Below are 126340 nucleotides of genomic sequence, written 5' to 3' on the forward strand. Positions count from 1 at the left end.
TTGGTTGTTGTTGTAGTATTAGAGATTTTTAATCAAAGAAGTGGACACTCGTAGGCAGGAGGGAGCCCCCACTGCTATACATACTAAGAGCTTAGTGCTTACCATAAGGAGCCCTGCTGGTGCAACAGTTAAGCACTCGGCTGCTAACCAAAAGGTTGGTGGTTCAAACCCACCCATCGGCACCACAGGAGAAAGACCTGGTGATCTGCTCCCATAAAGATTACAGCCTAGAAAACCCTATGGGGCAGTTCTACTCTGTTGCATGGAGTCGCGATGAGTCAAAAAATCTACTCGACAGCACCTAACAACAACAGTGCTTTCCACGTGCCGCAGGGTGTTCTAAGCACTTTGTATGCGTTGACTTGTTTAATCCTCACAACTCCTTGATGGCTTAGCTTGTTGCTGTTAGGTGCCATCGAGTCGCTTCTGACTCACAGCGACCCTATAGAACAAAGTAGAACGGCCCCATAGGGTTTCCAAGGAGCGGCTGGTGGATTTGAACTGCCAAACTTGCGGTTAGCAGCCGAGCTCTTAACCACTGTGCCACCAGGGCTCCCTGATGCATTAGCTAGGGACTAGTATTAGCTAGGGACTAGTATTATCCCCAGGGAGCCCTGGTGGTGCCATGGTTAAGCATGCACAGCTGCTAACCGCAAAAGGTCCGTAGTTTGAACCCACCAGCCACTCTGCAGGAGAAAAGACCTGGCAATCTGCTCCTGTAAAGATTACAGCCTAGGAAACCCGATAGGCAGTTCTACTCTGTCACATGGGTCACTATGAATCGGAATCAACTCAACAGCACCCAACAACAAGTACCATCCCCATTTTTCAGTTGAGCAAACTGAGGCTCACAGAGTCATGGCTCTAGCTAAGGTCACACACCCAGTAAATGGTGCAGCCGGATTCAAATCCAGACAGTCTGGCTCCCGAAGCTGGGTTCTTTACCTGCAGCATTACACATATACCCTCACATGCAAGCTGTCCCAGATGCACACGCACACACTGACAGCCACAGCCGTCACCCATACTGTCACACACTCCCCGCCCCCAGAGTCACTCACAGGCACCGACAGTTCACCACGAGCCGTGAAGATGCTCTCAGCCACACTCCAGGTCACACACCCTCAGAGCCACACACCACCAAGGCCATCTACCACGCACAGAGACACGCTCATGGGCACAGCACTCTGGCTTCTTGTACACACCAAGTCCCAGAGAAATACCAGGGCTTCGTGGGCCCTCGCCCAACATCTCTTCCTTGGAATTTTCCTATTAATACAGCCCCTGAAGGTCATGGTGGGTGGGGGGGAACCTCCAGTCTCTTCAATGGACAGGTGGACACCTGAGGCCCAGGACAGGAAGGGACTGGCCAAAGCACACAGCAGCAAGGCCATGGCTGAGCTAGCATGGACCCCCACCATTGAACCTGGCTTCACCTTGGCTATGGGGACCTCTTGCCCAGTCTGTAGGTCACTAGGAATCCTGGCCCTTCTCTTGGCCCAGTCTCAATGCCCGGGCTGGACTCCAGCTCCGAAAAAGTTTGGGGGATCTTCCCCTTCCCCTAGCTGCCCCCCACTCAGCTGGGGCCCGGGAACAGAGCAGGGAGAGGGAGGGATACTTCCCACGCCCCATCTGGGGCCAGACCTGCTTAGCTGGGAGCTGAGGCCCCTATCTCTGCTGCCTGCTTTTACTTCAGACCTTCTTACCACCAGGCAGGTGTCCGGGCTTAGCACCACGTCCCTGCTGCCCTCAGATGGGGCTGCCCTAGCCTCAGGCCACCCTCTCTCTCTCCACCCACGTGCACAGAAAAGCATGCATGCATGCACACACGCACACGCACACAGCACCCCTCTGCTCCCATCTCTTTTCCCTTATCTTCTCTGGAGCTCTTCCAAGCCTTCCAACCTCTCCCGTTTTATGGAAGAATCCCACTGGGGCTCCACATACTCAGGGAGTGAGAGAGAGAACAGTGTTCTAATCATACTCACCACCTGTGTGGCTATGGCCAAGCCTTGTAGCTGCTCTGAGCCACAGTTGCCTCACAGTGAAATGGGGATAATACCAGTCCTTCCTCCTAGGGATGTTAAAAACCAAACTCATTGCCATTGGGTCATTTCTGTTGCATGGCAATCTCATGTGTTAGAGTAGAACTGTTCTGCATAGAGTTTTCTTGGCTGTAATCTTTATGGAAGTAGATTGCCAGGCCTTTCTTCCTGGCTTCGCTGGGCAGGGTAAATTAGGTTAGTAGTTGCATACAAACTGTTTGCACCACCCGGGGTCCTTCCCTAGGGATGTTACCCCTTTGCTGTTGAGTCGATTCCAACTCGTAGCAGCCACATGTCTTACAGAGTAGAACTGCCCCATAGGATTTTTCTTGGCTATAATCTTTTACTGAAGCAGGGCCAAGGCCAAGACTTTCTTCCATGGCACTGCTGGGTAAGTTTGAACTACCAACCTTTATATTAGTAGTAAAGCACAAACCATTTGCACCCCCAGGATCCCTCCCTAAGGATGTTTAAAAAAGAAAAAACCTGTCGCCGTCAAGCTAATTCCATTCCAACTCAGAGAGACCCTATAGAACAAAGTAGAACTGCCCCATAGGATTTTAAGGCTATAAATCTTTCCAGAAGCCAACTGCCACATCTTTCTCCCACGAAGCGACTGGTGGGTTCAAACTGCCAACCTTTTGGTTAATAGCAGAGTGCTTAATCACTCTACCACCAGGACTCCTCCCTAGGGATGTTAAACCCACTAAAAACCCATGGCTGTGGAGTTGACTCCAACTCTTAGTGACCCCATAGAGTTTCCAAGGCTGTAAATCCTTATGGAAGCAGACTGCCACATCTTTCTCCCGCGGAGCTGCTGGTGGTTTCGAACCTCAGACCTTTCTGTTAGCAGTCAATCGCTTTAACCACTGTGCCACCAGGGCTCCCTCTAGGGATGTTATCACAGTTAAATTAGATAATTTAAGCAAGTGCTTAGCACCGTGTCTGGCATCTAGTAACTGCTGAATAAACGCGGGCTTTATAAAGTAAGGTAGCTGAGCGAAATGCTTTGAAAATTTGGCGGTACTGGATATGAAGTATCTCCCACCTCCTTCCCCATGAGTCAAGCAGGATAGGAAATGGTAGCCATTTCCCAGATGAAAAGACTGAGGCTCAGAGTCTGAATGGTGGAGTGGAACTGAGGACTCTGATCCCTGGATTCCAAAGCCACCCCACACTTCTGGCAAAACCATTCATGGCTGGGCGGGCGCATTATAAATGACTGCGAGGACGCCTGTAAGGGAGGGTGATGCTATTTGGCCTTTACCTCTGAGCAGACAGGAGCTGCGTTCTAGCACCTTCCCCTCGGGACTATCAGAGATGTCCAGCTGGCCCAATCAATGCCATGTCCTCCTCTCTTTCCAGGTGATGACTACCCACTAAGGAAACCCTGTAGTGTGCCTAGAGGAAGGGACTGCCCCCCCCAGCCCCGCCCGGCCACCATGAACACCTCGGCTCCACCTGCCGTCAGCCCCAACATCACCGTCCTGGCACCGGGAAAGGGTCCATGGCAAGTGGCCTTCATTGGGATCACCACTAGCCTCCTGTCATTGGCCACGGTGACAGGCAACCTTCTGGTGCTCATCTCCTTCAAGGTCAACGCAGAGCTCAAGACGGTCAACAACTATTTCCTGCTGAGCCTGGCCTGTGCCGACCTCATCATCGGCACCTTCTCCATGAACCTCTACACCACCTACCTGCTCATGGGCCACTGGGCCCTGGGCACGCTAGCCTGCGACCTCTGGCTGGCCCTGGACTACGTGGCCAGCAATGCTTCTGTCATGAACCTGCTGCTCATCAGCTTTGACCGATACTTCTCCGTGACGCGGCCCCTGAGCTACCGCGCCAAGCGCACACCCCGCCGGGCGGCCCTCATGATCGGCCTGGCCTGGCTGGTTTCCTTCGTCCTCTGGGCTCCAGCCATCCTCTTCTGGCAGTACCTGGTGGGTGAGCGGACAGTGCGGGCCGGGCAGTGCTACATCCAGTTTCTCTCCCAGCCCATCATCACCTTCGGCACAGCCATGGCCGCCTTCTACCTCCCAGTCACGGTCATGTGCACACTGTACTGGCGCATCTACCGGGAGACCGAGAACCGGGCACGGGAGTTGGCAGCCCTGCAGGGCTCCGAGACACCAGGCAAGGGAGGAGGCAGCAGCAGCAGCTCAGAGCGGTCCCAGCCAGGGGCAGAGGGCTCGCCCGAGACCCCTCCGGGGCGCTGCTGCCGCTGCTGCCGGACCCCCCGGCTGCTGCAGGCCTACAGCTGGAAGGAGGAAGAGGAGGAGGACGAAGGCTCCATGGAGTCCCTCACGTCCTCTGAGGGTGAGGAAACCGGCTCCGAGGTGGTGATCAAGATGCCCATGGTGGACCCTGAGGCACAGGCCCCAGCTAAGCAGCCCCCCCGGAGCTCCCCGAATACAGTCAAGAGGCCCACCAGGAAGGGGCGAGAGCGAGCTGGCAAGGGCCCGAAGCCCCGTGGGAAGGAGCAGCTGGCCAAGCGGAAGACCTTCTCACTGGTCAAGGAGAAGAAAGCAGCTCGGACCCTGAGCGCCATCCTGCTGGCCTTCATCCTCACCTGGGCACCGTACAACATCATGGTGCTGGTGTCCACCTTCTGCAAGGACTGTGTTCCTGAGACCCTGTGGGAGCTGGGTTACTGGCTGTGCTATGTCAACAGCACCGTCAACCCCATGTGCTATGCACTCTGCAACAAAGCCTTCCGGGACACCTTCCGCCTGCTGCTGCTCTGCCGCTGGGACAAACGACGCTGGCGCAAGATCCCCAAGCGCCCTGGCTCCGTGCACCGCACCCCTTCCCGCCAATGCTGATGGCCCCCTCGCCTGCACTCTGCCACCCCAGTCCCTGGGAGAGGCCGGTGGAGAGCGATGGGGGCGGTGTCCTCAGCCCCAGGGCCAGCTCAGGCCTCGCTCAGCTCCCCAGGCCCCTGGGTCACCTTCCTGGACCACCCAGAGAGACCCTGCCAACTTTCCAAACTTTGCTATTCCCAGACAGGAGGTGGAACCCAGGGAATAGGTATTTCTGTTCCCTGCTGGGTGGGAATGGGCTCTCCACCAGGAAGAAGGTCCGGGAGGAGGATCCGGGCTTTGGATTCCTTGTTTGCGTTTAGGCAGGAAGATCGGAGCCTGTAGGGCGGACCAGAAGAAAAAAGGTTTAATATTACAATCGTCCTTGGCACAGTGGCTGGCGCAGATTACGGTGGGAGTTGGCTCCCCCTGGAGGCCACAGTGGGGAACTGACACCAACTGCTGAGAAAGGAAAGTTCGGCTTTCCTCCCTCCCTCCCTGGGCAGGCAGAGCCTGCCCGCCAGACCCTAGGCATACTTTCCAGGGTTGTCCAGCCTCTCTACAGTTGTCCCCAGAGCATCCCTGTGTGGGTCATCCTGGATACAACATGTCCAAGCATCAGCAGGTCCCAATGACACCAGAGGAGACCAGCTTGGATAGTCACACACAGAGTTCTGGGGCAGCAACAGGACCAGGCTCCAGGCGTCCCGACCACTCTGCTATATCATTTTCCTGGGAGTGAGGGGCAGGATGCCTGCTGTCTAGCCCCACACCCATATCCCCTGCCCCAGGGAACCCCTCAGTCCTCCCTCCCTGGCTCACAGCCTCCACCTGGATGGATCTGCTCTGTACAAATCCAGCCAGGTCTCCTGCATGCTGCCTACTTCCTGGCCCGCCTCCCACAGGCCTGGCCCAGCCAGCAGGTTCTCTCCTCTGAGTGCCCCAATCCCACCCATGCATGGCCTCCCAGCCACCCTTATCTCCAGGCCCAGCCTGGCCCCAGATGTTCTTTTCTTCCATCCTCAGCAAGTGCTGAGTGTGAATAAAGCCACATAACCAGCGGACACTAAGGGGCCTTCCTTCCTGTGCTGCCTTGAGGCCCTGGTTGCAGGCCAGGGCAGGATGGGGCAGGGAGGGCTCCAGGACCCTGGATTGTGGGCCACTGCCCTGAGGGTGCTTCCAGTTTGGGGTGAGGGGTGGCACTGAATGGCTGGATCTACAGAAGCCTTTGGGATCAGCAGCCCAGGGTCCCTGGCTCAGGTGAGGAGGGCTGTAGCTGGCATCTGGAAGTGGGACGACTAGGAGAAATAGACTGCCCCTGTCCAGATCCTGGGTGGCCTAAACAGTTAAGTGCTCAGCTACTAACTGAAAAGGTTGGCAGTACAAACCCACCCAGAGGCACCTCGGAAGAAAGGCTTGGCATTCTCCTTCCAAAAGGTCACAGCCATGAAAACCCTATGGAGCAGTTCTACTCTGCACACATGGGGTTGTCATGAGTCAGAATTGACTGGAGGGCAACTAGTTGGTCCATATCCCTGCATATTCTCTATTGGTTCCCACCAAACATCGCTACTCTGGGACGTCACACCCAGGGAGAACAGAACTTCTCCAAAGCCTAGCTTACAGATGGGGAGGCTAAGGCCCAGAGTCCCAGGAGGACTTCCGGGTTACCCACAAAGCAACACTCAGGCTTTCAGGCAATTCACAGCCTCGTGATCCCCGGACTGTGGAGGGGCCGGGGGCGTGGGAAACTCCAGGCCTAAGCACTCATCAGGGGGATCCTCACAAAGCATTTCATTGCTAAGGGGGCCCCAAAGCCTAAAGCAAGGTAATCTGAGAGAGGTTAACCCACCAGCCTACAGCAGTGGGTCTCAAAGTGTGATCCTGACCAGTAGCATCAGTATCACCTGGGAGCTTGTTAGAGATATAAATTCTCAGGGTCTCCCCAGACTTACCGAGCCAGACACCCTGGGGGTGGAGACCAGCCATCTTTTTTACAACGCTTCAGGTGGTTCTTTTGTAGCTAAAGTTTGAGAACCACTGGCCTAGAGGGATGTGGTCATGGGTGGGGCCAAATCCTTACAGAGGGAGGGAGTAGGGATTCACTCCACACACAGCTGTCAGGACTCTCAGAAGCCTTAGGGAAGGAAGCTTCCAGCACTCCCCATTTGGGCACTGAGGAGGTAGACAGGCTGGCCAAGAGCTGGCGGGAAGCACAGCACCATCGTGCGAACAACTCTAGGACACAAGTCCCATACCCCTCTCCCAGTGGCATGGCTTCCTGGGTTTTCAGGTCTCTGAGAGGGACCCTCTGCCACTGCCCCATTATAGCCCTGAGCCCCCTTCAGGGGTAAATGCCCTGCCCTGTGTTGGAGGCATTGTGATGAGGTCCCAGGAGGGGAAGGAACTGAGGAAGCCCATCTGGGCCGGAAGAGCAGGAACTTGGAAGGCAGACTAAGTTGACCTCTGCTGCCAGGAGTGGGGGGTCAAAGCTGAATACTGAGATGAGGACTGGGGTTAGCAGTGCACACTTGTCCCTTGCCCCAGGCACACGTCCTACCTGTCCGTGCCCCTTGCTGAACTGTAGGCCTGCCTCTTGTTCTCAGTCTTCCTTCTTTGAAAGGGGAATGATTTCCTTGCAGAAGAGTTAAAAGGATTAAACTGTAGGGGAAGCACCTCATTGGTTCTATGATCCGTGTCATCACTGAACGAGGCTACTCACAGGTAAAGACCGGAAACCAGGTGTGGTGTCAGGCCCAGCTCCTTCCCTACACCTCCAGGCTGGGCTTTGAAGAGCAGCCCAGAATCCCAGCCCCCAACCCCGAGGAGAGGAAACTGAGAACACCCATGACCAGCCCAGAGAAAGGAGTATCGGGAGTGATGTTCTGCAGGAGAGGGTATGCGGTCAGAGAGACTTCCCAGAGATGGGGGCTGTGCCCTGGAAACCTCTGAAGCAAGATCCCACAGGCCCGGGTGCCAGAGGATGAAGAAAGTGGCATGAGCTGGGAGAGAGAGGGGTGGCTGGCCATAGCATCGTTCCACCCCAAACACCACACCCCCTTTCACCCAGAGTCCTTCTTGGCCCCAGAAACAAAGGCCTTTTCGTGCTGTGCAGGAAGCAGGGAGAGAATGAGATGGCTGTGTGAAGCCCACCTCCTTCCTCTACCACTCCCAGAACATTGGAGCAGGCCTGGAGCAGGGATCCTCTCTAATCCCATGTCTCCACTTCTATCTGTCTCTCTCTCCCTCTCTCTCACACACACGCACGCACGCACGCACGCACGCGCGCGCGTACCCCATTCCTGCCGCATCACTTTAGCACCACCTGCCGACAATGAAGGAAATAGCCTTGCCAAGAAACCAGGCGCTGGGCCTGCCGCACAGAGAACAGGACCACAGGACACATGGTGGATTAGGCGGTCTTGGCCACTTCAGCTCCTGCCCCCAAACCTCAGCAGACACGCACATCCCCAGAAGGATCAGCTCACTTGGCTATGACTGCCAACTCTTGCCTACCTGCAGAGACAGGCCCTAGCTTCCTAACCAACATGCCAACCCCATCAGAGAACTAGGGAATGGATGAGGGAAGACTTGGCAGCTGGGGGCCACTCCATGTTCTCCCAGGCCTTCAGAATTCTAGGTTTCATTCTTTGGAGGCTGGCTTGGATTTCACAGAACACATGCTGAACTAACTGGAAATTCAGACAAGTACCTGCTTGCCCATAGAGTGTGAAAGCTTTTTGAATGCCCATGTGGCACACACCAGCCTCAGGCTCTAAAAAGGTTGAGGTTATTGTTTTTGACATCTTTGTTTTTAGCATCTTTGATAATACACACACACACACACACACACACACACACACACTGCATAACTCCAGGAAGCCGAGGATCACACAAAATAGGCCTGGAAACAGTTCTCACTCTTCCCTCAAAGTCCCTGTCCCTCTCCTGCCCACCCCTCCACCCCCCCACCCCACCCCAGTTCCACTCTTCCTCTTTGTTCTCCTGGCCTGGCTGGCACTGCCTTTCACACAATTGCTGAAGCCAGAAATCTGGGAATCAACCTAGACTCGTCTTGTTCGTTGCCTGTGCTCAGTCTACCTCCTGGAGAGTTCCCAAATTTGTCCAGTTTTCTCCATCCCCACAACCACTATCCTAGTGCAGTGCAAGCCTCTGACCTGAAATGCTAAAATAATCCCTTAATTCAGAGGTTAGTAAGTTTTTTCTCTGTGAAGGGCCAGATAGTAAATATTTTAGGCACTGTGGACCAAGAGGCAAATCAAGGATATTATGTGGGCACTGATGTATCCTACAGTCTCTGTCACACGTACTCAGCCCTGTCATGATAGCACAAAAGCAGCCATAGATGATACATAAGTGAATGAGCATGACTGTGCTCCAAAGAAACTGCATTTGAATTTCACTGAGACTTGAATTTCATACGGTTTTCACTTGTCACAGAATTATTCTTCTTCTCTTGATTTTTTTTTCAGCCATTTAAAAACATAAAATTTATTCCTAGCTCACGGTCCACACAAAAACAGGCCCATGGACATCATTTGCCGACCTCTGTCTTCATTAGTCCTACTCCTATCTGTTCTCCATGCCACACAGAGAGTGATTTTGCCAAAACACAGATATGATGCTGTCAATCCCTTGTTTACAACGGGTCGATAGCTTGAGATAAAAATTTCAGCTCCCTAGCTTTCAAAAGCCTTCACATTCAGCCCTACTTACTTCTGCAGTCTCCTCTTTCCCTAAAGACCCTCGTCCCAGCCTCTGAAATTCTCCTAGTCTTCACACGGGTCCCCAGGCTCACTCCATGCTTTTACTCTGCTTGGAATATTCTTGTCCCACTTCTCCACCTGGAAGACTCCTATGCTTCCTTCAAGATGCAGAGAGCACAAACAGCCTGCACCTCAGAGAGCTGCAGAACATCCTCTGGGGACAGCAGATTTCAGGAGGTGGAAGAGCCAGTCAGGGAGAAGGCTGGGATGTCGGGCACTGGGGGATCACAGAGCAGACTGGCAGAGGGCAGAGGGAAAGTCTGGGAAGAAGTCCCCCGGGCAGTGGAGGGAGGGGATATATAGAGCTGTGCGGGGATGAGACAAGGTACCTGGGTAGCGCAAACAGCTTGCACTTGACTACTAACTGAAAGGCTGATGGTTTGAACCCTCCCGGCAGGGCCGCAGAAGAAAGGCCTAGCAATCTGCTTCCGCAATGGCAGTCCAAAAAAACCCTACAGAGCTCACTTCTACTCTGTAACACGTGGAGTCGCCGTGAGTTGGAATTGACTCAATGGCAAAGAATTTGGGTTTTTTTTTTTGGTGGGGAGGAGAGTAGGGAAATGACTGATGATCAGAAAGGCTTGGACATAGCAGGAGTGGTTTAAGCGGAGATGGACCCCATACTGAATCCACTCCTGCTCAGCAGCCTGCCCGGAAGGCCCACCTTGGACAGGTTGTGTGCACTAGGCGAGCTCCAAGGTCCTGGAGAGGATGGCCCGTGTCTTTTCATGGCTATCTACAGTGCAACGGGTTTCTCTTTATGTGTGACCTTTCTGGCCCTGGCTTTGTAGTTTTGTCAAGAGGATTTGCTAGGCCACAATCTTGCAAAGGTATTGGACAGTTTACTATGCAAATAAGGTGCTTAAAACCCTTGCAGGGATTGGACAGTTTACTATGCAAAGAAGGTGTGTAAAACCTTTGTGAGGACTGGTCAATTACTATGCAAATTAGGTGGCTGTGGCCTACCGAGGGGATTGGTCAGTTGGTGGTCTTGGTGGGAGGAGTAGGCTTATAAAAGGGCTAAACTCACAGAGGTTGAGGGGAACCTTGTTACTATCAAAAAGAAGAACCTGGAGCTGAGCGTGTCCTTTGGACGCAGGGTTCCATTACTGAGAACCTCCTAGACCGAGGAGCGAGAGAGCTGTACCGCTGAAGATGGCGAGAGACGGTATGGCAGTGGCATGAGACAGCAGAAATCAGGAGACTGACACAGGGGCCGATCTACAGAAAATAGTGCCTATGGGAATTAGTTTTAAATCGCTGAATGATCGTTCACAGCTGGCAATGGAAATTTCGATGGCAGATAGAAACTGCTCGTTAGCACCCCTCCTCAAGTGGCACCCAAGGCACACACCCTATCTGCCATACCTTAGTTACTCCTCTGGACTGGCTCTGGTGGGCTTCCCGGTCCACAGAGCGAGAGATCTGAGCACCTTCAGGCAGGAGATTTGCTTGAGCAGGACCGAGGCCAAGAGGAGGCTAGCCTGGCCAAGAAGCACAGTGTGCCTCCAGGCACAGCCAAGAAGAAGCTGAGAGCTATTCTGGTTGGAAGCTGTCCTGATTGACAAACTGTATCCTGTATCATGTTGCTTCCAACTTGATCCTGATCCTGAATTGTAGCCTCTTGCTTCCCTAATAAACCCCATAACTGTGAGTACGGTCTGTGAGTTCTGTGTGGCCCTTGCAACGAATTATCAAACCCAGCAGAGAAGTAGAGAGTGCCGTGGGAGGGATGGCTGGTGTTAAAATTGATAAAAAGGTTGGAGAGTGGAGGTGTGTCTGACTTCCACCTCATAGGAATCAGCTCTGGGCTGATCTTGATTCTCCTCTCTCCCCCTGAAGTTAGATGGCTTCTGATGCCACTAGATTACACTTCTATCTCAAGAGGACTTGAAGCACTTACTAATGAAGATAAAAGACCACAGCTTTCAGTATGGATTACATCTTAACATAAAGAAAACAAAAATCCTCACAACTGGACCAATAAGCAACATCATGACAAATGGAGAAAATATTGAAGTTGTCAAGGGTCTCATTTTACCTGGATCCACAATTAATGCCCATGGAAGCAGCAGTCAAGAAATCCAACGACATATTGCATTGGGCAAATCTGCTGTATAAGACCTCTTTAAAGTATTAAAAAGCAAAGATGTCACTTTGAGGACTAAAGTGTGCCTACCCAAGCCACAGTATTTTCAATTGCCTCATATGCATGTGAAAGCTGAACAATGAATAAGGAAGACGGAAGAAGAATTGAGGCCTTTGAATTATGGTGTTGGCAAAGAATATTGAATATACCACGGACTGCCAGAAGAATGAACAAATTTGTCTTGGAAGAAGTACAGCCAGAGTGCTCCTTAGAAGGGAGGATGGTGAGACTTCGTCTCACGTACTTTGGACATGCTATCAGGAGGGACCAGTCCCTGGAGAAGGACATCATGCTTGGTAAAGTAAAGGGTCATCGAAAAGAGGAAGACCCTCAATGAGATGAACTGACCCAGTGGCTACAGCAATGGACTGAAGCATAGGAACGATTGTGAGGATGGTGCAGGGCAGCGTAGTGTTTCATTCTGTTGTACATAGGGTCGCTATGAGTTGGAACTGACTCCACGACACCTAACAACAAAAACACCCTCCTCCCTAGTGCCATCCTACTGCACTTACTGTGGCCTTCTGTTAGCCCTGAAAGAGTTTGGTTACCAGGAGAGAGACTTCGTCTAAGGAAATGCCCAGAGGGATCCATCCTTGGGCAGTAGGGGTGCTCATTTGGAACCAGACTGATAATAGCAGGATCTGGCCAGGAAGCCAACATGATCTGATTCCAAAGCCAGATAAAGGTTTTAGCTCAACACAGACTCCTCCGCTTACGAGCTGGATGATGTTAAGCAAGTTACTCAGAGAGCTGAGCCTTCATTTCCTTACTGGCAAAATGGAGCTGCTGTACCTACCTCGAAGGGAGTTCAGCTGAATATTTACTAAGCTTCACTCTGTTCCAAGGAGACCTGGTGGTGCAGTGGTTAAGCACTCAGCTGCTAACTGAAAGGTTGGTGGTTCAAACCCACCCAGTGGCTTTGTGGAAGAAAGACCTGGTAATCTGCTTCCATGAAGATTACCGCCAAGAAAACCCTATGGGGCAGTTGTACTCTGCCATGTGGGGTCACTATGAGTTGGAATTGACAGCATCCAACAACAACAGCACTCTGTTCCAGAGGTTGAGAATGTAGAAGCGACTAGGACATGGTCTCTGCTCTGGAGACCCTCACAGTCTAAGGTAGATTTTCAAAACGTGAGTCATGATCCCACCGGTGAGTCATGAAATTGCAGTCATGATCAGTGATTTTTTTTTAAAATTGTACTTTAGATGAAGGTTTACAGAGCAAATAGTTTCTCGTTAAACAGTTAGTACACATACCGTTTGATGACAATAGTTAACCCCACGACACGTCAACACTGTCCCTTCTTGAACCTGGGTTCCCTGTTACCAGCTTTCCTGTCCCCTCCTGCCTTCTAGTCCTTGTCCCTGGACCTTTGTGCCCCATTAGTCTCGTTTTGTTTTATCAGGCTGTCTAATCTTTATCAGGCTGAAGGGTGAACCTAGGGAGTGACTTCATTACTGAACTAAAAGGGAGTCTGGGTTTTTTGGTTTTTTTTTTAAATGAAATCGTTTAGAATACAGTTGAAAACACCAGGGTGTCACACGTAGTGAGGCAAGTAGTGCTTTTTGAAAGTTTTGTTTCCGTCTGCATAAAGCATATATGTGCGTGCATGCACCAGGTCATAACGTAAACTATTTCTAATGGAAGAGTATGGTACAAGGAGCTTGAAAGCCCCTGGACCACACATGCAGTCACTGAGAGGAGTAAGGAGATTGGGTACAGGACAGTGCCCAGCACAGAGGCCCCAGGCTCTCAGGAAGCATTCTTTGGGATTGTCCCTACAGAGAGCCGCCCTGTGACCGCTGATGGAGGGCACGCAGGCGCGTGCAACTCCAGGGCTTCTCGTCTGGGTGCTTGAGTTAGAAGTACTAAGCCACCAGGACCTCCAGTTTCCTCCTCTCATCACCAGATGTGGAATTCTCACAGGGTGAAATTACTGCCCCACAATGTACCTTTCGAAAAGCACACCAGGTCCTGGGCCTCTTCTCCAATCAGCACTCTCTGAGGCCCTCCTAATTCAGAACTCTCTGAGGCCCCATTCTCCCCACTCTCCTTCCTCCTGTGTCCTCTCCCAGACCCCCACTGAAGACAGCATGGAGTACGGTAAGAGTTGGGACAAATCAATTGGACAAATCGATTATCTCAAGCCTCAGTTTCTTCATCTGTAAAAGGGGGATAATCGTGCAGGACCTGTCATATGTTGTTGTTGTCGTTAGCTGCCATCAAGTCGGCCCCTGACTCATGGTGACCTCATGCACAATAGGATCAGACTGTTGAGATCCATAGGGTTTTCATTGGCTGATTTTTTGGGAAGTAGATTGCCAGACCTTTCTTCCTAGTCTGTCTTAGTCTGGAAGCTCTGCTGAAACCTGTTCAGCACCATAGCAATACACAAGCCTCCACTGACAGATGGGAATTGAACTTGGCTGTCCTGCATGGACAGTGAGAATTCTACCACCACTGCCCTCTGCCATGTGTTAAATACTCAGAAATAATTGGTTTCCTTTCCCCATCCCCTCTTTACTTTCCCCTTCTCATGCTCTCCTGCCTCTGCCCAGCCAAGCCTGTGGGATGCACACTTCAGACCATAGCCCCCCCAGGGTCAAAGAATCTCTGATCAGGACTAGAAAAGCACCTGACACATTGTCTGTGACAGGGTAGACAACAAATAATCATTATCTTGTATTTTTGCTGATCTGAGACCCATGCTGTTTCTTCCTCTTATCCCTGGCGCCATCCTGGCTGGTGGCCCATTCAGCTCAACAGCCCCAGTGTTGTGATCTATTCAGCCTCAGGGACCTGACCCTCGACCTTACTTCAGCCACACCCAGGTCCTCAACTGCTCTCTCTTTGAGAGCTCAAACTCCAGTATCTTCCACCCTCACCTCCCTAACCCCCTCTTCTTCCTCCAGGCCCTGTCCTTATCTCCTGATCTTTCAGCCTCTCCCCTGCCATCACCCTTCCTTCCCTGAGCAGCCTGGGCCATGCAATTGTTCACCACTAATATTAATGTTGGAAACGCTGGTGGCATAGTGGTTAAGAGCTACGGCTGCTAGGCAAAAGGTCAGCAGTTCGAATCCATCAGGCACTCCTTGAAAACTCTACAGGGCAGTTTTACTCTGTCCTATAGGGTCGCTATGAGTTGGAATCGACTCGACGGCAACAGGTTTGGTTTTTTTGGTTAATATTAATGTTAATGCAATTGCTAATGTTAATACCCTCAGCTCCCTGGCCTCTACATCCCCTTGCCTCCATCCACAAATTCACTAGCCTGCATCAATCCCAACTTCCCTGATCCTATACATAGGCAGTCAAGCACTGCTGCAGAAAAATTCCAACGGCCTTGCAGATTGGTACCAGAACAAATATGGCGTTTCCAATCTCAGCCAATGGGCCTTCTTGGTGCCATTTAGCCCTCCTTGGGAGCCCTCGTGGTGCAGTGGTTAAGAGCTAAGGCTGCTAACCAAAAGGTTGGCAGTTTGAATCCACTAGCCACCCTTTGGAAACCCTCTGGGGCAGCTCTACTCTGCCCTATAGGCTTGCTATGAGTCAGACTTGACTAGACTCGAAGGCGACAGGTTTGGGTTCAGACTTGTCCTCAGTCAGCTCCTTTGCTTTATTCCCAAAGGTGTTTGTTCTCAGCATTCACCTCTCTCCTCCTGCCCCCTACCCTCCACGCTCACAACAGGTGGCCTTGCCTCTGCCTGTTGATACAGATAAGACCAGGCTCTCAAACTCTTTGTTGAATGAAGAAATCGTGCATCAGCAAGTTTATTTTATCTACTGCACGTGGGAGAAGACAGATCTGCCAGTACTCCCCTTCGGGCTGAACAAAGAAAATTCACAGGTATTTCTACCTCCCAGAAAACAGAGATGTGGATTTAAATATTATTGCCAGGGCAACACATTATTAAGAAAGACAAGCAATCAGAATCACAAGCTTTTTAAGAGTTAAAGGTTACTTTCATAGGACAAAGCAACAGTCTGTTAAATGTAATTGTTTGACAAGACCCCTTTGTTAGAAATAACATTTGCAAGGATGGCTTTATGATGCAGAAAAGTATCTGCATTTATTTCTGCAGCTGCAGAGGAAGAGGGAACATTTTCTCCTTATCATACTGAGATCTTTTTTTTCTCACCACCAGTTAGAAGGACCTGGAGTTTTCAAGGCCAAGCACTGGAATTCCATGAGCTGGCTCCAAGATAAACAAACAGCAGGTCTGAGCGGGTTGTTCGTGCTGCCCAGCAATCAATCTACATTTCTCTCAAACAGTCACTCTCCCACTCTCCTGGATCAGGGCTTGTCAGACTTGAGTGCCTGTGAATCACCTGGGATCGTGTTAAAATGGCAGATTCTGATTCACTAGGTCTAGGGTGGGGGTGGGGGGTCTGAAGTTCTGCATTTCTAACAAGTGGGTGATGTGGTTGCTACTAGTCCCCAGACAGACCCTGTAAATAGGAAGGTCCTGGGTGTCCAGTCATACTTTCTCCTCTCCTCCAACACTTGGCAGGTCTCAGTCCTCACTCTTAGCTGATGACCTTGTTTCCTCTTTTCATGAAAAAAATAAAAGCAATCAGTGGAGAAATTCAACAAGCTCCCACCGCCATGCCCACCCACGACATCTATACTCTCTGCCTGATCTGGCCATGCTCCCAACAAAGGCCAGCCCCCTTCCTCTCCCTCTCCCAGTAGATCCCATCCGCTCTCCCCGTCTCAAGGGCATCATCCATCCAGCAAGTCTTCTCTCTCCTGCATCATCAATTGCCCTCTCTCTGCTGAAGCTAAACAAACAAACCAAAAAAAACCATTGCCATTGAGTCTAATCCAACTCATAGTGACCCTAGGATTCCAGAGAGCAGCTGGTGGATTCCAACTGTCAGCTTTTTGGTTAGTAGCCAAACACTTAACCACTGCGCCCCTGAAGCTAACATGCTGTTATTTCGCCCATCCTTAAAAAAAAAAATTAAAAGTCTTTTGACCTCCTTTTTTCCTTCAGGGATCATTGCCTCATTATTCTCCCTTCCTTTATAGCAAGACTGTTTGTAGTCACTGACTCCAAAAAGAGCTGTCGGTAGTCACTAAAGGAGCCCTGGTGGTGCAGGGGTTAAGTGCTTGGTTGCTAACTGAAAGGTCAGTGGTTCAAACGCACCAGCAGCTCCATGGGAGAAAGATGTGTCAGTCTGCTTCTGTAAAGATTACAGCCTTGGAAACCCTATGGGGCAGCTCTATTCTGTCCTATAGAGTTGCTATGAGTCGGAATTGACTCGATGGCAATGGGTATGGTCACTGACTCCAAATCTTCTCCTCTGAAGAACAGACTTTTTAATTCAAGTGAAACCCAGAACTTCTGGAACCACGAGGTTGAAATGACCTACCCAAACTATCACCCTGAGATAATCTTTAAACCTTAAACCTTGAGAAAACTAGTTTCCTGAAAACCATCTTTAAGTCAAATAATAGTCTAGCTTAATTAGTAAAGAAGGTTTTGCCTTGGGCATTGTGTTCATTCATAGAATTATCTGTGTGCAGACAGTTTCAACAAACAGTAATTCCAAAGGTCTGATTAACCAAAAACCAAACCAAACCCATTGCCATCAAGTCAGTTAGAACTGCCCCATAGGGTTTCCAAGGAGCACCTGGTGGATTTGAACTGCCAACCTTTTGGTTAGCAGCCATAGCTCTTTACTACTATGCCACCAGGGTTTCCAAGGTCAGATTAGAAGCTACGTTTTAGGGTCAATCAGTAATTATCTGAATTGTTCGTCAAGAAAATTTTGCATGTCAAGGACAAACCTTGTGTGACCTCACATAAAAAGACAATAAAAGGCAAGTGTATAGAGACCAAAGTTTATTAGTGGTTACCAGGGGCAGGAGGGAGGGGGAGAAGGGAGGTTAATGGTGATGGGAAAATCACATTGATTAAGGGTAGAGTTGCACAGCTGATTACTGTAAGTGTTTTCAGTAAGTTGTACACCTGTAAAAAGTTGAATTGGCAAAAGTATGGTAGATATATTTACAACAATGACAAAAAAAAAAAAAAGAGTAGCTGCTGAGGCCGCTTATATACAATCAAAAACCTCTTGGGATTTGGTTTCTTGGTTTGAAGGTTCAGGGTCATGGTTTCACAGGACATCCCAGATGATTGGCCTAATAAAGTGTTTAGTGCTTCTGTTCTACCTCCTAGTTCCTTGCATAGTGCCTGGGGTCTTAAAAGCTTGCAAGCAACCATCCAAGGCATAACAATTAGTCTCTATGCACCTGGAGCAACAGAGGAAGAAGGAGAGTTAGGAATAGAAGGAGGAAATGGAATGTGTGGCTAATTGCCTTCATGAACAACTGCCTCATTTGCCATGAGACCAGAAGGGGATGGTGCTCAGCTACCACTACTGAACATTTTGATCAAAGATTCTATAGAAGAATTCTGATCAAAAGGGGGGAAATGCAGAACAGAATTTCAAATTCTAACAGACTCCAGAATTTCTGGAGCCATGGAGGCTGGATGAACCCCTTAAACTATTGCCCTGAGATAATCTTTAAACCTTAAACCAAAAATGTCCCCTAAAGACTTCTTAAAACCAAACAATAGTTTGGATTAACTAGTAAAAAATGTCTGCCTTGAGCATTATGTTCTTTTAAGATCTATCTATATAGGATTAAAGTGACAACAGCAACTTGAAAGATTAGACAGGAACCTTGGGGGACAGTGAGTTTATGTTAATGGGGGAGGAACAACTCAGGAGGGAAGGTGAGAATGGTTGTATAACTCAAAAATATAATCGATGTCATGAATTGTACATGTACAAACTGTCGAATTGGTGTATGTTTTGCTATGTATATCAACAACAAAATTTATAAAAAGACCACAAAAAAAATTAATAATGGTTGACTTTGAAAAAGGAATTGGAATTGACAAAGGAATAGCTAAATGAGGTTCTCATTGTTTTAATATTTGTATGTTTTGTTTATGTACTTTTATAAAAACAATAAAAATGAAATAAACAGTTTAAAAAAAAAAGCTACAAGTCCATGAGTTATTATATAAACACTATTCTGGCCCTGTTTCCATTGTTGTTGTTGTTAGGTGCCGTCAAGTCGCTTCTAACTCATAGCAACCCTATATACAACAGAACGAAACACTGCCCGGTCCTGTGCCATTCTCACAATTCTTGCTTTGCTTGAGCCCACTATTGCAGCCACTGTGTCAATCCATCTCGTTGAGGGTCTTCCTCTTTTTCGCTGACCCTCTACTTTACCAAATATGATGTCCTTCTCCAGGTACTGGTCCCTCCTGATAACATGTCCAAAGTATGTGGACATGCTTCTAAGGAGCATTCTGGCTGTACTTCTTCCAAGACAGATTTGTTCGTTCTTCTGGCAGTCAAAGGTATATTCAGTAATCTTCGCCAACACCATAATTCAAATGTGTCAATTCTTCTTCAGTCTTCCTTATCATTGTACAGCTTCCAGTGCATATGAGGTGATTGAAAACACCATGGCTTGGGTCAGGCACATCTTAGTCTTCAGGGTGACATCTTTGCTTTTTAACACTTTAAAGAGGTCTTTTGCAGCAGATTTGCTCAATGCAATGTGTCTTTTGATTTCTTGACTGCTGTCTCCATGGGTGTTGATTGTGGATCCAAGTAAAATGAAATCCTTGACAGCTTCAATCTTTTCTCTATTTATCATGATGTTGCTTAGTGGTCCAGTTGTGAGGATTTTTGTTTTCTTTATATTTCTCCATACTGAAGGGTGGAGTCTTTGATTTTCATCAGTAAGCGCTTCAAGACCTCTTCACTTCCAGCAAGCAAGGTTGTGTCATCTGCATAACACAGGTTGTTAATGAGTCTCCCTCCAATCTTGATGATGCTTTCTTCGTCATATAATCCAGCTTCTCAGATTATTTGCTCAGCATACAGATTGAATAAGCATGGTCAAAGGATACAGCCCTGACACACACCTTTCCTTACTTTAAACCACGCAGTATCCCCTTGTTCTGTTCGAACGACTGCCTCTTGATCTATGTACAGGTTCTTCATGAGCACAATTAAGTGTTCTGGAATTCCCATTCCTCACAATGTTATTCGTAATCTGTTATGATCCATACAGTCGAATGCCTTTGCATAGTCAATAAAACACAGATCAACATCTTTCTGGTATTCTCTGCTTTCAGCCATTACCTACCAGACATCGGCAATGATACCCCTTGTTCTACGTCCTCTTCTGAATTCCGCTTAAATTTCTGGCAGATCCCTGTCGATGTACTGCTGCAACAACTTTTGAATGATCTCCAGCAAAATTTTACTTGCATGTAATATTAATGATACTATTCGATAATTTCTGCATTTGGTTGGATCACCTTTCTTGGGAATAGGCATAAATATGGATCTCTTCCAGTCAGTTGGCCAGGTAGCTGTCTTCCAAATTTCTTGGAATAGACAAGGGAGCACTTCCAGCACTGCATCCATTTGTCGAAATATCTCAATCAGTATTCCGCTCATCAATTCCTGGAGCCTTGTTTTTCGCCAATGCCTTCAGTGCAGCTTGGACCTCTTCCTTCAGTACCATAGGTTCTTGATCATATGCTACCTTCCAAATGGTTGAACATCGACCAATTCTTTTTGGTATAGTGACTCCATGTATTCCTTCCATTTTCTTTTGATGCTTCCTGTGTCATTTGATATTTTCCCTGTAGAATCCTTCAGTATTGCAACTCGAGGCTTGAATTTTGTCTTCAGTTCTTTCAGCTTGAGAAATGCCGTGCATGTTATTCCCTTTCGGTTTTCTAAGTCCAGGTCTTTGCACATGTCATTATAATACTTTACTTTGTCTTCTCCAGCCTCCCTTTGAAACCTTCTGTTTAACTCTTTTACTTCATACTTTCTTCCGTTTGCTTTAGCTACTCTACATTTAAGAGCAAGTCTCAGAGTCTCTTGTGACATCCATTTTGGTCTTTTCTTTCTTTCCTGTCTTTTTAATGCCCCCTTACTTTCTTCATGTATGATGTCCTTGATGTCATTCCACAACTCATCTGGTCTTTGGTCATTAGTGTTCAATCTATTTTTGAGATGGTCTCTAAATTCAGGTGGGATATGCTGAAGGTTGTACTTTGGTTCTCGTGGACTTATTTTAATTTTCTTCAGCTTCAGCTTGAACTTGCATATAAGCAATTGATGGTCTGTTACACAGTCGACCCCTGGCCTTGTTCTGACTGAAGATACTGAGCTTTTCCACGGTCTGTTTCCACAGATGTAGTCAGTTCGATTCCTGTATATTCATTCAGCGAGGTCCACGTGTATAGTCACCATTTATGCTGCAACGAAGAAGTCATTGGTCTTGTAAAATTCTATCATGCGATCTCCGGCATCATTCCTATCACCAAGGCCGTATTTATCAACTACCAATCCTTCTTCTTTGTTTCCAACTTTCACATTCCAATCACCAGTAATTATCGATGCATACCGATTGCATGTTCGATCCATTTCAGACTGCAGAAGTTGGTAAAAATCTTCAGTTTCTTCATCTTTTGCCTTAGTGGTTTGTGTATAAGTTTGAATAATAGTTGCATTAACTGGTCTTCCTTATCGGCATATGGATATCATCCTATCACTGACAGTGATGTACTTCAGGATAGATCTTGAAATGTTCTTTTTGACGATGACTGCAACGCCATTCCTCTTCAAGTTGTCATTCCCGGCATAGTAGACCATATGATTGTCCTATTCAAAATGGTCAATACCAGTCACTTCAGCTGACTAATGCCTAGGATATCGATGTTATACATTCCATTTCATTTTTTACGATTTCCAATTTTCCTAGATTCATTACTTGTGCATTCCACGTTCCGATTATTAATGGATGTTCACAGCTGTTTCTTCTCATTTTGAGTCGTGCCACATCAGCAAATGAAGGTCCTGAAAGCTTGACTCCATCCAGGTCATTAAGGTCGAGTCTACTTTGAGGAGGCAGCTCTTCCCCAGTAGACTTTTGAGTGCCTTCCAGCCTGAGGGGATCTTCTTCCTGCACTATATCAGGCAATGTTCCAAAGCTATTCGTAAGATTTTCACTGGCTAATTTTTTTCAGAAGTAGACTGCCAGGTCCTTCCTATTCTGTCTTAGTCTGAAAGCTCAGCTGAAACCTGTCCACCATGCGTGACCCTACTGGTATTTGAATACTGGTGGCATAGCTTCCAGCACCACAGCAACACACAAGCCCCGACACTACGACAAACTGACATGGAAGCATCTGTTTCCATGGCAATGTATAATTACTAGCAATAAGCTGGGGTATAAGAATCTGTGAAAGATTTTTCTTCTATGGAAAATTTTTGACTCTTTAGTCAGAAATGGTGCCTTGATTTGCAAAATCGTATATCAAATAAACTTCAATCCATTTCTATTATTGGCTTAATATTATTTTTGTTTTAACCCCTTTGATCCTCTTTTAAGAACCCCCACCAGTCAGGCTTTTGCCCCTACTACTCAACCAGGAAACCCTGGTGGTATAGTGGTTAAGAGCTATGGCTGCTCTTTGATTCCACCAGGTACTCCTTAGAAACTCTACGGGGCAGTTCTACTCTGTCCTATAGGTTCGCTATGTGTTGGAATCAACTCGACAGCAATGGGTTTTTTTGGTTACTCAACCAAACCTGATATTGTCAGGGTCACCAAAGACCTCCATGCTGCTAAACCCCATGGCCAATCCTGTCTTCTTACTTGACTCCCTCACCAGCATTTCACAGAGTCAACCCCTTCCTCCTCACTTGGTCTCCAAGACCACATCCTCCTACCTCGCTGTCTCCTCCTTCCATCTTCAATCTCTAAAGAATGCGGTCGTAGTCTTCTTCTCTTCCCTCTACACTCACTCTCCTGGTCATCTTTTATAGTCTTATAGCTTTCAGTACCATCTGTTTGCATGATGCTCAAATTCATATCTCCAGCCCAGGTGTCTCAATGAACACCAGAGCAGCACATCCAGCTAATGTCTTGACATTTCCACTTAGATGTTGTATTAGTTTCCTAGGGCTGTCATAACAAAGTACAAGTAGTCCCTGACTTACACAACATATTCGAGTCATGATGATTGTCTTTTTTTAACTCTTATCGTTAGTAATATGTACTACCTACAGTGTTGTAGCACATAATTTGCTGATGTTATAATTCTCATGTCAACCCCAAAGACAAGTAAAGATCAGATTTATAAAGATACTGATAATAAAAGGCACTAATAATGAAAACTTAAGAAAAAAATCAGGTATTCTACTCACGTCAGAACCAGCTTATGATGGAGTGGTCGGAATGGTGCCCCGTCCTAAGGCAGGGACTAACTGTACCACAAACTGGGTGGTTTAAAACAATAAAAAATTATTCTCTCACAGTTCTGGAGGCCAGAAGTCTGAAATCTAGGAAAGGATCTGTTCCATGCTTTTCCCCTAGCTTCCAGTGATTGTTGGCAATCCTTGGCATTCCTTGGCTTGTAGATGCATCCTTCCAATCTCTGCCTCCATCTTTACATGGCATTCTCCTCTCTGTCTCCTCTGTGTCTGAATTTCCCTCCTGTTATAAGGACACCAGCCACTGGATTAGGGCCCACCCTAACTTCGTCTTAACTTTATTACATCTGCAAAGACCCTATTTCCACATAAGGTCACATTCACAGGTACACTGGTTAGGACCTAAACATTACCTTTTTAGGGGACACAATTCAACCAACAGATGACTAACAGACCTGAAATACATCATGGCTCAAACTAAGCTGCTTATTTCTCCTTTCAAAGGCTCTCCTCCTGTAGTCTTCCCCATCTCAGTAAATGGCAATCTGATCTTCTAGTTGCTCAGGCCAAAAACCTTAAAATCACTCTTGACTCTTCTATTTGTAGGGTCACACTAAAACTGCACCTTTGTGTGAATTAGAAAAGAGCACTCCCCACCCAAAGCAGACTCCTGACTTGGCAAGTGGACAATGCCTTTGTGAGAAGAACAAGGTAATTCCCTTTGTCCTCCAATTCAAGGTCAACGCAAGTGGAGCCCACTCTGAATTTCGGCACCCATCCACCTCATCCCCCTCTGTGCAGCATGCCTTTGTGCCCAACCCCACAGGTCTTGGCAGTCCAGCCGCCAGTGGCAGCATCTCAGGCTGTTCCAGTTCAATGACAATTGTACTTCCTGCTTCTTGGTGCTTGCTTCCTGCCCATTTTCCAAGTCTGACCCCGCCTCCTCCTGGCAGTTCCTGATGGCCTTCCAATAAATTATTTTGCTGCTTAAGAAAGCCAGGAGCTCTGATACTATCTAGAAAATACTCCTCCCATACAAATTCCTCCCACCTTTAGAATTAGAAAAATCCCTTTCTCCACCCTTCCCTGGAAGTGCTGTAGAGAAGACCACCAGTGATCCCTGCATCACATCTGAAGGCCACCTGAGACAGCTGTGCTCTATTTGACACTGACCTGGACTCTTCTTCCTGCCTTCTCAGCTCCACCCCACAGGGCCCTGTTCTCTTTTACTTCCTTCTTGGTGGGTCTCTCCTTCACTGCCTGCCCTGTAAAGGTCACCAGTCCTCAGGGCTCAAACCTCACCCTTCTATCCTACTCATGCCACGGGCTCCCCAGGCCATCACTCACATACATGGCATGTACCCCCACCTCCATCCTGAGAGCTCCCAGATGGTCACCTCTGCTGAGTTATAGACCCTCTTCTGCTAGAAACCTCTACCTGCAAGTCCAAGGGCACCTAAACACAGCACATCCACATGGAGTCAATCTCACCTGGACAATCACAAAATCCTGGACTTTCTTCTCTCGAAACATCTCTCTAAGCCATGGTTTCCTCTCCAACCCCACAGCCCCTGCCTCAGCTTCCAAATCTTACAGGGCTGTTCCAACAGCCTGACTGGCTCCTTGGCGCCAATCTCACCCGCCCTCAACGTCTTCCTCCACAACAGCAGAGCCAGCACAAGCTTCCTGGAACCCAAACTTGGCCGTGCCACTCCAGTGGTTTCCCCATTAGCAAGAGCAATATTTCTTCCTCAGTCTTACCTGAGCTTGTTACATAAACTCTGGTGTCCCATCCCAGAACTTCTGAATCAGAACTTCCAGGAGTAAAATTCAGGCCTTTTCTAATCAGTGTCTTTGGGCATAACTAAGGAAGTTGGGGAAACACTGACCTAGTAATTCTCAAAGTGCAGTGAGAATCACTTGGGGAAGCTGGTTAAAAATAGACTCCCAGGCTCTCCCTCTTGGATTCTGATCCAGTGATGTTGAATAGGAGAAATTTTTCCAGGGGATTCTGCATAACTAGGTTAACCAGTTGCCATCGATGCAGACTCGTGGAGACACTATGTGCATCAGAGTAGAACTGTGCTCCATAGTGTTTTCAATGACTGATTCTTCAGAAGTAGATTGCCAGGCCTTTCTTTCAAGGAACCTCTCGGTAGACTTGAACATCCAACCTTTAGGTTCGCAGCCGAATGCTTAACTGTTTGCACTACTCAGGGACTCCCATAATCAGGTTGGGAACCACTAATCTACCTACAGGGCAAAGTACAAATTCCTTGAGCATGGCTTTCAAAGCCCTTTGTGCTTCAGCCTCTCCTTAGCTCTGACCACTCCCTTAACTGTCCAAAACCATGCTGTCTGTACTACTTACAGTTCTTCATGCTCATTGTGCTTTCTCAACTGAACTGCTGTACATAGTGTTCTCTACCCGAGCCACCCTTTGTTCATAATGTTCTCTACCCAAGTGTAAGTGTGCCACGTGTCTTGTGGGGCCGTGATCTCAGCTCAAATGAAGGCCTCAAGAAGCCTTTCCTGTGCTCTCCTGGGTTAAACACTTCCTCTGTCTCCATTGGGCCTGTTTCCCTGCTGCACCCCAGCTTTTATCTCAGGGCTGCAATTATTTACACACCTGCTTCCACACCCAGTCAGTGAAGCCCAGAACAGTAGGGCAGGATGTGAGTCCTCTTTATGTCCCCAATATGTAACACACTGGCTGGCACTGGAAGAATGACTCAGGTGGATGGAGATATCAGCCTCCTCCCCAACCCAAGGGTAGGTTCTTGGCCAGGAGCCAAGGTGGAAGACCACCCATGGGATACAGGGCTTGACCATGGTGCTAAGGCCTGAGTCCAAATGGCAACCCCATTGCTGTGTCCAGGCAGGTCTTTTGCTTCTCTGAGCCCTCAGCTTCATCTATAAAGCTAGGTCCCCACAGTCCTCATAGGTGTGTCACAGTGACTCAAAAAAAAGTGAAAGTTTTGTGAGTAGCATCTGGGGTCCTAAAAGCTTGTGAGCAGCCATCTAAGATACTCATGAAGAAAACCAAAGACACAAGGGAAAGATTAGTCCGAAGGACTAATGGACCACAACTCCCACAGCCTCCACCAGACTGAGTTCAGCACAACTAGACAGTGCCCAGCTACCACCACCGACTGCTCTGACAGGGATCACAATAGAGGGTCCTGGACAGAGCTGGAGAAAAATGTTGAACAAAATTCTAACTCACAAAAAAAGACCAGACTTACTGGTCAGACAGAGATTGGAAAAACTCCAAGAGTATGGCCCCCAGACACCCTTTTAACTCAGTACTGAAGTCACTCCTGAGGTTTACCTTTCAGCCAAAGATTAGACAGGCCCATAAAATGAAACGAGACTAGATGGGCACACCAGCCCAGGGGCAGGGACGAGAAGGCAGGAGGCAACAGGAAAGCTGGTAATGGGGAACCCAAGGTCGAGAGAGGCGAGTGTTGACACATCGTGGGGTTGGCAATCAATATCACAAAACAATATGTGTATTAATTGTTTAATGAGAAATGAATTCGCTCTGTAAACCTTCATCTAAAGCACAATAAAAATTCTAAAAAATGTGAAAGTCCACAGTAAATCGCAAAGCACAAAATCATGATGAGGCTCCATCTGTAGCGATACTATGATAAAAATTGTGGGTCAGAAGGGGAGGCCAAGAGGCAGACGAAGGGGAGAAAAGAGACGGCGGAGCTGGGGCCCTGGGAAGGGACATGAGGGAGAGGCAGAGGGAACCTCAGGAAGGGAGACCAGAATAGACAAGTCAGATAGGGGAGGGGCTGCCAGGAGGAGAAGGGAAAGCCTAGGCAGAGAGGAGCCAAGGCCCAGCTGGCTGGGTATCTTCTCGGAAACTGAACTTAGAGTACCTCAAGGTATGTGGCATGGAGTCCTCTCTCCTGTCCTCAGGCCCAGTTGCAGAGCAAGGTAAACAAAGTTGAACAAAGGACGGAGCTTTAATTTGGGCCTCCTAATCTCTTTGGGGGGCCCTGGTGGTGTAGTGGTTAAGACTTCAGCTGCTAACCAAAAAGGTCGGCAGTTAGAATCCACCAGCTGCCCCTTGGAAACCCAATGGGACAGTTCTACTCTGTCCTATAGGGTCGCTATGAGTCGGAATCAACTCGACAGCAGCAGGTTTGGTTTTTTGGTTAATCTCTTGATAACCAGAAAAGGTGTGTGTCAGGGTTGTATCCTTTCACCATACTTACTCAATCTGTATGCTGAGCAAACAATCCGAGAAGCTGGACTATATGAAGAAGAACAAGGCATCAGGATTGGAGGAAAACTCATTAACAACTTGCGATATGCAGATGACACAACCTTGCTTGCTGAAAGTGAAGAGGACTTGAAGCACTTTCTGATGAAGATCAGAGACTGCAGCCTTCAGTATGGATTACACCTCAACATAAAGAAAACAAAAATCCTCACAACTGGACCAATAAGCAACATCATGATAAACAGAGAAAAAATTGAAGTTGTCAAGGATTTCATTTTACTTGGATCCATAATTAACGCCCATGGAAGCAGCAGTCAAATCAAACAACGTATTGCATTGGGCAAATCTACTGCAAAAGACCTCTTTAAAGTGTTAAAAAGCAAAGATATCACTTTAAAGACTAAGGTGTGCCTGACCCAAGCCATGGTATTTTTAAACACCTCATATGCATTCAAAAGTTGGACAATGAATAAGGAAGACCAGAGAAGAATTGATGCCTTTAAATTATGCTGTTGGTGAAGAATATTGAATATAACATGGACTGCCAAAAGAACGAACAAATCTGTCTTGGAAGAAGTACAGCCAGAATTGCTCCTTAGAAGCAAGGATGGTGAGACTACGTCTCATATGCTTTGGACATGTTATCAGAAGGGATCAGTCCCTGGAGAAGGACATCATGCTCGGTAGAGGGTCAGCGAAAAACAAGAAGACCCTCCAGGAGATGGATTAACACAGTGGCTGCAACAATGGGCTCAAGCATAACAACAATTGTGAGGACGGCACAAAAGACAAATCTCTTGATAAGGAGCCCCAGTGGCTCAAATGGTTTGCACTTGGTGACCAACTGAAAGGTTGGCAGTTCGAATCCACCCAGTGGAGCCACGGAAGAAAGCCTTGGTGATCTTCTTCCATTAAGATTACAGCCAAGAAACCCTACTAAGCCCTAGTTAGGTGGGGTCTTAAAAACTTCCGAGCGACCATCTAAGATACAACTATCAATCTCTTCTCATCTGGAACAAAAGAGAAAGAAGGAAACTAAAGACTCAGAGAAGAAACTAGTCTACAGGACTAACAGTCTACACTATGGCCTCATCTACCCTGACACCATAAATAGTTGGCACCCAGCTACCACTAACGACCGTTCTGATCAAGGGCACAATAGATGGATCCTGATAGAAGGGGAGAAAAATGTGAAATAGAACTCAAATTCTCAAAAAGTCCAGACTTACTGGACTGGGTGAGACTAGAGGATTCCCCTAGACTATCACCCTGAGATACCTCATAAACCTTGAACTGAAACTACCCTCTGAGGTCACCTTTTAGCTAAATAACAGATTCACTCATAAAATAAAGAATATTACCAGTGAGAACTGAACACCTTCAAAAAATCATCTATGTGAGACCAAATGGTCAACAATTACTCTAAAGCAAAGATGAAAGGGTAAGAAGACAGCGAAACCAGATTACTGGAAGTGAAACATTGACATTGGCATTAATGAGAATGTTAACACATTGTGAAAATGTAACCAATGTCACTGTACAATTTGTGTAGTAATTGTTAAATGGGAACTGAATTCACTATGTAAACTTCCACCAAATGCACAATAAAATATTATTTTTTTTTAAAAATCCTATAGCTCAGTTCTACTCTGTAACACATGGGGTTGACATGAGTCAGAATCAACTCAATAGCAATGGGGTTTTTTATTTGTTTGTTTTTAATCTCTTAATTTGTCCCCTACACAAGGACACCCTCAGAGACCCAGGCCCAACCTAAGCCCCAGCCCACAGGAAGAGCAGCTTGTGCTTGGGGATCAATGATCTCTTCCATAAGAAACTGAGGCAAACCAAACTTAACTGCAAGGGCTGTGTGGCCAACATAAGAATCACTATGACTGCAACAGAAGGCTCCAGCAGCCATACCTGAGGTCTACCGATCCAAACACTTCTTACACCTCCATTGCTAAGCCACCATTACCAGACAGCCTAGAAAGTATTCTAGGTTGCGGTAGCAATACCATCCTAACTAGCCTGTCCCAGCTAGTCAAACAGCCAGAGAGCCTGGTAAAATCATTCAAATCATGTCATTCTGCTCAAAACCTCCAACAACTTCCATCCCACTCACAGACCCTGTGACCACCTATGACCTTGTACTCTGCCCAAACCCCTTGCCAACTAGACCTCATCAGCAGTGCAGTGGGTTTCTCTTATACATGGCCTTTCTGGTCTTGGGTTTATAATTCTGCCAAAATAATTGGCTAGGCTACAATCTTGCAAAGGAATTGGTCTACTATGCAAACAGGATGTATAAAACCACCCAATAGAATTAAGTGACCTTGTGGGAATTGGTCAATTACTATGCAGATTAAGTGATTGTAGTCTTGTAGTAGGATGGATCACTTTTGCATGGCCTTTCTTGCCATGGTCTTACAACTTCCACTCAAGTGACAGAGTGTGACTGTGCAAATAAGGTGACTGTGGCCCACCAAGGGGATTAGTCAGTTTTCCCATCTTGCTAGGCTTAAAAGAGAGCTGTCTCAGTTATCTAGTGCTGCTGTAACAGAAATACCACAAGTGGATGGCTTTAACAAACAGAGGTTTATTCTCTCACAGTCTAGCAAGCTAGAAGTCCAAATTCAGGGCATCAGCTCCAGGGGAAGGTCTTCTCTGTAGGCTCTGGAGGAAGGTTCTTGTCATCAATCCTCCTCTGGACTAGGAGCCTCTCCATGCAGGAATACTGGGTCCAAAGGATGTGCTCTGCTCTTGGCGCTGCTTTCTTGCGGTATGAGGTCCCCCCGTCTCTCTGTTCACATCTCTCTTTTATATCTCAAAAGAGATTTGCTCAAGACACAATCCAATCTTGTAGATTGAGTCCTGCCTCATTAACATAATGACCGCCTATCCCACCTCATTAACATCATAGAGGTAGGACTTACAACACATAGGAAAATCACATCAGATGACAAAATGGTGGACAATCACACAGTACTGGGAATCTTGGCCCAGCCAAATCGACAGATATTTTGGGGGGACACAATTCAATCCATGAGAGCCAATTCCAGAGAGGAGCTCACCACACCAAGGAAGAACATCCAGGAGCAGAGCGCATCCTTTGGACCTGGAATCCCTGTGCTGAGTAGCTCCTAGAACCAGGAGACAGAGAAGAGAGTTGTAATACTGAAGACAGCAAGAAGCGGTGGCAGAGAAACAGAAGCAGGAGAGACCAGCAGGAGAAGGTATGGTGGGCTTCCCAGCCTGCGGAGCAAGAAAGCTGAGTGCCTTCGAATAAGAGGCTCGCTGGCGGAGCAGGGTGCCTCTGGGCACTTAGTGAAACTAGGTTTGCTGCCCATGGAGCTAGAGCTAGAGTTGAATGCCTTTGGGCCAATGCTTACTGGCAGAGTAGGGTACCTCAAGCATTTATCAGCAGAGCTAAAAGAGCTTTGTAACACTTGCCTGAGCAGGGCAGACACCAGGCGAGGGGCCAGAGAAAGACGTGCCTGTGAGCATGGCTGAGGAGAGGCTGTCCTGATGGAAGAACTGTATCCTGAGCGTTCCTGAACCCCAATTGTCACCTGTTACTTACTTCCCTAATAAACCCCATAATCGTATTGTCTGAGTTCTGTGTGGCCATTACAAAGAATTATTGAATCCAGCAGAGAACTAGAGTGCCATGGGAGGGATGATTGGTGTCACAATTGGTAAAGATGGCAGAGAGACGAGGCGTGTCGGACTGCTGCCTCACAGGAATCAGCTGTGGGCTGTTGATCTTGATTCTCCTTCCCCCTTGTGAAGAGAGAGGTCAGACGCCACCCCCACACCATTTTTACAGGCCTCCCAAGGGGATTTGTCAGTTCGTTGCGGGTCATGCCTTGAAATTGATACGGAGCTTACTTATAAGCAGCCACCCCGACAGTTTTAAGAGACATAGGCACGGTGAGAGAGGGGAAGGGAACTCCTACAAGAGTTGTAACACAGGTCAAGAATTGTAACACTGAAGAGGGTGCAAGAAGGCACCAGCAGACAGCTGCGGTGGGCTGGACGGCCCAGGGAGAGACAGCCAACTGCCTTTGGGCAGGAGGCTTACTGGCGGAGCAAGTACTTGTTGGCAGAGCCAAAAGAGCTGTTAACACTTCCACCAGCAGGGCAGAGGCCTGAGAGGGGCCCAGCAGAGGGCACAGCCAAGAGAAGGCCTGCCTGCCTGCGGGCATAGCTAAGTTGAGCTGTCTTCGTTGGAAGCTGTCCTGTTTGAAGAACTGTATCCTGTTACTTCCAACCTGATCCTGATCCCGGGTTGTAGCCTGTTACCCGTTGCCGTCGATTCCGCCATAGGAATTCTGCCCCATAGGGTCTCCACGGAGCTGCTGGTGGATTCGAACTGCCAACCTTTCGGTTAGCAGCCAAGCTCTTTAACCACTGTGCCAGCAGGGCTCCTGTAGCCTGTTACTTCCCTAATAAACCACATAATCGTGAGTATGGTGAGTTCTGTGTGACCACCGCAACAAATAATCAAACCCAACGGAAAAGCAGAGTGCCATGGGGAGGACAGCTGGTGTCAGAAACGGTGAAAAGGTTGGAGAGTGGAGGTATGACCTTCACTTCATAGGAATCAGCTTTGGGCTGATCTTGATCCTCATCCCTTCTAGTATACTATATCATCCCTCCCTCCCTTGTGCTCTCATTCCTCACAAGCTCCCACCCCAGGGCCCTTGCACTAGAAAGCTTTCCCCATCCACCAGTCTTGTTAACAACTCCCTCATTTCAGGCCTTCTATTCAATGACTGCTTCCTGTGAAGTTAGCCTCCTCTAGCCCCCATCTCAAACGCTCTCCACCCTCAAATACCCTACCCTCCTTTCCCTGCTTTACTTTTCCTCTTTGAGGAATATCATCACATCCACCACACTATATATTTCATTCGTCCAGTTTCTTGTCCATCTCCCCACTAGAATAAGGAGATAGGGATTTTTGTATCTGGTTCCCTGCTGTAACCCACGGCCTGGCATAGTTCCAGGCACATCTTGAGTGATCAATACAGTTTTGTGGAATGAATGACCTCTGGTACATTCTAAAAGCCAGGCCATCCCACCCTTACTCCCTGAAAGGCCAAGTCTGCAAAAACAGGAAAACTGACCGCTCTCGGCTGGAGACCCCTGTTGAGGGAGATACAAAAGTGGCAGCGAGATCCAAGACCTCCAGGCGAGCACCCTGGCCCTGCCTGAGGGAGGAGGTGTGGACATTTGTCCTAACCCTGACACCTCCTTGCTGTTAGCACCTTGGCAGGCCCTTTCCGCTCTGGGCCTTGTTCCATCAAATGAATAACGAAGCAGCTGGAGCAGACTCCAGTATGAACCCCTCTGGCAGGTGCACTGGGGGGCAGGTCCAGGACAGCCGAGGGGGAGAAGAAGACAATACCTCACCAGTCAGGGGTGACTTTTATTTGAAGCCAGAAAAAACCCTACTTTGGGGGTCACCTAACATCTGTAACAATAAAAAAAAAGGGCTTGGGAAGGAAAGAGAAAGGGGTCCCGATCAGGCTGGGGGTCAGGCCACGGAGGGGAAACTGAACAGCAGCCCTTCATTGGGCTCCAGGTTCAGTTGTTGCAGCTCAAGGGAGACGCCCTCCTTCCGGCCCGGCTCAGTGCTGAGCAGGAGTTCAGCCTTGGCTGGCAGGCTGGCACTGCTAGGCAGGCTGTCAGCCTCCAATGTGGCCGGGACACGCACGTTCCCAAAGTTGAGCACTACCAGGAACCGGTTGTTCTGGTCCCACTGGCGGACGTAGGAGAAAAGGCCAGTCCCTGAGGAGAGTGCATGGAAGTCCCCGTGCAGCAGGGCACGCTCCTTGCTCCGCAGGCCACTCAGCTGCCGGAACAGGGAGAGGAGGGAACCAGGGATTCCATCTTGGCCCTGCAAATGATGAAGACAGAGCAGAAGGCATGAGGGTCTTGTGGGTGCAGACACCTACAAGCCACCTGCCCACCCTCCGCTGGTCAGGCCCTGCCCAAACCCTTACCTTCACAGTCATGTTGGCGCTTACTGATCCAGAACTCGGTCTGGAGGTGCTGAGGAAGCTGGATTCATTCCACAGCATGACCGGGGCCTCTGCAGGCTGGAAGCAGTGAAAACAGGACTTGGACAAGGCCTGGGGCCTGCTCTCCCTCCCTCCTGCTCCCACTCCCACTCCCCTCAATGCACACCTTCCCCACCTTGTGCCTGAATAACGTGTACTGGACAAATGAGGCAGGCTCCCATCTCCAGGTCCTTGCACATACTGTCCCCTCAGCCTGAAGGGCTCTTCTCCCAGACAGCCACCCACTTAGCATCCTCACTTCCTCCAGGTCTCTGCTCTGTTGTCTCTCCAGGTTTTCTGTGCCCACTCGTGTAAAGTCTATCCCATCCCCTATTCTCTAGGCCCCATCCTACTTCCCTTTACACAGCACTTATCAGTACCTAGCATCTTTAGTATGTTTGCTTATTATCTAATTCCAGCACCTCCGGCTCTTCTGTGCATTGCTGTATCCCTGGTGGTTGGCACACAGGCATTACCCAGAATTTGTGAAATAAATGAATGACTAACGACTGGCCCTATAAATACCAGCTCGGGCATCAACCTCCAACCCCCTGGCTAAAGCTAAGTGAGTGCCTTCGTGGTATTACCCTACCCAGTACTCACTGCCACATTCTTACCCACTTACTCATCTGGCTCCCTCACTAAACTATGAGCTCTGGAGGGTACAGAGCCTAACAGAGTACCCACTATCGAATGAGTGAATGAAGGAATGCTATCATATTGACAACCTGTCAGGCGCCACAATGTATTTAAAAATCTGCCTTCATTTAATCCTAACCGTTCTGCCAAAAATGTAGTATCACAGAAGAGATTATCACGAGTCAGAGAGGTGAAGTAACTTGCTCAAGGCCACACAGAACCAACCAGGCAGCTGACTAGGAATGAAACACAGTTCCGCCTCAAGGCTCATGTCTGCCTGTCTCATCCACAGAACCATCATCATGATGGGTGAACACAAACTCCTCTACTGTGCTGGGTGGGCAGTAAGCAGTACCTGTCCCGGAAGGGCAGCCGCCTCCAGGCCAATCTCATCCCCATAGCTGAAAATGGGGGTCCCCGGCAGGGTGAAGAGCAGCAGCTGGTAGAGTCGGAGAAGGGAAGCTGGCACAAAGGAAGTCAGGAGACCAGCCTGAGACAACTGCAGGAACAGAAACACTGGTGAGCCCACAGCCTCTATCTCCCAACACCCGCTTCCTGCAAAAGGTCTCCCTCCCTCCACCATGGTACTCACACTCCAGCTGCACCAGTGATTGCCAGCAGCATTCAAATACTCGGTGACTAGGGGTTTTGCATGCTCCTTAGTAAAGCCAGCGCTTGACAAGTATGGGCTAGTCAACAACAGGTCCTCGGTAGAGTTGAGCAGCTTCAGGATCTGCTGAAGGTCGGAGGAGTCAGTCCCTGCAATCAAGAGCCTACAGAGGGCAGGGCAGGGGTCAAGGTTGGTGTAAGACAGGAAAGAAAGAACGTTGGTGAAGAAGGTTCTCTGGACTAGGAACCACCCCTTCCTGGGGCCTAGTGCTCCACTGAGGGAGGGGTTCCCACAATGGAACTGAGCTGGAGAGGAGGTAGCCAGGCACCCACCTGTCTTCACTGAAGTTCTGGGTAATGTTCTGCCACTTAGCCAAGTACGTGGACGCATTCTAGAAAAAAGAAGGCAGAGTCAAGGAGCAGGAACACTACCAGGCCCTGGTGGAGGCCCTCTGGTCTCACCCAGGCTCTGCCTCCCACGAAGAAAGGAAACTCACTGTCAGATTCTCCACGTAGCGAACCTGGAACCCATCCACACCAGCCTCCAACCAAAACTTCAGAGCAGCCTAGAAGGGGGCCAAAGAATAGAAGAAAGATATCAATGCCCTGATGCAAAGGCTTTTAAGGTTCCAGCTCACACTCAACTTCACACTCATCATGGACTCCCCCATGACCTGGAGACAGTCACTTCCTGGCCTGGGTCTCACTTCCCCCATCTCTATTACAAAGACTTAGCCTTTGGTTCCCTCCAACTCTAATCTCCCATTGATTCTCTTAGTGCCAAAGCATTTTACTTCTCTATTCCTCCCTCTGGCAAATCATAACTTTGACAGCTACAAAAAACCCCAACAGAAAAAGGACATTCATACACATAACTCATGTAACATTTAGCACATGAAACAGCAGTATACCCATTTTAGAAATGAGGAAAGAGGCTCAGAGAAGTGAGGAGACATGCCCAGTGGGCAGCAGAGGCAGGACCTCTGATGTTTAATTTTATGTGTCACCTTAGCTAGGCAATGGATCACAGTTGTTCGACCAAACACTAGTCTAACTGCTGTCATGCAGTAGTTACATGTGATTAAAATCAGTTGGCGTTAGGCAGAGCAAATTTCCTTCCATTATGCCAGCTAGTATAACGCAATCAATCAGCTGAAGTCATACCAGTGTGGGTGGGTCCTAAACCTAATCATACTTGTGAGTTTTTTTTTCTTTTATGGTATTTTAGATGAGGGTTTACAGAGTAAATTAGTTTCTTATTAAATAATTAATACACATATTGTTCTGACACTGGTTGCCACCCCCACATGTCAACACTCTCCCCTTCTCAAGCTTGGGTTCCCCATTACCAGCTTTCCTGTCCCCTCCTGCCTTGTCATTCTTGCCCCTGGGATGGTGTGCCCATTTAGTTTCATTTTGTTTTATAGGCGCGCGCGCGCGCGTGTGTGTGTGTGTGTGTGTGTGAGTGAGTTAGAATTTTGTTCTACATTTTTCTCCAGCTCTGTCTGGGATCCTCTATTGTGATCCCTGCCAAAGCGGTCAGTGGTGGTAGCCGGGCACCAACTTTGGAGTTCTAAGAAGACCAGAATAAACAGACACACACACAGGAAAGACGTGAGAGGATCGTCTACAAGCAAAAACAACGCCAAGGATCACTGGCAGACACCAGAACTAGGGAAGAGACTCACAGAAGGAATAGACACCGACTTGGACTTGTAACCTCCAGAACTGTGAGAAAATAAATTTCTGCTCTTAAAAGCCACTCACTTGTGGTGTTGTGTTACAGCAGCACCAGGGAACTAAGACAGAATTCAAAATGTCAGTCTCAAGATGACAAGACAATTGTACTTTCCTCAGGCCAGGGGAGGGTGTGAGTAAAAAGCCTGACCCAACAGGCCAAGGATGAAAGATTGAAATTGGAAGCATAGCCCCAAGGCAGTTCAGATGAAGGCTTGAAAAGAGGAAGCCAGCTCTGCAGAACAGGCCCAGGTCTGAATGCTCTGGCACACACCCTGGAACCCCACCTTCACTGCACCTTTTCTTCCTTTTCTTTCACTGCTCCATGTACTCTCTCCTCTTGTCTCCATCTTTCTCTGAGGCTACCACCTCTCACACCATACCATCTGAAATATTCCCTTATCAGTAACTTGTAGAGGGTCTTCCAACCATTGGCTAGGGCTAAACTGGATAACCCCAAGGGTCCTACCCAAATGCTGGAAATTCAAGGTCAGAATCATAGCGGCCAGGAAAGTGTCTGAGTCTGCCTCCATTTCTTTTCTACCAATTCTGAACTGGTCAGTGTCCTAGAACCCAGGCATCAGGAGCTGGGGTGACGTTCAAAGCCCCACTCCCAGCCTGCTGAGTAGAGTTTGAGCCTATACCTTAAGGTAAGGGAGACTGGAGAAATTGACTAATTGAGACTTCAAAGCCTTTACTAGCTGAGAGACCCTGGGCACACTAGGCCCGTCTGAACCTTAGCTTCCTTGTTTACAAATTAAGGATGATGACAGATACCATCTGTGGTCATATAGGAGACTGAAAAATGTATATAAAATACTTGGCACAGTCCCAGATACACAGGAAGCCCCAGTACTTACAATTTCACACTGAGCTCCACCCAAAATACATCAAACAAGAACTGGGAAATCAGTCAGGGCAGAATTCCCACATAGAAATGGCTTCCTTTCCCCAAAGGAAGGAAAGTCAAACTTTTAGACTCACATCTGAGATATTCCCTTCCTGGCACTGTCACCCTCAGAGTCAAGGAAACAAGAAAACTGAGTTGTCTGAAAAGGAACAAGAAAAAATGGGGGTACTGCTGGCCTATCCTTCCTGCTAAGGGAGGAGGCATTCCTGCTTGGCTCCAAGAAGCAAGGGGCCCCTCAGCAGGACCCAGACTAAGTATACAGGGCTTGCTGAGAAAGGACCAAGACGGCCCCAGCATCTGGCTCCCATCTGCCACCAGCCCCAACACACTCACCTGCATCTGCGTGTCCACAGTGTCAACCTGAGTGGGGAGGAACCATGAGTTCTGGCCCCTGTAGTTGGGAGTGAGGTCCAGAATGACCCGGATGCCTGGAACAATGGAGGAAGAGGCAGTTGTGAGAAAGACTCTGAGTGAGGGGAAAGGAGGAAACAACACACTGCAACTCTGCTGAATGTTTCCTATGCATTACTTGGTACAAAAGCTTGGATTTGAATCCTGACAAAACCCATTCGTTTGGAACACAGATGTAAGCAAGGAAGGGTCTTAAGATCCTGTAGTGCTGATGTGAGAGAAGGCTGAGCTGTGGGGCCCTGGGCTCCCCCCTCCAAATGAACCCTTTCTAAACACTTTTCTCTATACTGAGCTGTAAGACTATATCTCATTAGGGTTTGTTTTTTTTTTTTTTTTTAAAGGATCCAATACTTTACAAGATTAAAAACCACTGATTTAGTGTAAAAGAAAAAAAAAAAGCCTACATTTTGCAAATAAGGACACGCAAACCCAAAAATTAAATGCTCGGCCAAGTAGAAAGTCTTGAATCACTTGAGAAATCCACCTTCCAACCTAACACACTTCCCCAGCTCTGGCCCTGAGAACCCAGAGCCCACCAGACAAAAATCTTATCCTGTCTGTCCTCTGGCCACAAGGCCAGGCTTTCTAGCTGCTTCCTTGTCAACCCCAGGACACCTACTCTTTTTTTTGGCCGACTGCAGGAGACTTTCAAAATCTTTGTTGGAGCCAAAAGCAGGGTCAATCTGCTGTAAGTTGGTCTCAGCCAGATCATCCTTCTGGTTGTTGTGAACTGGGCCCAGCACAATGCCCTTCACCTTCAAGGTGCTCACATAATCCAGATACTCAGTCAGGCCTGAAATGAGAAGGCAGGGTGAAAGTAAATCCCCTCCGAGAGTCCTCTGATTCCTCTATTCCAAGGGGTGGGGATGGGTTTAGGCTGGATCACGAGACACAGATAAGCTGATGTAATAAGCCTTGTATATTGCTACTGAAACAGGCTGTGACTGGCTCCTGGGGCCGCCAGGGAAGAGAGGATGATGAGTCAGCCACAATCGAAAAAGGGGGTCAGGGGATGACAGTTCTTCTCAAAGCGGAAAGGGACTATGACCCTAGCAGTCTTTGAAGGCACTGAGATGGGTGAAAAGGAGGGGAAGCGTGTAGCCTGTCCAGACTAAACCAAAGGTGGGAGGGATTAAACCAGAGGTTGAAGGGGGGGGGGTTTAGGGATAAAACCAAAGGTGGAGGGATTAAACTAGAGGCCCGAGGGTAGGGTTTAAACCAGTGACTGCAGGAGAGGGGCTTGTCCTCACCGGTTAGTTTGCCCGCCTCCTGGGCCTGGAAGGCCTGAATGTCGCCGATGCGGTAGAGGGCGCCCTTCTGCCACCATCTCTGCGTGGGCAACTGGCGGCAGCGTGGTGCCTGCACAATGATGACCACGGCACCCGCCAGCATGCCCAGCCAGCCGAGCCAGAAGAGCACCAGCAGCACCCAGCGGGTGCGCACCCAGCTGGGGCTGCCCGCCACCTTTAGCAGCTCCTCCTTAGACAAGCCGGTGAACTTGGCCTCCTCCGCCTCGTTGTCAGGCACCTTAATCTTCACTAGACCGTTCTTCTCGGCGTCGCTAGCCGCGGCCACGGTCGCCCCCGACGCCGCGTTCATCGGCTGCTTCTCAGGCTCCAGCTCGTTCAGCTCCACCTCTTTCATGTCCACCTCGGTGTCTTGGCTCATGGTGCCTGCGGAACCTGGGACAAGAGAAGCAGCCTGCGCTCAGGTAGTGCCCGAGAAGGCCCCGACCTCCCGGTCCCGGACACGTCTCCAAACAGGTCTCCCGCCTACTAGACTCCGCCGCTTCTGCCACAAGGACTGTGGCGGTCAGCTTGGGGAGCGCCCCGAGAAATTAGCGAGGGAGCTCCGCCCCAGCCCGCCCCTTAAGGAGGAACCTCGGGAAGGCTCTTTCCCGAGCCTGGGCGAGTCGGGTGGGCGGCAGAGTGCCAGAAGGGGAGAGTGCCAGAAGGGGAATAATGGTGGGAACACGCCTGCGAATACGAATACGGAGGAATATGCAGCACTGTCAATCCTTCATCTCAAATTGGTCTACCCACCCCTTAAGCAATTTCGATGAGCTGCTGGGATGGCTGAGCGGAGACACCTTTAAGTGGGCGGAGTCTGTAATTTATACACCCTGATCCCCCACGGGTCTACCCCCTCCCACCACCAGGAAGTCAGGGTGGGGGTGGGGGAATCCGGCACCGCCAAAGCGGCCCTCGCCCAAGCTGAAGGCTGGTGACTTCCCCCATACCATCCACCTTTTGCCCCTGACCCAAGCCACCTCCTGGACTTTCCAATTTGTCACAGCCACTATTACTCCCCGCGCCAGCTAGACCCAACTTCTTCCCTTTCACCCACCGGCTTGGTCTCTGGGCCTCTGGAACTTGGCACTAGGTCTCCGCTTCTCCGCAGGGCTTACTCCCTCTCGTCCTTCAAGACTCAAATTTTAGTTCAACTAATTCATCATGCAACAAATATCTATGAGCACCCACTACAGGACTCTGCTCATTAATTTCACTGAATTCTCTAACCCAGTCTTCCCATGATATTTTAAGATTAATCTGTCTGGGCAGGAGAGTTGAGATTGACACTCCCCCCTTCTTACCCTACCCCACACCCACTTTCTGGTGCCAGGATGTCAGGCAACTAGGAATCAGACATCCAGGAGAGAGTGATGGGCAACCTCAGGATGACCAGGGCTGTAGCAAATGTTCCAGAGGTGGGCCTCAGCTAGAGGCATCCATCATTTTCCTAGAAGACTCTTCCCCTACTTTGCAGGGCCTCCCACAAATTAACCCAAACTCCCCAAGGAGGCCCACCACCCATCTGTCACTGTGGCGGCTTGTGTGTTGCTATGCTGCTGGAAGGTATACTACCAGTATTTCAAATACCAGGGTCACCCATAGGGAACAAGTCTCAGCGGTGCTTCCATACTAGGACAGACTAGGAATAAAGGCCTAGCAATTTCCTTCCAAAAAGTAGCCAACGAAAACCCTATGGGTCACAACAGAATATTGTCCAGTATAGTGCCGGAAGAGCCCCCTCCATGGGAAGGCATTACACAAAAGCCACAATAACGGACTCAAACATACCAATGATCATGAAGATGGCGCAGGACCAGGCAACATTTCATTCTGTTATATGTAAGAATACCATGAGCTGGAGCCAACTCAACAGCAACCGACAACCACCACCACCACCACCCCAGGACGCCAGGGTCCCCTACCTCCCCATCACTTCACTATGCTAGGCCTTGGAGGCAGCTAGCTCTGCAGACGCCTTGAAGACCTCCCAAATTCACTTCACAAAGGTCCTTGGATAGATGGTAAGTGGGACAGAGACAAGGTTCACAGTGGGGACTCACCAGACATGAACACTGTGATGTGCCAACGCTCTCAGGAACTTTTTGTTCCTGAGCAGTGCCAGCTGGGTTATTTTCAGAGAAGAGCTGAAGGAAATAAGCTCTTTCTCCCTCTACCTAGGCTGGAAGCCAGGATGGCTGTGTATTTGGAAGAAAGCAAAAGCCAAGATCTGAAGTAATGGTAGACAGAAAGAAGGGCCAAGGGTGTGAAAACGTTCATCCTCTTTCAGCCTCCCAAAGCCCGTACTCCACCCACCCCAGGAAAGTTAGAACCAACTCCCAGGGGAAGACAGGCAAGCGTTAGAGATTGGGGTTCCGACCAGTGCTCGAAGATGATAAAAGGTCCAAGGTACCCTGGGCATGCCAGATAACAAGTGCCAACCAGAGCCTCCAGACAGACTTTATCCCCAGCATAAAGACTGGAGGTGGAAAACTGAGAACTGTGGGGTCAGCAGCTCTCCTTGAGACAAACCCACATAACACTCCCTAAGAGCATGACATCTCACTCACAGCCCTCCATGGCTCCAGATGGATGAAGCCAATTCCTTCGACTCACAGTAAAGACGCTAACACTCTCCACCCCCACCCCCCAAAGCTTCTCACCCACCACACCTTCTGCTCCAGCTATATCAGCCTTTAAACATCTACCAGTCTCACAACACATCAGGCGTTCTCAGGCCTCTGCATCTTTGTACAGGCCATCCCCTCTGCTGTTTTGCCTTTCCTGTTCTGCCACTCGGCCATATAAACTCCTACTCATTCCAGGCCTAGCTTAAATTACAGCCTTTCCCAACTCCCCCACAGAATCACTTTTCCTGCACTGTGTAGCCATCTCTGCTACAACTCATGTCCCATTTGTTTATTACATTTCCGTCTGGGTATCTGTTTGCACTTCAAGACAAATGGCAGGGGCCATGGGCTAGCTGTCAATAAACTTGCCTGCTCAGAGAGGCTAGCTGTCGATGAACCCGCCTGCTCAGTGGGAGCATACAGTAGGCACTTCATCAGTGTTTGGTAAATGAGTGGATGAACTATATAAATCAAACCCAAATATGTCCCTTCTTAGAAATAACAGTAGTAGCATGGTAAAATGAAGGAATAAAAATGAAAAGAAATTTAAACAACACTGCATCAAGATGAAAGTGTTTACACGCACGAAGGCTTGTAATTGTTCAACAGAAATAAAATAATAAATTTGGGTGGGAAGGAGAAACAGGACAGCAGTGGAGAGTGACAGGAAACAGAGGCCAGACGATGGCTAGAGAGCCTCAGATTTGACAATGTGTGACGACAAATATAAAACTGAGTATTTACTGTAGGAAATGCAAAGTATATAATTTGTCAAGGAGAATTTAGCCTTCAAAAGAAGGCAGAGGCAGAGCAGAGAAAAAAAAGCAGTTCAGCAGTTCGGCAGTCCAGCGGTCAAAAAAGACCATGTGAGGTGGTCAAAAAAGACCATGTGAGGTCAGGAGTCTGAGTGTTCTACACTCAGGCTGGCAGACGGGTGTGGGGCCCTGCAAGGCAGAGGGCCAAGCATAGAAAAAAAGCTCCTTTCTAACTCCCTTTTGCAAAAATCCCTATCACCTGCTTCCCAGGAGAGGAGGATTACTTGATCTTAGCCAAAAGATAGGGAAGTTATTTCCACCCCTCCAAGTTGTTTTTACTGGCAGATAAAAAGGATCTCCAAATCCAGAGTGAAGATGGGAGGGAGACAGACAGAAGGAAGGATGGTCAGGCTATCTCTGTCCAATAGACTCTGCAACTCTGCCAAAGCCCAAGGCATGATTCCAGGGGCCCAGCAACAAAGATCCAGGCTCAGTCTCTAAAATAACAGTCAGCCAAGAAGCCCAGAGGGTTTCAACCATTTGCAATTGAGCTGTTTGGAAGTCAAAGTGCAGCTGAGATGAAAGCAGAGAAGCAGGCTGACCCCACCAAAGGGGCTCACTTGGCAGCTGTCATTTGAGGAACCGATGTTGGAATAGTATTATTTGTTATTAAGAACCGTGCAGGAGGCACACTGACTGCTAAAGAAGAGAATTGTTAGGGCTGTCTAAGTGAAGGGTGAGGAATGTGAGGGGGAGGGGGATAAAAGGCTGGAAGATAAAAGAAATGCAACCAAAGACATCTCTTAGATGAGAAATTTAAATGCATCATCTGAAAGTCTCTGGTACTCAAATAAACCGGACAGACTGAACAGCCCTGGGGCAAACTTTTCTTTCTGATGCAACCAAGGATTAAAAGAGAAACTGATATCAAGGATGTTTCAAGATGTTCCAGGCTCAACTTATATATTCACTGCCCCAGCCCTAGAATCAGCCATTTCTCCACGGAGAATAGTATTAGAAACCAAGATATGGGCGCTGGGTGACTCTCAGGTGTGTTTTGATGAACAAAAGTTATCAATCAAAGAATGTATTAACCTATGACATCAAAAGTATAAGCAACAAAAGAAAAATAGATAAACTGGACTTCATTAAAATTAAAAACTTTTGTGCATCAAAGGACACTAAAAAGAGAATGAAAAGACAACCTACAGAATGGGAGAAAATATTTGGTAATCATACATATATCTGATAAGGATTTAATATCAGAATATATCAAAAAATGGGCAAAAGAATAGATATTTCTTCAAAGCAGATAACACAAATGGCCAATAAGAGCATGGAAAGATGTTCAAATATCATTAATTAGGGAAATGCAAATCAAAACCCCAGTTGAAAAAAAAAACCTCAAAGAGACACGACTTCGCATCCACTAGGGTGGCTATTATCAGAAAATAACAAGTATTGGTGAGGATGTGGAGAAATTGGAACCGTCACACATTGTTAGTGGGAACGTAAAATGGTGCAGCTGCTATAAAAGTCTGATGTCCTCAAAAAGTTATAGGATTACCATACAACCCAGCAATTCCACTCCTAGGTATATATGCAAGAGAACTGAAAGCAGGGACTCAACAGGTATTTGTACACCAATGTTCACTGCAACATTATTCACAATAGTCAAAAGGTGGAAACAACACAAGTGTCCATCAACAGATTATTGTGGTATACCCATACAATAGAATATTATTCAACCATACAGACATATGAAGTTCTGATACATGCTACAATATGGATGCACCTTGGAAACGCTGTGCAGAGTGAAATTAGACACAAAAGGACAAATATTACATGATCCCACTTACATGAAATGTCTAGAATAGGCAAATGCATACAGATAAAAGGTTATTAGTGGTTACCAGGGCTGGGGGAAATGCGGATTTATTGCTTGAGGAGTATTAAGTTTCTGTGGGCTGATGAAAAACTCTTGGAAATGGAGAGTGGTGATGGTTCGCCAAACATGTTGAATGTAATTAATGCCACTGAATTGTACATTTAAACCCGGTTAAAATAGCAAATTTTTTGTTGTCTATGTTTGACCACAATAATTTTTTGTAAGTATTAATCTTTTCTGTTACAGTCCACATTTTTTTCTGTCTTGTTTAAGAAATCTTTCCTTCAAGGTCTAAAAGACATTCATCTCTATTTTCTACTGAAAGAATTTTGGTTTTGTTTTTGACATGTAAGTCCTTTTTTCCAAATGGATAACCATTTTTTCCAGCTCCATATACTGAACAGTCCTTCCTTTCCCCATTGATTTGACATCCTCACTATCATATAACAAAGTTACATATGTGCATGGAGTTTTCTGGGTTGTCTATTCCATTCCATTGGTCAATTTTTGTTTATCCCTGCCCTATACCCCATTGTCTTAATTATCATAGCTTCATGATGTTTTACATCTAGTAGGACAAGTCCCTCCTCCTTGCTCTTCTTTGATGTGTCCCAGCTATTTTTTGCCCTTTACACTTCATTTAAGTTTTAGAAATAATAAGTTTCAGGACAAATTGTTTGGACTGTTAGTAGAAACGCATTGAGTCTATGTGTCGATTTGGGAAGAACTGACAATCTCATGATACTAAGTCTTTCCATCTATTTGTGTGATATATCTCTCCATATATTTGTTGTTGTTAGTTGCCTGTCGATTCTGATTCATGGTGACTCCATGTGTTACAGAGTAGAACTGCTCCATAGGGTTTTCTTGGCTGTGATCTTAATGGAAACAGATTGCCAGGCCTTTTCTTGTGGTACCACTGGGTGGGCTCCATATACTTACGTGTTATTTAATACCACTTAATAAAGTTCTGTAACTTTCCCTGTAGGGGTCTTGCACATCTTATTAGATTTATTTCTAGGGATCTGAATGTTTCTGAAACTATTATAAATGGCAACTTCTCTTTAAAGGTCTCCTAGTTGCAACTGACGTTTGCATATCAAATCTTATATCCAGCTACCTTGCTAAAGTCTTCTATTATTTCTAATAATTTGTCTGTAGTTTTGGGGGAGCTTCTAGGTAAATGATCATGATATCTACAATTAACGACAGCCCTATTTTCTCCTTTCCAAACCATACACTTCGAATTTATTTTTCGAATCTTACTGCGTTGGATATTTGCTTCTCGCTGTATGCTCTCAGTCCCTCAAGGAGCCTGTTTCCTCTCAAATCTATTTAAATGACCCCCCAAAACTAAGTTTTCAGCCCTAATTGCTCACCTTCAATCAGTTCTATATTTCTAACTATCCAAAATTACTACTGTCATCTTGCAGTCCCTATGGTCCCCTACATCCTCCCCACTTCAAATATTACAGTTCAGTCAGTGACATCTTTATTTTTCCAGTGTTCTAGGTCAGAAGCACTTGGGAAACTTTCTCGGTTCGTAGCTCTCCCTATCCTCCATTTTCATAGCTAGTATAAGCCCTGTTGCCTCACTAACATAATTACAATATCCCCATTTAAAGACGAACAGAAACTACCACTGTCCACTATCACAAAATTCTCTAAACCAGTTGAAAATGGCTCCAGACTAGAAATGTTCTAGTTCTTGCTCCTACGTTCAGAATTTCTATTCCTGTCTTATAAAATGGACAGGTAGTAAATGGACTGATGCACAAACCACCGATGTTAGAGCTATGAAATCTTTTTTTTTAATTGTGCTTTAGATGAAGGTTTACAGAGCAAATTCATTTCTCATTAAACAATTAATATACATATTGTTTTATGACATTGGTTGCCAACCCCACGTGTAAACACTCTCCCCTTCTTGACCCGGGGTTCCCCATTATCAGCTTTCCTATCCCCTCCTGCCTTCTAGTCCTTGCCCCTGGGCTGGTGTGCCCATTTACTCTTGTTTTGTTTTATGGGCCTGTCTCATCTTTGGCTGAAGAGTGAACCTCAGGAGTGACTTCAGTACTGAGTTAAAACGGTGTCCGGGGGCCATACTCTCAGGGTTTCTCCAGTCTCTGTCAGACCAGTAAATCTGGTCTTTTTTTGTGAGTTAGAATTTTGTTCTACATTTTTCTCTGGCTCTGTCCAGGATCCTCTATTGTGATCCCCGTCAGAGCAGTCGGTGGTAGTAGCCGGGCACCGTCCAGTTGTGCTGAACTCAGTCTAGTGGAGGCTGTGGTAGTTGTGGTCCATTAGTCCCTTGGACTAATCTTTCCCTTATATCTTTGGTTTTCCTCATTCTCCCTTGTTCCAGATGGGGTGGGACCAGCGGAGTATCTTAGATGGCTACTCACTAGCTTTTAAGACCCCAGACGCTACTCACCAAAGTAGGATGTAGAACATTTTCTTTATAAACTATGTTATGCCAGTTGAGCTAGATGTCCCCCGAGAGCTATGCAATCTTCCTGAATACCAGAAAAACAACTGAATTAGACAATTAAGTTATGACGTGTCCAAATCTTCCTTGTACTTAGACTATCAGGTTCCCCTTCTATCATCCTCTATACTACATGAGCTTTTTAATAAAAATCTGATCATCACACCACCTTCTTAAAACCTTTCAATTGATTCCCTGTTTTTATAGACTTAACATGATCAACAGGGTACTACAAGGTTTCCCCCAACCGCATATTTCAAACCTTATTGCCCCATTCACACCCTCATCCTGCAGTCCCAACACAATGGCCATCTTCTGGTTCCCTGAAAATGTCTCTCAGGCCACAGGGTCTTTGCAACCTGTGCTATTCCGTCTCCGGATTATGTACACAGAGTATAATTTACTTTTAAAGTCTTCATACATTAGGGTGTTCTATCTTCTTTAACCGATAGGGAGCATAATCGAAAAAGTTTGGTGACCACTGCTTTATTTCGCCATTATTATGTGTCATCAAGTCGATTCCAACTCATAACGACCCTACAGGACAAAGTAGAACTGCCCCATAGGGTTTCCTCGGCTGTAATCTTTATGAGAGCAGATCACCAGGTCTTTTCTCTAGCGGAGCGGCTGATGGGTTCAAACTGCTGACCTTTTGGTTAGCAGCCAAGTGCTGAACCATTGCAAAACCAGGGTTCCTTTAATTCTGCCATTACATGAACATTTACTAAAGTAACCACTAGTTGTTGGAATGATATGTTTATCAGCCTAGTTCTGGCCATGTATCATGTGGTTTCCACTATCTCTTATAGGTCCATAATCAAATCTTTTGCTAATCTAGTTGCCATGATTGTGTTCATCTCTCTAAAAGAGACGTGGTTCACCAAAGTTAAACCTAGTGAGTCTCCTGTTTAACAACTAAATATCCCCAGAGGGGTGCACCATTCCTGGAAGTACTGTATACCAGGCTGATGCATGGGGTAGATGAAGCAAGCTCCTGTTCATTCTCCTTGTTTCAAAAATCACTTTAATCCACTGTCCTGGTTAGAGGTCGTATCCAACAGTAAGTTGACAAGAACAGATACTACACGTGATCTTAGTCAAAAGGCTGAGAAGTGATACTACCTGTACCAACTCCGTCAGCCCTTCCCATCCCTTCTTCACTCGGTTCACAAAACCAGCATGTAAGCTTGCCCTTACAACCTCCCAAATCCTCATCTCCCCAAAGATCAGGTTATTACTTCTCTAGGAGAGCCCCTGAATGTGACACTTCTTCACAATTCAGGAAATTGTTATGAAATTGGGCATTTTTCTCCACAGAGGTGAATATCTCCACCAGCTTCCAGCAAAACATCGGTCATTTGTATTCCTCCTCCTCCAGTAAGTGAGGCAGTGCCTCTTGCTGCCAGATGGGGTCAGAGTTGCTCCATGAGCTGGCTCTCCAGACCTAAATGCGAGCTCATCAGGGGACCGTCAATGAATTGAGAAAAGACCATTCAAAAATGTATATAGACTAATAAATATATGGTGGTTTGGATGTCCCTGGGTGTCACAAACAGTTAAGCATACAACTACTAACCTAAAGGTTGGTAGTGCGACCCACCCAGAGGCACCAGGGAAGAATGGCCTGGCGATCTGCTTCTGTGAAGATTACAGCCAAGAAAAACCCTATGGAGCAGTTGTACTCTGTAAAAAATGGGTCGCCATGAGTCAGAAATGACACGACAGCATCGGCTTTGGTTTTGGATGCCCCTGGTTCTCACAAGCAGTTAAGAGCTTAACCTAAAGGTTGGCGGTTTGAACCCAGGAAGAAAGTCCTGGTGATCTGTTTCGGAAAGATCACAGCTTTGAAAACCCTGTGGAGTAGTTCTACCCTGCACACATAGGATCACTGTGAGTTGGAGTATACTGGATGGCAACTGGTTTGAGGTTTTTTTTTTTTTTTTTTTTGATAAGTATGAGTCCAACTTTCTATCTTGTATTGCTAGTAAATAGGGATACAATGATGATTTACACAGATATGATCTGGGACCTCTGGTGCCTAGTGGTTAAGAGCTCCCCTGCTAACCAAAAGGTCGGCAGTTCGAATCCAGCAGGTGCTCCTTGGAAACTCTATGGGGGCAGTTCTACTCTGTTCTATAGGGTCCCTATGAGTCAGAACCGACTCCACGGGAACGGGTTTGGTTTTTGGTGTTTTATCTCGGACCTCAGTGACTTTATTGTGGAGGGAAGGAGGTAGGGGTGGTAAGGAAACTCCAGAGAAGCAGAGGTCTTAATGGCTATCTTAATGAGTTAGCCTCTTTACACCTGGAGCCCTGATGGCCTCCCGGTTAAAAGCCCAAAGGCAAAGGGTTTGTTTTTTTCTTTACACCTAGGCTACCTCATCTATAAAATGGGGTAGTTAATCGTTTCTATCTCGTAAGATTTTGGAGGATTAAAGTAATTAATTCATATAGTGTGCTTAAAAAGCACCAGACAGCAGCACATCGATGACAAGTCAGGAAATCAGACCCTATCCAAGACAACGTAGAGCACCTACGTCCCGACTCACTTTCCCGAAATGGCCTCCACCCGCGCCCAAGTCAGCCCAATACCTGAGTCGCCCCCTGCGCTAGGACACTGGTCAGGAGGCCCAGAATGCGGGCCGGGGGACGGGCATGGAGCCGCGACGACGCCGGCCGAGGGCTCAGGAGGTTCGGGATCCATGCAGGCAGACTCTCCACAAGGGTCCAAGGATATGTGGCGGAAAGGGGACCTCAGGACTGGGTGTGGGAGACAGGTGGATGGGACCCAGGATGAGCTTCAGTCCAGGATCGAGGAACCCTCACATTCCAGTCATTCTAGGAATGGGCGTGGGCTGGCGCCGCCGCTATGTGCACCTGCGCATTGCCGTAGAACGCATGCGCGCCTTTTTCCCGCCCCAATTTCGGGGAGCGCGCGCTCCGTGCCCTGCCTCCTCTGACATTCCCTACCCACAACTCCCCGCGCTCGCACGCCGTCTCCTTATACGCGTGCACTGTCCAGAGTCCCGCCCCAAATCCCGTGAGCCTCTGCGAGATGCTATTTAAGTGTGTTACTGGGCGCGTTTGTTCTCATTTTTGCGCTGCTTTCGGTAAGTGGTTGTGTGATTTGTTTGGTGTGGTTATTTTTCTTAATAGTGTGGCGCGCCTTAGGCTTTGGCTCTGCATTGCACTTACTTGGGAGACTGGGTGGCGCATTAGCGGTTGTCTCGTACGTGGCAGCGGTACGGCGGGGCTTTGTCAAGGACAAAATGGCGATTGGCGGGCCGTGCTCTCGGCCCTCCCTGTGATGAGGACCTTCTCACAGACCTGTACTGAGCTTTGTGAGGATAACTAACTCTGAGGATACAGGGCCCTCGCAGCCGATGTCCCACGTTGTTGTCTCCAGAAAGAGGAGTGCTCATACCCACTGCTAACAACGCTTTTTTGTCTGCAGGAAGAGGCGCGCTTTTGAACGCTAAAGAATCTTGAAGAGACTTCTGTCTGTTGGAGTAAGTGATTATGGCCATTCTTTATCTCTGTTCCTGCATTGTTGGTTGTATGAATGTGCTATGAGGATGATTACCAATTGAACTCTCTCTTTCTGAGGGATTAGTGGAGAAGACTTTAAAATTCTGAGTAGCACCACCTGCAGCAAATGTCTCTTTTTGTTTTTTGGAGTTTTATTGTACTCTACTTTGCCATGTTAAGACACTGACAGAATGCAGTTGACGTCCTAAGGGTGTAAAGCTCAGTGAAGGATATGCTTCATTTTTTCAGATGTGGATTAGCTCAGTAGAGCTTACTAGTTGGAGGATGGGACAAAACACAGTCCTCTACAAAAGATTGGCTGTAACTGGGCCCGAAGAGCGTGTGGTACTTCACCTACAACAACCTTCTGGTGCTACTCTTCAAATCTAGCATTACAGTGATGCTCCAAGTGGGTATTTAATGCTTTATGTCATTAAGGGGAAAGAGAGGATACAGTGGAATTTATTCCTTCAAATTGCACTGGCCACTATCTGTGATGAAGATAAAATGACAAGCATATGCCTGAATATAACAAGTGATGTCATCTTTCTGCTGAGAAGTGGACCGGGGTACTCGAGGGGCTTTCAATGGCTCTTCTTAGGTATGTTATGACACTTTTTTTCTGTCTCCAGCATCTCATCACTGATCCTGAAGAATTCAGGTGCCTCCCAGATTGAATTCAGGTAATTGTCCAAATGGGGGTGGGGGGGCCATCTTTCCAGTGTGACCCAGAACCAGGAGAGCACATGGCTGAGCATTATTGCCTTTTTGCTCTTTCTGACTTGTTCTTAGAATAATTTTTTAGGGAGAGGGACAGCAATAGAGTTTTGGGGAGGGTGTACTCCTCCACGCACTTGTCACTGTCAGATGATTTGAATTGATAATGCTGATGCTGTGTGAGGTATGACCGTTAATAGCATGTTAGAGTTCTGATGGCAGTTGCTGATGCTAAAGAAATTTTGTTCTGCCTTAATTTTTTAAAAAATTGTTTGCTCCCCTTTCCCAGGTTGTGATGATGCCATACTCATCTGTCTTAGGTAAGCTACTTCTGATACTTTCATAAATTACCACGTTCCTGTGTAAGCCTTTGGGTTAATGGAATGTGGACTGGAACCCATTATCCAGTGGCTTTTTTGTTGGCAGCTTTAGCAATGAGGAAAACAAACATCCTGTCTTACTCCCTGTTCTAACCCCAGAGCCAGTAATGGTGAACCCACTGGGGCTAACTGGGAGAGAGGATGAGAACTTGTTCCATAAGAAACTGTCAGAGATACAGCAAGTGCCTACAGTGTATCCTTAGATTTCCTTTGCATGCCTATTAACTGGAATAGTTTTTTGTGTTTTGGATATTTCCTGATTAAAATGATTTTCTGGTTTAGAAGCAGCTTGAACATGGATACCAGTGAAAAGCCCCCAGAGTTAAGAGGTTAGTTTGTTGTTTTTTTATTGTTGTCATATGCCTTATGTAGCCAAGTAGGCAGTTTCTGTGATGAACCAAACTAGCTCACTATGACATATACAATGAAAATATGTGAACACCTGAGAAACTGGAGAAGACAGGTAGTGGGGGGTACTGTGTGTAAGGCATCTTTTCATCCACAGTCTTGTTCTTTAGGTACTGCTAACGGTGAGCTGGTCGTTGGCTAAAAAGTAAGTGATTTCAATATGTTAATATGCACGCGGCATATAGGGTGGAGAAAGGTGCCTTCTCAGGCCCTTCTGTATGATGACGTACATGGAATCTCGTTCGGCTGATGACTTGCTGCTGAGACATGGAAATCTGATTTTTTGGGAGATAAGGGCTTGGACAAGAACACCTTAATAGATATTGCCAACTGAGTCTTATTTGTTGCAGGTGCAGCATCTTGCCTGGGGCACTAGCGATGATTTGAGGTAAGTATATATAGGAGCCCTAGTGGCTCCGCAGTTAAAGCGCTCAGCTGCCAACTAAAAGGTCGGCAGTTCAAACCTTCATATAAAAAATATTTGCGTGTGCCTGGGTAACTATACAGACTACCTAGTTTAGTCTGAAGTTTTACTGGCAACTGTCTGATCACCAGTGATGAGTTGAATACCGCCCCAGTCTGATCACTGTGACTGAAAGGTATTTCTGAGCTGTGAGCTTGCCTTGCCAGAAACAAGTTTTAACAGTAGCAAGTTAATTGAGTGGATTTTACTGTGGACAAGCTGGTAATTTCCATATTCATTGAGAACCTGCACAGCATATACCAGAGGGTGCCTTTCCTCTAAGCAACAGGAACTCCTGGAATGATTGAGAGACTTAACTCCCAATCTCTTATTTTTTTGCAGGGAGACTGGAAGCCATATGTCTCCTCAGTCCTGGTCTGAGGTTAGAGGTGAGTAAGCATGCACTTAAGCTGGGCTAGGTAAAACTGTATCCCAGTGAAGAAACATTCACACGTCTTACCTCCTGTCCTGGTCCCAGAGCCTGAAAAGGTGAACCCACTGGGGCTGGCTGGGGGAGAAGAGGAGAGTTTGTTCCAGAAGGAACTGTCTGAGGGATCATGAGGAGTTCTACACATGGGAGAGGGAAGAGTAACCATCTATTGAAAATCAATTATCTTGTCTTTACAGGTCTGAGGAAAGGAGCAAGGTACATTTAAATGGTAGGTATTTTGTTCAAAGATTCATACAGACTATGAGCAGAAAAGTACCTGGAAGCAGGCCTTCTAATGTTAGCTAGTTGTTCTTCCCTCTGCAGGAACCAAGCTCTTGGATATGTTGAAATCAGCGTGCAGTCATTTCAGTCTGTCTACTACCTCTCAATAAAGCCTTTTTTTTGTTTGTACCTTGAGTGTAGTTTGTGTGGGCGTAGGTAGCTTGGCAAAATGAAATAAGCCCTGAGAATTCACTATCATAGGCTCTGCCCAGCTTAGTGTGGTAATTTACCTAATGCTCTATTGCCTAGTCCAGAGAAGAACATTCCTAACACTGCTGATCTCATCTAAGTCTTTGCAGTTGCTGTTTTTCCATATATATCATTTATTAGCAGTGTATAAATTCCATGTATAATGTTATCATGTTGACCTAAGTAGATCTAGCTTCAAAAATACTTCCACTGAACATCCATCTTGGTGCCCATACACCACTATATCTGAGCATGAATTTAAGATACAGTGAAGTTCCTCAAAGATGAGCTGCTTGGTTGATCTCCAGAGAAGCACATTTACAATCTCACAAAAAGGTTAGGTGGGAACCAAGATGAAGTACTTAACTGCAAGCAAGTAAGCCTTTGCAGAAGTAGTTCTGTTCTGCAAGAAGTCAGGTCACCGTGAGTTGGCAGCCAGTATGCATTTGCTCATAGCACAGATCTTGGCAGGCAAGTGCTAAAAGCATCCACAGAGAACAGGCTTGTATGTACATTGTGTACTGTGAGAGAAGGAATAGGGAAAGTGGTTACCAAAAAGTACTAGGGGGTTAACTCTTAGACTAGGCTATAAACTTTGGGAGATGAGGCCACTGTTAATTTAAGCCAGAGTTAGGAAATTTAGCTAAGAGGCAGTGGGACAAGCTACAGAGAGGCCAGCATAGAGCAGAATCCACAAGAAATGTCTGGTAGATAATAAAAGCCTCCTGCAAGCCTTGTTCGCACGCAATTTGGCAAATTAGGCCCCAGGTTGGGTTCTGTCAAGTCGATTTTCAATTCTTAGCTATACTGTGACAGAACTGCCTTGGTGTCTCTAGGCAGAACTGCCTTGGTGTCTCTAGGCTGTAATGTTTATGGGATACTCTGTTCTGTAGGGCTGCTAGTCAGGATTGTCTGGACAGCAGTGGGTTTAGGTTTTCTTTTGGTTTAATCTTCATGGGAAGGAACCCTGGTGGCATAGTGGTTAAGCCCTTGGCTGCTGTGAGGTTGGCTGTTCCAGCCCACTAGCTGCTCCACAGGAGAAAAATGCGGCAGTCTGCTTCTGTATAAAGCTTTACAGCTTTGGAAACTGGGACAGTTGTACTCTGTCCTACAGGGTCGCTATGAGTTGGTTTTTATGGATAATCTTCACCAAGAGAACAGATCTCCAGGTCCTTGTCCCATGGAGACATGGGTAGTTTCCAGCCACCAAACCTATCACGTAGTTGTGCCACTAGAACTCCTTCAACCCCAGGTTAGGGACTGCTTATGCTAAGAGGTGCGATAAATGAGACAGATAATGTGGAAAGATTGCAGGGGGAGGGAACTAGACCAGAATGACTGAAGCTAATGACAGACTACGATGTCTCCAGCCTGCAACCTCTTCCCTGAGTTCTAGGTACATCCAACTGCCCACTTGATGTCCAGTGAGACACTGGGACCTTGATTTTGTGCCCAGCTCTGCTCCCCAAGTCTCCCCACTTCTGTAAGTGGCACCAGCACCCAACAAGCTGGGGAGGTCCCAAACCTAGCTGTGTAACCAGAAGAGCCAAGGCCTTTATTTTGTTGACTGCTGTTTGGTTACGTTATTTCCAACCCATAGAGACCCACAGGAAAACTGCCCCATAAAGTTTCTAAGGAGCCCTTGGTGGATTTGAACTGCCAACCTTTTGGTTAGCAGCTGTAGCACTTAACCACTACACCACCAGCGTTTCCTTTAAGAGGAAAGAGAAACCAGCTAACAAGTGAAGATTATTTGAAATAACACAGTGGCTCTCAACCAGGGCACACAGCCATGTCTGGAGCTCTGGTAACAAAGCAGTTAGGAGCTCAGGCTCCTAACCGCTTGGTTTTTCTTGAAAACCCTAAGGGGCGGTTCTACTCTGTCCTGTAGGGTCATTGTGAGTCAGAATCGACTGGACAGCAGTGGGTTTGTTTTGGGGGAGATGTTTTTGGTTGTCACAATTTGGGTGAGGAAGGAAGTTGCTACTGATTCCAGTGGGTAAAGGCCAGCAATGCCGCTGAACATCCTACAACTCAGGACAGCTTCCCTACACCCAGCAATGAATTTGCTTTCACCCTCTGTATTCGTTTCTTGCTGCTATGACAAATTACAAATGTACAAACTTAGTAACTTAAATTTACTCTGTTATAATTCTGGAGATAGAAATCTGCACTGGGTCTCACTGGACAAAGATGAAGGTGTCAGCAGGGTTGCTTTCCTTTCTGGAGCCTCTAGGGGAGAATCTTTTTGCAGTTTATGGAGGCTGCCCACATTTTTTGGCTGGTAGGGCCCTCCCATTTTCAAAGTCAGTGGTGGCCTCTCCAGCCGAGTCATTCTCATGCAGCATCACTCTGACACTTGATTCTCTTCTTTATAAAGACTGTCATGATTATGCTGGACCCACCCAGATACTCCAGGATAATGTCCCCATCTCAAAACCCTTAATTTAATCATATTTGCAAAGCCTCTTTTGCCATATAAGGTAACATTCACAGGGTCCAGGGGTTTGGACGTAGGACATCTTCGGGGGATCATCATTCTGCCTACCGCACCCCCTTAATTGGGCCCCTCCCTGGAGGCTCTGGGCTAACAGGTGAAAATCTGTAGAAACTTCTTGTTTAACACCAGGGACAAAGTGTTGAAAAACTTTGTTCTCTAAAATCATGGACTCTCAGAAGCTTTGGTGTTTGAAATCATGTCAGCGAGAATGGAACACCCTGCTCTTGCCAGGAGGCTCAGCCATGTGTGTCACTGATACAGAGATGCGGCCACTCTTTCCAACCAAGTGCAGAGCTTCAGCTAAGGAGTATATGTCAAATTTTACAGGGATGGTTCAAAATCCCCTTATCCTTTGTGTTCTGGGAAAGGCTTACTGCAAAGAACCACCCTTCCCCATACGACTTAAGACTCACAGATGCCCCCCTTGTTTACCTATGACAAGACCAGACACAGACCTCCACACTTCCATTGTTTGCCTCATAAATGATTAGCTGAACTCATCCCACTGCTCGATCAGAACAAAATACCTGTTAACCAAACTTCCGCCACATCCCTGGACTTTGACCAGCATACTCCCTAACAGCCCCTCCAGAAAAATAGGCTGACCTCAGGGAAAAGTCTTCTTTGACTCCACTTTTCCAGACATTCAGTTTTTTTCTAGCCTTGTTTACCAGTTGCTTTCCAGTTGGTTCTGACTCATTGTGACCCTGTGTATGTCAGAGTAGAACTGTGCTTCACAGGGTTTCAATGGCTGATTTTTTGGAGGCAGATCGCCAGGCCTTTCTGCCGTGGCACATGTGAGTGGACTCAAATGGCCTTTTGGTTAGCGCTAGCAGTCAAGCACCTTAACCATTTGCACAACCCAGGGACTCCTCTAGCCTTGTTATTGCTCTCTGTAAAAGAAGAAGGGAGCCCTGGTAGTGCAGTAGTTAAAGCGCTCAGCTGCTAACTGAAAGGTCATCGATTTAAACCTACCAGCAGCTCCGAGCGACAAAGATGTGGCAGTCTGCTTCCGTATAGACTGGAAATCCTATGGGGCAGTTCTACTCTGTCCCATAGGGTTACTATGAGTCAGAATGGACTCTACAGCAATGGGTTCAATGGGTATAAAAAGCTGACTTTTGTCTAACCAGACTCTTGCAGATCTATGGTCAGAGTGGTCTCCCTATTGTGATTGTCCCCGCCCCCAATAATCCTTTCGAATAGTCTCTCCTTACTAAATCCGGATTTTTTACTTGACAAGGGACTTTAAACATAACATTTCACATTTGTACTAATAAAGTTTCCAAGGAAACGAGACCTCAAGTCCTTTCCCAGCCAGGGTCTGATGGTAATCCCTTTCATGGAGCGGGGCTTTGCTTTGAGCCTGTAAAAGAACCGCTTTGTTTACCTACACTCCCTCCCCCAAATCCCGAAACAACCTCCTCTGCTTTGAGGCGATGGCCTGCGCTTAACCAGTGCGCTACCGGGGCCCCTCATGATACAAACAGCAAGGGATAGATGGGATGGGGTGGATATTATGGCAAGTCAGGGGACAGGTGCCGAAGGGAACTGGGATCCTGAGAGTGCCCAGGGAAACACAATCAGAAAGGTCAGCTCTGTGGCCAGCGCACGGCCACGCGCCTCACCAGCATGTTGTCGATTCTCACAACAACCCCCTTGAGGTGCGTGTTACTCTCTTCCCCGTTTAGCAAAGAAGGAGACAGGAGGTGAGTAACACGCCATCAAGTCAGGAACTGGCAGAACAGGGATCCCAGCCCCATTCTTTTGCCTCCAAAGCCGGTGCTCTAACCGCCCCGCGGCCGCTCCAAATACTCTCCCGGGAGAGGGACGCGGCCAGAGGCCGCACGAAATCTTCAACGACTAACGTCACCTCCCAATGGGACCCCCCCCACCCCCCACCTCCCGCAGCGATAAAAACTAGGCTGGGAATCTAACGCCACAATCTGGGAGAAAAAGACATCATACGGGGATTGAAATCACGTGTTGTACGTGGGCCAATCCCAAGAATTTAAAGAGCGAGCGAGCGCAAACGAGAGACAGCAAGACAGCGAGAGCAAAAGAGAGAGAGAGAGCAAGTAGAGCGAGAGCAAGAGAGAGAGAGAGAGAAAGAGAGCGAGCACAGAGTGGCGGGTTTATGCAAAACTAGCTCTGAACCATGCCATGTGAGCACGCAAGCAACGCGATAAATATCCCGATTTAAGGTCTGTTTCCAAAAGTCTACCTTCTATTACTAAGTAATAATAATGAGAAATCTATCTTAAGAATTATTTCTTGTTCAAAAATAATCTAATCATTACGCTATTAAAGTCACCATAACTGTAATAGAGACAGTAAGGATAAGGCCAACTGGGCCGGGGAGGAATTGTTATCGCTTCTCGGCCTTTTGGCTAAGATCAAGTGTAGTATCTGTTCTTATCAGTTTAATATCTGATACGTCCTCTATCCGAGGACAATATATTAAATGGATTTTTGGAGCTGGGAGATGGAATAGGAGCTTGCTCCGTCCACTCCACGCATCGACCTGGTATTGCAGTACTTCCAGGAACGGTGCACCCCCTTTTGGGGGAAAATATTGTGTTGAAAAAACAGATAAAAGTGTTTGTGTTGTAGTTTATTGTTTGGTGTTGTTTTTGAGTATGTATTTATAATGGTTAGCTTTTTCTTTGAGTAAAAGATAGTTTTTGGAATATACTAGTGAAAAATGGCAGTTTTCAAAATTTGGGAAGGTTAGTCACAGATGTTTTTCCAGAAGTATACAGTAAGTGGTTCTATGTTTTCATATAAACCTGCTATGAGTTGGAATTCATTTGACGGAATGGTATGAGTTTGGGATTTTAAAATGTGTTAGATTGGTGTCATAACAAAGCTTTTGTTGTCTTGCATGGACTCTGTGTGTGTGTTTTTGTTTCGTAGAATATGTATTTTGGATTTTCGATCAAATGTTGACTAGTGGAAAGATTCGGAGAATTGGTGTGCTTCTGGGTCTTTAGTATTGTTTTCATCAGTTTATCTGATGTCATCCCCATTTGGTCAGTTTGCTATGGGAGCTTTTAGGGAAGGAGATGGAATAGCTTGAGCCCTCCCTTCTGATTGAAACACTGCAGTGTTTTGTTCTGTTGGACATTCTGAGTTGGCACCTAGCAACAACCTTTGTATGTGTTGACCGGGTATTATTGTACTTCGGGGAATGGTTGCACAGTGATTAAGTGCTTGGCTGCTAACCAAAAGTCACTCCTCCAGGGTAGAAAGATGTGGCAATCTGCTTCGGTAAAGATTACAGCCTGGGAAACCTATTTTATTCTGTCCTGGAGGGTCGCTATAAATTGACTCTGTTAACAGCAACAGGTTTGGTTTGTTTTTGGGGGGGAATGGTGCACTCCCCTTTAGATTTCTAAATTGGTTTAGGGGACAGGAAGTGTTTTGCCCATTTGTCTTTGTTTAGTTCTCAGAGTTTTAACCTAGGTTAAGACGGGAGGCCACTGATCTGTCCCAATCAGCCCAAGAGCCCAGGTGTGTTCCTGATGAAGGACACTGCACAACTAAAGGAATCAAAACAAAATAGGATTTTAGGGAAAGAGGGAGGTTAGATCTAGTTGAGTTTAAATAAAGCAATATTTTGATAGGCTCAATGCAATGTAGCACTGTGTGCAAAGGGGTCAACATCAGATCTGGACTGTGAAGTGCACCCAGGGTGCTGTTGCCTTCGTAATACAAAGTTAAGACAAACAGACTGTTGTGCTCAGACGCTCGTGGCGTGGTTGTTAAGCGCTAAGTCATCTAACCAGAAGATCAGCAGTTCGACTCTACCAGGTGCTCCTTGGAAACTCCATGAGGCAGTTCTACTCTGTCCTATAGGGTCACTATGAGTCGGAATCGACTCCATGGCAATAGGTATGGGTTATTTAAATTGCAAGAATATATTTAACACACTTGCCAATTCAATATTTTTCGGTACAATTTAGTGATATCAATTACATTAATCATGTTGCACAACCATCACCCATAACAGTTGCCAAACTGCCCATCACAGATGTTCATTCTTAATGATATAATTTCAAACAGCAAAGTTTCTGATACTCTGATTTTAGAGAACAAATTTTCTCAGTAAGACATCAGTAGTCACTCAAAGAGGGGTCGTTATGACATTTTAGAGCGGCAGCTTATCTTTGGGAGTGTTGAAATAAAAATAACAGAGTCCTCTACACAAAGGTTTATTAAGTAGATAATTATGCTACCAGAAGGAACCTGGCCCAAACTAGTCCAAAATTCCCTATTTGGAAGGAGAGAAAAGAATTTATAGACAACCAATAAAATTCTATAGCAAATAAATTTTAAGTGGTTGGTTAGGTGAACAAAGAAATTCTAAGCAATTGGTTAAGTAAGAAGTCTATAATTTGGAGGGAGGGATTATAAAAAGTGGAGAAAGCTAATTCATTGGGTACTTTGAAGAACTGTTTTCTCTGGTTGGGTTGACTTTAGTTTACTGAGTCAGAGAGGGGCTGTAATTGATAAGCTGATAATAAACCAGGGTTCTTGTAAGAAGCCCTGGTGACGAAGTGGTTAAGCAGCTCGACTGCTAACCAAAAGGTCTAACCGGCTAGCCTGGGGAGAATAGAGCGTGTACAAAAGGTCGCTATGGGTCGGAAGCAACTCGACTGCACCTAACAACAAGGGATTCCAGTAAGCCTTGGGGGTAGTTCCATTCTGCCCTATAGGGTGGCTGTGAGTCGGAATCGACTAAACGGAGATGGTTTTTTTAAATTTTTTGGTTTGAGTCTCAATTAGTGTCCTCCAGCGTTTGTGGGTATTTCATTTCTTGTGATACTCCTTTTATCCAAGACACTTGGCATAAATTTGGTACTGCTTTGAAAACCAGCCATGAGGGATGCCCAAGGTTCTTTCACAGTCAGCCAAATTAATCGCTCGATTTTTAACATTTAATAGGAGAAATAACTCATTTCTGTTCACTTTGCAGATTTTTACTCTCTGTTTGAGCTAAATTTTACTTTCGCATCACCAAGCCTCAATGCAAGGAAATAAAAACGATGCCCCACCCCACTTTCCAAAAGAAAGCTTGTTATACATCGTCGTTTTTTTTCCCCCCGTTTTTCTTCGTTTGCTTTGTGTCTTTTACACTCGAGGATGAAGAGGATGAAGCCACGCACAGCATTAAGGATATGAATAGTTTCTGAAGTAGCTTCTTTTCTCGTCAACCCAGAGCAAGGGACAGATTAGGGCTGACTCGACCCGGCATCGCAGTCCAGGTGCAAGGTCCACTCCAAGTGCAAAAAAAAAAAAAGTTACTCTTAAGATCCCCGTAAATATGCATCTCCTAATTTCATTTTCGTAAAGCAAATCAAGCTGGAGCGGGCAGGGAATCATTACACCTCCGGCTCTTTAAACTCCCATAAACTGCCTTTGTCTGGACCGGACGCCGCGCCCACTGGTGACGCAGACACCGCGCCGGAAGTACGAGCCGCGGGCTCCCGAGATATATCATGGCGGCTGCTGCAGCGCGCTGGAACCACGTGTGGGTTGGCACCGAAACAGGGATCCTGAAAGGTAGGTGGCGGGGCCGAGCATCGGAGGATGCGGAGGGTGCCCTCTCGTGACCCCGGCGCACGTGACGCCGGCGTTCCGCAGGGGTGAACCTTCAGCGCAAACAGGCAGCAAACTTCACGGCGACTGGACAGCCGCGGCGCGAGGAGGCGGTGAGCGTCCTGTGCTGGGGCTCGAGCGGCGAGACTCAGGTGAGTGGTCGCGAACCAGGCGGGAGCTAGGGGACCTGGGACGCGGCACCGCGCCCTCATCACTATCCTGTCCTCGTCTGCCCCCCAGATACTGCTGGGCTGCGTGGACGCGACAGTGAGGCGCTTCAGCACCGAGGAGGGAATATTCCAGGGCCAGAGGCACTGCCCCGGCGGCGAGGGCACGTTTCGCGGCCTCGCCGAGGCCGACGGGTAAGACTGATCCCCTTGCTGAACGCTTGGTTGGGAGAGCGTTGAGGCTTCCTTAGGACAGCCTTAGGTGACACAGGCCTGTTGAGTGACAGGGACCTGGATTCGTGCCTTTGTTCGTTTATTTCTTTAGCAAGCATTTGCTGAATATCTACTGAGTTGCAGACGCTGGGCAAAGGGCAGGGACCGCAGGTGAACCAGACACACTTCTGTCTTCATAGAGCTTGCATCGTCTTGGGTTTTCTTTCTGGCTCCACCATAACTTTCTAGGTGATCCTGAACAAGTCAGTTAATCGTTTTGAGCATGTTTCTAAGTGGGGACTGACCACCACCAACAAGGTGATGAGGCTTCTAAACTAAAGGATAGGAAGGTGTTAGTGGTTAGGTTACTGGTCCAGGCTTCTGAGGATGAAGGTTATGAGCTGTTAGGCTGCATAGGTTTGGTGGTGTTAATTCTGACAGGTGAGGCCTGGAAGGGCTCTGGAGGGTGGGACATTTGAACTGGGCCTTGAAGGATGGGTAGGGTTTTGACAGATGGAGAAGAAGGTGAAGGCATTCTAGAAAGAGGGTACAGACTAGGGAGAGGCAGAGATTGGGCACAGACTACAGGGTCCATCTCAGGGATGATAAGTAGTATTTGGGGATTGAAGCCAAAGAAGCGTTTTAATATAGAGTGGGCAAGGTAGATCGGGATTAGATGTGAAGGGCTTTATGTGCCAAGCTGAGAGATTTGTACTTTTGTTTTGTAGGTAGTGGGGAGTTGTTGAAGGTTTTTGAGCTGGAAGGGCTGTGGTCAGAGCTATGAACCTGCAGTAGTGTGAAGGATGGATTGGAGAGAGAGCTGTTGGGAGACTGTTGCCTGAGAGCCTGAACCAGGGTGGGGAGGTTGGGCAGATGTGAGAAAGCGTAGGCAAAGGCTATACAGAACCTTGGAACAGACTTATTAGAACTTTATGGTAGGGATTCTTTAAAGAAGCAGCTGATGTTAGTGCCTGGGACCCAGAACAAGGAACTTGAGAGAAACTAGTGTTTGACTTTGGCCAAACCCTAAATCCAAACCAGCCTTACGTCAGTCCTTTCAGAGCTACTCATCCTGATCTCTGGTAACTGACTTAAGAGTCAGAAAGATCAGCAGGGCCAGATGCCCCCAGACAGCTGTGGACTAGCGAAGCACTCTGCTTTGGAGTATCACAGACTTGATTTCCAGCTGTGGTTCTGACATTTATAGCTGAGTGGGCCAATATTTCAGTTTTTCAGAGCTTTAGTATCCTCACTTATAAAACTAGTAAACCTTCATTTTGTTGAGAAAATTAAAGGAGATAAGAGACATGGAAGCTGGAAGTTGTCAAGCCCTGCCCAGAACACCGTTACTAGGGACTTTCTTAGGAACTTGGCTAGTGGAGGGAGTCTCCCTCCTAATTTGAATTTGGGGGTAGGTTGGCTAGGGCCCGGACTAGAACACCTTTTTTTTTTTTCCACCAACTCCATCCTCCCTCTGCCTGCAGCAACCTCATCACATGTGTGGATTCTGGGATTCTTCGAGTCTGGTGTGACAATGACAAGGAGGTGTCCTCCGACCCAGTGAGGCTCCCCCGCCCTGGTTGGGGAAGGTGGGCGCTGGGGTAGGAGCCTGATTAGGGCTTCAGGGGAGGGAGGGTTGGGGTCTCTGAGACTGACTCTTCATCTCAAATTTCTGGCAGCTCCTGGAGCTGAAGGTGGGCCCTGGGGTGTGTAAGATGCGCCAAGACCCAGCACACCCCCACGTGGTTGCCACTGGTGGGAAGGAGAATGCATTGAAGGTGTGGGACCTGCAGGGGTCTGAGGAACCTGTGTTCAAAGCCAAGAATGTGAGTGATGGGCAGGGGGTGGGGGTGGGGGGCTAGGTTTAAGTACCAAAGATGCTGAGGCCATTGACTGAGTCAGAGGCCAGATAGACTTTAGGGGGTGATGAAGGGGTACACTGAGCCCTCACAACCCTGTCCTCCAACTATCCATCCCACCAGGTGCGGAATGACTGGCTCGACTTGCGGGTTCCCATCTGGGAGCAGGACATACAGTTCCTCCCTGAGTCACAGAAGCTCGTTACCTGCACAGGGTACCACCAGGTGAGGCACCCCACCCCAGCCTCCTCCTAGGCTTAAGCAGTATCCTAAAGAAAGAACTTCCCTGTGCAGGCTTGGCCCCCATGACTTGGCACAGCTGCCCACCTCACCAGCCTTTTTCCATCCCTGAGCTCTCATAAGAGGGAGCTCTTCCCTATCCATCTCAGCCCTGCCACTGAGCCAGCCACCTTCTCTTACTACCTTCTGGGATGGAGTTTCCTGAACTATGGCTGTTCCTTTCTCTTCTGCTGGAAGAGAGGAGAGGAGAAAGGAGTATCCTTTTCACAGTGGGACCCATAGGGTACAGATGTCATGAGAGGACATTGGGCTGGCTGTCAGGGTTCTGGTCCTGAGGCTGCCTCTCATTTGCTTTGGGACCCAGGCCCTCCCCTCCCCCTGTCTGGCCTCAGCTGTCCATGAAGGACTGGACTGGGGATCATGACAGTTATCTCATTTGAAGTCCTAAGACCCAGATAAGGCTGGGTCACTTATTTGCCCTGTTTCCTTCACTCCTACATACTTGAAGTCTAATCTTTTGATATGCCTCTGCTCAAAACCCACACCAGGGCTTCCTCTCTCCTCTCTCATTCAGGCTGAACTTCTCTGCTTGGAATTCAGCACCTTCTGACAATTGAACTGACTTGCTTTTCCATTCTCCTACTCCCCCTACACGGGCAGATGAGGGGAGGGAATGCTCACACCTGACCATGGCAATGCTGTCCTCCTCCCCAACCTAGGGGATCTCTCTCCTCAGTCCTGTCCATTTATGCTCCTAAGCAAACTTGTACCTCAGTTTGCACAGTCCTGCTAAAAAATGTTCTAGTAGTGACTGAAGTCCTCTAACTTCAAGAGGAGGAGATAGAATCACCATCAGTCCAAAGCTGAGTCCTATGAGGTAGAGATCAAACATACCTCCACTCTGCAACCTCTTTACCATTTCTGACATCAGCCGTCCCCGCCAGGGCACTCTCTACTTCTCTGCTGGGCTTGATAATTCATTCAAATAGCCACACAACTCACAGACCATACTTACAGTTAGTGGTTTATTAGGGAAGTAACAGGGTACAACTCAGGATCAGAATAGATAGGCTGCAACTTGGGATCAGGATCCGGCAGCATGTAGGCAAAGTCTGGAAGGCTCCCCCAAAGTGGAGAGTACATCACTCTCTTCTTTCCTGCAGACAGCTCTCAGCTCTCTGCCGTGCAAGCAAGCAGGCCCTTCTCTCTGCTGTGCACACCCCTGCTCAGCCATACAGGCCTCTCTGCCACTGGCCTCCCTGCTGCCAGCCTCTCCACTGCTAACTGACCCAGCTCATAACCAGTGTAACAGCTTTGTTCAGCTCTCTTAGCTGTATTGCTAGCAGCAGGTTTCTGCTTTTACCACCAGCTCTCCCACAGGGCCCTCCTGGGCCTGTCACCATTAGCTGTGGCGCAGGGCCCCTTCCGGGCTTCTCGATGCCTTCAGTGTTACATCCCGTGACCTGTGTTGCAGCTCTGTTAGGAGGTTCCTCACCTCCTCTCTGCGGCTTCTCTCTTCTTACCTCTCTTGTCTTCTCCTTTCTGAAATCTCTGTGGGTTTGGCTGCTTATATAAGCAAACTCCTTATCAATTTCAAGGTATGGCCCTCCGAGCAGGGCCACAAACTGACCAATCCCCTTGGTGGACCATAGTCATTTTATTTGCATAGTCTATAGTCACTTTATTTGCATAGTTTATTGACCAGTCCCTGCAAGGTACATACCTATCCCAGGGCAGGCTACAGCCCAGGACCAAACAGGAAGCATCAAACCAAGTTGTTTACAGTTTACCCAGGAATTGGCAATCAACATGGACAAAAGTAAGAAACCCTGGGTAGAAAACTAGGGCTAAGATAACTCCTCAGGACTTAGGGGAAAAGTCTCTCAAGCTGTTTTTCCAAAGAACCGAGGCAAAAGGCCATGTAAAGGAACTCATTTCCCCACACCTCCCCACCTCACAGGTTGGTGTGAGAGTGGGTCATAAACAAGCAGCACGGAAGGGTGTGGAGAAGCCCCAAGAGGGCTTGAGGCTGAGGGTACTGTGATGATGCCTCAGTCTTCCTCCAGGTCCGTGTCTATGATCCAGCCTCCCCCCAGCGCCGGCCAGTCCTAGAGGCCACGTATGGCGAATACCCGCTGACAGCCATGACCCTCACTCCTGGTGGCAAGTGAGTACTTGGAGGGGTAAGGTGGGTGGCAGGGGCTCAGGGAGGTCTCCAGGAGGTTCCCGCTGACGCGCCTGCCTCTGGTCTCTTCAGTTCAGTGATTGTGGGGAACACGCATGGGCAGCTGGCAGAAATTGACTTTCGGCAAGGTGAGTGGACTAGAGGGAAGGATGGGGAAGAAGGCAGGATTCCTTCTGAGGCAATGGAGTGGAGTGGTCATGAGCTCTATTCAGGTGCCAGAATGCCTGGGTTCAAATCCTGGTTTCACCAAAAGTTGTTGACCTTGGGCAAATTACTTCAACTCTGTGCCTCAGTTTCCTCACCTACAAAATGAAGATACTGCTGGTAACTCCTGTCTCAGAGTTATGTTGAGGACTAAATGTTGAAATGTAAAGTGAAAAGAACAGTAAACAATAAATGGTTGTTGGCTGGCCAGCTAGCACTGATACCCCTGCTGTCCCCAGGGCGCCTCCTGGGCTGTCTGAAGGGGCTGGCAGGCAGTGTCCGAGCGTTGCAGTGCCACCCTTCAAAGCCCCTACTAGCCTCCTGCGGCCTGGACCGAGTCTTGAGGGTACACAGGATCCGGAACCCACGGGGTCTGGAGCATAAGGTGGGAGCCCAAACCTCTGAGCCTTGCCCCTCCCACCTAGTTCAGTTCTTGGAGCCCACTGGCTCCTGTGTCCCTGTTCATTTTTACATCTATGTCAGCGTGCCTGCGCTCCCTAAGGCCCCTCATCTTTTGCAGGTTTATCTCAAGTCTCGGCTGAATTGCCTCCTCCTGTCGGGCAGGGACAACTGGGAGGTGAGCGACTGGATCTGGGACTGTGGGAGCCAAGGGCATAGATGTGAGGATTTCCCTCGGAGAGCAGAAGCAGACAGCTGGAACCCAGGCCTGGAGCTGTCCATTTGCCTGCCAGATTATTTCATTTCTCTAATGGCTATTAATACTCACAGTCCTGACAAGGTTATTGCTAAGAGTGACACACTAAGAGCATGGACCAGAGTGGTGTCCTGGGAGCAGGAAATAAAGGTGATGGTGGTGGTGGTCCATGGAAGGGTTATCTCCCAGCTAGGGCCTCCAGGAGGAGCCCTGGTGGCACAATGATTAAGCACTGGGCTGCTAACCGAAACAGCGGTTCAAACCTACCAGCCACTCATTGGGAGAAAGATGTGGCAATCTGCTCCTGTAAAGATTACAGCCTTGGAAACCCTATGGGCAGTTCTACGCTGTCCTCTGGGGTCGCTGTGAGTTGGAACTGACTGGTCGCAACAGGTGTGGTTTTGGTTTAGGGCCTCCTTCCTGTAGGTCTCTGTTACTTTGCCCCAGTTCTTAAGTTTTCTCCCATTCACCAGGATGAGCCCCAACAGCCTCAAGAGCCCAACAAGGTGTCCCCAGAAGACACAGAGATGGATGAACTTTGGGCTTCCTTGGAGGCAGCTGCCAAGCGGAAGCTCCCTGATTTCAAGCAGAGCCAAGGGGCCCTCCAAGCCAGACACAAAAAGAAGAAGCGACCTGGATCCACCAGTCCCTAAAGTCCCTGGACCCACTTTGTAAATAAACATCCCAGCACCCACCTTGACCTTGAGCCTTTTGTGATGGGAGAAAGGAAAGGGGTGGCTTGGGGTATGGGCTTGCAGAGCTGCGGCGGCAGGATTTATGACGTCACAAAAGCTGGGTGAAGGGCCCGCGGGCGGGCTGACTGGAGGGGCTGGCACAGAGTGCGGGCCGCGTGAGGCCATGGGCTGCTGCCAAGACAAGGACTCCGATGAGGCGACCAGGAAGGCTGACTCCGAGGAAGGTGGGACCAGAGACTCCGAAGAGTGGGACTGGCAGGGCATAGGAGAGGGGGATGGCTAGGGAGGTTGGACGGGATGGTACAGCAGAGCTCAGCGGCCTCGTCGACCTCCTAGGCACCGAAGAGACAGATGCCACGAGCACCCAGAGCCGCCGGATGCCCAAGTCGAACGAAAGCCTTCTGATCACTGTGCTGTGGAGGCGGCTATCCCTGTTCAGCCGTCGGGGCTCCTCACGGTCGAACAAGAGGCATTCAGGCCAGAGTCAAAAGCCGGGGAGTCAGTACCCGGAGAAGGCCCAGGAGGGGATCCAGGAGGAGCCAGAGAAGGGGTAACCCCAGCCCTGCTTTCAGTTCGCCCCAGACTCCAGAGAATAAAATTTCTAAGGCAGACCAGTGCAAGCCCTTGTTCCTCTTCCGCCGCCGGCTCTTGGAGCACCAGGCTAGTGCACCACGGGGCCTGCGGGCTCTTTAAGACTCCTCTCCTAAGGTTGGCCCAGCCCGCGGTGCTCAAGGTCCTGCTGCTCAGGGGCGGGGTCACGGTATCAGTCTAGCCAATGGGAGGGTGAGGTCTCTCAATAGGAGGGGCGTGTCTGGTGGTCGCCAAGCTCGGAAAAGCGTGGCGCCGCGCTTTCGTCACCAGGGGCGGGGTTACGTGTGGGTGACGTGGCGGCTTCTAATCTTTGGCTGGCTTTCGGCGGCTTCAGCGCTCGGGGAGGAGGCGGTGACGGCTCAGGAGACTGTGGCATAGGCAGCGGCGGCAGGCGGCATTGAGGTAGGATTCGCTGTAAGAGGGGATCCAGCCCCTGTGTCAGCTCCGGGACAGCAGCTCTCCGGGGGCGGCGACGGGCGGGGGGAGGGGAACTGGGGACGAGCCGGCAAGTCTTGCCGGCCCGGCTCGGGGATGAGCGAATGCCTGACCGTCCAATCAGGAAAGTTCCTCCTGAGAAAGACGTCGATATTAGCTAATCAGTGGTTGCAGTCTACCAGGAGGCGGAACGTGGGCGGGGGTGGGACTTCCTGTTTCAAATAAACACCTAGAGGTTTCCCCCCTCCGCCCACCGAAGCGTGTCCACTTCAGGAAGCCCGTCACTGTTTCCTCCTGAGGAGTTTAAGGAGCCCATGGATACAGGAGGGCCCAGTTAGGGCCTGGGGCAGCTGCACCTGCCGAGCTGGAGCCTCAGGGCCACGGGACCTGGCTCTCGCCTTGCCTCTGCTCAGGGCCCCAGGCCCGCGTTCTGGCCTCCCGAGCCAAGTTGGAAAAAGAGTCTGAGGAGGGGACGACTTGAGCCTGGGGGGAAGCGGGGCCTTCCCGCTGCGGGCCGGCCTTGGGCGCGAAAGTCCGTCCCAGGTGCAGAAAGGGCCCGAGGATTTGCTGGTCGGGGGGAACTTGTGGGGATGGAGGCTGCGTGGGGCATGACACTCTCCCCTCCACAACAGTCCGAGGTTATGCGTCTCAATGATCCCGCGGAAACGCTACGGGTCTAAGAACACGGATCAGGGTGTCTACCTGGGTCTCTCAAAGACACAGGTCCTGTCCCCTGCAACTGCTGGCAGTGGCAGCAGAGACATCGCCCCTCTGCCCCCCCCAGTGGCCCTAGTCCCTCCCCCTCCCGACACCATGTCCTGCCGGGACCGGACCCAGGAGTTCCTGTCTGCCTGCAAGTCCCTGCAGAGCCGTCAGGTAAGGACCTGGAGTAGGAAAGGTGAGAGATGAGCCTTACTCAGTGAGGGAGTGGGCTCCAGCACTGTTAAGTAGTTCTTGGGGGAACCTGCTGGGGGGCTCCTGATCGGGCTTGTGTGGGGCTGTGGAATCTACTGAGTAGCAGAGAAGAGGCAGGTTAGCTAACTGGAGGCAAGGACCTTGACTTTTGTGAGGAACCCCCTGAGGGTAGGGCTGCTGTTCTGGGAGGAATCCCTCAGAGCCAGAGGTGGCTGCACTGTATTTGATTTGGATAAGGCACAGGTTCTAGAAAGAGCCTTTAGCTGGGGGGCATGCACCTTGAATTCTAGTTCCCGCCTAGTTCTAACACAAGTTTGTTTAGTGACCATAAGGAAGTTAACTACAATTTGGACCTCACTTTTTTTTCTATCTTGAGAGTTTTCTAGATCGGTGATTTTTGTCAGAATTACTTTGGAGTGTTGTTTTAAAAGTAAATTTTTTTGTCTCAGTCCAGATTTCTAAATCTGAGTGGGATCTGAGTAACTGTATTTTTAAGTATTTCTCATCTTTAGCTGTTATTAATAATATGCTCTTCTATATGATCTCTAAACTTCCTAGTTATACTTTTCTTCCCTGATTCTAAGAACAGAATGATAATACTAGCTACCATTTATCTAGTGTTAATAGTATACCCAGTATTTGCTCAAAGTACTTTGCAGCTCCTATGTCATTTAATCTTAGCAACAGCAGTAGGAGGTATAGGAAGTAGGTGAATTGTTTTCGTTTTCGAGAAGAGGAAAATAGAGACTCAGAATGGTTTGAGTGACTTGCCCAAAGTCCCTCAGCTAGTAAGTGGTAGAGTCAAGTTTTGAATCCAGATCTACTTGTCTTTATTCTGAGCTCTTAAACTACTACTGCTGATCAATCTAGGTCATCCATTAAGGACCTCATTACTAGAAAGAGTTTAGTGGGCACCTGAGGAGCAGTGAAGTCTGGAAGTGATGAGGGAAGAGCTCAGGTTGTCACCTCCTGACATTGCTTTTCAGAATGGAATCCAAGCAAACAAGCCGGCTCTGCATGCTGTCCGGCAGCGCAGTGAATTCACCCTCATGGCCAAGTGAGTTGAGAGAAGCTGTGTGGTGGAGTACTGTCGTGTCTGAGAAGTGGGTTTACCTTTGATAGCCTTGACTGTGAGGACTGGGATTGGTTGTGCTGGAGCTGATGCAGGAATACACACTGTCCTGCGCTTTCTCATAGTGTTCTCACTAATGTTTATTTGCAGGCGCATTGGGAAAGATCTCAGCAACACATTTGCCAAGCTGGAGAAGCTAACAATCTGTAAGTGTTCTGGGGGTCTTTCTGTGGTGGGGCAATGAACTAAAAAGGTGAGGAACCTTACTCCCTAAGTCCTGTTTCTGACCTCACCTGTCGTGCCTTCTCATTTGTCTCTACAGTGGCAAAGCGCAAGTCCCTCTTTGATGATAAAGCTGTAGAAATCGAGGAGCTAACATATATCATCAAACAGGTGAGCTACTAGCCATCAGTCAGATCACTTCCATCACTTTCCATTGCCGTGGAAGCCTAGAGCAAGTTTTTAGAGCCAGCCCCAAGCATCCTCCTCATCCACTGAGACAGTAAATACTTCTGGATTACCTACCAGGTACAAAGAAGTGTACGGGGCACGGGTGACACAAACATGAGACAAGGTTCCTTATTCCTTATTCCGGCTTATTGTCTAGAAGAGGTATCTAGCCCCACAAACCCATACTTACAGTTAGTAGGAGGCAAGTGGTACAGAAAAGAGTTTACAGAAAGATGAGTGAAACACCTTGGGAATGCTGGGAAGGATTTTATAGTGGAAATGAAATTCAGATTGGTTTCAAGTCTTGTGTAGCGGCAGTGAAAAGACATTTCAGACAGAGAAAACAGTGTATACAGAACCATGGCTTAAAAAGAGAAAGTTCAAGAATAAGACTTATCTTCCAGTCTTTGCTCAGATGTCACCTTCTCAGGAAGGCCTGCCCCTTATCATGCTGCTTAATACTCCAGTGCCCCAAACTTTGACTCCCTTGCCCTGCTGTGTTTTCTTTTTCCATTCTAACAGTCTCTCTATAATTACCTTACTTATTATGTTTATTGTTTATCATTTGCTTCTGTTCCCTCCCGCTTAACTGCACCCAACAAAGAAATTAAAAACATAAGCGCCATAAGGACAAGGATTTTCTTTCCTGCTTTTTTAGAGACCTAACCTAAGCATCTGTATAACAGTGTCTAACATATAGAATGAAAATTCAGAATACTTAATTGTGCTCACGTGGAACCTGTACATAGACCAAGAGGCAGTTGTTCAAACAGAGTAAGAGGATACTGTGTGGTTTAAAATCAGGAAAGGTATGTGTCAGGGTTGTATCCTTCCACCATACTTACTCAGTCTGTATGCTGAGCAAATATCCAGAGAAGCTGGACTATATGCTGAAGAATATGGCATCAGGATTGGAGAAAGACTCATAAACAACCTGTGATGTGCAGATGATACAATCTTCCTTGTTAAAAATTAAGAAAACTTGAAGCACTTACTGATGAAGATGAAAGACTACAGCCTTCAATATGGATTACATCTCAACATAAACAAAAATTCTCACAACTGGACCAATAAGCAACATCATGATAAATGAAGAAAAGATTGATGTTGTCAAGGATCTCATTTTACTTGGATCCACAGTCAACACCCATGGAAGCAGCAGTCAAGAAATCAAACGACATACTGTTGCATTGGGCAAAGCTGCTGCAAAAGATCTCTTTAAAGTGTTAAAAAGCAAAGATGTCTTTCGAGAAATAAGGTGCACCTGACCCAAGCCATGGTATTTTCAGTTGCCTCATACGCATGCGAAAGCTCAACAATGAATAAGGACGATCAATGAAGAATTGATGCCTTTGAATTATGGTGTCGGTGAAGAATATTGAATCTACCATGAACTGCCAGAAGAACGAACAAATCTGTCTTGGAAGCAATATAGCCAGAATGCTCCTTAGAACGGAGGATGGCAAGACTTCGTGTCATGCACTTTGGACGTGTTATCAGGAGGGACCAGTCTCTGGAAAAGGACGTCATGCTTGGTAGAAGGTCAGGGAAAAGAGGAAGAGTGAGATGGCTTGACAACAATTGTGAGGATGGTGCAGGACCAGGCAGTGTTTCGTTCTGTTGTACATAAGGTTGCTATGAGTTGGAAAGAACTTGATGAAACCTGACAACAACATATGGAAGACGGTATCTGTTGAGTCATTGTCAGGAGATGAGGCTGGAAAAGTAGGTTGAAGGCTGGTTATGAAGAGCATTGTGGGCCTTGCTGAGGAGTGTGTAATCACCCTGAATGTCATGGGCTACAAAGGGAGTCTTTTTAGGAGGAGTGTGTGACCTGGAACATGGATGGGGCGGAGAGGCCAGGCAGGAGGCTGCTATGATTGTCCAGTACAAAGATGATTATGGCAGAGGCCCAAGGGTAGACCCATTCAGGAGGTGCTGAGCTAGTAGAAGAGGGCTCCCTTAATGCTTGAGGCATTATTGCATAGGAATATAAGGACCAGCCCACTGGATTCAGACAGACCTGAGTTCAAATTCCATAAGGTGTGACCTTGGTTAAGCTAGCTAACTACTCTAAGCTAAAAAGAGGGTAATAGTAGTACCTACGTAATAGGGCTGTTGTGAAGATTTATTTATTTTTTCAATCCGTCACATAATTGAGTGCCTTTTGGCTGCCTGGTGCTGGGGATTCAGCAGTGAACAAGATAGACGTGGTCCTTGCCCTGAAGGAACTTTATGATTTGGTGAAATAGATACTATTCAAGTAAACAGAAAACACAATTTTAGATAGTAATAAATTCTGTGGGAGAGGGAAGCAAAGGTTAGTTACTTGGAGTAGGCCCTACTTTAGATGGGATGGTTTAGGATGACCTAGCTCAAGAAATGACATCTGAGACCTGATTGGGAGTGGGAGATACATTAGTCTGGCATAGGAAGCCTGACGGTGATACTAACTCATCATGGGTCACCTCGGGCAAGTCACAGGTTTTACCCTTTTGCAGTAATAACTTTTTAAAGGAATCCTACGTAGAAAAAGCATTTTGTCGATGTCTTTGCGAAAGCATAGAAAATAGTAGACACTCTTCCCTTTTTCTGGGTAGGGCCTAGGTGCTTTGTTGGTCAACATGTTCTGGGTCCAAGACTGGCCTTCAAGAAATTGTTTGGCCATGAGCATGGCCTCACAGTGTGGGAGTAAACAAGTCGGTCATTTATAAGTAAATGAGGCCATATTTCGCCTCTTTCTGGCTCTTCTCTGCAGGGACTGAGCTAGAGCAAACTCCAGAGGATTCTAGTTGGGAAATCCCAACAGGCCCTCTGGTCTGATGGAAATACCCCAACTCCTGCTGGTAACTTCCACCCTACCTTCCCTGCCAGAGATGTCCATGTGGAGAGATGATGGCTGAGGACGCTCTGGTTGATACTCAGTTTTTTTATTGTCTCTTTTACCAGGACATCAATAGCCTTAACAAACAAATCGCCCAGCTTCAGGATTTTGTGAGGGCCAAGGGCAGCCAGAGTGGCCGGCACTTGCAGACCCATTCCAACACCATCGTGGTCTCCTTGCAGGTGAGACCTGAGGGGAGGAGTGAGGGAGGCAGAGGGGAGGAAGGTGTTCTTTTCTCTAGCTGACCTTTTCTCCTTTTCTTCTAGTCCAAATTGGCCTCCATGTCCAATGACTTCAAATCGGTTTTAGAAGTGAGGACAGAGGTGAGAAAAATCTATGAGGAGGGGTGGGAATCTGGGGGTAGGGGCCCAAGAGGGAAATGGGAAGGAGAGCCTATGGAAGAGTGAGGGCAACAGGATCATGGGGCCAACAGGAAGTATCTCGTTAACATGGCAGCTTTCCAGAGGCCTCAGTACCTTTTGCATTTCTTCCCCAACCCTAGAACCTGAAGCAGCAGAAGAGCCGGCGGGAACAGTTCTCCCGTGCACCCGTGTCAGCCCTGCCCCTTGCCCCGAACCACCTGGGTAAGTCACAGGCAATAGGGGAAGCCCTGAGGGGGTAAAGCCTAGTTAGTTATTCTGGTTGTGATGGCATTTTCTAAGGCAGGTGTTGGTAGGCGAATGGAGAAGCAAGGAAGTTGCTGAGTCCCTGCAGCGTAGACTTTTGGACTCATTAGGCTTTATCTCAGAGTCAAACATGATTGCTGGGATTTGTGATCCATACTTCGTCTCCCACATTCTCACCTTTGGGAGTGAACTTCGTGATTTTCCAGAAGAATGATACCAAAACCAAAAATTAAACCCACTGCTGTTGAGTCTATTTTGACTCAATAGCGACACTATAGGACAGAGTAGAACTGCCCCATAGACTTTTTAAGGCTGTAAATCTTTACAGAAGCAGACTGCCACATCTTTCTCCCACAGAGCGGCTGGTGAGTTTGAACTGCCAACCTTTCAGTTAGCAGCTGAGTTGCTTAATCTCTTGCCACCACCTTAGAAGAATGATAGTATCTACTATTTTTTGTATGCTTACTCACTTTATTCACATTCTCTCGTTTGATTTTCACAACCACCCTTTGAGAAAGCAACTGTTATCATCCCCATTTTACAGCTGAGGAAGCCGAGGCTCAGAGAGGTTAAATGACTTGTCCAAGGTCACAATGCTAGTAAGCGGTAGAGCTGGGATTCAAATCCAGAGCATGTGAGCTTTGAACCTGCTTTTAACCACTAAGATGTACCCTGTCTTCTTTCCTCCCTCCAGGGGGTGGTGCTGTGGTTTTGGGGGCGGAGTCCTGTGCCTCTGGGGATGTGGCCATCAACATGATAGACTCTCGGACCAGCCAGCAGCTGCAGCTCATTGATGAGCAGGTACCCAGGCTCCACAGCTGAGGAAGAGTTGGTTGTTCGTCTTTCCCAAAAGGAGGGTGGCAGCTCCTCTTTCCTCCTCTGTGGTCCACAAGCGAGTGTTTGAAGTGTGCCATGGGCAGAATGGCAAGCTGGGAGGGTCCTGATGACCCAGGCCCTACACTAGAAAAGCTCACAGTGCTCTTGTGCTCTCTCCCTCTTCTGAAGGATTCCTACATCCAGAGCCGAGCAGACACCATGCAGAACATTGAGTCCACAATTGTTGAGCTGGGCTCCATCTTTCAGCAGTTGGCACACATGGTTAAGGAACAGGAGGAAACCATTCAGAGGTGAGACGCTCCCTCACTCCAGACAGAGGAGCCCTCTTTTCCTTGTGGCTTGGCATCCTTAAGGTCCCCAGGAGCAGCTTCACCTGCTACATCCACTCAACAAGTTTTTATTGAGCACCTGCTCCATGTCAGGCACTGTCGTAGGTGCTGGGGATACAGCAGTGAATAGAACAGTAAAGTGTCTACTTCGTATGCTCTCTTTGTAGTATATGTACGCAGCTGGGTAGGGCGGGAGGAACAGCCGTTAAAAAAGAATTGACGAGAAAATTTCCGATAGTAATAAGGGCTGCTCATAGAATGAAAGGAGGATGGCATATTAAGAAAGTGCTTAAGTAGGTTCATTGGATTTGGCGTCAGGGAAAGCCACACTGAAGAAGACATGACATTTAAGCAGAGACCTGAATGACAAGAGGGATCCAACCATGTGAAGAGAGAAAGAGTATTCTAGGCAGTAGGGACAGCCAGAGCAGAGGCCTAAGGTGGGACAGTCTTGCTGTATTCAAGAATGAAGAAGGCCATTGTGGCTAGAAAATAGTGAACAGGACTAGAGAGATACAGGACGAGACTGGTAGAGGGAGGTGGGCAGGGGCCAGGGCATGTAAGACTTTGGAACCAGGTAAGTGAGGGCATCTGTCCCACCAGTGGGAAGGCCTCACTCCTCTGGAGCCCCCTGTTACTCCAAGAGGCATTTTTATCTGGTCCTCTTTTCTAGCACTTAGCTTTCTTAACAGTCAGTTATGAGGATACAGCCATGAATGAAAGAGACAGAGATCCATACCCTTGTGGAACTTACATTTTAGTAGGGGGAACAGATAATTTAAAATAAGCATAATGAGTAAGTTATTTAGTATATTAAAAATGATAAATGACAAAGTAATAAATGTAAAAAAAAAAAAAGTGATAAATGCTATAAGTAAAAGTAGAGTGTGATAATCTAACTAGGAATACCAGGTTTAGAAGGACAAGTTGTAATTTTAAATAGTATGGTGGAAAAGGGTAATGGTAATAGCGTCAGAACCTCAGGGGGATAAAGGAAATCAAGACCAGGCTAAGGCTGATGCCTGTGAGGTGGAAGTCAGGCATGCCTTCACTCTCCTACCTTTTTACCAATTCTGATATCAGCTGTTCCTCCCACAGCACACTCTACTTCTCTCTGGGTTCAGTAATTCATTGCAGTGGCCACACAGAACTCACAGACCCTACTTACTGTTAAGGATCAACAGGCTACAACTCAAGATCAGCATCAGGAAGCATATAGGCAAAGTCTCCCTTCTTCAGTGCAGGCCTCCTCTCAGTTCCTCTCAGCCCCTGTACAAGTAACTTTAAATATAAGAATCAGCACAAAGCCAATTCCAGACTTCTACAGTCTCTAAGTGGCTGTACCACTCCATCTCCAACACCAGCCACTGTCGCACCCCTCAGCACTCTTCCCTCTGTCGTTTGGGTTCAGCAGTTGGCCGCAGTGTCTCAGAAGTCACGAACTTTTACTTACAGTTAAGGGGTTTATTAAGGAACAGGTTACAACTCGAAAGCAGGATCAGGAAGCATGTAGGCAAATCTCCCTTCTTCAGTGCAAGATAGCTCTCTCAGCTCCTCTTGGCTGTGCAGGCCTCCTCTCATCCCCCTGAGGACAGTCTACTCTTGGCCCTGCTGTCCGTCACCATGGACTGCCACTGGGCCCCTTCCAAGCTGTCTTCAGTGTTACAGCCCTTGACTCGTGTTACAGCTCTTTTGGGAGTTTCCTTGTCTTCTCTCCTTCTGTTTCTCTCTTTTCTTTCTGTTTCTGTGTGTTTCATGTCTCCCTGCTTTCTGTCTGAAAAACCTCTGGGACTGGCTGCACGTGTACACAATTCCTTGTCAATTTCAAGGTACCACCCTTGGTGTGGGGAGGGTCACAGATCGACCAACCCACTCTCAGTAGGCCATAGATACTTATTTGCATAGTCTGTTGACCAGTCCCTGCAAGGTGCATACCAATCACAGGGCAAGCTGTAGTCCAGGACCAGATGAAAAGTATCAAACCACAAATTGTGTACAGCTTACCGAGGAAATGTCAGTCAACCTTGACAAAAGTAACAAACCCTCTGGGGTCGAAAACTAGGGCAAAGGTAACTCCTTAGGGCAATAATCTCTCAAGCTGTTTTTATGAAGAACCAAGGCAAAAGGCCACATAAAGGAACTCGTTTCACCACGGATGGTTAAGGTAGGCCCTAGTAAGGTGGCATCTGACCAAGACTTTGGGAAAGGTAAGGAAGTTAGCCCTGTAGATATCTAGAGAAAAAAAATACTAGGCAAAGGAAAGAACCAGTGTAAGTGGCTTAAGATAGGAATGTATCTGATGAGTTCAAGGACAGCAAAGAGGCCACTCTGGCTGGGGATAAGCAGAGGTGAGGGGAAGTGTAGTATAAGGTGAGGTCTCAGGAAATGAAGGACCAGATATGTGGGGCATTTTAAGGCCATTTTGAGGTACTGACTTTTATTGAGTGACATGGGGAGCTATTGCAGGGTATTGTCCAAAGGGTGACATGCTCTGACTTCCGTTTTAAAAAGGTCAGTCTGGTTGCTACATTAAGCACAGATTGTGGGGGCTAGGATAGATCATTGCAGAGGCCTTTGCAGTAACGTAGGCAAGAGGTGGTGGTGGCTGCAACTAATGTGGTAGCAGTGGGATTCTGGATATATTTTGAAGGTAGAGCCAAGAGCATCAGTTAATTGACGAGCTAGGTATATAGGGTGTGCGAGAAAAACAGAAGTTCATAACCCCAGGCTTTTGATGTGAGCAACTGAAAGGATCTGCGGCCTTCACTGGAAATAGGGATGGCTACTTGGGTAGAGTTGATCTGGGGGCAAATAAATTTATTGTTGGACACATTGTCCATCAAAAGGTAGTTTGTTGTCAGATGTCTAAGTGGAGATGTTGAACAGGCAGGTGGATATACGGAGTTTAAGAGACAGGTCTGAGCTGGAGATACAAATGTGGGTGGAATTGTACTTTGAGACTGGGTGTTTTAGTTATCTAGTATTGCTGTTATACAAATACCGTAAATGGGTGACTTTAAAGAACAGAAATTTATTTTATTTTTTGGAGACTAAAAGTCCAAATTAGGGTCTTGACAGTATAGATTCCTTCTTTGTGGTAGCCCCCAGGTATTCCTGGGTTACTTGGCTTGTAGATGGTCCTCACATGGGGTCTGGTCTGTGCATGTGTGTCTCAATGTCTATGCTGCTTTTTATATAACTCAGAAGTGATTAGGTTTAGGATGTATGACCTCGATTGATTAGATTTAATTAGATTATATTATGGAAGGCCATTATATTACACGTAAGGTAATTGTATCGCATTAGATTATCTCCACAGGTATAGAGGTTAGGATTCCAATATTTATTTTGTGGGGACACAATTTAATCCATAGCACTGGGTAAGGGAGTGAGTATAAAGAAGATCAAGCACTGAGTTGTGGGGCAATTTTTGGACTGAAGCCTCAGTCTTGGGAGGAAACTGAGAAGGAGCACAGCTGGTGGGGTAGAAGAAAACACAAATGAGTGGGGGGTCCTAGGATCAGGGCTTCAAACTGGTTTGAGGCGATTCAGTCATGGCCAACAAAGTGAAATCAGAACAGACCCAAATTTTTAAAATGTGAGGTAAGTGGAACGATAAGCTGAACAGGAAAAATTATGGGCAAAGCCCTGCTAGAAACGTAGTCTTCCTCTTAGAAAATGAGGGCAGCATGTGCGTTGCATAGCAACCAAATCTCTTGACCAACAGAGTTGGAAACAGCCGTGCCCCACTCAAAGATGGTGCCGCTTGCCATGCTGCTTCCAATATGTGTCGCTCTCCACAGGCCTGGTAATAATCCAGTCTCCTGCATCAGGCTTCTGATAGGGTTCACAATGCCTCTTCTGAGTCTCCTCTTCCTGGACTTTGAGCTGTAAGTTTTCTTGTTCTGCTTAATCTTTCCACTTCACCCACATTTTAAAAATTTGAGTCCATTCACCATTCGAGTTTTGCTTTCTTGGCTGTGACTGAACTAGGCTGAACCAGTTTGAAGCCCTGCCTAGAAGCCAAGAGAAGAAAATGAGTCAAGAAAAGATTGATCAGCTGTGATACATTTTGCTGATAGGCCAAATTTGAGAATTTGGGTATGTTTAGTTCGTTAACATTTCATGTAATTGTTGATAAGGTTGGGCTTAGGTATACCATTTTAATACTTGTTTTCTGTTTGTCCCTTCTCTGTTTTTTGTTTCTGTGTTCCTCCTTTCCTATCTTCTTTTGAACTAATTGAAAGAAATTTTTTGAATTCCGTTTATCTGTTGGTATTTTAACTATATATCATTACGCGTTTTTTTTGTGTGTGTGGTTGTTCTAGAGGTTACAATATGCATCATTAACTTCCACAGTCTACTTAAAGTTAAGATTGTACCACTGCATATAAAATGGAAGTCTTCAGTCCTCTCCTCCGTCCTTTATAGTTGTCATATTTGTTACATCTACATACTTTATAAATCCCACAATACAATATTATAATTTTTTCAGATTTTAAAACTTTTTTGTGCATTTCAATAATTGAAATCATTTGAACAACAGAAAGATGACACTCTTAAAATGCATTTTATAGCTTGCAGTTTTGCTTTTGCTCTGTATAGTCACTGTCCCACTCAGCTTTTTCTTTCACCAACTTGTAAGTTCTTTTTCTTCTCTGCCAGCCAGACAGGCCGATGGGAGCAACGTGGCCTTTGTTATTAGTAGTTCTTGATTCTTTGATGTGAAAAGAGGCAGCACAGTCATTTAAACTTGATCCATCCTCTTTGCATCTTACAAAGTTAAACAGCTAAAAGTAGTAAAATAAGAAGGCAACGTTTGTAGAATCAGCAGTGCATATTGGTGACACCTGCCTCATTACAAGTTGCCCGCTTCTCGTGTTCGATCGTTTATTTTGAAGGCAGGGAATTTTTCCCTTGCATTTCTGTCTTCTTCCATTTCACTATATCAAATTTCTCAATGTTAGCTATACTGGGTTTGTCAGACATGGTTGCAAAGTGAGCAAGGCGCGCAAGTGAACGTAATTCGGCCTGTGCAGTATGATTTTTGTTTTAAAGTTAAATGTATTTTAAAGAAATTAAGAGGAAAAAAATAGTTATTTCTGTTTATTCACATATTTACAATTTCCAGTTCTTCGTTTCTTTCTGAAGATCCGTTTCCATCTGGTATCATTTCCCTTTAACCTGAAGAACTTTATAGCATTTTTTATAGAGTAGATCTGCTGAGGACAAATTCTTAGTTTTATCTGAAAATTTCTTTATTTTACCTTTATTCTTTTTTTTTTTAATTGTGTTAAGCATGTAGGTAACAGAACATTTGCCATTTCTACAGTCTTCAAACATATAGTTCAGTGACATTAATTGCGTCCATCATATTGTTTCATCACCACCATTAGCCATTACCAAATTTTTCCAACATTACGTTTATTCTTGAAGGATATTTTCTCTGAATATAGAATTCTGGATTTGCAGTTTTATTTTTTTACACACTTTATAATTTTACTGTCTTTTGGTCTCCATTGTTTTTAATGAGAAATCAATGGAAATTTTAATTGTATGTAATGTGTAATGTGTTGTTTTTCTCTGGCAGCACTTCAAGATCTTTTTCTTATCTTTGGTGTTCATCAATTGACTATGATACGTCTAGATGTGATTTTTTTTTTAATTTATCCTACGTGGACTTCTCTGAGCTTCTTGAAACTGTATGCTTTTGTCTTTCACAAAATGTGGGAAATTTTTGGCCATTATTTCTTCAGATATGTTGTCTGCCTCTTTTTCTCCTCTTTTTCTAGGTCCCTTTTTTTTTTTATATGTATGTGTATATATATATATATATATGTATGTATATGTATGTGTGTGTTTTTGTTAGGGGCTGTCAAGTTGGTTCTGACTCATAGTGACCCTGTGTACAACAAAAGGAAACACTGCCCAGTCCTGCACCATCCTCATGCTCGTTATGCTTAAGCCCATTGTTTCAGCCACTGTGTCAGTCCATCTGATTGAGGGTTTTACATACGTATATGTATAAATGTAATTAGATATACATAGTTATATATATGTGTGTGTGTATATATATGTAATGCTTTTTGATATTACCCTGCAGGTCCCTGAGGTAGTACTTTTTTTTCCTAATCTTTTTTCCTCTGGATACTTGGATAATTTCTATTGATCTATCAAGTTCAATAATTTTCCAGTGTCATCTCCAATCTGCTGTTAGGCCCATCTCGTGAATTTTTTTATTTCAGATACTGTATTTTTCAATTTTAAAATTTTCATTTGTTTCTTTATAGTTTTTGTTTCTCTTCTGAGATTTACTATCTTTTCAATCACTGAAAGCATATTTTTCTTTAACTATAATAGCTACTTTAAATCCCTGTCTGCTAATTCCCAACATCTAGATCATTTTGGGGTCTGTCCCCATTCTTTGCCTCTTCTCTTGAGTATGGATCATGCTTTCCTGGGTGTTTTTAAGTATCTAGTAAGATCTATGATACATTATAGAGATTCTGGATTCTGTTACGTTTTTCCAAAGAATATTGATATTTTTGTTTTAGCAGGCAGTTAACTTTGCTGAACTAAGGTAGTGGTTTTTTATATTTCATATGAGGTTTATAGTTGTTGTTTACAGGAGGTTGGTCTGATAGGAGCTACCCAGCCATTACCAGAAGCAGAATCTCAAGGAGTGAGAATTAGTCATTGGATTCAGTAACGTAGATTTTGTTGGTGACTTTGAGGGAGGCTTAATGGAGGGATGGAAGCAAAAGCCTGAGTGGAGTAGAGTTTAAGAGAGAACGAGTGAAGAGGAATCAGAGACAGTTAAGAACAGACATTACTTTCCAGGAGTTCTGCTTTAAAGGGGAGCAAGGAAATGGTGGGATGCCTGATAGAAAAGTGGGTCAAAAGGTGGTTAGTTTTTTATTATGAAAAATTTCAAATTTGTGAAAAAGTTAAAAGAAGCATAATAATCACCTAGATTCAGCAGTTGTTGACATTTTGCCAGATTTGCTTTATCTTTTATTTTTCTCAACCATTTTAGAGTAGGTTGAAGATATCACGGCAATTCATTCCTAAATACTTTGGCATACACATTCTAAGAATAAAGAATTATCTTACAAAACCATAATTCATTATTACGCACATGGAAATTCACAGATTCCTGATATTATCTGATACCCAGTGTTCAAATTTCCCCTAAGCTGTTTTTTTAGTAGCTTTTTTTAAAAAATCAAGCCAGCATCACGTTTTTTAGTTACGTCTCTTTATCTTCTTTTATTCTAGAGTAGTAGCTCTACTCTTTTTTATTTCTGATGTATTTTGAAAATCAGCTTTATCAAGCCACTTTTTTTTTTTCTTTTTTTAATTTATTACATTGACTCTTTGAAGGGAAAAGGCTAGGTGCTTTGTAGAGTGTCCCATATCCTGAATTTGTCTGATTGTTTTCCTCATACCGTTGTTCCTATATCCCCAGTATTTCCTGCAACCAGAAGTGGAATCTAAAGGATTTATTGAATTTAGGTTAAATGTTTATGAAGGAATACTTCATAGGAAATAACTGTGCACCTCATATTGCATCTTTAGAGGCGTGTAATATCACATTGTCCCAATATTAGTGAGGAGACAAGTATGATCACTGGATGGAGGTGGTGACAGACATTTCTCTCCTTTTTTAAAAGTACATTCATTTCTCTCCCTTTAAAAGAACATTTTTTTTCATTCCACTCAGCAAGTGGGATACCCTGTGATGCCCTATTCCCCAAAAAACCTTTCACTCATGTATGGTTTTTTTTTAATAGGCTTTCTTTTTTAAAGCAGTTTTAGGTTTACAGAAAAACTGTGCAGAAAGAACAAAAAAAAAAAGTTCTTGGCAAGTAGAATCCGACTCATAGTGACCCTATAGGACAGAGTAGAACTGCCCTATAGGATTTCCAAGGAGTGGCTGGCGGATTTGAACTGCCAGCCTTTTTGGTTAGGAGCCGAACTTTTCATAACCACTATCCTATCAGGGCTCTGCAGAAAGATCAGAGTTCCCATTTACCTCCTCCCCCACTGCACACTGTTTCTCCTTTTACCATCCTGCATTCCCGTGGTCCTTTGTTATAACTGATGAACCAACATTGATACATTATTATCAGCTGAAGTCCATAGTTCACATTAGGGTTTACTGTGGTGTACAATCCTAAGGGTTTTGACAAATGTTTAATGTCGTGTGTTCACCATTACATTATCATACAGGATAGTTTCACTGCCCTAGAAATTCCCTGTGCTCCACCTATTCGTCCCTCCCCCCGCCCCCAAGCCCCTGTCACGTATGTTTTTAGCACCGTTTATGATGCTTACCTGAATCAGTTTATCTCACTGGGGGTGTGTTTTTCTATAAAGAAAGCTTTGCTTTATCAATTGCATGAGCTACAGTTCTTAATCAGGCTACATAGAACCTTAATTATTTTCCTCTGTTTTCAGAGTTGATACAACAGTTGCCAATACTGGTGGCAAAGGAGGTTTGTTGTTGTTGTTTTTAATTCTTCCTCTTTTTTGAGATCATTATGGGCTTAAGATTTTTATCTAGTCCTTGTATTATAGTAATAATTCTTTTCAGTGGGAGCCAAGAGTTTTGTTTGTTAAAGGACAGGAGAAAATAATGTATTTGTATGCTGATGGGAACAATCCAACAGAGAAATAAAAATTGGTATAGGAGAGAGAGTGGAGAACTCCTGGAGAGACAAGTCCTAGAGAAGGGAGAGGAAGTGGGACCCAGTGAGTGTGTTGAGGACTTGGCTTTAAGAGGAGCCCAGAGAATTCACTGTGCTCCTGATGGGGGAGGCACATTATGTTGTACAGATGCTGGCGGGTGGCAGGTGAGGTGAGGGGGTGGGTGACAGTTCTCTTCTGACTAGTTCAGCCTTCTTGGTTCAGTCAGGCCGTTAGTGGAGAGGATGGGGGAGAGGAGGTGTGAGGGCTTTGAGGAATTTCACAAGTTGACATACTCCTGCACACTTGCTTTTACCTTTAGGTAAGTCCAGTCCTGGTTGATCTTTATTCCTCACAGTACCTAGAGTGACTTTGTCATGTCGTGTCTGAGTTACAGAATTTTGTTGGTCATGTGAGATTGACACTTCCATTTGTATAAAGTGGGTTTCCCAACACTGATCCACTAATTAGCCTCATGCATTTAATTGGGCAAGGTCAAGAAAGTAGGTTCCTAGCATCACACTTGGAGATTCTGACTTGACAGATGTGAGTGGAGTAGGTCTTTAGGAATTTTTATTTTTTACAAGCTCCATAGGAGATTCTGATGCACATCAGGTTTGGGAACCACTGTTTAAAAGGATGTTCGTTGATTCAATTATTATACATTGAGCAGGAGTCCCTGGGTGGCATAACCAGTTAAGTGTTCGACAACTATCCGAAAGGTTGATGGTTTGAACCCACCCAGAGGCACCTCAAAACAAAGGCCTGGCGATCTGCTTCTGAAAGGTCACACCTTTAACCCTATGGAGTGCAGTTCTACTCTGCACACATGGGGTCGCCATGAGTCGGAATCAACTCAACGGCGACCGGTTTAGTTTTGGTAGACACTGAGCACCAGCCATAGACAAGGCACTCTGACTGCGGCTGTCTCGGTCCTAGAATGAGGAGAACTGACTGAGTCTTCTCTGATTCAGCTGAGACCTAGCAAACCACTGGAAGAGTTAGGCCATAAACACTGTAACTCATCAGGCTATGATGTATTTTGAATATTAGAATATTGTTGTAGATTCAGTGAAACAGAATTATAATAGCTATTTGAGTCCTTTCCCAAATGCATGTGTTTTAAATAGAATTATAGTGTATATTAGATTACCTCCTAATCTTCCTTGAGAGAGTGTCATAAGTATTTTTGAGTGTTAGTATTCATTTGTTCATTGGTTTAGTAGACATTTGTTGCTGCTGCATTGAGCTAGTCTTGCTGGTTCTGGGAACAGGAAGGTAAAGGTAGTTCTGGTCCTCATGGAGCTCAGTCTAGTAGGAAAGATACAAATTGACATTTGCAGCTCAGTGTGCTAAGGGCAGGAAGAGAGAGAGATGAGGGAACTCAGAGTAGGCACTTCTCCTAGATGGGGGCACAGGGCTTTCCCAGAAGTGATACCAAGCTAACACTGAGGGAGAACGCCAGACAAAGAAGGGGAAAGAACAGGCCATTCCATGTGGGAAAAAACAGCACAGAAATAAGACAAAGCCTGGTAGATTCCAGGAATACAGAATTATTCACTGTGGCTGGGGGAGTGGTGAGAGATGATGCTCGAGAGGGGCAGGGTCAGATCACCTGTGTGCCACAGTAAGAAATTTGGTCTCCAGGAGAGGACACGATAGGAAGTAGATTGGAGTTGGCTGAGTAGAATAGGGTTTGTTCTGAACGTGCCGAGTGTCAGACTTCATGGGACAGCCAGGTGGCAGGGTGCAGCAGGCATTTGATGCATGGTGTGATGCTCAGAAGAGAAGGCTGAGCTAGAGATAAGGAATTAAGAATCAGTGGCCTTCTGGTGAAACCATGGGCATAGAGGAGACCACCCAGGGTCAATGGGTAAAGTGAGAAAAAGGATGGGACAGATTCCCATGTAACACCAGCATTCAAAGGATATGCAGAGAAGGGAATGATCTGCCCAAGGAGACTGAGGAGGAAGGTTAAGGAAGATGGGAGAAGAAAGAGGAGCCAGAGAGAGATGTATTCTTGTAAGCTGTGGTGGACGGAGTTTGAGGAAGGTCATTTCTTAGTGCCTCTGAGAAAGGAAGTGTGAGGGTATGGTGTTAATTGGATGGGGGGGGTGGAGCTGGGACTAATTGGATCAGTGCCAGCAGTTTCAGAAGCAGTTTTATAGCAGGTTGATGCATAAAAGGGAAATAAGGAAATAGAAAAAATTTGTGGGTAACCATATGCAAAAGAAATTGAAATTTTGAAAGGATGCAATTTTTAAAATAGACTTTTTTGCATTTGCTTGCTGGATCTGGGTTTGAGCACCCTCTTTGGAAACCACTGATTGAACCTGGAGTTCTTCAGTATGTAGATTCTTGGGCCTCACTCTAGAATCTCTGGATGTGAAACCTATGAATTTTTGAGAAGTTCAACAGTGATTCTTATTTTATTCTAAGGTGTGAAAACTGTTGATCTAATGTTAGTCATTTCTTTTTCCCCCAATTTTTAAATGACAATATTCAAACAACAGAAAAGTTGGGAGGATAGCACATGAACACCCACGTTCCCTTCACCTAGACTTGGCAACTGTTAACGTGTTACCACATTTGCTCTCTCTCTCTTTTCCTGAACCATTCGAAAATGGAAACATTATGATATTTTATCCTGAATACTTCAGCATGCCTCCCCTAAAAGTAAGGCATTCTCCTGAACAGCCACAATACCATTATTATACTATATTAGTTTCCTAGAGCAGCAGTAACAAAGTACCACAAATTGGGTGGCTTAAAACAACAAAAAGTTACTGTCTCACAGTTCTGGAGGCCAGAAGTCTGATATCAAGGGTGTCAGCAGGGCCATGCCCTCTCTGAAGACTCTTAGAGAAGATCACTCCTTGCCTCTTCCTAGTTTCTGGGGGTTCCTGGCAATTCTTTGTGTTGTTTGGCTTGTAGATGTGTCACTCCAGTCTTTGTGTTTCTTGGCCATCTTCCCTCTGTGTTGCTCTTTCTGTGTCTCTCCTTTTTTTATAAGGACAGCCAGTCATGTTAGATTAGGGTCCTTCCTACTCCAGTATGACCTTATCTGAACTAATAACATCTTCAGAGACCCTATTTCCAAACAAAGTCACATCAGCAAGTTCCAGAGGTTAAGACTTGAACACATCTTTTTGGGGTGGGGTTCACAATTCAACTCATAACACATACCTAAAAAATGAACAATTCTCCAACCCTATCTAGGAGCCCTGGTGGTGCAGTGGTTAAAGACCTTGGCTGCTAACCAAAAGGTCAGCCGTTTGAATCCACTAGCTGCTCCTTGGAAACCCTATGGGGCATTTCTACTCTGTCCGGTAGGGTCGCTATAAGTCGGAATCAACTCAACGGCAAGGAGTTTTTTTTTAATCTAGTACTCAGTTCGTTTTCAAATTTCTCAGTTCTAAAAAAAAGTTTTTAGCTTTTTTTTTATTCACTTTAGAACCCAGCAGGATCCACATATTGCATTTGGTTGTTATTTCTCTTTAGTGTGCCTTTTGTATTATCTTAGTTTTTAATGGCATTGACTTTTGTTTTTGAAGAGGCCAGTGCAGTAGCGTTATAGAAAGTCCTGCGTTGTGCATGTGTCCATTGTGTCTTCATGATTAGGTTTAGGCTGTTTTTGGCTGTGCTGTCTAGGTGATCACATCAGTAGGCATTTAATGTGTGACTATCCCTTCATTGGTGATGCCAAGTTTGGTCACTTTAAGGTGATGACTATCAAATCTCTCCATCGAAAAGGCCCATTTTCCTCCTTTTTGTGACTAAGTCATCTGTGGAGCAATGCTTTGAGTCCATGTGAATGTCCAGCTCCCCAGCCCCATGATGATCCTTGCCTGAATCACTTGTTAGATTATGCATTTGCAAAATGGTGATTTTCTAATTCTATCATTGCTTGTACATTTGTTAGCTGGCATTTTCTAAGTATCACTATGAAATCACGGCTTTTTTTATTCAATGTATTATAATCCATCTGCCATCATTCTTTATGGCGATCAGATTTCCTCATTCTGGTCCTGTGGAGCTACTTCAGGCCAGCTTCTGTGTACTCTTAACATGACTCCATTACTCCCAGTCATTATAAAATTTGGGGAAACAGAAACTCTAGAAAACTAAAATTCCAGGTCTCTTTATTATGGGCAAATGATCTTTCCAGTTCTTGGGCTCATTGCCTTCTTAGGGTCAACCTGTTTTTTTTGTCCTCAACTTCTCATACTCACATTATAGTCCTCTGCTTTCCCACACGTTCACATCAATGTCATTATCTGTCATTTCTGCTCAGCCACACTCCAGCTTCTTTTTTTTTTTTTTTTAATACCTAGAGGGTGTTAGCTGCCCATTCTTGGCTAAGATTAATATTCATCTTCTGTGTCTTACCTGAGGACCCTCTGGAGAAGGTCCAGACCTGAGCGAGCCATGCAAAGTGTCCACATATTGGGCAGGAGATAGCCAGATGGCTGTCAGGTGCCTTGGTCTCCTCCCACGAATAATATCATAAGCATGCCCCTGTACACTCCTTATCCTTTACTTTCCAAGAGTGACTCGTGTGCACGTCACCTTCACAATGTCGACCATATCTGTAAGCAATTTTTCTTTTCTGTTTCAGTCACTATTTTTTGTTTTTTATAATAATGTGTTTTCGGTGAGAGTTCACACAACAAATTAGGTTCCCATTTAACAATTTCTACACAAGTTATTCAGTGACATTGATTGCATTTTTTGTAATGTGTCAACATTCGTATGTTCTGGTTGTCACATGAGTTCTTTTTTTTTTCCTTCTAAATTTTATTTTGTTGTTGAGAACATACACAGCAAGGTATACACCAATTCAGCAGTTTCTGCATGTTACAAGTTAGTGACATTGATTACATTCTTCAAGTTGTGCAGCCATTCTCACCCTCCTTTTCTGAGTTGTTCCTCATTAACATAAGCTCCTTGCCCTCTAAGGTTCCTATGTAATCTTCCAAGTTGCTGTTGTCAGTTCCCAAGACTCCAGCTTGTTACTGCTTGATTCTTTCCCTCTGTGTGTCTTTGTCTCCATAGGACATTCTTTTACCCTCCTACGATTGCATACTTTTCCCCTTTCTGTTTTCCTCAGCTCAGCTGTCTCCTTGCCAAGCAATATTTTCTGTCCCATTCATTTCTATCTCTGAATATCCCACTGATTCCTAATTTTTTCACCACCCAAATTCCCAGTTTTCATTCACGGACTCTGGTTCAAAATCTTTTATATGCCAGATTGCATTTATTAAAGTTTTTCCATTTTCGTTAAGCAAAGTCATTCATAATTGCCCATTATTCAGTGATAAGAAGACAAATGCACCCACACTGAGAAATGTGATTATACCCAAAAGCTAGGAAGCTTGATACTTAAGTTAGCCTCTCCAACATTATTTGAGAATCACATATAATCCAGGCTCCTTTATTTGAGACACTGAGATTAGCTCACAGTCCTCATGACCACCTTCACAGGACTGGGGACTGGCAGCCACTGGCCTACCCTCTCCTCTACTTTCCAGCTGGAGTGCCAGGCTCCACCAGATTCTCCATACTTGGCAGCTGATAAAGGTCTCGGCTCCCAAGGATTCCCTTTGCAAAGATTAGGGTTTCTGTTTGGTTTTTAGGATTGCATATAAAGGTTGACTGGGAAATCCTTTATTTTCCTCAGCACTCTCAAGAGATCGCCCTTCCCTCTGAGAACTTCTCTATACATAAAAATGTCTAATCCTCTAACCGTAAGAATGTCTGTCTATTTGAAAATTTTCATCCTTTCAGAATTTCAGTTTCTTTTGCATATGGTTGTCTGCAAATTTTTTCTGCTTCCTTATTTCCCTTTTCTGCTTCAACTTGCTATAAAATTGTACCTAAGCCGTTCATCTGAAACTGCTAGCACTGATCCAATTAACGGCTTACAATTCTTACCTCACACTTCCCTTCTGGGAGCCATGTGCTCCTAGTAGGGCCTTTTCTCATCCCGACTTCCTCCTGTCCACATCAAGTTTCTCTTCTTGTCTCACTCAGAACCAGGATTTCCTGACTGTGATAGTCTGTGAACTTTTTTCCCTATTAGAAATGCAGCGTATGTTTATTAGACAAAAAGGAGTAAATATGATGAGCAAAATATTGTAATAGCTAACATTTTGAGGGCCCTTAACCACGGGTTGTTGATTCTGACTCATAACAACCCCATGTGACAGAGTAGAACTGCCCCAGAAGGTTTTCTGGGCTATAATCTTTACGAAAGAGATTGCCAGTCCTTTTCTCCTGTGGAGCTGCTGGGTGGGATCTAACCACCAACCTTTTTGTTAGCAGCTGAGCGCTTAGCCATTGCGCCACCAGGGCTCCTTTACTATGGATTAGGCATTTTATATTTGTCACTTTATTTAAGACCGACAACAGCCTGAGAGGTGTTATCCTCATTTTGCAGATGAGGAAAATGAGACATGAGGTTAAATGACTGGTTTAGGGTCATAAGCTAATAAGCGCAGAGCTGGTTTTCAAACCAGAGCCAAGACTTGGTTATGTAGCCTTCCTGAGCCTTTTTTATGCCCCATTATATATACAAAAAAATGGCATCATATTGTATATAAACGCTTTTTGCCCCTACATATTGTGACCATCTTTCCATGTCAGTAAATACACCTCAACAGCATTTTTTTTAATCCAGTGTCCTTCTGTTTCCTTTCCTCTCGGCCTGTCCCCAGGATCGACGAGAACGTACTAGGAGCCCAGCTGGATGTTGAGGCCGCCCACTCAGAGATCCTCAAGTACTTCCAGTCAGTCACCTCCAACCGGTGGCTCATGGTCAAAATCTTCCTCATCCTCATTGTCTTCTTCATCATCTTTGTGGTCTTTCTTGCCTGAACCCTCTACTCTAAGGCACTCCGTGGGGGTTTGGAGCCCTCCCAGGCAGGTGGCCAGTGCTGCCACTGAGCCTGTGCAGGGTGCTTGGGAGAAAGGCCCTGTTTCCCTAGAACTGCTAAGAATGGCCACACTGTCCCTTGACCCCCCGGCCCCTATCTTGCCTCTGGCCACCGTCCTTCCTCACCACCCGTGGCCCATGAAACATATATGGTTCTGGATTTGGACTCTGCTGTGAAGTGGCTGGAAGGGAGTAGAGGCCAGCTGGGGGCCAGTGGGAGAGGTGGTCTCCACTAGTTTTTATAAACCCTCCCCCGCCTCTCCCAAAGGAAACTTCGGCAGCAAGGGGAAATGAGGCCCTTCCCTACCTTCTTGGGAGCGAGGAGAGGAAGAGAAACTGTCCCAGGGACCAACTTCCCCATCTGGGTTAGAACTTGACCTCTTTCTTCTTCCTCTCTTCACCATATGAGGCAGGGGGCCCTGAGCCCCTCCGCTGCCTTCACAACCCCCAACATTGGCTGCTGGGACTCTGAATCTGCCAAATGTGCTGCAGCCCATTCTCTCCCAATTACAGCAAGACTGTCAGCCTCACTAGCCATGTCGTCATTTCTGGGTGGGAGCGTCGAAGGGCCTAGGCAGCAAGTGGGGTAAAACCACTGCCCAGTACCAAAACTGAAAGGGTTGGGCTAATGGCTCCAAGGGGCCCCAAGGCTGACCCTTGCTGCCTCTGGGCTCTGCACACACAGCTGCCTTCAGGCAGAAGATAACCAAGTGCAGCAGAACCTCATTAGCATGGAAACTTCCTTCAAAAGGAGGAGCAGGATCCCAGAGTGGGTGATTGGTGGCAACTCCAAGACCCATCTTAAGCAGTATGTGGACTGGTTCCATCTGCATCCTCCAACCAGTTGACCTCAGTTCTTCTCTGAGCTGGATGAGGTAGGAGCTCTGCCTGCTGCCAGTACCAGAAGGTGAAGTGAAGATGTACCCTGCTTCAGCTGATGCTCTGGGTCTTCTCCAAGCCCTCACCAAATCCAAGCCAGTCAAAGAACAGAGAGAATTGCCCGGATATCTATCCTCCAGGGAGGTTAATAGGCTGTTTTGTCCTTCCTGACTGGTACCCACAACCACACCATTCTGAGATCACAGGAGTCCCTCTTTGACACACCCCAAAGGAAACTCAAGCTATAGAGGCTCCAGTCACCCTGCTCTGGGCCTGCCCTAGTTAGTACCTTTGGGGCCTACAGGAGCCTGTGACTTTTCTCACCCTGGCATTTTAAGAATTCCTCTCCCCTTGGCCTCTTTTCAAGGAGTGCTAGTGGCACAGTAGTTAAGCACTCGGCTGCTAAGTGAAAGGTCAGCAGTTGGAACCTACCAGCTGCTCCACAGGAGAAAGATGTGGCAGTCTGCTCCTATTAAAATTACATCCTTGAAAACCCTATGGGGCAGTTCTGTAGGGTTAGTACAAGTTAGAATCGACTCATAGCAATGGGTTTAGTTTTGACTTTGGCCTCTCTTCAAGTGGTCTTGCACCTTCGTTGTCTGCCCAGTTGACGCATGATGTGGGTCTAGCACAGCACACGGTGGGGACATTTGTGAAGAAGTGCTCGCCGAAAGCCTGGCATACGTGCAGCCTCATTTGACTGGGTAAGTCTTCCAGGAGAGGAATGCTTAGAACAGAAATCACTTCACAAATACTTGTTGAGTTCCTGCTGTGTGCCAGGCATGGAACTGGGCTAGGAGCTGGAGGAAAAAAGCATGGATTAAGCCATGGTACCTGTTGTCATTCATTCTAGTGTTCTCATTAGATTCTAGTGTTTAATTTCGTGGTTATTAACATTTTATGGGTGAGAAAAGCGAGGCTCAAGGTCCGGTGCTGGTAAGGGGATGAGCTAGGACTTTTTCAACAGGTCTGGATCCCGCTAGGTGCCGGTGAGCGATCACTCCCGCTCGGGGGTCGGGTCTCTGATTCCTCGGAAGCCCTTCGCACGGGCCTTCTTACCCATTCCTCTCGGAGTTCTGGGCTGGAGCATCCTCGAGGCCATTGGTCTGTTCGCCGCTCCAGCGCTAACTCTGGAGCAGGGACGGATTACGCAGTAAGCAAGATACGTACGGGCTTAAGTGTGCTTATTTACTAATCTGTAGTGCACAGTTTCACCTGGGTTTGACATGAAACCCAGATGAAATTGTGCACTACAGATTAGTAAGTAATCACAAACCCGTGCGTACCGTGCTTATTGGTTAACCCGCTCCTCCTCTGGAAGTGCCGGCGGATCCTCAGCGGACGTTTGAAGAAGGTGCCAGGGTGAATTGGCCTGGGCTTCAGTGCTCGGAAAGCTCAGTCCGTGGAGCAAGCCCCTCCCCCAGGCGGTATCCCGCCGAGTGCGCGCGCGCCGCGCGCTGCGCTCATTCCCGGCGGCCCCGCCCACCACCTGGGGACGTCGGCGGCGTGCGACGTGCCTCTGTGGGTAAAAGCGGCGGCGCCGGGAGTAGAAACGCTTCGGCCTGGGCTCCCGGGCATTCTGACGTTTGGCTGCGTCGAGGCCCGCGCCTGAGCGTCCCTACTTCTCGCTGTGCCATGGCGGACGAGGGGAAGTCGTACAACGGTCAGTGCCGGTCTTCGGGCGGCGGAGAGGGGCGATCCGGGGCCGGGGTGGGCGGCGCCGGCCTAGGCCGCAACCCCGGGGGATGAGGCCGCGAGGGGCTCGGCGTTCGCGGGAAAGGGCGCGGGACAGGTGGGCGGGCCGGGGGTGCGGCGGCACCGGGAGGCCCCAGCCAGACTCGAGGGTCGGCGCCGGGGTTGTTGACTCGGGAATCCTGGCGTGAGGACCTGCGTCTCAAAGCGGGTGGGTCGGCGTGGGGTGACAGGAATCCTTTGAACTTTGTGGGTGGTTGATACCTGTCAGTTCACTTTGGCGGCCAGACTTTAATGTGATTCGGTGTCTGTACCTGGGCTCCCCTGTTGTCCTATTTTCTGCCGCGTGCGGTCGGTCTTGTACCCCTTCCTGCGGTTTGGGCTTAATATTATAGACCTCCTACATACCACCTCGATGTTCTGATCTGCCTGGGTTTAGTCCAGTATAGTGGTTAGGAATCCAAAACGACGTACTGCGTTGGGCAGATCTGCTTGCAAAAGACCTTTTAAAGTATTAAAAAGCAAAGATGTCACTTTGAGGACTAAGGTGCGCTTGATCCAAGCCATGGTATTTTCAGTCGCCTCAAATGTATGCGAAAGCTGGACAATGAATAAGAAAGACCGAAGAATTGATGGATTTGAATTAGGGTGTTGGCGAAGAATATTGAATATACCATAGACTGCCGGAAGAATGAGCAAATCTGTCTTGGAAGAAGTACAGCCAGACGGCTCATTAGAAGCAGGGATGGCGAGACTTCATCTCATTTACTTTGGACATGTTATCAGGAGGGATCAGTCCCTGGAGAAGAACATCATGTTTGGTAAATTAGAGGTTCAGGGAAAAAGAGGAAGACCTTCACCGAGGTGGACTGACACAATGGCTGCAACAGTGGGCTCAAACATAGCACATATAAGCTCAAGTTTGAGGTCGGCGCAGGACCAGGCAGTGTTTTGTTCTGTTGTACGTAGGGTCGCTATGAGTCGGAACCGACTCCAGGGCACCTAACAACCAACAACAGTGGTTAGGAGGGAATGACAGCCGAGGTTTGAATCCTGATTTGGCTGCTTCGAGCGTCAGTGAGTTAATTAAACTCTCAGGCCTCATCTTCCATCCCCATAATAAGGTAATAATAGTACCTACTTCTTAAGGGGGGTGTGTGTTTGTTTAAATGAGATCATTCAAATCAAGTTCCTGGAGCATAATGCCTGGCGGTGGAGAAAGCGCTCAGTGAACATTAGTTGCTGTCGTTATTCTTTTTTTTTTTCTTATCCCCTGGGTCCTTTGTTGAGGTTCATTGGTTGCAGGGTACTAGGCATTAGGCAGACTCTTTGGGGAGTCGTGGACCTTTTATTTTATTGTTGTACTTTAAGTGAAAGTTTTACGATTCAAGTTAGTTTCTCATACAAAAATTTATACATACATTGTTTTGTGACCCTATTTGCTCTCCCTATACTGTGACAGCACACTCTTCCTTTCCACCACTGATATCCCATGTCCATTCAACCAGCTCCTGACCCTCTCTGCTGTTTCATCTCATCTCCGGACAGGAGCTGCCCATTTAGTCTCATGTATCAACTTGAGCTAAGAAGCACACTCTTCACAAGTATCATGTCCCATAGTTTAGTCTAATCTTCGTCTGAAGAGTTGGCTTCCGGAATGGTTTTAGTGCTGGGTTGACAGAGAGTCCGGTAGCCATGCTTTCTGGGGTTCCTCCAGTCTCAGTCAGACCATTAAGTCTGGTCTTTTTACTAGAATTTGAGTTCTGCGCGCCACTTTTCTCCTGCTCCATCAGAGACTGTCTGTTGTGTTCCCTGTCAGGGCAATCATGATGGTAGTCAGGCACCACCTACTTCTTCTGGTCTCAGGCTAATGCTTCTGGTCTCAGACTAGTGCAGTCTTAGGTTTATGTGGCCCTTTCTGTCTTTTGGCTAATAATTTTTCTTGTGACTTTGGTGTTCTTCATTCTCCTTTACTCCAGGTGGGTTGGGACCAATTGATGCATGTTAGATGGCCGCTCACTAGCTTTTAAGACCCCAGACGCCACTCACCAAAGTAGGATGCAAAACATTTTCTTAGTAAACATTGTTATGCAGTTGACCTAGATGTCCCCTGAAAGCATGGTCCCCAGACCTCCGCCCCTGCTACTCTGTCCTTCGAAGTGTCTGGTTGTATTCAGGAAACTTCTTAGCTTTGGTTTAGTCCAGTTGTGCTGACTTCCCCTGTACTGTGTGCTGTCCTTTCCTTCGCCTAAGATAATTCTTGTCTGCTGTCTAGCTAGTGAATAACCCTCTCCCTCCCTCCCCACTGTCATAACCATCAAAGAATGTTTTCTTCTGTGTTTAAACCTTTTCTTGAGTTCTTGTAATAGTGGATGGAGCTTTTCTTAAAAGCTGTTCCTACACATCTGGATTCAGAGAATCATATTCCTGGAGTACATTCTAGGCTCCTTTGTTAAGCATCTGTTATAGCCTGGAGCCGCCGCTAGAGCCTGAGTCTAGGAGTTGTTTCCTGAGTTAAAGGCATTTCAGGCAGAGGAAATGGAGAGCTTATTCAGAAAACTTAAGAGTGGCGGTTAGAGAGAAGGAAAATTTTTTATTTTTTATTGTACTTTGAGTGAAAGTTTACAATTCAGGTTAGTTTCTCATACAAAAATTTATACATACATTGTTATGTGACCCTAGTTACTCTCCCTATACTGTGACAGCACATTCCTCCTTTCCACCCCAGATTTCCCAAGTCCATTCAACCAGCTCCTGACCCTCTCTGCCTTCTCATCTCACCTGCGGACAGGAGCTGCCCATTTGGTCTCATGTATCTACTTGAGCTAAGAAGCCCATTCTTCACGAGTATCCTTTTATGTCCCACAGTCCAGTCTAATCTTTGTCTGAAGAGTTGGCCTCAGGAATTGTTTTAGTTCTGGGTTGACAGAGAGTCTGGGGGCCATGCTTTCTGGGGTTCCTCCAGTCTCAGACCATTAAGTCTGGTCTTTTTACTAGTATTTGAGTTCTGCACTCCACTTTTCTCCGGAGAGCAGGGAAATTTTTTTAGGTGGCCCTTAAATTGGTCATATTTGGGGTTGACATTTGGCAGAAATACAGTTTACTGAAAGCTGATGTAGTCTTTGTGATTCTTTAGGTTAGGAGATGTAAGAGAAGCCAGGTGACGTTGAGTAGATTTGGGAGGCTGAGAGAAAGCAGAAACTTCAGGTGACTTCAGGGGTCTGATTTGTGTCCACTTAAACTTTTGGGTTACCCACATTTCCACATCTGCTTCTCCTCTACGTAGTCCAAATTCTGCTTCCTTTTTCAAAAGTCCTACAGAGTTTTCCCTGGTGGCACAGTGGTTAAAGCGCTCAGCTGCTAACCAAAAGGTTGGCAGTTTGAACCTATCAGTTGCTCCATTGGAGAAAGATGTGGCAGTCTGCTCCTATAAAGATGTACAGCCTTGGAATCCCTGTGGGGCAGTTCTACTCTGTCCTATAGGGTCGCTATGAGTCGGAATAGACTCTATGGCAACGAGTTTGGTTGGTTTTTTTTTAAACACAGTTTTCCAAGAATTTTTCCCTGAAGATGCCTCTCTCAGAAAGGGTTCTTTTCTCTAGATGGGCAGAGGCATTTGCATGGAGGTGGCATCTGTTGTTAGTATGTGTCTTGTCCATTAGTGCAGGGTGATAAATACTGTGGTTGCCACACCAGGGTACCTGAACTAGTGATGTGTTTTCTAATTTGTATTCCTGTTTCCAATTCCAGAGCACGATGACCGTGTTAATTTACCTCGAAGAAGGAAAGGCCGGGGTCCTTTCCGGTGGAATTATGGTGAGGGGAACCGTCGATCTGGAAGAGGCGGCTCTGGTAGTCGATCTGCCCGCCTTGGGGAAGATGATGGAGATGTGGCAATGATTGATGCCCAGGATGGTCCCCGAGTACGATAGTAAGTAACCAGTTGGTCTGGCTTAAATTTAGTGACCCACTAGATTATACAGTTCTCTTACTGTCCATGCAACCTCTCTTTCCCACCGCGAAGGATGAGAAATGCCAGGATCAGCTTAATGGGTGAACAGTCTCAGCCGTAGCCATAATAACAGTGTGGAGGTCTTTGAGAAGACTTTTCTAGCATTTATGGGCTTTTTTTTTTTTTCTCTTCTTCCTCACAGCAACCCCTATGCTGCCCGTCCCAACCGTCGCGGTGATAACTGGCACGATCGAGGCCGCATCCACGTCACTGTGCGAAGAGACAGAGCTCCTCCAGAGAGGGGCGGGGCTGGCACTAGCCAGGATGGGACCTCAAAGAACTGGTTCAAGATTACAGTGAGTACCTTAGAAAAAAAGTAGGTGGTGTAGGGGAGACGGGGGCTGGGCACACATTGAAAGCATTTCCTGTTTATTTCACAAAATCTGTTTTTTTGGTTCTTTACCCTACAGTCAGGTGTTTATCCTTTTTGCCTAAGAATCAGTATCGTAGAACACCAAAGAGTAGGTCTAGAGAAGGGGAGTAGAAGGGGGCAGGCAAGATGAGGAGGATGGGGACGCCATCTACAGGGAAACATGGTAACTGGCTGGGAGATAGAGAAACTCCTGGCTATCTCGATTGGTATCCCTGGAGTTCTCAGAGGGGCAGGCAAGGTATAAATGATATCTTGGAGCTTTTAAAACCAGAAATTTTTATTCTTTTGTAGCATAGTACGTTTAAGTGGACGGGAAAGAGGTTAAGGGATTCATGTCTAGTTCTCTCTTTAGAAAATCTTTTGAAAGCTTGGCAGAAGGTTTGAAAAGAACACTAGGTTGGGTATGCTCTTCCACCGGAGTTATATATGTTCCCTTCTTTTTTCTTTCTTTCATTTCTAGATTCCTTATGGCAGAAAATATGACAAGGCATGGCTGCTGAGCTTGATTCAGAGCAAGTGCAGTGTCCCCTTCACTCCCATCGAGGTAAGCTAAGGCCTCAGTGTCAGGCTGGTGGGGCACCTGGGACGGCGGAGGGCCCAGCTGGGCAAGGCTCTGGGCTCGAAGTCTAATGCTCTTGTTTTCTCTTCTTAACAGTTTCACTATGAGAACACACGGGCCCAGTTTTTTGTTGAGGACGCCAGCACCGCCTCTGCACTCAAGGCTGTCAACTATAAGATTGTGGACCGGGAGAACCGAAGGGTGTGTATAGAGGGCCCTGGCTTGACAGGGTGTGGGAACCTGGTGCGCAGGGCAGGGACTGGGTCTTAGCATTGGGGCTTAGACCTGGGGTTTACTCTGCACTTTGTTTCTTCCCTGCAGATATCAATCATCATCAACCCCTCTGCTCCACCCCAAACTGTGCAGAATGAGCTGAAGCCAGAACAAGTAGAGCAGCTAAAGGTGAGGCAGGCTCAAGCAGTGTGTTTCCATTCCATCCCCATACACATCCCCAATCACCGCTGAACCCGTTTTCTTTCTCTGTAGCTGATCATGAGCAAAAGATATGATGGCTCCCAGCAAGCACTAGACCTCAAGGGCCTCCGTACCGACCCAGGTATTGTTGATACCAGTAATTGCCAGCTAGGTGGAGGCAGAGGGGATCTCTCAGGGAGGGAAGGTTGGAGAACGTTTGGTGCTGATGCTGGCCTGGACGAGCCCTTTGAGAGTGACATTTCCTTCCTTTCTGCTTCCCGAAGATTTAGTGGCCCAGAACATTGATGTTGTTCTGAATCGTAGAAGCTGTATGGCGGCTTCCCTGCGAATCATTGAAGAAAACATCCCTGAGGTAAGGCCTTTGGCTCAGTATTCAGCTTAAGGAAGTAGGCTGGGGTGAGGGGGACAGATTAGTCTCAATCCCCACACTGGTGGCACTTCCTTTAAACTCTTCCCTCCTCACAGCTATTGTCTTTGAACTTGAGCAACAACAAGCTATACCGGCTGGATGATCTGTCCAGCATAGTGCAGAAGGCACCCAACCTGAAGATCCTAAACCTCTCTGGAAATGAGGTGTGAGAATTGAGATCCTGGTCGTGCTTTTATTGAGGTGGGAAAAGGGTCGGGAGGGTTTGCCTGGTGATGGTGAGAGGCAAAAGAGGGGACTTAGAGATGAGTGTAGGGACTTGGGGTGTAGGGATTCACTGGTCTCTTTACCAGTCTCTTCTCCTTTTCCTTCCCATCGTCTGCAGTTGAAGTCCGAGCGGGAGTTGGACAAGATAAAAGGGCTGAAGCTAGAAGAGCTGTGGCTTGACAGAAACCCCTTGTGTGACACCTTCCGAGACCAGTCCACCTACATCAGGTCAGTTGTAGCCTCTGTCTCCCCTCCTGGGGACCTTCATCCCCCGGGAGGCTGAGTTACCATGCCCTGACCAGTGCCCATCTGCAGGAGATGTGCAGCCCTGAGCTGGAACTACCTGTCCTTTGGGAGGATCACATACTCCTCCCTGCCCATGTCTCCCAGCTTTGCCCCCAGGTCTCCTTTCCTTCCTTCTCACCTGCCTATCCATTTGCCTGGTTCTATGGCCTTTCTTCTTCCTTCCTGCATACAGCCTTTTCTAGAATCTCCCTACCCTATTGTTCCAAGATGATGGCACCTCTCTTTCCTGCCATGTGCCAAGGGGTGTCTTGTACATGCCCCATACACGGGGTTGCCTTGTGCCAAGAGCCTGGTATCCCTGGGCCGAGAAAGCCCTCCCTACTGGGACTTCCTGCTGAGCTGGGCCTTCCCTCCTGTGATGGCCCCTCTTGCCCTTGCGCCAAGAGGGACCCCCTTCTCCTGTCTGCATACCCAAGGCTGTTGCCTGGGCTTTCCTGGCCAGTTTGAGGTTGAGGCCTCCTGGGGGCTGGTGCCATGCACTCTGTCTCTTGCCCAATGCTATGAGCTGGGCCCTCCTTGGAGAATAAACCTGGGTTCCCCAAACCTGTGACCAGAGCCGGGGCCCCGCCAGTAGGCGAGGGAATCCTAAGGCAGCTGCTGGGCGTGGAGGCCATGGGGGCATAGGCTACTAAAGGAGACAGAACTGATGCTTGCGGGGGGCACCGCCCCTCCCTCACATGACACCTCATGTCACCCTGCTTGGCCCCGGAGGATGGCTGGTTAGCCAGAGACGGGTAAGATTCCTCAGGGAAGGAACAACCTAAGACAGGCACAGTCGCAGAGGGGCCATCAGGAGAGAACTTGGGGGCCAACAGAGGTGGGGCACAGACCCTTACCCCCCCAACTTTGCAGGGGCTTAAGCCCTCACACCTTCTGAGGGAGGTCTCCTGCCTCCATGGCTGCTTCGTTTCCCACGCCCAGCTCAGAGCGGGACCCAGGTAGCAGACAGAGACCTGGCCAAAAGCAGCTGCCCACGCACTACAGCGAGCATTTGTTTCCTGTTTCTCCCTTGGACCGCGGGAAAGGGGCAGCTGAAGGAAAGGGCTGTGGCAGGTTGCCTTTTCCCTGTGTTTCCTCTTTTTTCTCAATGCCTCCTTGCCTCGTAGTTCTTTCGCTTTTCTCTGCTTTCTCTTTCTCTTTTCTCTCTACTTCCCTGTATTTCCCCATCTCTCCCTTACTCCTGCCCCATCCTACCTTTTTTCTAGTTCTCTTTTCCTTCTTTCTCTTCTTCTTTTGCCTTCCCTTTTCCTGAGCCCTGCCTTGCTCATCTCCCTGCCCCAACATCTTGTGCCATCCCTGTGGTGTGTCCTGGTTTTGGCCAAGGCCAGACCTGGCAGAACTGATGGACACCTGGTGAGGCAGCGGAGCCCCCCGGGCTCCCACCCCATTCCCTCCTCCCGGGGCTGCACAGGTGAGTAGGTGGAAGGTAAGGGGGGCAGGGAGGGGAAGGAGGGCCTGGGCTTAAAGCCTGGGCTGGGGGTGCTGCTCCTGTGGCACTCGGGGTCAGGCAGAGAGAGAGAGCGTCAGCCTTCAAGGCAGTCTGTTTCTGGGTGCCCCGGGCAGGGTGGGGTAGGAGCTCAAGGGCCATTTCCCCCTGAGCTCAGAGGCTAGGGAGGTGTGTGGGGTGAGCAGGGTGGGATGGGCTGTCCCTCGGGTGTTGGTGTATTTGCTCCTAGAGCAGCCCAGGAGGCATGGTGGCTCTGAAGCATCTCTCACTTCTGTCCCGTTCTTGACAGCGCCATTCGCGAACGATTCCCCAAGTTATTACGCCTGGTAAGTCGGTAACGTTTTCAGTTCTCTTCTGACAACCGTGGCATCTCCCACAGCCGAGGTCTTGCCTAAGATGCTTTTGTGTGACCGTTACTTTGGGGACGTAGACCCTTTTGAGAATCTGACAGAGGGGGTAACCCTTCCCAGAAGAATGCCTGTAAGCAAAAGCTGTGTATGTCAGTAATCCTGGACCCTAAGTTGAAAACCCTGACTGGTCCTGCCTGTGGATTTCCCATGCGTCTTTTACACTTGATCTCTGACCCACCACTGTTAGCTCTTCCATCTATTTACTCGTCCAGCCTTTTGTCTCTGGTTTACGCTGTCAATTTTCACCTCCCAGGATGGCCATGAGTTACCTCCGCCAATTGCCTTTGATGTTGAAGCTCCCACGATGCTACCTCCCTGCAAGGTGAGAAGCAGGGATAGAGTCCTAACCTGTAATGGGGAGAGTGTTGGTTACATGCTCCTAATACCTGTTTGATTCCAGGGAAGCTATTTTGGAACAGAGACCCTGAAGAGTCTGGTCCTGCACTTCCTGCAGCAGTAAGTATCCAGGGCCCTGAGGCTGGGGAGACGTGGGCTAGCCCAAGCACATTCTTGAGAGCTTTTGGGTCTCTCTCTGGCTCCAAAGGAACTCTGGCAGCGCCGTGGTTAAGTGGAAAGGTCGGTAGTTTGAACCCCCCAGCCACTCCATGGGGGAAAGGTGTGGCAGTCAGTTTCCGTAAAGATTTACAGCTTTGGAAACCCTATGGGGCAGTTCTATTCTGTCCTGCCCTGTAGGGTTGCTGTGAGTCGGAATCGACTAGATGGCAACAGGTTGTGGCTCCAGACTGTGGAGCTCGGACTTGCCCTTTTATTTTCCCCACAGATACTATGCGATTTACGACTCTGGAGACCGGCAGGGGCTCTTGGATGCCTACCACGATGGGGCTTGCTGCTCCCTAAGCATTCCTGTCACCCCCCAGAATCCTAACCGGTGAGCATCCCAGCCCAGAGCCTGCCCAGGACCACAGGGCTTCCCAGCAGACCTAGGCCAGCACCTGCTAGTGGCCACACTGCTCTGACCACTGCCTCCTTTCCTCTTTTTTCCTCCAGAAGCAGCTTGGCTGAGTATTTCAAGGACAGCAGGAATGTGAAGAAGCTTAAAGACCCTAGTAAGTGTGTGATGTAAACCAAGCAGGGTGGGAGAAGGGGTGCAGACTGGGTCATGGAACTCAGCCCCCTGATCTTGGTTTCTCCTTTGTCCACAGGCCTGCGTTTCCGCCTGCTGAAGCATACACGCCTCAACGTTGTTGCCTTCCTCAATGAGTTGCCCAAAACTCAGCATGACATCAATTCCTTCGTGGTAGACATAAGCGCCCAGACTGTAAGCACCGGTTTCTTCCCTGACAGAAGCCCAGAATCGGGGGCTGAGGTGGCTAAGAAGTGGAGGGGGAGGGGCTGAGGCCCTGGCTGGAATGCCTACCTGTGGTTGACGTTTCTTCTCTTGTAGAGCACGTTACTGTGTTTTTCCGTCAGTGGGGTCTTCAAGGAAGGTAAGAATTCTTTGATTCCTTCCTGAATTTGCAGAGGGCCTTCCCCCAGCAAGACTTTCTTAGGCACTCTCAGCTTCCCAGTTGCCTTTTCTTCCCTGATCTCCCCACATTGTGTCTGTCAACCATCTTGGTTTGGCTTGTCCTCCACCTGTCTTTCCTGTCCGGGATATGACACATGCCTGGGTGGGTCTCTGGAGTGAGGTAAGTATGAGTTTCCATCCAAGCCTTGGTTGTGTGTGTCTTTTGGCAAGTTGCATTACCTTTGCACCCCAGAGTCGTTACAGCGGCTTAGGAAGAGCCATCTCAGAGTGGTGCTGGGGAAGTCAGAGAAGTAACTTAGGAAGTGCTTGACACAGGGCCTGGCACACAAGGGCTCTCACCGTGGGATAATATTGTTACTATTATTGTCCTCCCTGACCTTGGCACGTCACCCCATCTCTGCTCCCCCAGTACATAATCATTCCTCTCTGGCCCACTTTGGTCCTTTGTATTAAATGAGAGCATGACTCGGAAAGCTGTTTGTAAATATAAAGCATGAAGGACTCTAAGGGGTCACTGGCTTTGTTACCACTGCAGTGGATGGAAAGTCTCGGGATTCTTTGCGAGCCTTCACCCGGACGTTCATTGCTGTTCCCGCCAGCAATTCAGGGTAAGTGTTCTGCTTACGATGTGGAGCACCGGTCCTGGTCCATGGCCAGCAGTGTGGCAATTAGGGGTGGAGTCACTCCTCAGGGGGATATTTGCAGAATTTCAGAAAGGCAGGGGTTAGTCAGAGGAGGTGGCTAACAGGATTAGGAGTAGCCATGGCTCTGGAGTCAGACTGTCTGGGTTTTCATCCTGGCCCCACCACCTTCAGCTATGGGGAAGTTTTCTAATCTGAAAATTGGTGTAACAGTGTTCACTGCCTAAGTTTATTGTGAAATGAGGACTAAGAACTGTCCGTGGGTTGTGGAAGATAATCCTTCCAAACCTGCAGTCTGTAGGTAGGGGTAAATGATAAAAGGTAACAGCTAGGAGGGCAGGGGACCTTGCAGGTACTCAAGAAATCTGAGTGTTGTGTCAGTGGGAATGGGAACGATGGAAGGATGAGGTGGTCTATCTGGATCTCTAAGGTGCTTTCTGTCCCCAAGGCTGTGTATCGTAAATGATGAGCTGTTCGTGCGGAATGCCAGCCCAGAAGAGATCCAAAGAGCTTTCGCCATGCCTGCCCCCACGCCTTCCTCCAGTCCAGTGCCCACCCTCTCCCCAGAGCAACAGGAAATGTTGCAGGCGTTCTCTACTCAATCTGGCATGAACCTCGAGTGGTCCCAGAAGTGAGTGCTGGGCATGTGTAGGCATTGGGGTAAACTGAGGTAGGGATGGTAGTGAATAATAAGCCTGAAATTTTAAAAGCTAAAACATTTTTGTTGCTTAAAAAAAAGGTGGCCCATAAAAATTTGCTTGTACATAAATTCGCACAAGTTTTAAAGCCAAAATGAAGTCCCTTTTTACATACTCTTCTGCAGTTTGGTTTTTTTTACCTAAACCATGAACATTTTGTTTCCTGGCAGTATAAAAACTACCTTGTTCTTGACAGCTATTTAATATTTCTTTGAATTTGATGGACCATTGATAGGTATTTGGATTTCTATCAATTTCTCATTTTTATAAATAGTGCAAGAATGTGTAAGAATATATATCGTTGTTAGGTGCTGTAGAGTCAGTTCTGACTCATAGCAACCCCACGTACAACAGAACGAAACACTGCCCGGTCCTGCGCCATCCTCACAATCCTTGTTATGCTTGAGCCCATTGTTGCAGCCACTGTGTCAGTCCATCTTGTTGAGGGTCTTCCTCTTTTCTGCTGACCCTCTAATTTACCAAGCATGATGTCCGTCTCCAGGGACTGGTCCCTTCTGGTAACATGTCCGAAGTCTCACCATCCTCACTTCAAATGAGCATTCTGGCTGTACTTCCAAGACAGATTTATTCATATATAATTGTTGGCAAATCAGGGGAGTATTTCTACAAAGTGGGTTTTGAGATGGCATTTAGAGGTTACAGTGACTGCATTTTGGCTCTCCCCCACCCCAGGTGCCTTCAGGACAACGACTGGGACTACACCAGATCTGCACAGGTCTTCACGCAACTCAAGGTAACGTTTGCCACGTTTGAAAATATGGTGGCAAAGAGACAGTGACCTCCGGGTCTTAAAGAAGGCCAAGTAAAAGGAGAGGCTGGGACAGGCTTCCTGTCTGCTGACCTTTCATTTCTCCTCAGGCTGAGGGCAAGATCCCGGAAGTGGCGTTCATGAAGTGATTCTGATTCCCTGGAAGCCCCCTGTAAATAGCCCTTGGATATTGTCTCCTCCTCTCCGGCCCGAGGCCACCTTGTAACTGTGACTGTGACCAAGAAGGAATGGCTGCTGGATCTGTCTCCTCTCCTGCCTTCTGGAAGACTTCCGGAAGATTGAGCCTCAGTGGTGCCGGGAAGCCGAAGCTTACTTCGTAGAGCTGACACTAAACTACCCGAAGGACTTAGGTGCTTTGTGTACTTAACCCCAGAACCCTCCCGTACTTTTTAAGATAAAGAGTGACATTGTATTTGTGCCCTGGTACTGGATTTGTCTCGCGTTCCCCCAAGAGCCCGGGCCCTCCCGGCTGCGGGCGGGGCGCTTTGCTCGGGCTCGTTGCGCGGAACCGGGGTGGGGGCTGGACGGGGGCGGGCCGCCGGCAGGAAGTCCCGCCCCGGAAAGGGCTTGCCGGACCGGGACATGGCGGCTTGGCGGCCGGGGTGCCTGCGACTGCGCCTCGCGCTGCGGCCCCTGCTAGCGCGCCGGGCCCTGCACGACGCCGCCCCGCCCCGGGACGTGCTACTCTTCGAGCACGAGCGGGGCCGCTTCTTCGCCGTCCTCGGGCTGTTCTGCGCTGGCCAGGGCGTCTTTTGGGCTTCCTTGGCCGTGGCCGCGTTGGCCCGACCTCCGGCTGCGGAGGTCCCAGAGCGAGGCCGCTTCGACCTACGCTCCACGCTCTGGCGCTACAGCCTGGCAGTCGGCTGCGGCGCCATCGGTAAGGCGGGGTCTGGCTTCCTGCCCCAGGAACGTGGGTGGCTGGGCACGACCTTCCCTGCTCAACCAGGAGAGTATGGGGGGTTAGCGGGAGGCGGGCCACCCCCTTAGGAGCGCAGAGCACCCCCGGAAGAACCACCTACACAGATCTAGGTTGTGTCTGCCCCTTCCGCGGTTGAGCACGTGACTTAACGCTTTAAAATGAGGGTGGCCACTATTTGTTGGAATGACTAACAAGGTTCTGGGGTAAAAAAGGAGCTCAGTAAAGGTTACTCTCATAATTTTTCTTTAGGGGGCGCTGGAAGGGTGGGGCTGACCTTCTAGTGAAAACAAGTACCCGAGTTTTCCCTCTTCTGCAGGGACCCTCGTGCTTGGTGCTGGTCTTCTCTTCTCCCTCCGCTCTGTGCGTTCAGTGATGCTGCGGGCTGGAGGGCAGCAGGTGACCCTCACTACTCATGCCCCGTTTGGCTTGGGGACCCACATCACTGTTCCCCTGAACCAGGTTTCCTGCATGGCTCACCGAGGTGAAGTCCCTGCCATGTTACCCCTGAAGGTCAAAGGCCGGCGCTTCTACTTCCTCTTGGACAAGTCTGGACACTTTCCCAACACGCAACTCTTTGACAATACTGTGGGTGCCTACCGGAGCTTGTAAAGGGCAAACCTTGGGTCACTCACCCTCCCAGAGGGGGATCAATTTAATCTTAGGGATACGGTGACAACCAAGGTCACACAGGAGGCCTGAGAGTCATAAGCAGAAAATAAAGGCATGTTTGTCGCAGGCTCTCCCAAAGGAGAGGCTGACGGTACCTGTGAATTTTCATCTGTCCGTTGAACCTTCACTCCTTCCTCCCACCCACGTGCCTACAGTGCTTTTAACACCAAGAACTCAGTACCAAGATGAAGGAAGAAAGTCATTTAATATTTTGGTACAAAAACAGCCACAGGACGAGAAGTGGCTGTCACCACGTTTCCCTTGTGGAAGGAAAACAGGCTTCCGGCATCAGTGGGGCTGCAAGGGGGCAGGAAGATTGCAGGCACTTGGGCAGGGCTGCAGGAAACAGTCTGGTTACTCTTCAGGAATGGGGACGGTGAGGCCCAAAGAGAGCATCTGTCTCAGAGCTCCACTCGGGGTCCCCCTTCTCCAGCGGCCGGTATGGGGTGGCTTCCAACTTCCACTGCATAACCTGGCCCACCAAGACCACACACCACAATACCAGATTCACCCACGAAGAGATCTGTGGGAGACAAGGGCAGGAGTGTGAGCACGTCAAATCCAGCCCCTCCCACCCCACGCCACTCTTCATGGCTGTTAGGCTCACAGCCTAACAGCTCCTTCTCAGCTGCTCACAGCACCCTTGGCTACAGACACTTATATCCAGTGTATCCCTCGATCTTCCTAGGCCTTTCATATCCCAGGGCCTCACTTCAGCATTATGTAGATTGGAGTAAAACTGCACGGCGGTTCCCGGGGGTGTCCATGAAATTTTCTGGGCTTCTGGGCAGCTGTGAGGTCAAAGACACAGTTGATGAGAAGGGGACTGGGGGGGGGGTATAAGCCCCAAGCATACCTGTGCCCAGGGCCCTTGGCAATGAGAACAATTGAAGGGGGATGAAAAGGGAAGTTATGGGACCCTTCTGCAGAGGATCGGTAGTGCTAGCCAGGCCCCCATCCCTCTCCTATTACCTAGATGTAATGTTCAAGGAGATGATGGAGTTGCAGAGAGAACGGGTGCCAAATCGAAGAATACACGCAGTCACTAGTACCAGGAAGATGGCTATAGCTGAAATGGCCAGTGCAATGCGGAGCCCTATCGGGCCTCTAAGGAGGGAGAGAGAGAGCCTTGTAGTTGAGATGGGACTCTTTCCACCTTAACCCCTGACCCCCAGTGGGGCAGTCACCTGTGGGAGTCTTCGATGCAGCTGCTGTAGACCCAGAAGAGCAAAAGCAGGAGGCAGTAAAGAGCCAGGAGGCCAGAGACCCCAGCCACAAAGTAGCACAGGGATGGGGCCGAAGGACGGGATAAGGCCAGCGAGGAGCCATTCAGGGCCGCCACACCATACAGGGGGCAGCGGCCACTGAAGGAGCCCTGTGGAAAGAAAATGCTGAGACCCGGATTTCAGGTCAGTGCCTCTGGATGCAGGCTCATGGCAGGTGGTAGGGATAACCTAGGCCAGAGCCACCTTAGGAAATTATTTGTGCGCTGTCAGTTCCTGGTTGTGAGTCAGGCAGATCGGCGTGGAGAGGGCATGCTGGGGAATCAAACCTGCAGTGACCAGAAGGATCAGGAGATAGGTAGTGATCATATAATACGAGCTTCAGAGAAACCTCAAAAGTTCTGGTCTCCCCTCTGTGCAAAAATGCTAGAGTAAACGCAGACCTTGTGTAGCCTTCAACAAGTAATTATTATCTGAGATGTTTTCTAATCTGTAAAACAGGCATTAACAGTGCCTACTTCAAAAACATCGAATGAGTCCATGCATAACAACATGTTTATTAACAAGACGGCCTGACAGGGCATTTTTTACATCGTTTTGTCATTTAACACACTGTTGCAATCATGTGACAGTCTGTTCATCTCTACTACACTGTGCGTCATTTCTCGCCACAGCTTAGCACAAATGGTTTCTGAGTTAACGAGTATTCGCAAGGCTGGGCCGACTTCTGGTCCAGAATCAGGGGAAGGTTATGCACCGGGAGCCACCAGACTCGACTGTGTCTGGAACTCTAAGACGCTCCTGAGAACTCATCCCTTTTTACAAGGAAACGACTTCGAAGTATAACCTGGCCGGGCGGGGCTGCAGAGCTCGATTAGCATCGCTGCATCTCCGCGGTAAACAACGGAGAAGCAGCGCGCCGGGCGCGGCCGACCCGGAAAGGACCAGAAAGCCGCACGAGACTCCGGCTCCGGGTTGGCCAGCCCCCCGCCTGTCCGTCCCAACCCAAGGCTGTCCCCGCCCCGCAGCCGCACCTGGGTCCGGGTCAGCGCCGCGGCCGCCACGGCCCCGCACAGGAAGCAGGCAACGAAGAGCGCGAGCTCGACGCGCTGCGGCCAGGGCAGCGCCATGGTGCCCTTGCCACCAGGAAGCGACGCCGCAGGAGTCAACCGTCCAAGCCCCGCCTCATCCGGCGCGGCGCGAGCGTGGAGACGTCACTTCCGGGCGCGCCTCACAGCGGTAGATAGAGCGAGTAGTCGGAGAGCGCCCAGCGGCGGGCCGGCCGGCCGGTGCGGCCGATCATAGGCAGCTTCTGCACGTAGCGGGAGGCCGGGCTGGGCCCGTGCGGCGCAGGGAAGGCCGTCTGGAATTGGCGCCCGCGGCAGCGCCTCCCCGCCTGCCTCCCGGCGATGATGAAGCGGAAGTGCGGGGCGCCGCGCGGGGCGAAGCGGCTCTTCTGGAAGACGTCGCGGGTGCCGGTGCCTGGGCCCTGCTGCCGAGGCGCCCCCCGCGCCCGGTGCACGCGCGGCAGCGGCCGGCTCTCGGCGGCGGCAGGCGCGGAGGCCGACGGGGGGCCGCCACCGGCGCCCCTGGGGCTGTCATCGCCCTGTGGGCTTACCATGGCGCTGGCGGTCAGCTGCGGCATCTTCCGCACCGAGTCCGTGGCGGCCGCTGGCTCCTTCTTGTCCCCCGGCGGCCGTGGGGCCGTGGGTGCAGGCTGGCCTGTCCCGAAGCGAGTGGACAAGCTATCACCAAAGAAGGCATAGAGCTCCCGGTAGATGTCCGCCAGGGTCACCGAAGGGGAGGGATCTTCCGGCCTCACGCTCCCTGGCGGCAGCAGGAGGCCAGACCCAAAGCCTGGCTCCGTACCACCCCCGGGGGGTGACTCCTGCAGGAGAAGGCTGTCCCAGGGCAGGTCGTCGGGGCGCCGGCATCCCCTGCCCCCTGGGCCGCCTCTACTGGACTCTGCAGCTTGGGCCTTCATCTTAAGCAGTCGCTCCACGGCCACCTGCAGGAACAGCCGGACTAGGATAGGCAAGAACTAGGAGGAACCTGGGCCCACCAAGTATTCCAGGGTAAGCCAGCTGAGCTGCTGAGTTCATGCAGGAAAGGGGTACAAGAAGGGGCTGGCACTCACCAGAATGGCACCGTAGACTTTGTGCCCATCTGCTTTGACTTGGGCATTAGACACTGAATAATCATCCAGCACAGCCTGCAAGTTTGTCCAGTAAGTGGACAGGTGTGGGTACAGGACTCGTTCTACAGCCTGGAAGGGAGAGAAGGAAAGCAGTAAGCCACCTCTTTTTTGCTTATTGCCTCTTTAGTACCCTTTCCCATGGAAAGACCTAAACCTTTTTTCTCCCTGATCCCAGACCAGGCTCAATCCTAAATTCCCTGATTCCATTGTCCATGCCTACTTGGCATGCTCAACCAACATTTATTTATTTGAAAGGTACTGTGTCCAAGAGAAGTCCCTGGGTGGCACAACCATTATGCACTTGTCTAGTAACTGAAAGTTGGTGGTTTGAGCCCATGCAGACATTCCCTGGAAGAAAGGCCTGGTGATCCACTTTCAAGAAATCAGCCATTGAAAGTCCTAGGGAGCACAGTTCTACTCTGCAACACAGAGTCAGAGTTGACTTCGTAACAACTGGGTGTTTTTTGTTTTTTGTTTTTGTGTGTCCAAGTCTTTGCTAAGCACTGGAAATAAAGTAGGGCACTAAGACACAATAAAATGACCTCATTATCACTGATGTACAGGCCAAGAGCTGAGAGGGCATAAGTAATGCCCATTGCTAACACAGTCTACAGTTTGCAGATCGCTACCCTATGCCAACAGTAGGCTTGTACTGCCCCCACTTAGATGTAAACTGGGACTCAGCTGAACCCATGTGGACCTGGATTCTGATTAGATAACTTTAAAATCCTGTGATTAACTTGGGGTAAAGCAATTAAGACTTTACAGACGAGGTCACTCATCCACAGCCCCTGAGGATTTGAAAATGTTGACAAAATTGATAAATTTCTAGAAAAATAAAATTTACTGCTGACTCAAGAAAAAATAAAACTAAATAATCGTATAACTATTAAAGATATTGAAACAGTAAAAAAAATCTAGCCACGAAGAAAACATGCCAAAATTACAAAGGTCTATAGATATTTAAGGAAAAAAAGCAGCTCAATCTTATAAAAAAAGGAGGCCAGTATAATCCTGATACAAAAACCAGACAAGGAAAGTACATGAGAGAAAACTTACTGATTGATTTTACTCCTGAATAGATAAATCTTTAAAAAAATTTTAGAAAGTCAGAGTATATAAAAAATACATTCCAATAGAAACCCCACTACTTTTTTAAAGAATGTACCAATAAACCAAGTTGAATTTATCCCACAAATGTAAAGATGGTTTACTATTTGAAAATCTCTCTACATATATATAATTGATCACATTATCAGATAAAAGCAGAAAAACCTTAGGATGATTTCAGAAGATGCAGAAAAACCATCAGATAAAAATTCAACATAAACTAATGATAAAACTAAGACTATAAAGTAATTTTCTTAATCTGCAGAAAGTATCTATCTGTAAACACACAAGTAAACATCATCCAAATGGGAAAGGTCATTAGTTATTTCTTTTAAAATCGGAAATGAGACAAGGATGTCCATTATATGTGAACAGACATTACTGGCCCTAGCAATAAGGTAAAAAAGAAAAGAGAAAATAAAGTTGTCAGTACTTGCATGTGATATGTCATCTATATTAAAAACCCAAAATAATTTGCATATAAATGATTAAAAATGAGAATAAAGTAGCTGGATATAAGATCAATACACAAAAATCAACTGCATTTCTATACAACAACAAGAAACATAACCATGAAAAGAAGACACCATTACAACTGCATTAGAGAACAGCAAGAATCTAGGAATAAATTTAACAAAGTACATGCAGTTTCTTTTCAGGGCAAATTATGAAAGCATCCTGAAATACAGTGAAGACCTAAAAAATGAAGAGAGGTGACATGTTCGTGGTCAAGAAGACTTAATATAATGACATCAATTCTCTCCAAAACTGAGGTAACAGAATTCCAACCAAAATCTTAACAGCAGCAAGTAGAATGTATTTCAGCTATGCAAGGATGGTTCAGAAGAAAAATCCATGAATATAACCTGTCATATTAACGGGAACTAGGGCACATAATCATTTGATCATCTCTATAGATGCTAAAAAGGTGTTTGACAAAATTCAACCTCTATACATGTTTAAAACACTCAATAAAAGAGGAATTGAGGGGACATTTCCTTAACATGATAAAATAGAATGGGCAGGAATTTACAAAACGGGAAATGCATGCAGGATTTCTGAAGTGATGAGACATTTACATACAGAAAGCCAGGCTATTACCGGGCCTGACCTAAGGCAAGAGCTCAATAAATGACAGCAGCAAGCATACACCATTTTTATAATAAAAGACACACAAATAATGAGTGATTTTTTTTAAGAAAAACCACACAAATACTACTTTTCTGACTATGAAAGAGAGCCCTTATGGTTCTGTCTGAAAAATGCCAGGCTCCTCACCTTCCAGCCCAGGGCGTGCAGCCCCACCACTGCCCCATAGTGAGAGCAGAGAGGTCGCACAGGGTCTGCCAGGACCTTCTGCAGGGAGAGCAGGATCTGCTGGTAGAGGCCACTTACAAGGTCCCCATGAGTCCTGTGGGAGCAGCATTCAGTCAGGGAGGGGAATGAGGCATGGCGCTGCCCAACTAGGCTCAGGTCATGGCACACAGGGAAAACAGCACTCATGGGGCACGCTGGGTGTGGATGAGGCTGCCTGCAGCCAGGACTAACTGGCCTGGAGGCTGAGGGCTACAGGACCAATACCGTGGCATATTTGTAATAATTGTAGAATCCCAGTGTGCCATGGCAGACCAGCTGGGAAGTTTTATGGGAAGAGACTAAATAAAGGGCTCCCTGTCCTCTCAACATATAGCCTCAAAACCAGAGGCTTCACCCCATCTCCCTACCCCCACCCACTGGCTCTATAGCAAGCCTGCCCCTTCTTCAGCTCTAGGCCCAGTGGCTACCAGAAGATGTGGCTGAGTAGGAGGGCCGCCCCGTCCCGCAGCGTCCAGTGGTCATTCAGGGGGTTGATGGAGGCAGCCAGTGGTTCCAGGACGCAGTACAGGACACTGCCTACCAGGGAGCGGACGTAGGGCCCCAGGCAGAGATGTGGATTCCGAACCAGGCTCCGTGCCACCTGAAGCAGCCGGTGCAGCTGTTCCAGGTCATGGCTTACAGATTTCACCTGTTGGGAGAAGAGACTACCTCAGAGGACATGAGGGTGCAGACAGGAGCCATTCCAACAGCACCTGCCATGGGCCCTGCACACTGCTCGACTATTTCTGCTCCATAAAACCATCTCCCCTGCCCCAGCCTGGTCACTTACCCCACTGACCACATAAACAAAATAGGGCAGAAGCGCTGCGATCTTGGAGTTCGTCTGCAGATCCTGGAGAGCAATCTGTAAAGGAAGGGTTGGACTGCACTGAGACCACCAGCCCCAAGCAGGAACTGACGTCTTGGGGGAGGACAGTTGAGCACTTAAATGTATTCAAATTTTACATGTTCATACTCTTTGATCCAGAAATTCTATGTCTGTAAATTTGTCCTACAGAAAGCCACTCACACACCCCCACACATAGTGCTGTCTATAATAAGAAAACATTGACTACAACCTAAATGCCCAATATATTTTTAATTGAGAAAGGCAAGGTTTAAAACCAGACGTTTAATATAATACCACTTTGGTTTATACTATTTATACTTTATAAATAGAAAAAAAGTGGGTGAGTGGTTCTATAGGAGACTTTCTAGTTTATTTTTATAATATACAGTGTATGTTTCTATAATAAGAAGCTCCAGCGGTACAAGCTGTTTGCAGTCAGCTGTTAAACTAGAGGTTGGTGGTTGGAACCCGCCCAGCGGCTCCACGGAAGAAAGGACTGATGATCTGCTTCCGTAAAGATTACAGCCAAGAAAACCCTATGGAGCAGTTCTACTCTGTAACACATGGGGTTGCCATGAGTCAGGGGCTGAATCAATGGCAGCTAACAACAACAACTTCTATAAGAAGCCCATACTAGTGTTACTTTCCGGAGCCCTGGTGGCGCAGTGGTTAAGAGCTCAGCTGCCAACCAAAAAGGTCAGCAGTTTGAATCCACCAGCTGCTCCTTGGAAACCCTGTGGAGCAGTTCTCCTCTGTCCTGTAGGGTCACTATGAGTCGGAGTCGATGCGATGGCATCAGGTTTGGTTTGGTTTATAGTGTTACTTTCATAAGCAGAAAAAACATATTCGAGTAAATAAATGAGTAAAACCATCTCAGGTCTGAATCTCCACCATCTGTGCCCTCCAGACTCCTCTGGATAAAGATTCCAAGCCTAGCAGCCGTGAAAGCAGACCACAGGCTGGTGAGGACGCTCCCAAGTCCAGGCCTGGCCCCACATCCAGCCTTCTGTTCCCACACTGTGCCTGGGGAACAGGAGCCAAGTTTCAAAGACAGGAAGGTACAGTTGCAACAGTAGTACTTTTGCAAGGGAAATGACAGCAGCAGCAGCAGCAGCCAGATGTGTGAAGATGTGGAGGATATAAAAGTCTCAACCAGAGGCGCCACATGATCGGGCAAACCACCAAATGAGCCCTCACCTGACTTTGGGCAGAAGGGCACTTAGCAGGAGGACTGCCCAGCAGGCCCTGCTGGAGCCCCAGAGGCCAGAAGATAAAGCAGCAGGGGCTGGTCTGAGGCCCAGAGACTAAAAGCCAATGAGCAGGTGTCTCAGAGCAGGCCAGGGCAGGGTGCTGGTCTCCTGGCCCGCTCTACTTCCTCTTCTCTCCCTCCCAAGTCCAGGCAAACAGGTTGCAACGTGTATGCCCCACACTTGACCCCAGATCAATGGAAACCCCAGACAGTGGGCTCCAGACCGAAGGCGAAGGGGCCCTGATCACCTGAGCCCCCTACAGGGCCCTGCTGAGCAGCCCACTCCCCAAGGAACAAGGGTTCCTGCTGGAGCATGAAGGGGAGTTGGGACTGGCAGGAGGGCACCTCAGAGCACCACGTCCACCCTGAGAGTAGCTTCCGCCCACATCAGTCAGTCCCATCTGGAGAAGACAGGAAATGAGCATCTTCCAGAATTCATGGGATGTGAAAGTTGGACTCTTTGCCCCAAGCCCAGCCACTCGCTCGCCTTCATCAGCTGCGGGTCATCCCCCAGCACGGCCCGAGTCACTTGCTGATAGTACTTGAGAAGGTCATCAGTTAGCGAAGACACAGCGCTCGGCACTGCAGAAGTGAGGGTAGGAAGTGGTCAGGGGAGGAGAGCCAGGCCTCTCCCTGCCTCCCCAGCCTGCCCCACCCCGCCCCCGCATCCCCACATACACCCACAGGGAGCCCATTCAGACAGGACTCCTGACTCAGTCACTTGGAGCAGCCTGCTCAGCCCTCCATAGGCAGGCTCTACACCCCGCCTCGGCCAGGCAAGCTCCTGCTCAGTCCCTGAGCCCCGAGGTCACAAGCCCCAGGCCCTGGGAAGCTCAGCTCAGCATATGCGGGAAGTGAGACAGCTCCCCTCAGAAACCCCAGCTTGTTGCCCAGACTGCTGTCCTGGCCTCCAGCACCCTGCACCATGATTGGTTATGGATCTGGGCTACCTTCTCCCACTCTGAGCCCACTGGGCAGGGATAGCGCCTGCTCAGAAGTTGGTGCAGGGAAAACCCCTTACTCATTGCCACATCTTTCTCCTGTGGAGTGGCTGGTGGATTCGAACCACCGACCTTTCAGTTAGCAGCCGAGCGCTTAACCACTGTGCCACCAGGGCTCCTCCGGTACAAGGCAGGCATCAGTAAATGCCTGTCAGATGCAGACCCAGAAGCTTAGCGGCACCACCCTCGGCTCCTGAGGGACAGCATCCCCACATTGCCTCTTACCTGATCCCTGAGGTGCCAGGTTCCCTTTGCCATCCAGGTAGGAGACGTGAACTAAACCAGAGCAGAGAAATGGCTCAGTCTGTGGTTTTGCCCCGTGTAGCACCACCTACCCCTCCAAGCCTTGTTCCACCCCCTCCACCAGCCAGCCCACCACCACCCCCTGCAGCCCCAGCAGCCACCTCTCACAGCCGTCTCAGCACAGCCTTTGGGGATGTTGGTGGCCAGGGCCAGCTCCACCAGGTTCACCTCGCGGTCTTCAGGAAAGTAGAGCTCCCCCTCCCTGGTGGGGCGCAGGGGCAGGGCCTCCTGGGATCCATAACCACAAACGGCCTGAGGAGAGAGAATGGAGGGCAGCCTGAATCTTGGGAGGGAACAAGCACCTGGATGGTGCTCTTCTGGCCAGGGTAGGGGGCCCATGTCTGAGCAAAGTTCAGAGGTCCCAGGGGTGGGGGCTCAGGGCCATTGCTGGGAATCTGGCTGGCATATACAGACTTACTGGGTCTCGGGGTAGGACATGGTCTCTCCTAACATATCTGTAGGGTTCTGTCCTACACCCCCACCCTCACCGTGCTGCTGGTCTGCCTCATTTACACTCACTCACTCTGAAAACTCTCTCCTCTCTTCCCAACATGACCTTCTCTCAACTCCCTGACCCAGAACAGCCACACCTACATTCTAACATCCACACTTTTGTTCAGGTTCCTTGCTTACCCAGAATGCCCTCACTTCTTCCTCTCTGCTTAGTTTAACCCTGACCACCCTTCAAGGCCCAGCTCAAGTCCCACCTCTTCCAAGAAGCCTTCCCTAACTTCCTAACCCCATGACCTCCTCGCCTTCTTTTCTGAATACACAGCCCTTGTGGGCCGGGCTCAGCACCTGGCACCTGTCCTGCTGCTGCCATGAGTGTCCTTGGTGGGTGTGTCTGGTCCTCACGTCCTGCTGCATCGCCAGCCCCACTCACCTCCACGTTGCTCCATCGGAGGGCCCTGTTGAAATCCTCTACAGTCAGCTTCCGCCGTTTGGTGTGCTTCATGAATTGAGAGCTATTCTGGGAGGAGAGGAACAGAGGGCAGAGTTAAGGGACAGGGAGGAGGGGGACTAGGACCCTGAAATGAAGAGAGGCGGCCTGGGGAGTAGGCAAAGAGGATACCAGACCAGCGATGAGAAAGAGTGGATTCCAGCTCTGCTCTTGTACAAACAACACCCCTGGTGTTCCGTGCCCTCTCTGAGCCTCAGTTTCTCATCTGTAGAACGTGAGTAGGAACCTGCTCTGCCTGCCAGCGGGGCTGTTGTGAGGAGCACTGACAAGATGCCCAGCCGGCACCGTCTTCTGGAAGCCCAATTGGCTAGAAGAGCTCTGTGGAGGGCAGGGACTGACTCTGGCTTGCTCACCGCCTACTCCTTCAAAGCACAGAGTAGGTGCCCAGCAAATACTTGAAGAAATTGCGTGGGAGCTGGTTAGCAAAGGGAAAAAACACTGAGACTTGGGGGTCTCTGGGGCTGGGGGTGCTGTACCTGTGTGGCCTCTCTGAGGCGGTAGCATACATCCTCTGCAAGCAAGGCGGCCACCTCGTCACTCAGCTCCAGGCCCGTGCTCTCTGCCATGAGCCGGATCGACTCCCGAGGGATCTCCACAAACCGCCGCTCTTCTCGCTCCGACATGGCCCCAAGGGAGCTGGGAAGGGAGAAGGAAAGTATGAAAAGCTGCCCCAATTCCCCCTGGAGCCCAGGAGCATGACTCAAGACCCTCTGACCCAGTCTTGCTGTTCTTGCTCCAGAATTCCCAAACGAGAAAACTGAGGCTCAGAGAAAAAGGCGGACTGGCCGGCAGGCAGGCAACAGTGGTCCTAGAGAAAGTGCCTCGCTCAGGGTTCACAGAGCTGGGTCTCAGATCCTGCCAGACCACTTACTAAGTGCATCTAGCCAAGTCAGTCATCAGTTTGAGCCCTGGTGTCCTAAGTTGTAAAACAGGGGCACTAAGTGCTGCCCCCCAAACCCCAACTTACAGGGTTGCTATGAAAACAAGATGTTGCACGAGAAAGTCAGGGACGAGAACACTGCACAAATGCAAGATGTTACCATCATTAAATATCAACAAAAACTCCCTTCTTCTTCCTTCGGATTCCTGCTACAACCAATATCAACTAAGTCTCGATGAAAACACTTTTATCCTGACAGTCCCCTGCTCAAAAACCTTCAATACTTCCCCAGTGCCCATAAAAACAAAGTCCAAACTCCCTGGTCCAGCATTCTGCATTTGACCCCAAATCCCACAGCTGCTCAACCTGACCCTTCCTCCCAGTAAGACCACCCTGCTGTCCTCTGGCCATGCTCTACCCAGGCTGGTCTCCCAGCCTATTCTAAGCCCTCTCCTCCCCCTCTTTGTCAAGACAACTTCCATCTCTCTTTTTGGGTCTCCCTGTCCCCTGTGCTATCTGGGGCTGTCGGCTTGCAGTAGTTGGGTGTTGTGCCCATGTGTCTGGTCTTCCCAGTTTGCCTGCAGGCCTGAAAGCAGAGATCCACTCATCTGTCCGCAGAATATGGCAGAGTCAGAACCCACCAATAACAGCAGCCAATGACTGACTCCAACAATGCATGCCACACCTTAGAAGGTAGGCCCATGGGTAGTAAGGCTACATTCCACAGTGACCCACCCAAGGTGCTACCCCCACTATTCCACTGGCACTGCTCACTGGGGTCACTAATGACCTCCAGGTCACCCAATCCAACGGGCACCCTGCTTGACTTCTCTCCAGCATTCCTCCCAATGGTCCCCATCACCTTTGGAATAAAGAACAAATCTGTACCGTGGCTCCCAAGGCCTGCATGGGCTGCCGACTGCTCCTGCAACACGTCTCACCACTTTCTCTCGTGTGTCTACGTTCATGCCAGTAGCCTCCTTTCGTTTCCTCAGGACCACTGTGCATTCCATCTCCTCTGCTTGGAACAGTCTCCTCCGCATCCTCCACCCCCAATCCCTTTGTCTAGTGAACTCCTGCCCACTCCTTCAGACCTCAGTTCAAACATCACTTTCTCAGGGAAGTCATCCCAGACCCCCGCTCTCCCTGTATTCGCTTTCAGAGCAGTTACCCAAGTCTGCAATGATATATTTGCATAACTTTTGATTAACACCTACCTCCCCACTAGACTGTAAGCTCCATGTGGGCACGGGCTTTGTATTTGCTCACCTTTGCATCTCAAGCGTCCAGCACAGTGTCAGTGCATAATACGCCCTCAATCAACATGTGCTACAAGAACACCTAAACAACAGCTATTTTCTTGAGCCTCTACTACGCCTGAGGCACTAAGATAAATACTTTATACAGATTACCTCATTCTATCCTAACCATGCGGTAGGTACTATGTCCATTTAGGAAAGAGTTCTGACAGCAAAGTGGTTAAGCACTTGGCTGCTAACCAAAAGGTCAGTGGTTTGAACCCATCAGCCATTCCACAGGAGAAAGATGTGGCAGTCTGCTTCTGTAAAGATTTATTGCTGTTGTCGTTAGGCGCCATTGAGTCAGCTCCGACTCACAGCAACCCTACGTACAACAGAACAAAACACTGCCCGGTCTTGTGCCATCCTCACAATCAGTGCTATGTTTGAGCCCATTGTTGTAGCCACTGTGTCAATCCATCTCGTTGAGGGTCTTCCTCTTTTTCGCTGACCCTCTAATTTACCAAGCATGATGTCCTTCTCCAGAGACTGGTCCCTCCCGATAACATGTCCAAAGTACGTGAGATGAAGTCTCGCCATTCTCACTTCTGAGCATTCTGGCTGTACTTCTTCCAAGACGTATTTGTCTGTTCTTCTGGCAATCCATGGTGTATTCAATATTCATTAACACATAATTCAAATGCACCAATTCTTCTTCAGTCTTGCTTATTCATTGGTCCAGTTTTCACATGCATATGAGGAGATCAAAATTACCATGCTGGGGTCAGGTGCACCTTAGTCTTCAAAGTGACATCTTTGCTTCCTAACACTTTAAAGAGAACTGGAGCAGATCTGCCCAATGCAATATGTCTTTTGATTTCTTGACTGCTGCTTCCATGGGCGCACAAAGATTATAGCCTTGTAAACTCTATGGGGCAGTTCTACTCCGTCCTATGTGGCTGCTATGAGTCAGAATGGACTTGATGGCAACGGGTTTTATGTTCATTTCAAAAGGAGCCCTGGTGGCACAATGGTTAAGTGCTCGGCTGCTAACTGAAAGGTAGGCAGTTTGAGTCCACCCAGAGACACCTTGGAAGAAAGACCTCGTGATCTACTTCTGAAAAATCAACCACTGAAAACCCTGTGGAGCACAGTTCTCCTCTGACACACACTGGGTCACCATGAGTCGGAATCCGAGTCGAATGGTCTCCATAGGCAACTGTTTTTTTTCTTTTTTCCTTTTTTAAATGTTCATTTCACAACCAAGGAAATCAAAGCTTAAAAAGGTTAAATGACTTGTCCAAGATTATCTGATGAGCGCTGAGTAAGTGGGGAGCAAGGGCTCAAACCCTTGTTCCTAATCATCACACTATACCCTATCAGGAGCGGCTGGCAGTGTGAGGAACAAGGCCTGGATCTGCAGTCTTGGCGTTGGAGACCCACCACTCGGTGACCCTGGACCGCCAATGGACACTGGTTTCCCCATCTGTAAAATGGGAGCGTTAAATCCTGCCCCCGCCAAAGCCGCGTCGGAAGTTACGCACCCACATAAAAACCAAACGAAACTCACTGCCCTCCAGTCGATTCCGACTCAGAACGACCCTACAGGACAAAGTAGAACAGCTCCATAGGGTTTCCAAGGCTGTGATCTTTACGAAGCAGACTGCCACATCTTTCTCCCGTGGAGTGGCTGGTGGGTTTGAACTGCCAATCGTTAGGTTAGCTGACGAGTGCTTAACTACTGCGCCACCAGGGCTCCTTCCTGTCCACATTACGAGACGGGCTCTGACCAAGCCTCCAGCTCTCCGCAGGCTCGGCCACTAGCCACACTAGCGAGGAGGCGTGGGAACTGACGTCGACCGACCTCGCTCATCCCAGACCTAGAGGGGGTGGGGTGGGGTGGGGTGGGGTGGGGTACAGGAGGAGGGTCAGGGGTCACCAAGGCTTTGTTACATGGTGGGCGAAGGGGGCGGGCCCCCGGCGGAGCGTCTCAAAGGCCGGTGAGTGCCCATCCCGCGGCTGATGGGGAGTCCCTGGGCCAGGCGGAGGGCTTCCTCACCTGAGGCTCCGGCGCGGCGAAGGCGGCTACAAGACAGCGGCGACTCACTCCCCCCGGTTCTCCACACTAATTCCCTCTTTCGGCGTCCGGGCCCCGCCTTCCACGAGCACTACCAATCGGCGGGCGCCGTCAAACATCCCGCCCCATAGGAGGCGTCTCGCCACGTGATTGGCTAGGGTGAGTACGCAGTAAGGACCCAGGGCGCCCGGATCACGTGACGATGGAGCGCCTCGCTCCTTAAAACAATAGCTCTTGGTAGTTTCGCTAGTGGTTGGACGCTCTTTGGTGTACATTTAATAAGTGTGTTCTCAAGGGAAGCATCACCATTTCTTTGGGTTCCTCTGCTCCCGAGTTTCCTAGCACTTGCATTTACGCGACTGCAGCAAAGCTTTGGGCTTTGGTGTCTGGCATCGTTTCTTGCCCACGTCTCTAACATCACTTGCCACTTCCTATTTCTTAAAGTATAAATGGGGGTTCCAGTGGGTCTTCTCTGCGGGCAGAAGGCGAACACCCCATGCCAGCTCCAGACACCAGGACACTGCTTATTTGGGCATCCTACCTCGTCCTACTCACTCCTGTCCAGTGAATCAAATATAAGCCTTCACCTGCCTCTCAGAATTCCTTGACCGTTTTACGCACACACTAATTGCTATTCTTTCCCGACCTCCTACAGTGACAGCAGCGATTGGGCAGTTCTCAGTTGCGAAGCATTGGGTTTAGTGAGTAAAGGATGGTATTTGGAGTCAGACTGACCTGGGATAAAACCCCGACACTGTCTCTGGGCAGGCTATCCAATCACTTTTCACGTATCTCCAAAATGGGGCAATGATGCCGGAGTTGTTATGGATTAACTGAGATAACGTTTGTGAAAGCACCTGGCGGAGTTGGTGCTTGAGCTTTCCTTTACTCACACATCACGAAGCAAACAGTGGATTCCTTTATGTTCACGCCCGATGGAGTCCTTTGCAATGGGCTATGCATTACAGAAAGGAGCTTTCTTTAGGAGAACATGAACGTCCACATCCTCTCCTCCCACTCAGGGCTAGCTGCTGCTGCCCCTAGAAAAGAAGATTCTCTGAGACCTGAGCAGGGACAGCCAGATGGATGTGGCTGGGGTTGCCATGGCAACACCACTGAAGAGACTATGACCCTGCTGAGTCTCATCCAGAATGATATTTGGTGAGGGTTCAGTACTCGTCCTTCAACACTGGAGTGTCTACCCACCTGTGCATGAAGAGAAGGAGCAAAAGGGCCCTCCTCTAAGGCAGTGGGTCTGAGACCAACTCAGCAGGCTCTAGGCTGCTGGCAGATCTCCTCGCAGAGGTGTTACTGGTCTGGACAGCCATTGGCAACCTTGGAGGCATGAGGCAATGGAGGGAGGAAGACCTGGTCCTGCCAGGAATCTGTCAGATGCAATGAAGCTGTGTCTAAGCTGTCTGGAGCTCATCTGCCCCCAACTTGAGTGAAGGCAGGGGCCAGAGAAGGTGGTGAGACCCACTTGGCCACAGATGGGGGAAAGATGGCCATTATTCACCCCCTAGCCACCCAGTGCCTGGCAAGAGTCAAACTGACTTTTTAAAAAAAAAAAAAAATCATAACTCTGCTATTCACTAGCTGTGTGACATTAGGTATGTTAGTTCATGGAACCTTTGTGAAGAGTCTATAAAGTAATGTGTGTAAAGGCTTAGCATGGTGCCAGGCACATACTACTGTTACTATTAGCCTTTGATCTCTTCAAGAGGCTATAACTTTCAGACTCTCCTCTAGTACCAACCTGAAAAGATCAGAAGTCCTAGAGACCATCTCCAGCCCCATCTGCTCCCTTCCCCACTCTGTGCCAGCCTTCCTGGTGCCACACCCCACATCCTCATGGTGCCCATATGCTCAGGCTCCATGACCCACTCTCTGTCCATCAATCTCTTCCTTCCAGGCCTGGTGTTACTTCTGGATCACCCCTAGATGATTTACAAATGGGTGGCTCCATTTGAGAACTTGGGAAGAATTTTACCCTCAGTGAGACACACGATGATTAGGGTCTAGGGAAAATCTCCAAACCCTGTATGATCAACAGGTAGTATAATAGAGTGGTATCATCCACAACTGTAACATTGTTTCCTTTGGAAAACCCATTGCAAATCCAGCACTGAAACGTTCCTATATTAAACAACCTGGGAGTTGGGGATACAAAATGAAAGGGGATGAATCTATAATTATCTCAATAAAATTTAAAATAGAAAATTTTACATAATAAAAAAAAATGAAAGAAGAGGCAATGACAACAGAGTATACTATAGAGGTATGAATGGAATGTTTAGGGAAGAGCCCCAGTCTGCCCAGGGGTGAAGGGCAGGGGACAGGAACTACATATCACCACATTCCAGACACTGTTCTGGATGCTTTATATCCAGGTTTCTAAACCTCAGCATATTTGACATTTGGAGCCAGACAATTCTTTGTTGTGGGGGGCTGCCTTGTGCATTGTAGGATGTTTACTAGCATCCCTGGCCTCTACCCACTACAAGATATTAGCACCGCCCTCCAAGTTGTGACAACCGAAAATGTTTCCAGACACTGCCAAATGTCCCCTGGGTTGGGGGGAGGGGGTGGTGGTGAAATCACCCTGGTTGAGAATCACTGCTTTATAGGCATTTTATAATAATAATTAACAGTTGCGTGCCTATCATGTGCCAGGCTGTATGCTACCCACTTGCATATATGATCTGATCCTCCCAGCAACCACCCAAGGATGGTTTTATGCCTATTTTACAGTAAGAAAATGTAAGGTAACCCAGCTAGGACTGAAACCCAGGTCTGGTTCAATCCAAATCCAATGCTCTCTACTACACAGCTCTGCTTCCCAAGAAAGTCAGGGAATGCTACAAAACAAGAATAACTGAGCTGAGATTTGATAGATTAGCAGCAAACAAGTTGGGAAAGGGCATTCCAAGGTGGACAAATAGCATTGCAAAGGCATACTGTGAGAGAGGGTGGGCATGTTTGCTTAATCTTGTAGTCATTTTATGTCTATTTTTGTTGTTACTCATAACTAGAGTTGAGAAACTAGAGATGAGCCCTTTCACATCTTCAATTCAATTTAGTATAATAGAATCAACCAATGATCAATTAGCAAATAAAGGATTCTATTGTTTATGTACCCATCCTAGCTGTGTTGGGACCCCACAATCTGTGTCATTATCCTCTTGTCACCTCTCTACCTGTCGTCCCCTCTTCTCTTTCCCAGTTATGCTCTTGGTTATTTTTAAGGGTCGGGGGACACTCTGCAACTAGATTAGGACTCAGAATGACTCTAATGATGGTACCACTGATTGAAAGCCAAAGACCCAACATTAGTGTCTTGCCTTCAGTGAGGTCAACTTTTGACCTTGGCAAATGGCTTAGTCAGATCCCTGGGTGGCTGAGGCTGGTTGAGGCATAACGTCAAGGAAAAGGAGCTAAGGAGCATTTAGCCCCACAGCTTTTTTAAAAGAGTCATTGCCCCTAACAAAGAAGGAGATAACACTTCCATGAGAACGGAAGACCTTTTATGGTTAGGAAACAAAATCAAAACTCTGGGAGTGGCAGCTAAGCCAGAAGTAGAGCCAGATGTCATCTGGGCACAAGAAACCTTCCTTGCTTTCCCCACAGCAGCCAGACGGGGCCTCTGGACAATGTGTGACAGTCACGCTTCCTGAATCACGACCAAACAAGGTAGGAAGCCCCCGTGCTCAGCTCACAAGTCCTGTGAGAACAGGAAAGGCACGTCAGTGGGCCCTGAGCTTGGGGCAGCCCCAACTGTGTACTTCCCCTTCCAAGGGGCACACAGCCTGGATCTCCCAAGCTGATAGCATGAGAGCTGCTATGTCTGTGACTCAGGCATTAACCCCATATCCTCCTCCTGTCCCTCTCCCCTTCTCCGGCAGCAGCCCCAGCATGTAAGATCAGGCACTTACCCAGGTAATCATCCATCAGGGAGCCAATAGCAAACTGCAAGAGGGGTGGTAAAAAGGAAATGAAGCCAAGAAGGGCAAAGACCCACCCCCACCTCCCAGCCCCAGGCCTTCTGCCCACTCATCATCCTCTCTTCCTGGCAGAAGAGCCCAGAACCCCCAGGTACTCTGGATGGTAAGAAATCAACAGCTCCCGGGGTTCTGCCCAGTACAGGCAGGGAGGCAGGCAAGAGACTCACAATGTCATTCTTGTCCACACGGGTTCCCACAATCTTCAAACGGATCTCATCATCCTGCTGAATGACAATGTCCTGGAGAGAGGAGAACAGTGTACTCAGACCACGCCCCCCAAGCCAATACCCTCCCTCGGGTGGCTCCTTCTTGCCTCCCTTCTTTCACCAGCCTCTTCCTACCCACTCACCTCATCCACTGTCTTGTAACATGGTGGGTTTGAGTTAGGATCAAACTCCATCTCTGATGGGATGGACTGAAAAGAAAGTCGGGCTGGGTCAGCAGTTTATACAAAAGCTTCAACAGATAGTCATGAATGGACATCTCTCCTCCTTAATCCCCCCTCCACTCCCACCCAGCATCGAGCGCCTAGACTTACATGTCGAGAGATGAAGCAGGACATCGGTCCAATTTCTGTGAAGAGCCCCACCTAGAAGGGAAATAAGTGATCTTGTTTCTTATTTTGTCCCCCAAAGTCTCTTAAGCTTCCTATCTTTATCTGATTCTTAATAACATTCTTCATGTTTTTAAGGTACTCTAAATTATATAAACTGCAGCATTTGTTTTCACTTTTTTTTTTTTTTTTTT

The 126340-nt window shown here is 47.8% G+C and overlaps 9 protein-coding genes, 1 long non-coding RNA gene, 10 other non-coding genes and 1 pseudogene across 28 annotated transcripts in view; 15 read left to right on the forward strand and 6 right to left on the reverse strand.

Annotated features, from left to right (window-relative positions):
* Window positions 1-5909, forward strand: part of CHRM1 (cholinergic receptor muscarinic 1) — a 12746-nt gene extending 6837 nt beyond the window's left edge. Inside the window, exon 2 of the mRNA XM_004383824.2 lies at window positions 3411-5909. Coding sequence (XP_004383881.1) covers window positions 3488-4870 — 1383 coding nt within the window. The 5' untranslated portion in view covers window positions 3411-3487 and the 3' untranslated portion in view covers window positions 4871-5909. The remainder of the gene's footprint in view (window positions 1-3410) is intronic.
* A 26856-nt stretch (window positions 5910-32765) lies between these two features.
* SLC3A2 (solute carrier family 3 member 2) lies at window positions 32766-49585 on the reverse strand. The gene is made up of 10 exons (XM_023738243.1): window positions 49310-49585; window positions 38919-39350; window positions 38288-38461; window positions 37591-37685; window positions 35108-35176; window positions 34944-35002; window positions 34594-34774; window positions 34357-34500; window positions 33306-33401; window positions 32766-33199 (listed from the first exon to the last, which is right to left on the reverse strand). Exons 1-10 carry the CDS (start codon window positions 49419-49421, stop codon window positions 32837-32839), a joined length of 1725 nt encoding a protein of 574 aa, XP_023594011.1. The 5' UTR covers window positions 49422-49585; the 3' UTR covers window positions 32766-32836.
* Window positions 47647-47835, reverse strand: LOC111821896 (U2 spliceosomal RNA). Its single transcript, XR_002825241.1, has one exon. It is a non-coding gene; the product is annotated as a U2 spliceosomal RNA (small nuclear RNA).
* Window positions 49586-49746: 161 nt separating the features above from the next.
* Window positions 49747-54008, forward strand: LOC111821880 (uncharacterized). 5 transcript variants are annotated; one of them, XR_002825225.1, is made up of 10 exons: window positions 49747-49827; window positions 50172-50226; window positions 50495-50654; window positions 50878-50928; window positions 51252-51282; window positions 51625-51671; window positions 51861-52138; window positions 52556-52602; window positions 52841-52872; window positions 52968-53993. It is a non-coding gene; the product is annotated as an uncharacterized LOC111821880 (long non-coding RNA). The 5 variants fall into 5 exon arrangements; XR_002825223.1 differs by having other exon boundaries at window positions 49757-49827; window positions 50172-50654; window positions 52968-53990; XR_002825226.1 differs by having other exon boundaries at window positions 49790-50654; window positions 51861-51895; window positions 52101-52138; window positions 52968-54008.
* Window positions 50285-50358, forward strand: LOC111821889 (small nucleolar RNA SNORD26). Its single transcript, XR_002825234.1, has one exon. It is a non-coding gene; the product is annotated as a small nucleolar RNA SNORD26 (small nucleolar RNA).
* Window positions 50734-50805, forward strand: LOC111821888 (small nucleolar RNA SNORD27). Its single transcript, XR_002825233.1, has one exon. It is a non-coding gene; the product is annotated as a small nucleolar RNA SNORD27 (small nucleolar RNA).
* Window positions 51108-51183, forward strand: LOC111821887 (small nucleolar RNA SNORD28). Its single transcript, XR_002825232.1, has one exon. It is a non-coding gene; the product is annotated as a small nucleolar RNA SNORD28 (small nucleolar RNA).
* Window positions 51392-51519, forward strand: LOC111821893 (small nucleolar RNA SNORD22). The gene has a single exon (XR_002825238.1). It is a non-coding gene; the product is annotated as a small nucleolar RNA SNORD22 (small nucleolar RNA).
* On the forward strand, window positions 51727-51793 carry LOC111821898 (small nucleolar RNA SNORD29). Its single transcript, XR_002825243.1, has one exon. It is a non-coding gene; the product is annotated as a small nucleolar RNA SNORD29 (small nucleolar RNA).
* LOC111821890 (small nucleolar RNA SNORD30) lies at window positions 51965-52034 on the forward strand. The gene has a single exon (XR_002825235.1). It is a non-coding gene; the product is annotated as a small nucleolar RNA SNORD30 (small nucleolar RNA).
* Window positions 52298-52365, forward strand: LOC111821891 (small nucleolar RNA SNORD31). The gene has a single exon (XR_002825236.1). It is a non-coding gene; the product is annotated as a small nucleolar RNA SNORD31 (small nucleolar RNA).
* LOC111821892 (small nucleolar RNA SNORD22) lies at window positions 52644-52769 on the forward strand. Its single transcript, XR_002825237.1, has one exon. It is a non-coding gene; the product is annotated as a small nucleolar RNA SNORD22 (small nucleolar RNA).
* Window positions 54009-57984: 3976 nt separating the features above from the next.
* On the forward strand, window positions 57985-58175 carry LOC111821886 (U2 spliceosomal RNA). The gene has a single exon (XR_002825231.1). It is a non-coding gene; the product is annotated as a U2 spliceosomal RNA (small nuclear RNA).
* Window positions 58176-61025: 2850 nt separating this feature from the next.
* WDR74 (WD repeat domain 74) lies at window positions 61026-67438 on the forward strand. Its single transcript, XM_004383826.3, has 11 exons — window positions 61026-61179; window positions 61261-61367; window positions 61456-61577; window positions 63080-63155; window positions 63275-63421; window positions 63578-63679; window positions 65761-65861; window positions 65952-66007; window positions 66323-66468; window positions 66604-66660; window positions 67212-67438. The coding sequence occupies exons 1-11, from the start codon at window positions 61116-61118 to the stop codon at window positions 67389-67391; spliced, it is 1158 nt and encodes a 385-aa protein (XP_004383883.1). The 5' UTR covers window positions 61026-61115; the 3' UTR covers window positions 67392-67438.
* Window positions 67439-68705: 1267 nt separating this feature from the next.
* STX5 (syntaxin 5) lies at window positions 68706-91724 on the forward strand. Of its 2 annotated transcripts, none has more exons than XM_004383829.3 (10): window positions 68706-69335; window positions 70361-70431; window positions 70597-70652; window positions 70769-70839; window positions 73846-73962; window positions 74047-74103; window positions 74283-74364; window positions 75101-75207; window positions 75412-75533; window positions 90940-91724. In XM_004383829.3, exons 1-10 carry the CDS (start codon window positions 69111-69113, stop codon window positions 91013-91015), a joined length of 984 nt encoding a protein of 327 aa, XP_004383886.1. In that variant the 5' UTR covers window positions 68706-69110; the 3' UTR covers window positions 91016-91724. The 2 variants fall into 2 exon arrangements, with proteins under 2 accessions (XP_004383886.1, XP_004383885.1); XM_004383828.3 differs by having other exon boundaries at window positions 90977-91724.
* Window positions 77261-81363, reverse strand: LOC111821881 (thymosin beta-4 pseudogene; annotated as a pseudogene).
* A 1857-nt stretch (window positions 91725-93581) lies between the features above and the next one.
* NXF1 (nuclear RNA export factor 1) lies at window positions 93582-105971 on the forward strand. Of its 3 annotated transcripts, none has more exons than XM_004383830.2 (21): window positions 93582-93736; window positions 97516-97696; window positions 97920-98073; window positions 98611-98694; window positions 98806-98910; window positions 99031-99111; window positions 99196-99265; window positions 99408-99496; window positions 99610-99717; window positions 99897-100006; window positions 101821-101857; window positions 102195-102263; window positions 102342-102397; window positions 102723-102830; window positions 102950-103008; window positions 103105-103220; window positions 103347-103389; window positions 103966-104038; window positions 104520-104702; window positions 105463-105523; window positions 105649-105971. In XM_004383830.2, exons 1-21 carry the CDS (start codon window positions 93709-93711, stop codon window positions 105685-105687), a joined length of 1854 nt encoding a protein of 617 aa, XP_004383887.1. In that variant the 5' UTR covers window positions 93582-93708; the 3' UTR covers window positions 105688-105971. The 3 variants fall into 3 exon arrangements, with proteins under 3 accessions (XP_004383887.1, XP_023594012.1, XP_023594013.1); XM_023738244.1 differs by having other exon boundaries at window positions 93599-93736; window positions 102953-103008; window positions 105649-105959; XM_023738245.1 differs by lacking the exons at window positions 103966-104038; window positions 104520-104702 and having other exon boundaries at window positions 93599-93736; window positions 105649-105959.
* A 170-nt stretch (window positions 105972-106141) lies between these two features.
* TMEM223 (transmembrane protein 223) lies at window positions 106142-107184 on the forward strand. Its single transcript, XM_004383935.3, has 2 exons — window positions 106142-106436; window positions 106795-107184. The coding sequence occupies exons 1-2, from the start codon at window positions 106142-106144 to the stop codon at window positions 107085-107087; spliced, it is 588 nt and encodes a 195-aa protein (XP_004383992.1). The 3' UTR covers window positions 107088-107184.
* A 149-nt stretch (window positions 107185-107333) lies between these two features.
* TMEM179B (transmembrane protein 179B) lies at window positions 107334-109524 on the reverse strand. Its single transcript, XM_004383936.3, has 5 exons — window positions 109405-109524; window positions 108335-108522; window positions 108120-108254; window positions 107860-107938; window positions 107334-107670 (listed from the first exon to the last, which is right to left on the reverse strand). Exons 1-5 carry the CDS (start codon window positions 109498-109500, stop codon window positions 107509-107511), a joined length of 660 nt encoding a protein of 219 aa, XP_004383993.1. The 5' UTR covers window positions 109501-109524; the 3' UTR covers window positions 107334-107508.
* Window positions 109525-109589: 65 nt separating this feature from the next.
* On the reverse strand, window positions 109590-121639 carry TAF6L (TATA-box binding protein associated factor 6 like). Of its 2 annotated transcripts, none has more exons than XM_004383831.2 (11): window positions 121575-121639; window positions 117874-118033; window positions 117320-117406; window positions 116538-116688; window positions 116359-116409; window positions 115620-115714; window positions 113824-113898; window positions 113462-113682; window positions 112956-113088; window positions 110508-110636; window positions 109590-110378 (listed from the first exon to the last, which is right to left on the reverse strand). In XM_004383831.2, the coding sequence occupies exons 2-11, from the start codon at window positions 118018-118020 to the stop codon at window positions 109602-109604; spliced, it is 1866 nt and encodes a 621-aa protein (XP_004383888.1). In that variant the 5' UTR covers window positions 118021-118033; window positions 121575-121639; the 3' UTR covers window positions 109590-109601. The 2 variants fall into 2 exon arrangements, with proteins under 2 accessions (XP_004383888.1, XP_023594014.1); XM_023738246.1 differs by lacking the exon at window positions 121575-121639 and adding an exon at window positions 119166-119814.
* A 2450-nt stretch (window positions 121640-124089) lies between these two features.
* The window catches only part of POLR2G (RNA polymerase II subunit G), a 4467-nt gene continuing 2216 nt past the window's right edge, over window positions 124090-126340 (reverse strand). The window contains exons 4-8 of the mRNA XM_004383832.2: window positions 126132-126182; window positions 125943-126008; window positions 125761-125832; window positions 125525-125558; window positions 124090-125313 (exon numbers count right to left, since the gene is read on the reverse strand). Of these exons, the coding sequence (XP_004383889.1) occupies window positions 125300-125313; window positions 125525-125558; window positions 125761-125832; window positions 125943-126008; window positions 126132-126182 (237 nt within the window). The 3' untranslated portion in view covers window positions 124090-125299. The remainder of the gene's footprint in view (window positions 125314-125524; window positions 125559-125760; window positions 125833-125942; window positions 126009-126131; window positions 126183-126340) is intronic.

Source organism: Trichechus manatus, unplaced genomic scaffold (assembly GCF_000243295.1).
Source record: "Trichechus manatus latirostris isolate Lorelei unplaced genomic scaffold, TriManLat1.0 scaffold00113, whole genome shotgun sequence".
Classification (NCBI taxonomy): Eukaryota; Metazoa; Chordata; class Mammalia; order Sirenia; family Trichechidae; genus Trichechus; species Trichechus manatus.

What these genes read in the sequence shown, in the direction of transcription:
- SLC3A2 (XM_023738243.1), bottom strand. Translation starts at nt 49,421, where the DNA reads ATGGATCCCGAACCTCCTGAGCCCTCGGCCGGCGTCGTCGCGGCTCCA. An exon ending in TAGCGCAGGGGGCGACTCAG is followed by an intron (nt 39,351 to 49,309) that starts GTATTGGGCTGA and finishes CTCTTGTCCCAG; the next exon opens with GTTCCGCAGGCACCATGAGC. An exon ending in GCAGTCGGCCAAAAAAAAGA is followed by an intron (nt 37,686 to 38,287) that starts GTAGGTGTCCTG and finishes CCATTGTTCCAG; the next exon opens with GCATCCGGGTCATTCTGGAC.
- WDR74 (XM_004383826.3), top strand. Translation starts at nt 61,116, where the DNA reads ATGGCGGCTGCTGCAGCGCGCTGGAACCACGTGTGGGTTGGCACCGAA. An exon ending in CGAAACAGGGATCCTGAAAG is followed by an intron (nt 61,180 to 61,260) that starts GTAGGTGGCGGG and finishes GGCGTTCCGCAG; the next exon opens with GGGTGAACCTTCAGCGCAAA. An exon ending in GGCCTCGCCGAGGCCGACGG is followed by an intron (nt 61,578 to 63,079) that starts GTAAGACTGATC and finishes CTCTGCCTGCAG; the next exon opens with CAACCTCATCACATGTGTGG.
- STX5 (XM_004383828.3), top strand. Translation starts at nt 69,111, where the DNA reads ATGATCCCGCGGAAACGCTACGGGTCTAAGAACACGGATCAGGGTGTC. An exon ending in AGTCCCTGCAGAGCCGTCAG is followed by an intron (nt 69,336 to 70,360) that starts GTAAGGACCTGG and finishes ATTGCTTTTCAG; the next exon opens with AATGGAATCCAAGCAAACAA. An exon ending in TGCAGCTCATTGATGAGCAG is followed by an intron (nt 75,208 to 75,411) that starts GTACCCAGGCTC and finishes CCTCTTCTGAAG; the next exon opens with GATTCCTACATCCAGAGCCG.
- NXF1 (XM_004383830.2), top strand. Translation starts at nt 93,709, where the DNA reads ATGGCGGACGAGGGGAAGTCGTACAACG. An exon ending in CGATGCTACCTCCCTGCAAG is followed by an intron (nt 102,264 to 102,341) that starts GTGAGAAGCAGG and finishes GTTTGATTCCAG; the next exon opens with GGAAGCTATTTTGGAACAGA. An exon ending in GTTCCCGCCAGCAATTCAGG is followed by an intron (nt 104,039 to 104,519) that starts GTAAGTGTTCTG and finishes TCTGTCCCCAAG; the next exon opens with GCTGTGTATCGTAAATGATG.
- TMEM223 (XM_004383935.3), top strand. Translation starts at nt 106,142, where the DNA reads ATGGCGGCTTGGCGGCCGGGGTGCCTGCGACTGCGCCTCGCGCTGCGG. An exon ending in AGTCGGCTGCGGCGCCATCG is followed by an intron (nt 106,437 to 106,794) that starts GTAAGGCGGGGT and finishes CCTCTTCTGCAG; the next exon opens with GGACCCTCGTGCTTGGTGCT.
- TMEM179B (XM_004383936.3), bottom strand. Translation starts at nt 109,500, where the DNA reads ATGGCGCTGCCCTGGCCGCAGCGCGTCGAGCTCGCGCTCTTCGTTGCC. An exon ending in TCCTTGAACATTACATCTAG is followed by an intron (nt 107,939 to 108,119) that starts GTAATAGGAGAG and finishes TTGACCTCACAG; the next exon opens with CTGCCCAGAAGCCCAGAAAA. An exon ending in CCAATCTACATAATGCTGAA is followed by an intron (nt 107,671 to 107,859) that starts GTGAGGCCCTGG and finishes TGTCTCCCACAG; the next exon opens with ATCTCTTCGTGGGTGAATCT.
- TAF6L (XM_023738246.1), bottom strand. Translation starts at nt 119,320, where the DNA reads ATGCGGAGGAGACTGTTCCAAGCAGAGGAGATGGAATGCACAGTGGTC. An exon ending in CCTGGCACCTCAGGGATCAG is followed by an intron (nt 115,715 to 116,358) that starts GTAAGAGGCAAT and finishes TCACTTCTGCAG; the next exon opens with TGCCGAGCGCTGTGTCTTCG. An exon ending in AAGTCTACGGTGCCATTCTG is followed by an intron (nt 110,379 to 110,507) that starts GTGAGTGCCAGC and finishes CTGTTCCTGCAG; the next exon opens with GTGGCCGTGGAGCGACTGCT.